Here is a 144,179-nt window from a genome sequence, read left to right as displayed (position 1 = left end):
TGGAGTAGGGAAAGACGAGAGAATCCGCATGAAGTTGTTCATGAGGAGTTTGAAAGGATATGCTTTGTCTTGGTACATCAACCAAGATCCAAAGAAATTGTCAAATTGGGTAGGTATGGTGTCTGAATTTATGGACAGGTTCAGGTTCAATACACAGAATGCACCGGATGTGTTCTACATTCAGAATCTAAAAAAGAAGCCTACAGAAACATTTCACGAGTATACCACTCGCTGGAGGTCCAAAGCTATTAAGGTCAGACCTCCCTTAGAAGAGGAACAGATGAACAAATTCTATGTCCAGGCTCAGGACCCTCAGTATTATGAAAAGCTGATGATGATTGAGAGCCACATATTTTTTGACATTATCAAGTTGGGTGAAAGAATCGAAGAAGGCATCAAAAGTGGTATGGTTACAAATTTCGAGGCCTTGCAAGATACAAATAAGGCCTTGTAGTCCGGTGGTGTGTCCAAGAAAAGGGACGTAGGAGCCATAATGGTTGCACAGAAAACCAAATCTCCCATCAAATACCAAACATACCCAACTCCTCCACTCATATATCAGCCTACTCCGAACTACCAAGCACCCTCACCCTCCTACCAAACCCCACCACCCACTTATCAATCACCTCCACCCTCTACATATCAGCCTACTTCACCCAGATATTCCCAACCCGCTCATGTCTACCAAACCTATAATGCTTAACCATCCCACTATCAGTCCCCTCCCACACGCCAAAACTTTCCTAAACCTCGACCAAATTTCGATCGTAGACCTCCTAAACAATACACAGCCATTGCTAAACCTATTGACTAGTTGTACGAAAAACTCAAAGTTGTTGGTTATGTCACCCCTATCCCTGCTACAACTCTTGATAGCCCTTCTCAGTGGGTTAACCCAAACAAATCCTGTGCATACCACTCCAGCATGAAGGGACACACCATCGACTAATGTCGTTCACTAAAGGACAAGATCCAGGCTTTGATTGACAACAAGGTTATTATGGCAAAGGAACCCGCTCCGAATGTCCGCAATAATCCCCTGCCAGACCATAAGGGTGGAGGCATTCACATGATTGAAATAGAGGATAATTGGGATCCCGAGGGATCAATTGGTTTGATTGCAGAAGGTGATGACCCAAAGAAGCCAATAGTTACCCTTAATCCAATCATAGTCCAGATTCAGCCATCTGGGACGCTGAGGTAAATATGTCTATGCCACTTGAGTTTGAAGCAACGTCATCTGCAAAGACACCATCGCCAATTGAGGTCAAATTTGTGTCTCCAGCAAATGTGCTTGCACCATTCGAAGTTGCGGTTTTATCACCCAAGGTACATGCTCCGTTCGGAGTGAAGATAGCCACGCCGATCCCAGTGGAGTTGTCGATCATGACTCCATTCCATACAAAGGCAATACCCTAGGACTATACAGCCGAGGAAAGGAGGAAAGTCAAACTTAGGTTCAAAGAGACTATTGCAGCACAAGGTATGACGAGAACTGGTAGAGTTTATACCCCTGAACATTTAGCTGAGTCAAGCAAGCAGGCCTCTAATCAGTCACCCATTATTTAGACAGGGCCGGATGATCTTTGGAGAAAGATATAGGCCAAGGAATAATCGGTCATCGACCAGTTGAACAAAACGCCGGCGCAAATTTCCATCCTTGCTTTGCTACAAAATTTTGAGGCACACAAGAATGCCCTATTGAGGGTGCTCAGTGAAGCATACGTGCCAAGAAATATCACTGGCAGAGAAATGGCTAACATGGTTGGACATGTATTGGAAAGTCATAAAATTACTTTTTATGAAGATGAGCTGCCACCTGAAGGGTTGGGACACAATAAAGCACTGCACATCACCGTGCAATGGAAGACTATTTCATCACTAGGATTCTAATCAACGGGGGTTCCAATCTTAACATTTGTCCACTAGTAACACTCAAGAAGTTGGGAAAAGGATTGCACGAGATAAAGGACGGAGCCATCAATGTGAAAGCCTTCGACGGTTCCCAAAGGTCCACTATTGGGGAGATTAGTCTGTGTTTGCAAATGGGGCCAACTTGGTTCGATGTTGATTTCCAAGTGATAGACGTGCCAATATCTTACAATCTGTTGTTGGGACGGCTATGGATTTATGCTGCCATAGTCGTAGCATCAACACTGCATCAGGCAGTAAAGTTTGAGTGGAACCACCAGGAAGTGATCATTCACAGCAACGGTAGCAACCCTATATACAGTCGCCAGACCATTCCATCAATCGAGGGGAGAAAGAAGCTAGGAGGAAAGACTTACCATCACATCAAATGGGAAAATGTTGTTGACAAAAATAAATGGTGGGATAACAAGATCAAGAGCATACTGAATTGGAGTGGGTACGAACCTGGCAAAGGGCTCGGCAAGAACCTTCAAGGAATCACTAAGACCATAAAACTCATGAAACATTGCACCACTTACGGTCTGGGATATGAGTACACCTGGGAAGAATTCAACAACTGGTTGCCACCATGGTGCGGTCTTACTATCTGCTGGAGCATCCAATACCACACTTGGACAAGACTTTCCAACCGGCCGATGTTATCTATGGGTCAGAAGAAGAGGAAGCACTGGAAGCGGTGAAGAATTTGTTCCTAGAAGACAATAATATGGATTGTTGTATTGTTCTTGAGGAGGAGGGGGAGGAAGGCCCTTCCATACAGGCCGTAAGAAGAGGGGACCGCCTCAATAACTGGACCATCAGGACAACCAGAGCCCGACGAGCCTCGGGGTAGCAAGGCTAAAACAAGCATTGTTTTATTTACTAAAAGATTTTTATTTCTCGCATGTTTTCAATTCCTGCAATAAGATTTCCAATGTTCAATACGATTATGCAATTTATCAAAGTACTTGATTTTTTTTACAAATCAACACTCATTATTATTTTTTTCTCATTACTTTACTCACACAACATTACTATTACTTATCTTGATGAACAAATGACTATGACATGCAATGAGACAACGCAGCAAACGGACATAGATTCAGAGAAAGATGACTTACCAGAAGAGATTGTTAAGGAGGTTGAGAATTTTGAGAACAGACCTAAGTCCAACCTGGACGAGACTGAGATTGTCAACCTGGGAGATGCAGAAAACGTTAAAGAAACATGAATCAGCGTCCACTTATCGCCATCAGAAAAAAAGGAATACACAGAATTTCTAAGAGAGTATGAGGACATATTCGCCTGGTCATATGATGACATGACTGGCCTGAGTACGTCTATTGTGGCTCACAAACTGCCAATCGATCCAACATGTCCGCCGGTAAAGAAAAAGCTCAAAAAGTTCAAACCTGATATGAGTTTGAAAATTAAGGAAGAAGTCACCAAGCAGGTCAAAGCTAAGGTTCTCAGAGTAGTAGAATACCCGACATGGTTAGCCAACATCGTGCCAGTACCAAAAAAAGACGGAAAGGTCAGAGTCTGTGTCAACTACCGGGATCTCAACCGGCCCAGTCCGAAAGACGACTTCCCTTTGCCAAATATACACATCCTGATCGACAATTGTGCCAAGCACGAATTACAGTCATTCGTAGATTTCTTCGCTGGTTATCATCAAATCTGGATAGATGAAGAAGATGCTGAGAAAACGGCTTTCATTATGCCATGGGGAATGTACTGTTACAAGATGATGTCGTTTGGCCTGAAGAATGCAGGGGCCACCTACATGAGGGCCATCACCACCATTTTCCATGATATGATACACAAGGAAATTGAGGTATATGTAGATGATGTCATCATCAAGTCCAAGAGAGCGACCGATCACATGGAAGATTTGAGGAAGTTTTTCAATAGATTGCGAAGGTACAACCTGAAACCGAATCCCGCAAAATGTGCATTTGGGGTTCCTGCTGGAAAACTACTTGGGTTTATTATGAGTCGCCGATGAATAGAGCTAGATCCATCAAAAGTCAAAGAACAAGAAGGACGTAATAAGTTTCTTAGGGAGACTTAATTACATCAGCCGGTTCATAGCACAATCCATAGTTATTTGTGAGCCAATCTTTAAGATATTGAAGAAGGACGCTGCTACCAAATGGACTGATGATTGCCAAAAAGCTTTCGACAGAATCAAGGAATACATGTCGACACTACCAGTCTTGGTCCTGCCCGAGCCAGGTAGACCTCTATTACTCTACCCCACAGTATTAGATGAAGCGTTCGGTTGCGCTCTGGGCAGCATGATGAAACAGGGAGGAAGGAGCAGTCCATTTATTACCTCAATAAGAAGTTCACCCCGTACGAGACCCGATATTCTCTGTTGGAGCGCACCTGTTGTGCTTTGACCTGGGTAGCTCAGAAGTTGAGGCATTACTTCTGTGCCTATACAACATATCGCATATCAAGGATGGATCCTTTGAAGTACATCTTTTAGAAACCCATGCCCACTGGCAAGCTAGCCAAGTGGAAAATCCTGTTGACTGAATTTAACATTGTCTACGTGGCTCAGAAGGCAATCAAGGGATAGGCACTAGCAGACCACCTTGCCAAGAATCCCGTGGATGGAGAATATGAACCCTTCAAAACATATTTTCCTAATGAAGAGGTATTGTTCATGAGAGGACATTGCAGAATCCTGTGGTGGTTGGAGATTGTTTTTTGATGGAGCAGCAAATTTCAAAGGAGTTGGCATAGGAGCAGTCCTGGTAATAGAAACCGGTCAGCATTATTTGGTGTCTGCCAAACTCAGGTTCTCGTGCACCAACAACATGGTCGAGTATGAAGCTTGCATCCTAGGGCTCTAAATGTCCATTGACATGAACATTCAAGAATTGCTAGTGATTAGAGAGTCGGACCTACTCATACATCAGGTGCGTGAAGAATGGGTAACCAAGAACTCCAAGATACTCTCGTATCTGCATCATGTGCAGGAATTAAGAAAGAGGTTCATGAAGACGGAATTCCAACATGTTCCTAGAGTCCAGAATGAGTTCGTCGATGCATTGGCCACCCTGTCATCTATGATACAACATCCAAACAAAAATTTCATTGATCCTATTCCAGTAAAGATCTATGATCAGCCAGCTTATTGTGCCCATGTTGAAGAAGAAGCAGACGGAAAGCCTTGGTTTCATGATATCAGGGAATATTTGGCAAAAGGAGAGTACCCAGATCTTGCAAATCCTACTCAGAAATGCACGCTTCGGAGATTGTCCAACAACTTTTTTCACAGCGGAGGAATCCTGTATAGGAGGACTCCTGATTTGGGATTACTAAGGTGTGTCGACGCAAAGGAAGCATCCAAACTACTAGAGGAAATTCATGCTGGGACTTGCGGTCCACATATGAACAGTTTTGTCTTACAAAGAAGATACTCCGGGCTGGTTACTTTTGGATGACTATGGAAACAGACTGCATCCAGTATATCCGAAAATGCCACCGCTGCTAGATACATGCAGACATGATAAAGGTGCCTCCAAATAAGCTTAATACAACAAGCTCACCATGATCGTTCACCGCCTGGGGAATGGATATTATTGGACCAATCGAGCCTGCCGCCTCCAACGGGCATAGGTTTATCATAGTAGCAATCGACTATTTCACCAAATGGGTCGAAGCAGCATCTTACAGAGCAGTGACTAAGAAAGTTGTGGCAGACTTTGTCCACGACCGCATTGTTTGTCGATTCGAGATTCCAGAATCAATCATTATTGATAATGGCTCCAACCTCAACAGTGACTTGATGAAAGCCATGTGCGAAACTTTCAAGATCAGACACAAGAATTCCACAGCCTATCGGCCTCAAATGAATGGAGCTGTAGAGGCTGCCAACAAGAATATTAAGAAGATATTGAGGAAAATGATAGAGAAGCATAAATAGTGGCACGAGAAGTTATCATTTGCTTTATTGGGGTATCGTACCAAAGTCCGCACATCAACCGGGGCAACCCCCTATATGTTGGTTTACGGTACAGAGGCTATCATTCCTACTAAGGTAGAAATTCTTTCCCTAAGGATCATACAGGAAGCTGAGCTCGATGACGCAGAATGGGTGAAAAGTCGTTATGAGCAACTAGCCCTTATATATGGAAAGAGAATGAATGCAGTTTGCCATGGTCAGCTTTATCAGAACAGAATGTCCAGAGCCTTAAACAAAAGAGTCAAGTCGAGATAATTCACACCGGGACAATTGGTGTTAAAGAAAATTTTCCCGCATCAAGATGAAGCCAAAGGGAAGTTCTCTCCCAAATGGCAGGGTCCATACATGGTTCACCGGGTTCTAACAGGAGGAACCCTCATACTTGCAGAAATGGACGGAGAAGTCTGGCCAAAACCAATTAATTCATATACAGTCAAGCGTTACTACGTGTAATTTCATGCTTTCCTTATATGATGTATTTGAACTACGCCTGACCTGATTCCCGTTTAAGAGGGGATACGTAGGCAGCCCTATGGATTTAGTCACAATTCAATAAAATTTTCATTCCCCTCACAATTGGAAACTGGGGCAGAATTTTGAGGAGGACCCTCAAAATTCCGAAGCAATTTTAGCCGGTCGTCGCAAACAATAGTCAGAAACCTCAACCCGTTAAATTGGGGCAAAATTTTGAGGAGGACCCTCAAAATTCTATAGCAAGAGAGGTTGCAATGTCCTGAACCATGTCACAGTCGTCGGTTCATCTAAAAGTTATTCGTAATTACATACTTATGTCATATTTTACGAAATCATGCATGTTTATTACTGAAATCGCTTTGTTTAGCAACGCTACCCCAATAATACATACAGTATCACCAGATCAAAGCCGAACAAGTCAAGCAGAGCCAGCAGGGATACGAACTAACCTCCCCCCTACAAAACTCACGATTTTTCTTTGGATGCAGGCACTTGGATTACGAAAGTATCAGACATACTATACATTCACGAGACAAACATTGTTCAGGAATACAACTCTCAGAACTGTCGCACTTACCAACATTTTCTATCCACACACACCAGTGACATTCCGTGTGTCATAATGTCCCCAGCAGTCACAATACTGCAATCTGCTATCAGTTAAGAAATTTCTATTACCATTTACCTTTTTTTCTTGCATAAGGCTACCATTCTGCCTTCCGAGACTAAACACTATCTCTATATGCATTTTATGCATTGCATAAGGCTACCATTCTGCCTTCCGAGACTAAATGTTGCCTCTATCTACATTTTTTGCATCGCATAAGGCTACCATTCTGCCTTCCAAGACTAAACGTTGTCTCCATCTGCATTTCTGCATTGCATAAGGCTACCATTCTGCCTTTCGAGGTTAAGTTTTACCTCCCCCTACATTTGCATGGCTGAAAGATTGCCTCCCCCTATATTTGTATGGCTGAAAGATTATCACCTTATCTACACTTGCATGGCTGAAAGATCGCCACCTTATCTACATTTGCATGGCTGAAAGATCACCACCCTTATATTTGCATGGCTGAAAGATCGTCACTTCTACATTTGCATGGCTGGAAGAACGCCACCTTATCTACATTTGCATGGCTAAAAGGTCGCCATCTTATCTACATTTGCATGGCTGGAAGATCGCCACCTACTGCATTGCATGGCTGATAGATCACCAAATACTGCATTTCATGGTCCGATGGGAAACTGCATCATGTTTAAATTTACGCACAATATAGACTTGTATTGCTTATTTGCAAGTAAATCGGCGAGCAACGACCGTCTCGGCAGGAGCTATACCGATCTAGTTCCCAGAGCCATGTCAAACCTTAACCATCCCCGTCCTGAATATTGCGTCCGTTCTTGAAAAGTCTCTATCGGCATACTCCGCCGACGGATCCTAAACTACATATGGCCTGATTCCTGTAAAATCAGGGATATGTATGCAGCTCAGAATCCAAGGCACGTACTAATCCTCCTCGAACCATTTCATTCGGTCAAAATTGGCCATCATATTTTTACCCGACAACTCTTTCATCCTTCCCGGGTAAAGAGGGGCAGCTGTTGATACCCAATTTTTTCCTGAATATATTTTTAATAGGCCAAATACTTTCAAAATAGTATATGTAAACATATATAAGTATGCTCAAACGTTTTATTATTTTTTTTCCCTTAACTTTTAGGCGTAATACATACGGAGACACCTAAAGTTGGCACGATCTTTCACTTAGACACTTAAACTAGACCTCTTTCCAATTACACACGTTTCTTAGGTAATTCTCATACCAATTAGACACGTTTTTTGCTGGCTTATTAATTAAGCAAGCGCGTGTTCTGCAATCTCCACCTACGTGGCAAACGTAACCATTATAAATCGTGCCACATCATTTAATTTGTCCACCTCACTGTCCACCTCAGCTATATAGTGTTATTTCCACTAAAATACAGATAATGAAGTTTGAATTGGCCAAGTGTGGTACCGTGTCATCAACAGGAAGAGAATGAGCAAAGGTATCGACAACAACAATAGGAGTAAGAAGATGGCGGAAGACGACGAGGTTGAAGAGCTGCTGCGGGCGGCATAAGATGACGTATTCCTCAAGCTCAGCCTCCCATATGGCTCGTGGTTCTTCCACCCAATTCATCGATCCAGATCTCGATCAACGTTTCCGTGCCCTCAAATCCAAGCAAACCCCCAAAACCAAAAACCCTATTCCCCAACAACCATGTTCAACCTCTACAGCTTCTGATGTTAACTTGTTTCCCAGATTTGCAGCTCTCAAAAGCTCCCTTCCCGCTTATTCTTCTTTGGCTAACCAACAGGCTGTGGAGGAGAATGAAGAGGATAACGATGAAGTTGAGAAGTTGATTAAGTGGGCCATTGATACTGCTAGGCTTGACCCTTCACCTCCCTCTGACACTGATGAAGATGAAAATAGTGAGGATGATGTCAGCTAAGCGGAAATGATTTATGTTTCTTCCAATCACAAATACTCGCCTTTTCGTTTTCGGCTGAATTTGAATCTGGTATGGGATTCGAAAGAAGAATAGTAATTTGAGTCGGAGAAGATGACGGAAAGTGGAGGAGGCAATGGTGGAAATGGTGGTGGACATAAATATGAAGAAGGAAATAAAAAAACAAAAAAAATCTATTTTTTGGGCTTTTCACGCGCCCATATTGGGTGAAACTCACTTTATGTGCCAACTCAGCAAGAAGTGTTTAATTGGAACAAAGTTCATGTAACGTACGTTCTCAATAGGAACTTTCTTAAGTTCAGGTGTCTAAATGAAAGATCGTGCCAACTTTAAGTGTCTCCGTTTGTATTACGCCTAATTTTTAAAAAAGATTTTAAATTAATTTATTGCCCATTATATCCAGAAAAATCCAATAATTTTTTCCAAAATTATCATTTTGGTGATTCACTTATTGGATTCTCATATTTATGCTAAAATATAGCTAATATAAGTTTTTGCATATTTTTACAAATCTATTTAGTATTTTTAAAGCTAAATTGCATATAATTGCAATATTAGCCTCTTTTAGATTTAATTACATTTATATCTAAAAAAATTAAGTCCAGTATTTTTAATTTGATAATTATACACTATTAATCATTTTAGTACCTTTAATTTATTTTCATAAATTATTTTACTACTTTTTATAAATCAAATAGGGAAAAGTGGCTATTTAAATGTTAGCCCCATTTTATTTCAATTTTAGCCTTATTTTGCACTCCAATTAAACCTAATCTGAGGCCCAATTACCCTGACCCAATCCCCGTTTAATCCGGCCCAAACCCGTCTTCATAACCCACCCACTCGCCCGTTTTAATCCAGGCCGTTGATCATTCAGATCAACGGCCAACAACAATTCTTACCTTTTTAATTCAAGTGACCCCTAAACCTAACCATATTTCACACACTCCGCCGCCTCTGAATCCCCTTCTCTCTCAATCCTCTCTCAAACCCTAGCCGCCGCCCTTAACTACAACCCTAAAACCTCTCAAATCCATGGCTTCCAAGGTCATCGGAGACCTGTATCCACCTCTCATGGCTTCTACGTGTTCGATTTGTTATTGTTTCAACGCTAGATCTTGAAAGAGCTTGGTCTAGACCTTGGTCTATTTTAGTTTATGGCCGTTCTCCGGTCGTCTCTGACCTTTCTCTGGCCAGCCATGGCCATTCGAGTCTGACTCTTGACTCTCCTGGTTAGATTGATGGTTTTCAAAGCCTTTCTCACCTCTTGGGGTTCTTCTGAAACCCTAACCTTTAAGGTTCTCTCGGTTTCTCTTAGATCTATTTCAGATCTATGTCTGCTCTGAACTTTTAAGCATTTTTCTCGAAGTTTCTTTTAAAACTCCGCTTTCAAAACTCCTTATCCTTCTGATTAAGGTTCTGTTAAGTTATTTCGAAACCTTTCTTTGATTTCTGTTATGTTTTGCTGTGTTTGCTCGTATTATCCTTCTACCTGAGTTTGCATGTTAAAACCCCTAATCTCTCTTAACTGTTTATTAAATGAATGTTTGTTTGCCTGAGTTTTGTCTGATATGTCTATTTATCCTCTTTTTAAAACCCTTCTATTGTTGAAAATCTTATGGTTTTGGGGTCCAAAACTATTCGTTTATGTGCAGATGTTCTTTTCAAAATCTCTTGTTCCCTTTGTGTGATTCTTCTGATTCTGGGTTTCTATCTTCTCTTTAACTCGTCTATGTTGAAAGCCCTAATTTTTAGGGGGTTCTTTGTTTAGTTTTGTGTATCAACATGACTAGCCAGTTCTCGTTTTTGAGTTTCTGTGATTCTTCGTGACTATCTTTCCTTGATTTGTTTATACTCAGTTTCTTAGCCTAAAAACCTACATTGACTCTACGTGCTTGTGTTCATCTTGACTGTTCGAAACTTGCCTCTTTCTCATCAAATCAGCATTATTTGACTCTCATGTTTGCTAGGTTTGTATGTCAACTCTTGACCATCTGTGTCTTACTTTATTTATATGCAAAATATTGACACATGACTTTCTCTTTGATTGATTCTGATTCCCCGTTTCTTGGTCTAATATGAACACTTTCCTTTAGACCTCTGATCCCTACTTTCTACTCAATCTGATTGATTCCCTTACCTTGGCTATTTGATTCTTACTGTCTATCTCCCTGATTAGAGTTTTTCTGAACCTAGCTCTAATAGTTTACTTTGTGCCTAATATGTTTGAATTATTTCCTTGTCTACACATTGATTTCTTTCCTTATTTGTTTCTTGTTTTTTCCGTTTGAACTGATTCCCTTAAATTAAGGGAGTACTTGTACTAATTTTGGTTCTGATTGGTTTTGAGTTCCATAATTACTATATAATTGTAATTCTTGCCTTAAGGGAGTACCTGTTTAGCTGGCTAAAAGCCAAAGCTATATTTTGATGTCCTGCTACCTTCCTTTACTGCATTTTTTGCTTCTTTGACTGGTATGTTCTAGTTAAGTTTTCAGCATTAACAACAACATGGTTACTTAATATTCTTGCCTTCTTGTCTGCTTATTGCTTGTATCTAATTCAGTACCTTATTTAGCATGTTGTAATTTCTTTTCTCCTGTTCTGAATCAATGTATTATGACTCCTAAATCCCTACCCCAATGTGTTTGATACTTATGGTTTGTTTGGGGCATGACAGCATTGAATATTGTTGAACATGACTCAAACTCAGTCCTCCTAAGATCATAACATCCATGTTACCCTTATATGTTGTGTGTTCTGGTTGATTTTACAAGCATGACAGTACTCCTTATTGTTGCGCATGCCCAAAATTAACTTATGCCTAAGTATATAGGCTCCTTGCAATGGATTCCCAAACACCTGCCCCCTTTGATGTGAAATTATCAACTTGTTTGAAGTGTTAATGGTTGTTTCCCAGCACCTTTTTCCCTCTTCTTTACTTCCTTAGTTCTTAAAGCTCTGTTTCTGCACTTGCACTCTCCTCTTAGACTTAAGTTTTGACCCCCTCATGTGAGCATTGCCTTGGGACCCATGAGCTCCCTCTGAACTTGGACACATGAGGGCTGGCGTTTCCATACTACACTTGTCCCTATTCTGGTTATGAAACTTGGGTGTGAGCACTGCCCGGGGTCTTATTGAGGCCCTTAGGGAACTCTGACACACTCAAGTCCGAGAAAGGATTTGGATTAGGGTCTTTGAGTTGGTTTATCTCATAACTCAAATAGGAAGTCAAGAATCAGGCTTCCTCTGGTTGTAATTCTTGTCTTTGTATTTTCCTGATGTATTTAGTATTTAGTATTCCTGATTTGTAATAAGTTGTAATAAACATTTGGGGCTGGCTAGTAAAAAGGGTTGGGTATTTTATGCATGTCAAGGGTAGAAACCATGCCTATAGGACTATTTTAAATTGCTGCATATTCAAACTGCATTTAGAAACCATGTCTATAGGACTTCTTGTTCAACTTCACATCTAGATAACCTGCCTATAGGGATCATCTAAAATCCTGCGCATTTGTCATCGTTTAGATACCATGTTTTAGGGCCCAAGTAGTTATAATTCAGTAACGTGTTAAAATTAGTAACATATAGAAATCATGCCTATAGGGGTTCATAAGTAAAATCCTGTTCGTTTCTACTCACATGCAATGTTAGGTATCATGTCTATAAGGATCTAAAATCAGTAATGCATAGAAATCATACCTATAAGGATTCTTAAATAATTCTAATTCGCTTCATTCACATTCGATGTTTGATATCATGTTCATAGGGATTAAAATCCGTAATAGTAGATACTATCACCTGCAGAATCTGTAATCTGTCTAATTTAATTATATATATTCTACATCTCTTTTAATAATCTAATTCCCTTACTTAACAAGGTTTAGCAAGCATGCCTATAAGATCTCAAACACTTCATTTTGAGTTATTACTGTCTCATCACCTTCTGAACTCAGTAGATATAAATGTCTATAGGACCCCATCTAAACACTTAGGCAAGCCTTGGAGTAATAATTGTAAACTGTATATGTTTCTATTAATCGCTACAACCAGCAAGCAAGCCTGATTCGGACTTCTTATCTGAGTTATGTAATAAACTAATCTGCCTCAATAGATAACTTTCCTCGTCTTTATGTGCTTTAATCAGGCCCAAAAAGTATGTGTTAGTCATGCTAGTTATGTGCTTTTGTTTGAGGAGGTATACTTGAGCCTTATGTGTTATGTGCTTCCCATTTAACATGCAGTCTTCTATATATTTTGTATGTCGCCTTAGATTTTTACCTTTGAAACCTCAAGTCAGCCTAATATCCCTCATTTTTAGGATTAGTAGTCTTAAGTGCCTCTGGGACTGATAGGAATGGGACAGGTAATAGCATGCAATAAGTAATCGAGACCAATCTACACTTTAATACCTTAACGGGTTGGAAAGGGTAGATATGGATATGATGACCACGCGATAATGTCACGTGTAGCCCCTCATTGAGGAGTTATTACCGAACATTGTGTGGGGTGATCCATATTAAATATAAACCTAGGACCCCTTTCCTTTATTTGCAAACTCTTTCCTTTTAAAACGCTTCTTTCAAATGTTCTTTCTTTTATGTGTTTAAATCCCCTAATATTTGAACACATACCTGTTTATTAGCTAAATTCACAATAACTGTCTGGCCGGGAACCACATTAGTGGATCTTGATGGGTGCCTAACACCTTCCCCTTGGGATAATTTCAAGCCCTTACCCAATCTCTGGTTATTCAAACAAACTCAGAGTTGAATCTCTATTGGTGTCCTAATGCACTTTAATCATTAGGTGGCGACTCTTCAAATGCAAACCCAGTTCCCAAAAGGAACGAGTTGTCCCTCCAAATGTCATAAACTCGATTTTGCGAGAAAAAGGGGGTGCGACACCATCAAACGCATCAAAGATACCAAGTGGCCTCAGCCATTACAGTCTGATCTTGCCCAAAGGGACCTTAACCTGATGTGCAAGTACCATGGCACTCACGGCCACAGCACTGAAGACTACCGACAACTAAGAGAAGAAGTAGCCGGGTTATTTAAAAATGGGCACCTCCGGGAATTTCTGAGTGATCGAGCCAAAAATAACTTCAGAAATAGGGACCCTAACAAGCAGACCGAGCAAGAGGAACCTTAGCATGTCATCAACATGATCATTAGTGGAGTCGACGTCCCCCAGGAGCCAATGCTAAAGCACACTAAGGTGTCCATTACAAGGGAAAAATGAACCCGAGATTACATGCCGGAGGGGACCATCTCTTTCAACGACGAGGACGTTGAAGGCATCGTGCAACCGCATAACGATGCACTAGTAATATCTGTACTTATAAATAAATCTCGAGTTAAGCGTGTGTTAATTGATCCAGGCAGCTCGGACAATATCATCATATCGAGGGTTGTAGAGCAGTTAGGCCTATAAGACCAAGTACTACCTGCAATTCGGGTTTTAAACGGATTCAACATGGCATGTAAAACTACTAAAGGGGAGATAACCCTGCCAGTGAACACCGTCGTAACCATTCAGAAAAAGAAGTTCTACGTGATTGAAAGGGATATGAGATATAATGCTTTGTTTGGAAGGCCATGGATTCACAACATGAGGGAAATACACTCAACACTACACCAGGCATTGATGTTCCCCACACCGGGAGGGATCAAGACAGTTTACGGAGAGCAGCTGGCCACGAAAGTAATATTCACGGTTAATGAGGTGATCCCGATGTCCGCACTCTCGATATCAAAGAACCCGAATTTGATTAGGGAGGAAGAAAATAAATAGAAATCACCGACAACGGCCCCCGACCAAATCGGAGAGGCAAGAGGCATGTGAGGATGATGATTACGAAGTTCCTAGGTCGTTCATCACCCTTGATGATTCCGATGCCACCAAATCTACGGCCGAGGAGCTGGACTAAGTCATATTGATCGAACACTTGCCCAGTCGGAAGGTATACCTGGGCACGGGATTAACTCCCGAGCTCAGAAAAAAACTCATTGAGTTCCTTATAGATAACGTGGATTGTTTTGCTTGGTCCCATTTAGACATGACAGGGATCCCGCCAGAAATAACCACTTATAACCTAAGCCTGGATCTGAAGTTCCACCTAGTCAAACGAAAAAGGAGGTCTCAGTCCAAAGTCAAGCATGCATTCATCAAAAACGGTGTATCTAAACTCCTTAGAATAGGTTTTATTCGGGAAGTTAAGTACCCGAATTGGTTAGCTGACGTAGTAGTTGTCGCACCCTTTTTTTCTTGCGAAATTGGGTTTCAACATGTTACAACTCTTTTAGGAAGGTATTAAAAGAGAAGTGTCGCCACCTAATGATTTTTAAGGTGTGTTAGGGCACATGTTTGCAAATGACTCTGGTTCAAGTAGTTTACATCACCAACGATCGGGTAAGGGCTCAAGTTATCTCAAGGAGAAGGTATTAGGTACTTCTCGAGGTCCACAACTGTGGGTCCCGCCCGAACTTAAATTATGTGGATTAGTCAAATAAACGAAGAGAACACAAAATTTGAGAATTTTATTATAAAAAGATTTTTGAACAGATGGGTACAACTATTTTGATCTAATAGAAAAAAAAGAAAAAGGGGGGTCCTAAGTTTTTTAGCTTAAAGGATCACCCCATGCAACATAAATAATATTTCATAACTCTCTCGAAATGGGGTGTTACTCATATTATTTAGCAAGCATAGACTATCATCTCCTACTATCCGATTACTATGTTAAAGTTGTTTACCTAAAAGTGCTCTAATTTAATTCTAAGTCGTTCCCTATGCGTGCATTACCCGTCCCATATCTATGATCAAGGAGGTTTTGGACCTCTATTTGGATGGTTCTAGACCTTATCTAGGCTGCTCAAAAATGTAAAAGCTAGGCGACAATCAAAACATCCAAAGACTTCACATAGATGCAATTAAAGGCTCACATTAACCTCCACACTTAAGCAGCAAATGCACGCAAACACATATATCAATTAGGAATTGGCAGAATCCAAAATCTTAAACCTATGGACATGTTTTCTAGGCGATCAAAGTATGCAGGTAAATTTCAGATGCAGGATACTGCTTATAGGTATGATGCAGGATTACAAGCTAATTATTAACAGTTTTAAGTTACCAATCCCATATGTGATGCCTAGTTGATCTATGCAATTAGGTATAACAGAATCTGTCGGGAAGAGTCCTAGAATTATCCAGATTTTCCTAATAGTGACACTCGAAAATAGTGCTTGACTAGCCTAATGTTAACCAATAACAAGAAATTGTTTCCTATAGGCAAGATCTCTAACAGTTGATGATTAGAACTTGCTTTATTTATACTTATCCCTATAAACAAGATTTCTAGTGATCAATGCGATATAATAGCGAATGAATTGATCAAATCCTATAGGCATGATATCTAGTGAATAACTAAAGTGAATTGAAAGAAAGTTCGTTGTCGTTTGTTCCTATAGGCAGGTTTCTAATGCATTTGAAAGTAGTCATGTAGAATGCCCACTTTCTATAGGCATGTTGTCTATAAACTCATAGCAGTAGACATAGAATTTGAACTCATGATTAATGGTAAACAAGTAGTGTGTGCTTCTCTTAATGTTATGATCTCTACATTGCTCATGTAATCGAACAACACATATAGCAAACATATTGTCAAGTCCTATAGACATGTTATCTACCCATTGTGTATGTAGATATCAAATTCTACCCATTCCCTTTTTAATAACACTCCAATTGTTTATACAAAAGGTTATTACAGGCTCAATAATGAGTAAAAAGTACAAATGTTACATAATAGTGATAATAGGCCTACAACAGGCCTTAATAAAAATAACCAACATTGTTTGGTCCTTCAACAACTCTTACACAACATACTCAGGCCTTCAACAAAGATCCACATTCAATACACGACTTAGGGATCCATAGAGGAGTCCAGAACCAATTAACTCAACCGTAGCACCAAGTGTTGCACCATTTAAATCAGCCAATTTAGGTACACATCACATAACATGGGGAAGTGGAATGAATAGGAATAGTTTTGAGATTGAGGGAGTGACTAAAGATCAAGCCCCAGTGTGTCAGAGTTCACAAAGGTCTCAATTGGACCCTGAGCAGTGCTCACACTAGGGAGGCCAACAATAGAACCTAAGTAGCCTTGACTTTCAACCGGCTAAGAATGTGGAGTTAAGAATAGCATAAGTTGCTGGTAAGTAGAGTGGACAGAAGATGGGGGATATACTCATATCCTAAAGTAGACATAGCCAGTTTGATCATACAGAATAGACAGTCAAGCAGGTCATAGGACTTGTTCAGTAGAACTTCAATATTTAGCAAGTAGCACATAACAAACACATATTGAGAGAGTTAGGGGAGGGACGAGTTTGCAAGGTTTGACAGAAATTAACACTAACAGGTTGAGACCTAAGAAGTCCAATTTAGGCTTAGTGTACATCTTAGCATCACAAGACAAACATGTTAATTCTCATCAGAAGGCAAGGCAGCATTGAAACATAATAGGAACACATATTATGACAGGCCAAGTAATCATTGAAAGAACAGGAACTAAGACATACTGGGAGGAATATTAGAGGATAAGCAAGATCATAGTTGAGGAAAATGTCTTATAACAGATGAAAACACATTGATTATGCAAGACAAATATCACAGAGATTCAGAACAGAGTGGAAAAGTAAAATCATGTTAAATAGCACATGTAGGTATTCTAGAATTGGCACAGTAGACTAATTACCTAAAGAAGGTCTAGATTATACTAAGTATAGGTCCTGATGTTATGAGATGGTCATGCTAATTTGGCAAAAGGGTAGTATTTAGGCATGAGAAAAACATATTATAACTACTGGTGAATTAGGGAGGGGGTTAAACATGCTAGATAGGCAAGCTATCACCACAAAATTCAGAATACGATGGGAAATAGGTTTGGCCATATAGTGAGTGCACATATTTATGATTTTGAACTCAATCAACTAGTCGATTAAAGGAAACAAATTATGCAAGTGAGGCATATTCAAGCAACAGGATTGATAGCAAAAGATTAAATTAAACACCAGAATATGATAACAAGTATAAGAGTCCCAAACAGTAATAATTTCTAACACATTGACTAGTCAGAATTTAATAGAACTAGTTTTAGGCATGCTTGAAACAAAAAGTTGAAGAGACCTAAAGGGTTAAAAAAAGCAAATAAGATTACACACGAAAGCAATCCAGAAATCATACTGAGCTGACCAATTACAGGAGTAAAAATGTATGCAAACCATAGATATCCGGAATGAAATTGTAAAGTATAGTGATTCACCAGTTAAGCGAAGAACAATAAAGAATAAATTTTCACAGAAAAAACCCAGAATCCTTAATGCGCCAAAGTTCCCAAGAGCATCGATGAACTCAGGGCAATGCTCGCACCAAGAACAGGTAACAAGAAGTTAATGGCATTGGCTTTCAGCCGGCCAGTACAGAATATCAAGTAAGAGAGTGGCCAAACCCCCAAATTTTAGTGAAAAATCGATTTCCAAAGTCTGTCCTAGAAGGGAAAATGATGGGGTCTATATAGTAGTCAAAAATCGAGCAAACATCACGAAACAAATTAATTTAAACAACAAACAAGGAAAAGAAACATGCAAATCAATTTGAAATCAACTTAAGAGAGAAAATTTGTAAACCCTAATTTTTAGGGAAAGTGTAAATCAGCAAAATTTAAACAAAATCAGACTCACACAGTGTAGAATAGAACGTGTGTAGACAAAATATGATCCAGATTCAAGAGATAAGAGTCAATCGGATAGAATTAGAGTTGTAGTACTTTCCATGTTTAGGCAAGTACTAAGCAATACCATAGAGAATCAACCAGTAGCAGAAACGCACAAATATGATAAGTAAATAAGAGAAAAATCCTATTAGAAGAGGGATTAGGAGAGGGGTTTAGAGAGGCAGCGATTAGGGTTCTTCAAAGAGGGGGAGAGTTTTAGGGCGGCGGGTTTAGATGGAACGATATTAGGGTTTGGGGTTGGGTGATTTAAAAGGAGGGGATTAAATATGGGCCGTTGATATTAGAGATCAACCGCCAGGATTTTAAAGGGGTGTTGGGTCGGGTTAGTTAAATGGGTGGCAATCGGGTCGTCATCTTTGGGCTGGGGTTATTGGGTTAGTGTATTGGGCTGGTTTGGTCCGAAAAGTGATCAAAAATTCGGACAGCTTTTAAAAATAGAAATTAAAAGGAAAATAATCTCCCGGTGAACTGACCGTACCCCAAACTGACACAGGTGAACAAGTAGAGTATACTAGGGCGCTTGAGAGAACCATGTCGAAGGAACTCGGCAAAATGACCCCGTAACTTTTAACAAAGTAGCTAAATAAATATATAAAAATAATACTTATGCAAATTAATACATTATTATTTTGACCCTAAATGAAATATCAATTGCAATAAGAATGCAAAATATAGGCTACTATTGCAAATTTAAATAAATAGCTTAAAATGTAAACATAATTATATGAAATAAAATGAAAAACATTATGAAACATGCATGAGGATGCAAAAAATAATAATTTGGGTGATTACGGCATCACAAATAATTTAAAGGGATAATTACTGAATTTTTTGTAATTTAATCCAAGAAAATTAATTTAAAAGCTCTAAAATTATGGAAAATTATAAAAATTGCTCATGTAAATCTTGTAAATTAAATAATATGCAAAATGATATTTTGAAAGTATATATATTATTTAAAAAATATATGAGGGCAAAATTGGTTATCAACAGCTGCCACTCTTTACCCGGAAATAATGAAAGAGTTGTCGGGTAAAGAAAATGATGACCGATTTTGACTGAATGAGGTGATTAAAAAAAATGAAGGCTTAACCCTAGTTCCTGAGTTGCCTACATATCCCTGGTGTTACGGGAATCAGGCCATGTGTAGTTCTAGATCCAACGGTGAACTGAGCTGATGGAGTTGTTATAGGAATGATCGTATGTTTTGGAAGGGTTCTTTTGGTAGGACAATATCAGAAGATTTTATACAAAATCGTGAATGTGAGTCTAAAACGTTACAGATGTATCTCACGAGTATCTGAACGGTTATCAACTAGAAGTGGGTAATTGATAGTGATTGGGTTATGCTTGAAATAATTGCAGGATGTGAACGCCATGAACGGAAACCGGAGTGAAGATTACTCCCGTTAGGAGAACGGTTACTTCCTGAATTACCTATAAAACTTAAAACACGATGCATGTAAGTATATATGGATTATTGCGAAAATTTAAACATGATGCAAATTTCCTTCGAACTATGAAGATTGTCTTTGGACGGTGAGGATGATGTCCTTAGACCATGATGTCCTGGGTCATGAATCATGTGATAAGGGATTCGCAGGCCATGAAATGATGTCCTCGGGCTATGAGATTGGTGCCTCTGAACTATGACGCCTTTGAATAATGATGTGCACTTTTGAGAGATCCTCGAGTCATGGAATGGCGTCTTCCGGCTATGAGGATGATACCTTTAGACTATGACGCCTTTGGACAAAATGGTAATGTTTCAGTCCATGAAATGCAAAGACACGATGTTTGGTCATATCTGAAGATACGACAAGACAAAGCTTAGTCTTGGGTAAGATTAGGGCAGTGCTTAGCCCTAGGTGAGTAGATGATATTGCTAGGTCTTGGATGGCATAATGAAGATAGTCTTTGGTCTTAAGGAAAGGGCAGTGCTTAGACTTATGCAAGAAGGGGAGACATGGGTTAGCCTCATGCAAAATAGGAGACAATGCTTAGTCTCATGCGAAGAAGGTAGTGTTTAGCCTTATGCAGTTAAGGAGGTAGGGCTTAGCCTCATGCAAATAGGAGACAATGCTTAGTCTCATGCAAAGAAAGGAAGTGCTTAGCCTTATGCAGTTAAGGAGGCAATGCTTTGCCTCATGCAAATAGGAGACGATGTTTAGTCTCATGCAAAGAAAGACAGTGCTTAGCCTTATGCAGTTAAGAAGGCAAGACTTAGCCTCATGCAAAATAGGAAACAATGCTTAGTCTCATGCAAAGAAAGACAATGCTTAGCCTTATGCATTTAAGGAGGCAGGGCTTAACCTCATACAAATAGGACACACTGCTTTGTCCTCCTCTGTTTCAAGAAAAAAGTTGCTCTAAGATTGGAACTTACATCTACTATTTGTATCGTTCTTAATTATTATCAAATGTTGGAACTTACTTCTATTTCTTATTTTTTTAATGAGAATGGAAAATTTAGTAGAATTGAAAATAAAAAAAATTAACTCACCGGAAAAAAAATTACTACAAGAAAACAAAAAACTTAGATAATGTGTAGCTAATTAGCTATAATTGTGAGATTACAAAAGATATTATTTGGGAATGAATAAAAGAAGGAATTAAATACTTTAACTATAGTTAGGGCTTTATTTTATTTAATTAAATCTCATCCATTGATTTTAACCATGACAAGCGTCTCCCATCCAAGTAGGAACTTGGAGAAATGGAGAGATTAGGCCCCCGTTTGGCCATAGATTTTGCCAAGTTTTTTTCAAAAAAAAATTGGCAAAACATGTTTGTTAGATTTTGAAAACAAAATCTCCAAATCCCAAAACTAACTCTGGACCTGTTTTTGGCCCAAAATATTACTATTTGATTTTTAATAATTTCAAAAATTACCTCAAACTTTTGTATTATATAAAAAAAAAATCCATTATCTATTATGATCCAACTAACCACCACCTAATTATTATCATTTTCTTTTAAACTGATGGATCTTGTAATACTATTGTAATTTGACGAACTATAGTGGCTAGTAATTGTGTTATTAGCAATTGATATTAAAATATCATGTTATGGTTTTAAGATAGTGTATTATGTAGTTCATTATAAAAAGGATAATTTTATATCAAACTTATCTATGTACAAGACTAGGAGTGGCAAACGAGCGGGTCGGATCGGATATGATTCGGGTCGAAAACGGATAATGAAAAAATAGATAAATTATCCGACCCGGCCCATATTTAATACGGATAAAAAATGGGTTAAAAGACGGATAATATTAGTAACCATATTATCCATAACTTCTTGCATATGATCATTTTTGGGAGAATTCTTAGTCTCCCTAACTTGAGGAACCCCCAATTTGAGGCTTTACAAATGTAAAAGTTAGACTCATTGGTTACCTATTGGTTATCCATTTTCTAAATGGATAATATGATTTTTATCCATATTTGACCCGTTTTTAAAAAGTTCATTATCCAACCAATTTTTTAGTGAATAATATGAGTGGTTAACTGTTTTCTTTGAACCACTTTGCCACCACTATTCAAGACTATGGTTTGTGATAATGATAATGAATGGCATCGATGAAGATTCTGCATATACAGGATTAGCAAGTTTGTTTGTTTGATATTGGATACTTTTTATAGTGTTTAGAACTTATTGGTATTAGTCACATTTCATGTTTTTTCAAAAAAAAAATATTTATATATATATTTTTTGAAAAGTTATGTCCAAACAAATTTTCATCTTCAAACTAAGTTCACCCAAATCAAAATTTTTAAAATTAAATTGAGAATCTATGGCCAAACGCTAGCTAGGAAATGGAGGGGAGTTGGATCCCAAAATAGTGAAGCAGAAGTAAAGGACTTTTCAAGTTTAAATTTTCACATAATTGTTTTAGCGATGCTCATTATACAAGAAGCCCTCTTTATTTCCTAAATGAACTACATCGAATCATCCAAGGGCACGTTTCAAGTTTTAACTACTCAAAATAAATGCTTTCTTTAATTTTATGGACGTTAACTACCAACATTATCAATTTATTGACATAGATTAATTTCTTAGGTTTCGAATTTCAACCTAGCTCTATTTCAATATAGGTTCATTAAGATTGGAAGGTGGCTTAGGTCCTCAGTTTGTTCTTACAAGAAGCTTACATGATTAATTTTACTAATACTTAGTAAATTTGTTTTTTTGTGGGCAAATGTGTAATTGAAGTGTATAATGGTAAGATAAAAATAATTGAGAAGAGATGTACAATTTTGCACATTGCACTGAACCAAAAAAAAAAAAAAAAAAAAAAAAAAAAGAGAGAACTCTCATCTCCAAAAGGATAACACACTAAGAAGTACGAATTGTTTATAGGGATGGGTTAGTTTGTATTTCTGAACATCAACAGTCAATTTTATGAAAGTGAATGTTAGATGGGTCAGATAGCCATCACGGGTCCTATAATGGGTATATTTAATACTACATTAAACACTTCCAATTTTTCATTTCTTTTTATTTCTCTCAAAGAAAATAAGGTCTGCGGGTCCCGCTGCAGCTACTGATGCCTAGTGTGAGCATATCTTCGTGTTTGACCAAGTTTGACTGTTATATTTCCTCTCCTCCTCCCCAACCCTTGTTTTCTTTTTAGGAAAATTCCTTTCTGCCATACTTTTTTTTGGCTACAATGGCCCAAATGGAATTATTAACGTAAAATCACACTCAAATTAGGGTTTTTGCGCTAATCCTATGCCAAAATCACCCTTCCCGTTAGGGCTCGAAATTCGCTCTTTGCTTCTCTCATCCATTGAATGCTTGTCTTCCTAATACATGGAAAATATCAAACATGCAAACCTTCTTTCCTATAAACGTATTTTTCATCCTTTTTTTATACTATACGCGTATATATTTCGAATTTTCTCATATATATATATATATATTAAAAATACGTTTATAGGAAAGAAGGTTTGCATGCTTGATATATATATATATATATATATATACACACACACACATATACTTGATTGTGTATTTCGTATATCTTTCGTATAATAAGGTCTTCAAAGTCCTAATATTTAAACAATCCTAGACATCGAACACAATACCCTGAGATATTTTATCACTTTTCAAAGCCCTGATACTTAAACAAACCATACTTGATTGTTTCTTCATCTCTTACTCTCCTATGTTCTTCTAAGTGTGAGTAAATAGATTAAGTAATCTACATAAGATGTAGTCGAAGAAGAATAGTGCTTCAAGAATGTATGTTATATTTTCTGGTAAAAGGTCAGGAGTATACTACTCATGGAGTGAATGTTCTCTTATGGTTATCAGAGTTAAGCGTAGCATCTTCCAATCATTCAAATCTCATGATGCGGCCATATTTATGTTCAACGAATTTGAAAAATCAAATTGAAGGTAAAAAAATTCTCAAATCGATGGTGTTTGTTGTATTTTGTGGTAAGAAATCGGGATTATACATATGTTAGTCCGAGTGTGTTAATTGATTGTTAGAATCAAGGGTAGCTGCTTCCAAGCTTTTCAATGTTATGATGAAACCTTAGAAGCCTTCAACAAATTTCAAACAACAAGTTGTTCACAGGAAGAGCCATCTTCAAGCTCGGTTGTTGAAGAAAGTATAGAAATGGTAACAAATAAAAATGCAGCAAGTGTTATTTCATCTACTAGATTAGTGGAAATATTTATTTTAATGAAGTTATCAGAAAATGTTGCAAACTGATTATGTCAATGTTGTTTCTTATTTTCTCCTATATTAGAAAAGTGTTTGATATAAGTTTTAGTGTGCAAGAGATGTAGACTTTGTTTTGCATTTTTTAATATCAAGTTTTGTATGAAGTTGGCCATGATTATTTCATGTTTGCTTTATTCATTATTTATGAAGTTCGAATTTTATAACTTCTTTAGCATTTCGATCCTGTTTAAGGCAAATCATTCCAAAGAAAAAATCTGTATTTTGTACATTTTGTATTAATCTGTATTTCACTAGTGTTGTACATGCATTGTATTTCAAATGGGGTACAATACAGTATTTGAGAAAGAGAGAGAGGGAGAAAAAGTAAAAGAACTTCACTATATTTATACATAAAAAACGTGTATTACTTTGGGCTCGATAATATCTGGAACCAGTGGATAAAGGAAGCAAAAATATTTTGAACATGAGGCAAAAAATAAAAACCAAAAGTAAAGGAAGCAGTGGGTAAAGAAATACGAAATATGCATAATTTTCATTGATTAATTGATATTTTTTAACATATTCCAAATAATATTTGGAAGTTAATCACCTAACATAAGATAATTTTAGCATATCATGTTACAAGCATGGCATGCACAATAAAAGGACTTAAAATACCAATCTTCTTAAAATAACTCTACTTGATCTTTTGGTTGACAGATTTTGATGCCTTAGAGGCGGCTTCGGCGTCACTGCTTATAATGATAACAGGATTATCGTTATTTTCATTTTGGTCAGTGAGCAGTTCCTCAAACATGTCGTAATAACAGATTAGAGGGTAGGAATCAAGTAAAAGCCTTTTTACGTAGTCGACGCCAATTTCACACATCATCCTAAGCAGCAGCAAGTTCACCTCAGTCTTCAACTTTTTCAATCGGTTTCTTACATCTTGGTACAGGGATGTTGTGGTTAACTGGAGAACCATGAAGAAGTTCATCAATGGTTTTTTTGTTGGAGTTCTCCCATTGTTATTTTTGCAGAATATGAAATAGAGTAAATGATTTGGATGATGAGATTAATAATATAGTTGTATTTATAGAGTTATATTTAGGGTTTAAATTTCTTTAGGGTTAGGGTTGTGGTTTTTGTTTTATTAATTGTGTTCACATGTATTTAATTGAAATCTCAATTTACAATGAATCTTTTACACTCCTCAAAGAATTTTTTATAGTTTTCAATGCATCCATTTCGTTTACCGAAAATTCTATTCATGAACTCTTGATCCAACTAGTTTGAATATTTGATTTGAGAGATGGTTTACAATACAACCATTTCGTATGAATTTTCTTGGGACATAATAAGACAAATGTTCCATCCAAAGAGGCTTAATCTCTATCAATATTAGCCGTATTTTTTCGAGTATTTGAAAGAAAAAAAAAAGAATCTTAGTTAGCTTAATAATTTAACCTCTAAAATTATTTACATTCTAGTTAGCCTAAAAAATCCTCTATTTTAGTTAGCCTAAAAAATTTAGTCAATGAATGAACAACCTATTACTGGTGTGACTATCTGGTTTAGTTTGAATAGAGTTATTGTCGAAATTAATGGTGTTAGTTGAATTGTATTAATTGTTTCGGTTACCAAAATTGTATTGATAACTACAATTTATGAATCCCCATGTAGCTATTGAATCCTATTTACTAACATAACTATTCACATACCAACCATTTAACTTCTCAATGAGTATTTACACCTCTTATTTATTCTTCCTATTTCGAATTCAATATTATTTTAGTAGTGTATAGAAATAGGACGAAGTCTTCTGGTGAGAATACATAAGTCTGCCTCTTTTTCATATATAATTCATACGAAAGATTGACTTTAAAAAAATAGTCTTTTGGAATGATATAAAAGATGGGGGAAAAAAGAGATACGGTTATAACAAAAAAAACACGAGATGTGATGAAGATAGAAATTTGATATCTTTCATAATTCAATAGAAAATAAAAGTACACATACCTTAACTGGATGAACTTAAAAATAAAAGCTAAAAAAGGATAAAACAACACAAACATAACCTAAAAACTAATCAATTTAAACCGAATCTTAAGAAATTCCTTGTTCTTTCACTTGCACTTTGAAGACAACAAATAATAGTGCAATATCAACCAACTCAAATTTAACGACCCAACCTCACTGGACATCATTCTCCATCACAAAATTTTTCAAGCCTTTTTTGAGCCTTCTTCGTTCACCAATGGTCAATGTAACAAACCACTATTTGCCATCATATTGAAGAAGCGTGGTATTAGTTGTTTTAGGAAAAAGCGCGTATATTCATTTTGGAATATACTGCAAATAGAAAAAAATCATTAGTATTAAGTTTTAAGGCCAAATTATGAAACACAAAGCCACACTGCTGGAGGCATCAAAAATACACCGATGCATATATTTTTCTGGAGTTAAGGCATAAAAAATAATAATAAAAAACTCATTTATCCCAAACCCCCCAAAACAAAAGCCACACTGTCGGAGGTTGATGGTTTAATTATTAAAAAAAAATTATTTACCAGATCGTCGTGGTTGATATATGAATCTTTCATAAGCACTTCAAATGTTTGATTATGCTCTTCCTCGTTATCATCAGAAGAGTAGTAAGATAGGGAAAGTTTGGCAGGGCTGGGAGAGGCGTATATTATTAATTTTCTAGGGTTTGTGTCATGAACCTAAACCAACCCGTCATGATGGAGCCTATCATAGTACTAGGCAAGCCGACTACTCAGACAATTTGTAACAATCCGGTTGATTATTTTGAGAATTTACGTCCCGTTCAGCGGCATGAGGTCTCGAGAAGCTTCATATTATGTGTTATGACTTGTGCACGCGGCCGAGTTCAGTTTTCGAATGATTCAGGGTCAATTTGGAAGAAAGATTCTTATTTTAGAAGCTTAAGCGGTAAGAGTTGATCGAAATTTGACTTTTGTGTAAATGACTCCGAAATGATATTTTGGTAATTCCAATATCTTTGTATGGTAATTTTAAACTTTGGCATGCATCCGGATTTATATTTGGAGGTCCGTAGGGTAATTTGAAGCATTTCGGTGAAAATTGAAAAGGTTGAAGTTTTGGAAGGTTGAGAGGTTTGACCGAAGTTGACTTTGATGTATCGGGGTCGAAATACAATTCCAAGAGTTGGATTATCTCTATTATGTCATTTGAGAATTGCATGCAAAACTTAACGTCATTCTAGATTGATTTGATATGTTTCGATACGAGTTTTGCAAGTTGGAAGATTTGAAAATTCATAAGTTTGATTTGTGGTGCGATTCGTAGTTTCGATATTGTTTGATGTTATTTGAGACCTCGAGTGAGTCCATGGTATGTTATGAAACTTGTTGGCATGTTTCGATGGGGTCTCGGGGACCTCGGGTGTGTTTTAGATGGACTACAAGCCATTTCTCCATATTGTTGGACTGTTATTTTGGTGGTATCTAGTTTTCTTTAACCGCGTTCGTGTCAACTCCTCCGCGTTCGCGTAGTGTAATTTTGGAGGCACGATGTCACGACCGGAAATTTCCACCATCGGGACTATGATGGCGCCTAATATTTCACTTGTTAGGCAAGCTAGCGTTAGAACATATTATCCATTTTTAACAGTTGAATTAAATAACGAGGGATAACTGGAATAACTGAAATATTAATGCGGAAGATAAAACTGCCAAACATCTATTACAACCCTGAATCTGGTGTGACCAGTGCACGAGCTGCTAGAATACTACATACAAAGGTCTTAAATAACATAAAGCTATCCGAAAAGAAGATACACAGCTAATTAAGAACGAGAAGGAGACTTCAGGAGCTGCGAGCTGAGCAGCTGTACCTCAAGTCTCCGTAAATTGTTCAATCCGAGCTCTCTAGTAGCTGTCGCCAGGACCGACTCCAAAATTTGCACAATGTGTAGAGTGCAGTATCAGTACAACTGACCCCATGTATTGTTAAGTGCCGAGCCTAACCTCGACGAAGTAGTGACGAGGCTAAGGTGGGTCACCTACACTATAACATGTACACAGTATATAATAATGATAGAATAATTGAAATACTAAACAGAATTTAAACAAGCAACAGAAATTGATAACCACAACCTCAAAAATACACCAATGTCGCCCAGAATTACCAATCTTTACCAGTTCAAATAATAATACTGATAAACAACACAACTCAGGAAATGGAAACATATAGATTGTTGCGGCACGCAACCCAATCCCACCAGATAACACATAATCCTCCCTTATTCCACCGTAACAATATCAATAACAGTAAATATTATATATATTTATTACGGCGCGCAACCCGATCCTACCATATATCAATATCAATATCAATAATTCACCCTTATTTCACCATGTCAATCCACCCTTATTCCACCTGTTGCGGCGTGTAACCCGATCCCACCATATAAATATATTCACCTTTATTCCACCATATCAATCCTCCCTTATTACGCATGATGCGGCATGCAGCCCAATCCCACCATATCGTACCAAACATTCAATGTACACAGTCAAATCAACAATCTAAATCACAAGGCCTTTACGATGAATAAATACCAAACTGAAACAAGAAAAGGAAATCTTTTTCAATATAGAATCTACAAAAATAATACTACACAGCAAGACTAACCCAGCAATTTACAATTAGAAGTGCAAGCAAGTCAAATTAAGCAAATAACAGGGATTAGGGGAACTATAACATGGTTAATAGAAGAAGATATTGATTAACATGTAGCAGTTAAGAATGGAAAGCATTTAGAGTATATAACAATTAAGACAGGGAAGGAAACAGTTAAGGAAAAACAGTAACTCAGGGAAACAGATAATTTGGCGGCGTATAAGCACTTGTCACCTCGCATATACGCTGCTCACATGAGAATCACATAACATATAGTCCGAGGGTTCCTAATTCCCTTAAGTCAAGGTTAAACACAACACTTACCTCGCTCCAAGGACCATTCAAAGTTCAACCACGGCTTTGCCTTTCAAACTAGCCTCCGAACCAACAATATCTAGCAAATTACCAACCAAACGATTCAAAATAAGCCTTAGGAATCACCCACGATAACAAAAATTTGATTTAGGTCATTATTGAAAAAGTCAACTAAAGTTAACACCCGGGCCCGCTTGGTCCAAACCCGAAATTCGGACCAAAATCCTATTATTCATTCAACCCCAAACCCGGATATACAATTGGTTCTGGAATCCGACCTCAATTTGAGGTCTAAATCCCCAAATTTCAAAATCCCTAGTTTCTACCCAAAAATTCCCAATTTCACCATGAAAACCTTAGATTTTAGGTTAAAGATTTGTGAAATTTAATGAAAGATTGAAACAAAATGAGTTAGAATCACTTACCAATGATTTGGCGAAGAAAAGGTCTTTGAAAAATCGCCTAGAAGGTTTCTTGTTTTGAATGTTTTGAGAAATGAGCAAAAATCCCATTAAGTTAAGTTTTACACAGTTGCAGATGTCGCAAATGCTATCAGGGATTCGCAATTGCAAACCCCGAAATTGCGAGAAACACTTCGCAAATGCGAAGCTTCCCCAGCTCTATTGTCTTCGCAAATGCGAACAGTTGTTCGCAAATGCGGCCTGAGTTTATTGCAAATGTGATCCTGAACTTTGCAATTGCGAAGGCCCCCTCCCAGCCCCACTACTCGCAAATGCGAGGCTTGCAAATGCGAAGTCTACCGACCTGAAGCACACCAACTATGATTTCTAAGTCCAAAACACTCTGTAGCTATCCAAAACTCACATGAGCCCTCCAGGCTCCAAACTAAACATGCACATAAGTCTTAAAATATCATACGAACTTGCTCGTGCAATCAAATTGCCAAAATAACGTCTAAAACTACGAAATTAGCACAAATCAAATGAAATTTTCAAGAAAACTTTCAAACTCCTATTTTCACAACCGAACGTCCGAATCACGTTAAACCAACTCCGTTTCTTACCAAATTTCATATATAAGTCATAAATAATGTATTGGACCTATACAGGGTTTCGGAACCAAAATATGGACCTGATATCCAAAAACTCAAACCTTGATCAAACATCTCCATTTCTTTAAGTCTTTAACTTTCAAATTTCGACAAAGTCCAATATCTCGGACTAGGGACTTCCAATTTCGATTATGGGCATACGCCCAAGTCTCAAATCATGACGCGGACCCACCGGGACCGTCAAAATACAAATTCAGGTCCGTTCACCAAAAATATTGACCGAAGTCAACTCAAATGAAGTTTTTAGGCAAAATTTCTTATTTTTAACAACTTTTAACATAAAAGTTTTTCAGAAATATGCCTGGACTGCGCACGCAAATCAAGGAGGGTAAAAATATTATCTTTTCCATAATTGCTTATCGTTAGTTGAAGTTATTATTATCTTTTCCATAATCTACTTATCCTTAATTGAATTTGTTGAATCTCTTCCATAATTGCTCTACCCTAATTGAAGTTTTGTTATCCCTTATCATTGTTGACGTAGCCTTAATTAGGGTCATTCATTCATGTTATCCCTCTTATCGTTGAATTATATTTATGTGGAATTATTGCTACACAGTATCTCTTCCTTGTTGAGTTATTGCTATGTTGTACTATTATTTGTGTTGTGTTTTTCCTTGTGAGGTCGTTCTTCCGTCTCTTTGTGTTCCGAAGTTCCTGAGTTGATCTACTTGCCGTATTATTTTGTTATTATCATTATTGTTGTTGCAATCAGTGTTATGTTTGGACGAAATTTCTGCTGTGCGGTTGTTACTGTGACACGAGGTTTCTGTCGTGCGGTTGTTATTGTGGCACGAGGTTTCTTGTCACGGCCCAAAATCTCACATGTTGTGACGGAGCCTATCATGGTACTAGGCAAGTCTCAACTCAACATCTCAATACACTAGAACTTTTAAATGAGGGCGGAAGCAGTTAATATTAAAGAAATCCTTTTTAAAAATAGAATATAACTCCAAAAATTCTATACAATCCATCCCCAAAACCCTGTGTCACTTAGTACATGAGCATCTAAATTACAACAACATCTGACTGATAAAATAGTGTCTGGAAATATATAGAACAGTACAAAATGAAAGGAAAAGGAGAGTCAAGGTCAACGGGCACCATGCAGCTACCTCGATAGTCTCCTAGGCCTGACTCTTCAATCAACAACTGCCGTGACCAGAAGTGTATGGATCTGTACACGAGGTACAGGGGTAACATGAGTACACCAACTCAGTAAGTAACAGAAATAAATAAGGAACTGAGAAGTAGTGACGAGCTATACAAATACAGTCATCTCAGTAACTTCCAAATAAGAATAGTCATGCTCTCAAATTTAACAATTTAAGACACATCAGTGCGTACTCAATAAACCAGATATCAGATCCTTCAGAAATCTGTACAACAAGGACAAATAGCAACTAAGTCAATAATTAATTGAAATCAAATATGGCCTCCCAAGGCAACATTCACTCAGCTCATCATCTCAACAGCTCAGTCACTCGGCTCTCAGCCTTCAATAATCATACTCATTAGGTACCTGTGCTTGCAAACTCTGGAGGGGCTCCTTCAGCCCAAGCGCTATAAATTGCATGGACAACTCACGTGCTATAATATAATATCTGGATCCATATGGACAACTCACGTGCTGCATGGACAACTCACGTACTATAATTCACGTGCTATAATAAAATATCTGGATCCGCACGGACAACTCACGTGTTGCACGGACAACTCACATGCTATAATAAAATATCTGGATTCGCACGGACAACTCACGTGCTATAAAATCAATATCTGGATCTGCATGGACAACTCACGTGTTGCACAGACAACTCACGTGCTATAGTATTATCAATATCTGAATCCGCACGGACAACTCACATGTTGCACGGACATCTCACGTGCTATAGTATCAATATCTGGATCTGCACGGGCAACTCACATGCTGCACGGACAACTCACGTGTTATAGTATCAATATCTCACAACTAGGCCCTCAGCCTTACTCAGTCATCAATCTCTCCAGTCTCTCGGACTCTCAGAAATCATATAAACAGCCCAAACAGAAGTAATATCATGTATCAACAATAAACAATAAGAGACAAAGGCATAATAAGCAAGAAAAGCTATGATTGAGTACAAACAGTAATTTAGCAGCTAATTCAGCAAGTACACGACCTCTCAGGTCTCAACAGTGATCACATAAGGCCTAAACATGATTTCTAACATGAAGTACAGTCAATTTCTATGTAAACAGAGGGAACATGTATTAAACAGTAGGCCAATTGATTCCACAGTCTCGCGGGATGGACCAAGTCACAATCCCTATGGTGCACGCCCACACCCCCGTCACCTAGCATGTGCGTCACCTCTAAAATAGTCATACGACACAATGTCTGGGGTTTCATACCATCAAGACCAAATTTATAACCGTTACTTACCTCAATCTGAGCAAAATCCTACTCCACAATGCCTTTGCCTCTCAAATAAATCTCCAAATATCTCGAATCTAGCCACAATAATTCAATTCAGTCAATACAAAATATAGGAATCAATTCTACATGAAATTCTACATTTTCCATTAAAAATCCGAAATTGCACTCAAAATTCACCCATGGGCCCACATCTCGAAACTTGACAAAAATCATGGAATATAAACTCCCATCCAACAACGAGTCCAACCATACAAATTTTACCAAAATCCGACAACAATTCGGCCTCCAAATCATCAAATCTTATTTTTAAATCCCTAGGCCCAAATTCCCGATTTACACCTCAAAAACATGTAATCGAGCCAGGATATTCAATGATAATTCAATAATATTGACTAACAATGATCACAAGGGACTTACCTCAAGATTTCCCGTGATTTCTCGCTCAAAATTGCCCAAAATCCGAGCTTGAAACTCAAAAAAATGAAAAACAAAATGGACTGCTCGCCCTTTAACTGGCCAGAATTTTCGGGGCTACTGTTCACTCGTACTGTTCAAGTGGTACTGTTCACGGTACTGTTCATGCTGCTGTAAAAAAAATGCAGCAGCTGTCCAAAAGAATTTTAGCAACTTTTCTTCAGTCTGAATCAATCCGTTAACCTTCCGAAATCCACCCGAGGCCCTCGGTACCTCAACAAAATACATCAACTAGTCCTAAAACATAATACGAACTTAGTCGACACCTCAAATCATATCAAATAGCGCTAAAACCGTGAATCACACCCCAATTCAAGCCTAGTGAAACTAGGAATGTCCAACTTCTATATTCGATGCAAAAACCTATCAAATCAAGTCCGATTGACTTCAAATTTTGCAAACAAGTCATAAATGACATAACGAAGCTATGAGAATTTTTAGAACTGGATTCTGACTCTGATATCAAAAAGTCAACCCCCCGTCAAACTTCCAAACTTAAATTTCTTATTTTTGCCATTTCGAGCCTATTTTAGCTACGGACCTCGTAATAAATATCCGGACACACTCCTAAGCCCGAAATTACCATACGGAGCTATTAGAATCATCAAAAATCCATTTCGGGATCATTTACACATATTTCACTTTCTGGTCCATTTATTCAACTTAAGCTTCCAAAACATGGATTGTTCTTTCAATTAATTTTGAATCATCTGAAAACAAAACTTGACCACTCTCATAAGTCATAATACACAAAAAGACACTACTCAAGACTTCAAATATCTGAACGGGATGGAAATGCTTAAAACGACAGGTCGGGTCGTTACATTTCTGACATGCGGTTGTTAATATGGCACGGGGTTTCTATCGTGCAGTTATTATTGTGGCACGGGGTTTTTGTCATGCGGTTGTTATTGTGGTACGAGGTTTCTATCGTGCGGTGGTTATTGTTGCATTAGGTCTCTGCCGTGCAGTGGTTATTGTTTGCGCGAGGTTTCTACCGTGCCGTTGTGATTCATTTTACTATTTGTGACTACGAGGCGGTACCTCAGGAGGGCTCTATTGTCATTTCCCCATTTCTGTGCACTTGTCTTTGGTTGTTGTTTTTTGTAGCATATTATTAATTGTTTTCCTACGTGTTGCTCTATTTGCTCAGTTCTATGTAGCTAATCTTGTTGTGCTTGTCGTAACGCCCACTTCATTATTGTCTTGATTACAATGTATATTTCGGGGCGATCATTTCTTATGTTCCATTCATTGTCTTTACTCTTGTTTGTTGATTTGGATTGTGGTAGAACACTTGCACAATCATACACATAGATTAATCACCCATATCAGTTAGGAAGATGAATCCTGACATTATGGACCATTATATGTATTATTGTCTACATGCCTTCTGTGTGAGAGTTGTTCTCTCGGCACGTGAGTCGTCCGTACGGTTATGAATTGATGGTCACAAGATGCCAAGTGATTAGGGTTCAAGAATTGGGACCCGTGAGCTGTGATTATGAGGTTCGGTACCTCGTGAAAATGCTTGAACAGATCTGGTGTGAAATCGGTTGTTCTTATTAAGTTGTTATTGGTTTTTCCTTTATTTGATTTCACGAATTTAAATTGTATTCAGCTTACTCTACAGTGTTATTACTTATTGTGTCTCACTGCTAGTTGTTGCTTCTATTTCCTATTGCAATCACCGTATTATTATTGTCATTATGCCTAGCTTTGTAGAGATATCGTACTCTGCTAGTTCTACACCTATACATGTCCAGGTTAATTAGTCCAGTAGGTATCTTGACTGTCCCTCGTCACTACTCCACTGAGGTTAATATTGATACTTATTGGGTACCGTTGTGGTGTACTCATACTACGCTTCTGCATATTTTTGTGTAGATCCAGGTATTTGCAGTTGGTCGATCGCTAGCTAGCTGTATGGATCTTGATTTGGAGACTCAAGGTAAACCTGTTGCCGCGTTCGCAGGCCTCGGAGTCATCTTCTGATACTGTACTTGCACTATTTTATCTATATTTCGAAACAGTTGTATTTGTAGGTTCTCTAGCAAACTCAGTAAATCTTATGACTTGTACTACCGGTTTTGGGAAATTGTATGTTGTTGTTAAAGGTTTCTATTTCATATTTAATAGTTAATAGTTAAATTCTTCTAATAATTCAATAAGTATTAGGCTTACCTAGTCTTAGAGACTAGATTCCATCACGATATCCTACGGGGAGAAATTGGGTCGTGACACAATTCCAACACTTTAAATCTTTGAAAGATACTAAAACAGTTTAATTAAAGGAAAATCTTTTAAAAACAGAATAGGAAATCATAACTCAAAACATAAATCCTTCCCAAAACCGGGGTATCACTGAGTACATGAGCATCTACGTAAAGGTATAGTCTAGTACACTATCTAGAAAGTAAAACTGAGTAACAAACTGAAAGATAAGGGAGGAGAGTCAAGGTCTGCGGACACCAAACAGCTACCTCGATGATCTGCGAAGGTCTGGACTCTGCAAATCAACAACCGCCGTGACCAGAAGCACCTGGATCTGAACACGAGGTGTAGGGTGTAGCATGAGTACAACCAACTCAATAAGTAACAAATCTAATCTCTGGACTGAAAGTATTGACAAGTCCAATTATTACAGTCCACTTTCAACATTTTACCGTACGAAAAGTTATAGAAAATATGACAGTGATATCTCAGAAATTCATAGTCTACAAGTGAAGGTACAAAAATTTAGATATGCTTTCAACAAGAATTAGACATGCTTTCAACAAGAATTTAGACATGCTTTCATATTTTACAACAAAACTTAACACATAACAGGGCAGATCCAACCCGAATGCAAATAAACTAGGGCAGATCCAGCCCAAATGCATATAAACGAGGGAAGATCCAGACCAAATATAAATAACTGCTAGCATTGCACCCACTGTGGATGTGTAGACTCCGGAGGGGCCGATCCAGCCCAAGCGCTATAATAAGCCAAGTCCTGGCATGAATCAATAAAAAATGTTGCGGTGTGCAACCCGATCCCATAAATACCCCTCACAATAGACCCTCAGCCTTACTCAGTCAATAATCTCTCCAGTCTCTCGAGCCCACCAAAATCATGATAATTAGCCCAAATAATGATGATATAATGTATCAGATAAGGACAATAGAGACTAAGACATATTATGCAAATAACAACTGTGACTGAGTACAAATTAACATATTAAGCAATTAATTCAACAGCAAGGAACGACTACTATGGGTCTTAATAGTACCAACACATAGCCTAAGTAGGATTTCTAATATGACTGACACCTTAATAGCTCTAACAAATGGTGAAAATATGGGTAACGGCAAGCTTTAACAACTATTCAGTTCCTTGGGATCGACCAAGCCAAAATTCTTACGGTGCACACCCACATGCATGTCACCTAGCACATGCGTCACCTCAACACCAATCACATAACACAAAATTCGGGGTTTTTTACCTTTAGAACCAAGTTTAGACGTGTTACTTACCTCAAGCTGTGCAAATCCCTACTCCGACAAGCACTTGCCTTGCAAAACGGCCTCCAAATGCCTTGAATCTAGCCACAAAAAGTTTGATACAATCAACACGAGCTAAAGAAATTAATTTCATAAGAAAATATTAAGCTCTTAATCAAAAATAAAAAGTCAACTCAAAAGTAGGCCCCCGAGCCTACATCTCGAATCCGATAAAAGTCACAAAATTCGAACACCCATTCAACCATGAGACCACCCATACCAAAATCACTCAAATTCGATACCAAAACCTCGATCAAATCCCCAAAATTTGGCTTAAGAAATTTCTTCCATTTTCCCCCAATTTTCCAACCCAAATCACTAATTAAATGATGAAATCAAAGACATAAACATGGAATTTTATCAAAACTAAGTAAAAATCACTCACTCTAATTATTCCCTTGAAAATATCTCCATTAATCGCCTCCAACCGAGCTCCTAAAATCAAATTTGTGTTATGAACTCAAACCCTCATTTTTTTGAAATATTTAAGCCTGCCCAGATGATCCTTCTTTGCTAACGCGGCCCTCTTCTCGCTTTTGCATAGCACAAACCAATCTACCACCAAAAGTCTTTTACAAGAACGCGAGGTACCACTCACGAACGTGATGCCTAACTGACCCCAAGCTTCGCAAGCGTGATTCCCCTTCTGCGAACGCATAGACCAAATGTGTGGGGTCCCAGTCTGCTCCCCCTCTTCTTCGCGAACGCTACCCCCTTCTCACGTTCGCGATGCACCATCTTTCCAGACCTTCGCGAATGTGGCTCCCCATTCGCAAACGCGAAGAACAAATCATCACCTGCCTCTAGAAACTCTTCGCAAATGCGCGACTCCCATCGTGAACGCAAACAAAGAAACTACACACCAGAAATCTGTAGCTTCAACCATCTTCCAAGTCCAAATTCCAATCCGTTAACCATCTGAAATCTACCCGAGGCCCCCGGAATCTCAACCAAACATACCAACAAGTCCTAAAATAAAATACAAACTTAGTCGAGCCTTCAAATCACATCAAACAATGCTAAAACCACGAATCGTGCATCAATTTAAGCATAATGAACTTTTGAACTTCTAACTTCTACATTCGATGCCGAAACCTATCAAATAACGTCCGATTGACCTTAAATTTTTCACACAAGTCACAAATTCAACCACGGACCTATTCCAACTCCCGGAATCCCAATCCGAGCCTGGTAACCACAAAGTCAACTTCTGGTCAAACTTCTAAATTTTCAACTTTCGCCATTTCAAGCCTAATTCAACTATGGACCTCCAAATCACTATTCGGACACGTTCCTAAGTCCAAAATCACCCAACAGAGCTAATTGAATCATTAAAATTCCATTCCGAAGTCGTTTACACAAAAGTCAACAGTCGGTCAACCTTTTCAACTTAAGCTTCCAACCTTGATACTAAGTGTCTCAACTCATTCTGAAACCTCCCTGGAACTGAACCAACTACCCCGACAAGTCACATAACAATTATAAAGCATAAAATGAGCAGTAAATGGGGGAACTGGTCTACCACTCTCAAAATAATCGGCCGGGTCGTCACAGTTTGTGTAAGAGTGTATGTTAATGTCCTTAGGGTTGTGTGGGTGAGTGTGTATATATACACGGCCAACTGTTCAAAAATCTGACCATAAAGTTTTAGTAAAATACATATTTGGAACCTAATCAAATTGTGTATTTTGTATATTTAGCCCCCTTGTATTGTTAGTTTTGACATCAATTGTTAGATTTTGGACCTAATTAGCAATTTAATTATGAAATATTAATGAATTAAGTTTTATAGTTTGCATATTTAGTCCCTATGTAATGTTCATTTTGACCTCAATTGTTAAATTATTTAATTCAAAACATAACAACTATACTTAATTCAATTGATGGTTTATATAATAGCCAGTATATAATTTTATTCATTAAGGTCATACCTATCGGCCGCTAGTTATTCATAGTAACCATATAAGTCCATTGACTAAGGTTGTAGTCATATAACCTATGTTAATTACATCATTGTGATTCATAATTATATTGACCGTTTATATAATGGTCAATATATAATTTCATTCATTAAGGTCATACGTATATCCACTAGTTATTCATAGCAACCATATAAGTCCATTGACTAAGGTTGTAGTCATATAACCTATATTAATTACATCGTTGCGATTCATAATTATATTGACCGTTTATATAATAGCCAATATATAATTTCATTTATTAAGATCATATGTATCGGTTCACTATTATTCTTGGCCAATATTTTGCAATATTATTGTAGAATCTCAGTATACTATATTTTATAGGTTAATCTTAGTTATAATAAAAAGAAAAACATGATTAAATTTTAGGACTAAAATGAATTCTAGCTTCTTTTATTAATAGGGAAAACAAGATTACATTTTTGGACTAAAATGTCAAATAAAGATTTTGGAGGGAAACAAAGGAAAAACTAAAAATACGATTGGAGGGATATTAAAAGTTTTTGACTCTTTTTATATATCTCCTAAACATAAGTTAACCTACATTTTTTACTCTACAAACGAAATAGATACTCTAAACATGAATGCTAACGGATGGATTGAAGATGATTTCTATCCATGGTTTAGGATGAACGGGCACAGATCGTATATTAAGCACGATGATCTGGTAAATTCACTTTTTTGTTTTTTTTACTTTACATAATATGATTTTTTACCCTATCTTTCCATTATGATTGTGCAATTTCTTCCAAAGAGTATTTGTGACTATCTTCATCCTAGTTCAGTTAAAATAATATTTTGATGTAATGGGAAGGACTAGATTGTGACTCTAACAAGTGGTGTCTGAAGAAGACTCATTAAGGGGTGGAAATAATTTGTTGTCGACAACAATATGAAGAAAGAGAGTGTTCTTCTTTTTGAAACTGTTGAGGCTACATCAAGGGCAGTGATATTAGTTGTTGAAGTATAAGGACATCTAATGCTTAGATCTTTGGATGCGCTTTTATTGGCATCTAGTGACTGTGTTCTACCCTTTTCACTCATTGAAAAAAAGTAGTATTGTAAGAACATATTTCTGGATTAATATGATTTTCTTATAATATTGTATGTGAGTTTTCCTTGGATTATTGTTATACTTATTTATTTTAAGAAGACTACATTTAAAAAGGACTATTTAAACTTTAAATTATTTTATACATTTAGTATAAAAAATGACTAAACTAAAACTACTGAGAAGAAGACTGGAAATTATTTTGTACAAGTCCCCCTCTTCTTTTGTATCCTTTTGGATATAAAGAACCCAAAATATGACTGGGAAGCTTCAAAAAATAACTCTTGAAAATCGAAATTAATTTGGTTATAGAGAATTGAAAAGGTCAACTTGAATAATAAAAATTATATTAATTAGTGATTCAAAGTTTTGGAGACCAAAATATTAGATACAATTCAATCACTTATACTCTTCGGATGAAAACAAACTAATAAGGGAAAGAATAATTTAGACAAAAAAATGTTGCAGCCAGGTTTCGGACCTTGGCAGCATGTAAGGAAAAGAACTTAGAGAGTTGATCAACCAGAGGATCTATCGGCATTTCTGGTTGGAATCAATATTACAAATACTTTAATACCTTTATTAGCGAGTTGATCAAAAAAGAGAATGCCACTACTGGTTTCGAACACAAGCAGCAAAGTTTAAGGGAAACACTTAGACAATGCTTTCTTCATCCCAAAGGTTAAGTATTATGAACTTCAAGATCGTTTCTTCATCGCTGGTTAATTCTTAATCTTCATTGCTACATTAAGATTGTGCATCATATTAGAGTTCAATGCGACAAAATATTTGGCATGGGGTAAATGCTTTCTGCACTCTCTTTGTTAGAACAATTTTATTTCAAGTATTGAAGTTACAATACAACGTAACTAATCCAAAGTCATGGGGAGAGATAGCAACAATTAAGTAGAAGCTAATATGACATCCATAAGGCACAAACATTGATGAATTCAGTTTGATTGAAATGTTAAAACAAACTAAGCAATACATAAGTTTCATAAATTATTAAACAACAAAGTTTATGCAAAACAAGCAAAATTTCTTAAAAAACAAAAAATCCTGGACCAAATAAAATAATAATGCAATTAGGCCTATTGAGAAATTCAAGTTTTAGCAATATTCTTCATCAAATATTATAGTTCCAAGGCTGGTTCGGCATTGAGATCAAATAAGCTTGATTGTGATTGTTGATAAGTAAGGATTTTGACTACTTATTAGCACCTTTTTGCTTTTTTTAGTTCGAAAGTATTGATTTATGTTCCCGAAACTTATGAAAGTGTGCAAATTGCAGGAATGTTGGAATCTGGTCTCCCATGATGAAATCCATTTCAAAAAGGAGTGATCTGAATCACAAGGCAATAAAGGGGACAGAATCAAAAAAGTGCGGTCCGCAGAAGGAAGTGCGGACCGCAGATTTCCTTGTGCGGGCGCAGATCAGCACATTCTCTGTCATCAAAGTGTTAACATTTTTACGACTCAGCGGTGCGACCGCAAGTAAAATTGTGCGAACCACGAGTCCCCATCTGCGACCGCATGTAAAATTATACGGGTCGGAGATCCCTTTCTCTGTAGGCATGACTAAAGTATATAACCCCCATTGTGTCTTATGGTTTCTTCTTTACTTATATGTCTCTTGTATGTGTTTGAACATAGAATTACAACTAACCATCTCCTTTACTTAATACAGACAATGGTTTGATCAAGAGGACGAGGCGATACTTCAAAAGGGAGAGGTGAATCTTCTCGGGATCGAGGAAAAAATGCCTTGCCCCTTGGCCAGACAAATATGATAAGAAAGAAAGCAAAAGCAGGTAGAGGGAGAGGTGCATACCTCTCCGAGTCTAAATATGTCCTGTCTAGGGAAGTGTCATAGGGCAATTCAGCCTCTGTTCAAGAGGAGCGGCCTCGGCCGTAGGGGAGATACCAGCTCAGGGATGAGCCATTTTTATCTCATAGCACCTCCGAGGGGTCGGGGAGTGCTAGCCAGACTTTTGAGTCATCAGCTGCACCAGCCCTTGATGCTTCTATTATACATGACATACCCGATGATGGCATAGGGGGTGATGCTACAGCTTTATGCCTTGAAAGATCAAAGAATAAAGAGGTTTCGGAGGATCGCTTTGTTATCCTGGCTGCCTTCAGCAGTTTCTGTATATGGTGGTAGGTGAGTTCGCTAACTCTTTAGTGATAGTTTCTGTTGAAGGACTTGGTGAAATATAACCCAGATATACTGAGACAGTTCGGGGTACGAAACGGGTGGATTTGGCTCACCGAGATGGTAGAGGAAGCCAAAGAATACCTCGTCCGTGAATTTTATGCCAATCTTGCTCATATCAAGAAAGGGACGAAGGTGACCAAAGTGCACAACTTCAATGTGAGGTTTGATCAGCATATGGTAAATGCGTATTTGGGATTTGGGGATGCTGAGCTGAAGGAATATTTGGATAAGTGCGCACTGAAGGAGGAAGTCCGACCTTGGTTGGCTAAGATTCTAGCACCACCACTACTATGGATTACCGCTGGGGTCCCTATTCAGCGGAGTACTTTGATCTTTGAGGCAAAAGGGTGGCAGACCTTTGTATATAGCAGGTTAGATCCACGCCAGAATGAGACTTACTTTCCTATCCCTCGGGCAGTGCTTGTAACTTACATAATGGCCGATTACCCAATCAATGTGGGTGCCATTATGTAGACCAATATTTTAGTGATTGCATGGCAGGACAACTCGGCTTACCCTTATCCCAACACTATCACAGAGTACCTTACTGAGGCAAAGGTAGAGCCGAGAGATTTTGATACCAAGGTAAAGCCGAAAAAGCCATTCAACTGGTATTCTCTGATGGATGCAAGCAACCCAAAGAAGAAATACCAGCCTTCTACCACCACATGCTAGTCTAATGAGCCAATAGTGGTAGCTTCTGAGGCAGCTGATCTTCTATCCACCTCTGTCGAGCCCTTTACCAGTGCTACTACTATGCATCGACCATCATCATCAGCTCCTACCACAGCCCCTAGAGTTTCTTTAAAGACAGTGTCCATTCCCACAGTTCCCCTATCTGCTATACGAGTCTCCCAAACATTGGCGAGTCTCAACAATTGGATGCAGACAACTACTTCTAAGTTGTCTGACATGTCTAGTACTGTTGCAGCGCAGTCCACTTCTCAAGCACCATAGGCTCCTTCTGACATAGATGAGACACTAAAGAAGATTTTGGATAACCAGAAAATGATCATGGATGCAGTGGTAGACACGGGTCAGTGATTGAGGAGCTAGGAAAGGAAGTAAAAAAGATGAGGAAGTCTTAGGTGAGCAAGAAATCAGAGGACAAGCTCTGGAGGGAGGTGACTCGACTTGCTACAGCTGGCGACCTTCCTTTTGACATGCTGCTTGATCAGCAATAGTCTATCCCAGATCCTTTAGCACCATCTGCACTGGTAGCACCAGCTGGCCAGTCTGATGAGTCAGACCTTGCTGCCGACACTGCTGAGGTAGTGCGTGAGATGTTCGCCCGCCCATCCACACCTAGATTTGATGATGATGAGATTTAGTTGGCTGATCCTGAGGCAGATGTCATTGCTGGGGACACTTATATGTCCAAGGTTCCATATGGAGTTTTCTTCACCCTCTCCTCTTTTACTCTTATTTTGCTAAGTATTGGGGACAATGCTTACTTTTATTCGGGAAGGGGGGGTTAGAGTTTTATTTGACACATTAGTACACTATGATACATTTGGTCTGTAATAATTTAATGATACTATATCTCATCTTATTTGTATTTATCTAGCTTCTCTCTTTTCTCTTATGTATATTTATCTCTCTTTAGTAGTTTTTGCTTATTAGCTTCTTTATTTTTCTCTATATTAGCTCTTGTTTTGTTAAGTAGATTTTTTATGCTTTAGTAGATAATAAGCCTTTGGTTTTCTTGATGACACGGCTATTTTCAAAGGTAGTTATTGTGTGAACCGGATAACTCGTCCCAACAATGGATGGCATGACAACCTTCTTAAGGGAATGAGTTTGTTTTTTTGTTTAGGTAATAATAGTAGTAGTAATGAATAAAAAGACCTAATCAAGTCATGCTCGAAGAGTCAACCATGTTTTAATTGGTACCAACACACTTAACTACACGTTTATGGTTAGAGACAAGGTTTTTGAAAGAAATATCTCTAGTTAGTGACTTTGTGACTCTTGAGTTGACTTTGGTAATCATCGAGTGGTTTAATTGGACCATAGTGATCTTTAAACTTGAATGTGGTCATTGTATGCCTTTTACTCTATCCTCTTTTACAATCTAGTTACGCGACGGGTGATATGTATTGTTGCTAGTCCAAGTATCCATGTGAAGTGTCTAGAACTTGCCTCGAATGTGTTTCAAGGTGATATCCTAAGTTTTGCTTGGTTTGAGAAGTGATTGTAGGCTTTCCTTGGCCAGTTTGAACTTTCTATTGCCAACCAATGTCGTTATCCCTAGTCAACCCCTTTAAGCCTCTAGCCTTTCTCATTTGATAACCATCTTATAAACCTTTACCCATTTTATCGTGATCCTCTTTTGACACCCATACTTTCCTTAACACTCTTGTGAAACAAGTGGATTAAAACATAAGTTTGGAGGAGAGATGAGGAATTTGAAAAAGATATCAAGGCACAAAAAGAGAAAAGAAATGATCTCTATAAAAGAAAAGGCAAGAAATGAAAAGAACAAAAAGAAAAATACAAAACGTGAATAAGTGGGGGGTTGATAGATTCAAAAAGAGGTAATAATCCCTAGCATGAGCAATCAAAAAGGGAGACAAAGAATGAAATGAACAATAAAGAGTGATGTTAAGTCTCTCTAGTCCCCAATGAAAAGAAAATGCCTCTAAGAATTGGCAATTGTGAACCGAGAAATGAAAATGTAGAGTTCTTAAGGAAAGGTGTAACCACTTACCCATATGATATCCTACCCTAATCCAAAAGCCTTCATTGCAAGCCAAAAGAAGTCCTACTTGATTTCAAACCGAGTGAGCTTACATTAGTGACAATCTACATAAGGGGCAAGCTTATGGTACTTGAAGCCGTACTTGCGACATTCTCGTGTGAGAGACGAGTAAAACTTTCGTGAATCTTAAGATTTAGTGCTAATTTCTTAAGTGAGCTTGGAAAATGGAAAGTAAAGGAGGAAGAGTTTGGAGTCCACCATGACCGAAATAATAGAACAAGAGTCCTTGATGAGTAAAGTCAATTCTTGAAACTCAAATGTTGCAGTAGAACTACATGTGCATGAATATTTGACTTGTCACCTTGTTGATAATACATGAGTAGTGTAGGTAATTGTTGGTCACAACTGATGTGTGACTGGCTCATCTTTGACTCGCGGAAACGACCCTTAACTCTAAGAAGTAGGAACTAATTTATTTGCTTGAAAACAAGCAAAGACTTAAGTTTGGAGTAGTTAATAAGTGGGAATTTTGACTATTTATTAGAACCTTTTTGCTTTTGTTTTAGTCCGAAAGTATTGATTTATGTTCCCAAAACTAATGAAAATGTGCAAGCTGCAGGAATGTTGGAAGTGTGGCCTCCTATGATGAATTCGACTAAAAAATGAGTGATCTGAATCACAAGTCAATAAAGGGGACATAATCAAAGAAGTGAGGCCCGTAGAAGGATTTCTGCGATCGCAGAAGAAAGTGTGGTATGCAGAATTCCATTTGCGGCCGCAGACCAAGTGAAAGAACCTAGCAGGACTTTGGCGAATATGCGGACCGCACATGAATTTAGCGACCGCAGAACAAGGTTTGCACTGACAAATGATTCAAAGTTCAGAGAGTATGAAAAAGACCAAGACGTGAAGACTTGTTGAAGTGCAAACCGCACAAGAATTGTGCGAACCCAGAAGATGTTTCGCAGCCATAATCAAGAAATGTGCAGCTGCAGAATCCAAGCTCCTACCAACTGAAGAAATTTGCGAACTGCACATGGAATTGTGCGGTCGCAGAACTCCCGAGGGGCATTTTTGTCAGCAAATTTTGGGCCACTATAAATAGATGAGTTTCACAATTTAGGTTAAATTTTGAAGTTTGAACCGCTGTAGCCGTTACATTTTGTCATTTTAGGAAGTTTGTGACTATTTTAGTGTTTAAACATTATACTTTATCATTTTATCTTAGATTATGAGTTTAATTAGCATTTCTTCTTTATTTTCTTCAATTTCCACTATGAGTAGCTAGATTTTTACTAGGATTGTGACTCAACCCTCGTGTATAAACCTAATGGGTACTTAATTTAATGCTTGTTTATGATTGGATGTTGATTATTTAGCTTAGTTCGTGCTTCAATTTTAGAATTAATGGTTACAAATATTGATTCATGCCTTTTTTACTTAGTCTCTACTTGAGAAGAGGGACCTAGTCTAGGATAACTTGGCTAACAAGGAATTGGGCTAATTGAGAGTTTGATTAGCTTAATTAAAGGGTTCAAATTAGAGATAGTAAGAACACGACTTGAGCTCATATCAACTATTTTGTTTGATACCCATTTGGACTTGAGAAAGCCAAATTGGGAAAAATCACTCTTTGACCGAGAGGTATTGAGTGGGTAACGTAGAGTTAAGAGTTATAACGCACCCTAATCAACAAAATAAGTATTAACGTATTTAATCCATTAGGCGAACACCTAGGTTATAATCACATCCCTAGGCTTTTAAATTACTTAGAAAATACCAAAAACAATCATTCGCTTCTAGTTTCTTTTCTTAGCTTATAATTGCTAGAGTAAAATTTGAATTAGAACTCAAAACCTTTTGTGGAAGTGCAATCTAGCTATTACTTTTGCTCTTGCCAAGTATATACTCCTAACACCCCTAGTAACTCCATGTGGAAATCGACCCCGACACTTGTTGGGTACTATTCTTCCAATGACCGTTTTCACTCACTATTGAGTGTGGATTGGACGTGGATCAATTGTGTAGCATCAGTCTGCGGCAGTTAAAATCAAACAAACGCTATAAGAAAAAATGATATGTTTAAGTAATAAATCAAATGTAGTTGCAAAATTATACCTCATTCTCACCTAGAGAACCATCTGTAGATAATTAAAATTTTGTCAAATTTAAATCCATAAGAAATTTGGATTTTACCACAAATTAAATATATATTGGTCCAATTAAGTAACATGGACTGATATAATTGGGTTTGTTATTTAAATCCAATTAAATTAATTTAAATAAAGGTCCAATATATTATTGGGCTAGCCCATCAATTGGTCTTCTATCAAATAGGTCGGCCCATAAGCCTCAAGCCCAATAATCTACTAGGGTTTTCTTGGAGAATACTCCACCCCACACCTATATAAAAGGGTCAAAGGAGAAGGCTAAGAGACAAGCAAGTAAGCAGAAGGAAAGGCTAAAGAAACTTTGAAGAATAGCATCAAGGTCTTCATCCATATCTGCAATCGTCGTCTGTGGTCAAATTTCAAAGGCGAACTCAAGTCATAGGCGGGCGGCTTCAAATCTTCCGTTCGTGATAACCTAACATCAAATCCTGGTTCGTGACGAGCTTCAAATTGTTCGTGACGTACTACAAATCTGAAATCCGTCAAGTTCAAAATCAAGCTTTCAAGCTCTTGAACCATCATCCGTGAGAAGAAGAATTAAAGGACTACATCTCTTTAGATTTAGAGATATTTTAGAGATTGTAACCCCATCACTTGAAATTGAATATAATATTTGTCGCTATATTTCTTGTCTTGATTATTATTTTTCAGGAGCGAAATTTAGTCGTTACACCATCATGCTCAATGTTTGTACCTCTGCCTTGCCCATTACCCCTGCCCTTGCGTCCACCATTTCTACCACCACCTCTACCACCACGGTTGCTACTACCACTGCCACCAATCCTGCCACCCCCTCTAAGTAAAAATTCATACATTATACGTATATAAAACTGAATTACCTGTTCCTCCCACTTGAAAAATGGCTCACACACAATTTGAACGCCATTCGACATGTATTATGCTTTCACTTTTTCTCATGTTTATCTCTTATAGCTAACTCATACTAGTGAAAAAACATCCTAAGAGTGCTTTAACGGGTAATATATCCATCAAATAATGCATGCATCCCCTCACTTCTTTGCGTAGATAGCATACCAGCCCAAAAATACACATCAAGGTACACATGAACCTATTTTTCCTTCTCAGAGTAAAGCTTGTTTAACCAATTCCTTGTATGCAAATTATACTTTGCAATATATTCTGTCCATTTTCTCTCAAAAACTTCAACAGTAATGCTATCAAGGACCATGGATTTGAATTCTCCACGTACAATTTTAGAAGGACGAACACCACTTAAGTAAAGAGACAATTTTGAAAATATATGGCAAATACAATACATATGTATTGTATGTGGCATCACCTCAGCAATGACTGGCTTAATGCTCGGACACTGGTCAGTTATGATAGCATCTGGATAAATATTTCCCATGGCCTCAAGCCAAGTTCTAAAAATCAATTTGTAACTATTGATATCTTCATGAGACATGAGAGCACATCCCAGTAAGATGGGATGTCTATGGTGATTGATGCCAACAAATGTAGCACATGTCATATTATATCGATTAACAAGGTACGTTGTATCAAAGCATATCGCATCATGAAATTGCTTATATGCCGCCTTACAGTGTGAATGCAACCATACCACATTTCGCAGCCTACCAATATTATCAACGTCTATTGAATTGAAAAACTCCATATCCTTTACCTGCTTTTCACGAAAAAAGTTGAGCAATGACTATGCGTCCCCTTCTTGCATTTCAAAATTCCTACTCTTTAAAATAAAATTTCTACAATCTTTTGGAGTGCAACCCAAATTTTGCGGTCCACTACGTTGAACCTCAGCAAGTCTAATATTCTTGGAGTGTCTAATACCAGATCGATCGTGAGCTACAAGATCCCTCTTCAAAGAATCACAAACGGACCTATGTCCAACCATCATGCCTGATATGGAAGGGAGAAAATCATGATTGTGCTTGTGAACGACCTTAGATACGCGCTAACAACCAAAATCATCCAAAACAAAAATGATCCTAGCTTTATAATTGTTACTCTTGGTGGTAAACTTAGTTTTGTGAATCTTAGCACTATCACAACAATAAGTTATGTACTTGGCAGTGTCACTACCCTTCTTGTTGGAATTTCTTTTGACGACGGGGAATACTTTTAATCATGCATGTTCTTTGTAGAATGCAAACAAAGAATCTTTATCTCTATATCGCATTCCGGAGATTGGACCTACAACCACATATTCTTTAGTGAAATCATTCTCCACTTCCTGATCAACATCATATAACTCTAACTCATTTCCTAAAAACTGCTCCTCATCATCGTTATCTTCTCCATAATATTCTCCAACAGGTTCTTCGTCATCATCATCTAAGTGCACAACATTGTTGAAACTGCCTTGAGAATTAACATCGACTCATTCGTATTCATTCAACAAACTATCATCTGATGTCATCCCTAAAGATCTGTACAGCTCATCCCTAACTCGATCAAACCTTTATCTTGGTTCATATTCATGGTTGTATTTGTGTTATGTTCATTTGGATTCATATTTTCTTGCACCATCAAATTTTCTTGGTTTGAATTCATTTTTAGATTAAGGAAGAAAAAAGGGAAGGATTCTAGCCGTTAATGTGATCGTATACCGTTTTTTTTTAAATACAATAATTTCCTATACGCATAAAATACAATGAATGTAAAGACTTTTCAGCTTCCTCCCTATGGGAACATGGATGATTTCACGCTACTCAATATTTGGGAATAGGAAGAAGCTCTCCATATTTATATTCATTTTTGGAGGGAAAATTATACGGCCAAATATGAAAATTTTTAGTGTGGTCGTTTAGCAGCTTTGGTCGGTTTTCTTGCATTATAATGCTAAATATTTTAGCATTTAATAAAGTAATTAAATATTGTCAATTTTTCAGAAGCATAGTTGAAACTTTTGATTTACTAAGGGGTCATTTGGTATGGGTATAAGAAGGTATAAGGGTAGTATAAAAATTTAATACCACCTTAATACTTTGTTTGGTTAGTAAACTAGGAATAAGTTATCCCGGTGTTAATTTTAACACTGGGATAACTTATACCTTATAGAAGGTGGGGTAATTAGCACCGGTATAACTTATACCTTCTTCTTAGAAATTATGCAATTGTCATTCTTAATACAATATACCAAACAATGAATAAACAATAATTCCAGCATAACTAATCCCAGCATAACTTATCCCAGCATAACTTATTCCAATAAAACTTATATCGGCATAACTTATACCGGTATAAATATAGTAAAGAAAACACTGATTGACGTATGTTCAATTCATCCAATAATAATATTTCGGAAGCGTACTAGAGAATACTGAAGTAAAAATTGCACAGACCAAAGCTTATATTTGTTCGACGGAAGTAAATAAAAGTCGATTGACTTAAAGTCAAACGACAACAATTAATTGCAAACAAATAAAAATTCAAAAATTGTTTTATTTTCAGGAACAATTAATCGTACTGAAATTAATTAATTTTTTTCCGGTAAATATTATTTTGTATAATTATTAGCAAAAGGACTTATCTGTTCTGAAGATCTTTTCAGTTACTACGTATAGATAGAAAGATCTTTTCATTTCCAAACAATCGCTTTCATATGACAAATAATATGCTTGTTATAAGAGTATTACCTATATGTTATCTCCAAAAGTAAGGCAACTCTAAGGAAAATTTTATATTATAGAATTGGGAAAATTTTATATTATAGAATTGAGCGATCACTTAGTCTAACAGCTTATTTTATTATAAAATTATGCTGTATTTTTATTTATTTTTTTACCATTGCATCTGATATTATATTTTATCTTCTCATGCGGGGATCTTGTATAGGTCCAAATTTGGTAACAAAGTAACAGATAAGCAAGACAAAGGACGGGGTCGACCACGACATAATGAATGAAGGTCGTCCTCATAAAGGTCGACGCCAGAAGCGGGCAGCTGAGACAGGACAGTAACGGTAACTTAAGTTCAGAAATGGACATAAAGAATATTCCTTTGGATATTCTCTATGTTGTACTTTTTAGAGTTTTTGGGGAATGTTCCTTATAAATAGGAAGAGATAAAGAACAAAAAAGGATCTGCCTTTATGAGAATTGAGACATATTGTAAAGATTGAAAGAAGAATATAGGAAAGTGTTGTCTTGTTTACTTATTCAAGCACATGTTATTCAAACCTTTATCCTTAAATCTCAAGATCCCATACATATTTTGACTTCTTGCTTTTCTACGTTGTCGTTAGAGGGAACATCCCAATCATACAATCATTGGGTGATAGTTTCCTTTCCATTATGTTTCTTATCATTTCTTGCATTTATTATACATTTATGATATTACATGTTTTACCAATCATAATATATTAAGCCCACCATTTAATGCTCCTGGACTCTACTCGTCATACAAGAGTCTCGTTTTATTCGGTCTAGAAGTTATTAAGTTCAACTGAGATTCACCATGTTAACTTATCATAAATTGGTTCAACATTTATTTGCTCAAACAATTTGGCGCCATCTGTGGGGAGGTTTTAGTTGAAATTATAGTTTCTTCTAGATAATAAAAAAGACAGTCGTCTTTTCTTCGTTTGTACAAACTAACGATGGCAGGAAAAGGAGATACAAGGTTGAAAGCAATAGCAGGTGTCACTACCAACATCTTGAACACCATCAACAAAGATGGCAGGGAAGACAACGAGAATGTGACACCAAATACTATGCCCAGGCGGAGTGCTTCACCTCCCCCTCGCGAAAGCGTAATAGCTTCACGCGAAAGGGGAGCCTCTACATCAACAACTAAGGAAGCACCATCGGCAGTGAAAAACTACTGGAAGAGTGGCTGACAAGCACACTAAACAACACACTCGACAAACCTGTCCAAAGGGAGAACAGAAACACCGCACAAATAGATATCAGAACAAACACTGGCGAGCGGCCTGTCCCCCAAACATGTAACACTTACACCACTGTTGATGCAGGTAATGATGCACTCGCAGTCATTCTAAAGAAAATGGAAGATATGGAAAACGAAAACAAGGCACTCCGTAACTAGATGAAGGAGCATCAAGAAAGGGTCGATAAGATACCGGGCGCCCCAAAGTTGCTACCGAAATGAAATGTTGATTGGTTATTGGAACAACCGTACAGCGAGGAAGGAGCTACCCATTCCATTCCTAAAACCTTCAAAATGTCACCGTACCTGAAGATATACGATAGGACTACAGACCCAGAAGATCACATTATCCACTACGTCATAGCGGTGAAGGGCAACGATCTTTTGAAGGAGCAAGTACCATCAATGTTATTGAAAAAGTTCGGCATAACCCTAACAGGGGGAGCCGTAACCTGGTATTCACAACTGTCAGCTCGGTCGATAGCAACATTCGAGGAAATGGCCGACAAGTTTGTCACCACCCATGAAGGGGCTAAAAAGCGAAAGCTAGGGTGAATGACATATTCGCTATTAGGAAATCACTTGGCGAAGGACTCAAGGACTTCCTCGCCCGATTTAATAGGGTGAGAATGAGCCTACCAAATGTATCAGAAGGGATGGCGGTAGCGACCTTCCAGAACGGGTTGAGCAGGAATGGGTCGAGAGCAACTGGGAAACTATTAAGCAGGCTCATGCAATACTTTCCCACCACTTGGGAAGAAATCCACAATGCCTATTACGCCGAGGTGAGAGCCGACGAGGACGACCTTAATGGTCCGACCCAACGGCTGACGTCAGTTCAAGCAGAATCAAGAAAATATTGTCGTAACGAAGGTCAAAGGGATCAGTCGGGCCCCCGTCTCAGTCAATAAAGACATCAGCCCTACATCAGAACAGTCATCCCACCGCCTGCTCGACATACGGAAGGGCCACCATGCCGCACATAGGGACTCGCCAAAATGAAAGAGGTATACCTCCACTCTTATTTGCTCACAATTTTTGTGTTTCCCCTTCAGAAATAGTGTACTCACTAGAGAAGCTCGACACGAAGGTGAGATGGCCACAAAAGATGAAGTCCGGCCCAAATACTCGAAATTCGAACGTCCTCTGTGAATTTCACCAGGAGCAGGGTCACAAAACCAAGAACTGCATAGGTCTACGACAAGAGGTGGTGAGAATGTTAAACCAAGGGCACCTGAGGGAACTAATGAGCGACCGTGGATGAGCCAACTTTGCCCACGGACGCGAATAATAGCAAAGACCTCCAAAGCCACCCTCTCTCGCTCGCACCATCCAAATGATCATCGATGGAGGCGATGAAGCAATGATCAACCATGTGAAGTTCACCACTACCCATAAACTGAAACGGCCGATCACCCACAAACGGTACGACGACCTCGGAGACAGTATCATCTTCGCTAAGTCAGATATCGACGGTTTGACTTTACCTCATTTCGATACTCTTCTTATTACTTTACGTATTTTAGATACCGATGTAAGAAGAATAATGGTAGATGACGGAAGCGGCGCGTGTATTATCCACCCTCGAGTCCTCGCACAAATGATACTCGAGGACAAGATAGTATCACGTTGCATAACACTAACAAGTTTTAATAATGCAGTTAAGCAAACTTCTGGGGAGATAACGCTTCCCGTTCTGGCTGGGGGTGTCACCCTAGAAACAACAGTCCATGTCATGAACCAAGACACAACTTACAATACCATCATAAGGCGGCAATGGATACACGCCACGAGGGCCATCCCGTCGAACCTCTATCAAGTAATCAAGTTCCCTACTCTATGGGGAATATTCAGTACCCAGGGAGAATAACGCACCACCCAAGAATGCTATAGTATCGCCCAGGATTGCACGTACACCCAACAACTAAAGGGAATAGACGCAAAGGCATAGCAATTACCAAAGTCGGGGACCGGACTCGACATACAAATAGACGTCATCAGGGACCCCGACATCGTGGAAGCCGCTGAGTCAATGGTAGAAGATCTCAATCCCGTCCAACTGAACAACAACGACAGCAGTAAAAAGGCTTACATCGGACATAAGCTCTCAGAACAAGATAAATTTTACAAGTTTTTAATTGACAATGCCGATCTATTTGCTTTCTCCCATGCATATATGTTGGGTATCCCGAAAGACGTGGCCACGCATAAGCTGAACGTTGAACCACTCTATCTTCCAATGCGGTAAATAAGAAGGAAATTCAATTCTGCAATCAACGATGCCATAAGTGATGAAGTAGATAAACTCCTCGCCAACGGTTCTATTCGGGAATCAAAATACCCCTAGTGGGTCACCAATGTGGTCATGTTAAAAAAGAAAAATGGAAAATGGCGGATGTGCGTAGATTTCACGGACCTGAACAAGGCATACCCAAAAGACTCCTTCCCATTGCCTCACATCGACCAGCTCATCGACGCAATAGTAGGACGCGAATTGCTAAGCTTCTTGGACGCCTACTCTGGTTACAACCAAATCCTCATGGAGGAGGAGGACCAACAGAAAACTACTTTTATCACCCATCAGGCAATGTACTACTACAGGGTCATGCCATTCGGGTTGAAAAATGCGGGGGCAACGTACCAAAGGTTGGTCACCAAAATGTCCAAATACCAACTCGGCAAAACAATGAAAGTTTACATCGACGACATGTTGGTCAAATCAAAAAGGAAATAAGACCACAACGGTCACCTAAAAGAAGCCTTCGGTATACTGAGGCAGTATGGCATGAAACTAAACCCGAAAAAATGTGCCTTCGGCGTAAACTTGAGCAAATTTCTCAGTTTCATGGTATCACAAAGAGGCATCGAAGTCAATCCCGATCAAATCAAAGCCATTGAAAGGATACCCGAGGTGTTAACCAGCAAGAAACAGTTGCAAAAATTGACCGGCCGTATAGCCATCCTGTCAAGATTCATCTCGCGATCATTCGATAGATGCCACAAATTCTTCAATGTGCTGAAAAAAGACAACGGGCTCCAGTGGAACTCAGAATGCATCGATGCCTTAAGGGAACTAAAGGCGTACTTATCCTCGCCCCCACTACTTTCCAAAGCAAAGCCCGACGAACGCCTCCTAGTGTATTTGGCCGTCTCAAAAGTCACAGTAAGTGTAGTGCTGGTCCGCGGGAACAAAGGTACGCAATCTCCAATTTACTATATTAGCAAAACCCTGGTCGACGCCGAAACGAGGTACCCCCACCTCGAGAAATTGGCCTTAGTGTTGGTTATAGCTTCACGAAAGCTTAGACCCTATTTTTAGTGCCACCCCATATAGGTGGTGACGACCTTCCCTCTATGGAGCATCCTACATAAATCCGAATTGTCGGGAAGACTGACCAAATGCGCCATAGAACTAAGCGAGCATGATATAACATATCAGAACAGCGATAAAATCACTAGTACTCGCCGACTTCATCGTTGATTTCAGTGCCAAAATAATGCCCGAGGTCGAGTAGGAAGCTTCTCATGCCTCCCTTAGGCAACCCGACCTCTGGGTCCTTTACACCGACGGCGCATCCAACGCATCGGGATCTGGAATAGGACTCGTACTTGAGGTCCCAATAGGGGAAGTTATCCGCCAGCCCATACGGTGCCCCGATATGACTAACAATGAGGTCGAGTATGAGGCCGTGATTGCAAAGTTAAAGCTAGCTCTCAGATATGGAGCACTAGGAGTCGTCCTCATATGCGACTCACAACTCGTCATCAACCAAGTTACAGGGACTTTCCAAATCAAATAGCAAAGGCTGCAAAAGTACCAGGTAGAAATTTACAAACTACTGCCAGAATTTGATGAATACCGACTCGACCAGATACCTCGAGCTCAAAACATCTAGGCGGATGGTCTTGCCAAACTAGCAGCAGCTACCAAAAATATCACTAAAGAAAATGTGGTCACCCTCCTCCACTCATCAATAGACCAACTCAAGGTACATTCCATAAATTTGACTTGGGACTGGCGCAACCCTATCGTGACATACTTGTAGGAGGGAATACTCCCACAAGACAAAAAAGGAAGCGAAAAAGCTTCAAATGCAGGCGACCAGATACAACATCATAAATCACGACCTGTACAAGAGAATATTCGGGGGGCCCTTGGCGAAATGCCTAGGGCTGAGCCAAACAAGACGTGTGCTCAAAGAAGTAGACGAATGTCATTGTGGTGCCCATAAAGGCAACTGAGCCCCTCGCCCTATGTCTCATTCGGGCAAAATATTACTGGCCCACTATGAAAAAGAAAACCGTAGATTATGTTAAGAGATGCGAGCAATGCCAAAGTATGTGCCAATGTTACACCAAGCGGGTGAACACCTCCACTCTGTCACTTCGCCATGGTCGTTCATCAAATGGGGAATAGACATCGTCAGACCCCTCCTAGCGGGGCGAGGTAAGATACGTTTTCTGTTGGTTTTAACTGACTACTTTTCCAAATGGGTGAAAGCAAGTGCGTTTACCCAAATACGCGAACAGGAAGTCATCACATTCATATGGAGGAACATCATATGCCGCTTCGGCATCCCCAAAGAAATTACCTGCGATAATGGGCCCCAATTCACAGGGAAAAAGACAACCGAGTTCTTCAAAAAATGGCACAACAAGCAAATACTCTCCACGCCATATCATCCCTTCGGCAACGGTCAAGTCGAATCCTCCAACAAAACAATATTGAATATCTTAAAGAAAAAACTCAAGGACGCCAAAGGGCTATGGCCGGAGTTGCTACCAAAGGTACTATGGGCCTACCGCACCATGCCAAAAATGAGTACAGGCAAAATGCCATATTCACTAGTCTACGGGACTGACACCATGATACCCGTCGAGGTCGGAGAGCCTAGCCTGAGATACTCCAATGAAAGCGGACAAAACAATGACGAGAACAGAAAACAAGACCTCAACGAGGTAGAAGAACGAAGAGATATGGCTTATGTAAGGATGGTAGCCCAAAAACAACAAGCAGAAAGGTACTACGACAAAAAAGGCCAAAATACGGCCACTCAAATTCGGAGACTATGTTCTCAAGGACAAAACACAAGCGAGCAAATACCCGAAAGAAGGCAAACTAGGAATCAATTGGGACGGGCCATACAAAATCACAGTGGCAGCAAGCAAAGGAGCATTCCAACTAGAGACAATGGAAGGAAAACTACTACAAAACAATTGGAACGTCACCTACCTCAAATATTTCAACTTCTAAAAAAGGATGCCCCTCATGTCGTACTCTTTTTCCCTCACCCGGGTTTTGTCCCAATTGGGTTTTCTTGGGGAGGTTTTTAACGAGGCGACGGAGGGGACTTCTCGAAGTTCAAAGTATAATTTATCGCCCCGCATGCCGATTACCTTCCAGGCCGAACGATGAAGGGACTAGATACATGGAAACTTCTCCAATATATGTATGAAATAGACATTTATAGTACTCCAGTGAATAAATAAAGCAACATTTTGTACTCTCCACCAAGATATTCTCCAATGAGTAAAATAAAGTAACATTTTACTCTCCAATCATTTTTTACATCTAATGTTCGACCTCACTCGAATTACAACGGGTTAGCATTTCGACCCTAGCTCGAAATAACACCCCTATGGCCAAAGGCCATCGCCAAAAGAAAATTTTTGACCTCGCTCGAATCACTTAACATTCGACCTTGCTCGAATTACAAGGGGTTAACATTTCAACCCCAGTTCGAAATAACACCCCTACGGCAAAAGGCCATCGCTAAAAGAAAAAATTCCACCTCGCTTGAATCACTTAACATTCGACCCCGCTCGAATAACAATGGGTTAGCATTTCAACCTTAGCTCGAAATAACACCCCTACGGCCAAAGGCCATTGCCAAAAGAAAAAATTCGACCTCGCTCGAATCACTTAACTTTCGAACCCGCTCGAATTACTTAACATTTGACCTCGCTAGAATTACTCGACATTCGACCTTGCTCGAATCACTCAACATTCAACCTCGCTCGAATCACTCAGCATTTGACCTCGCTCGAATCACTTAACATTCGACCTCGCTCGAATTACTTAACATTCTACCTCGCTCGAATCACTTAACATTCGGCCTCGCTCGAATTACTTAACATTCAACCTCGCTCGAATCACTCAACATTCGACCTCGCTCGAATCACTTAACATTTGACCTCGCTCGAATCACTCAACATTCAACCTTGCTCGAATCACTTAACACTCGATCTTGCTGGTGTTACTAAGATCTACGATCGACTACGCCAAAAACATTACATACAGGTGATCGAAAATCCAGGAACCCCCTCACAGCAAACAAAAATAACAATTCGTAGGTACACAACAAAAGGTAATCAATCCATTACAACTGTTATATTACAAAAAAATTTACAAAGGGCCCGAATACGCCCTCACAAAAATAGCAAGGCAAAAAAAAAATACAACGACCCTACGCCGTGTCATCTCCCGCAACATACTCCTCGTTATACCAAGAATCTTAGGCGAGCCTGTCTTCATCATCATCGACATCGTCCCCGTCAAGCGTACCGAGATCATAACTACAGGCTTCGCGGGCTGCACGCGCTTTGACACGAACACCCTCGAGTTCTGCCTCAGAAACCTTCCCGTTAGCCTTCAGAGACTTGTACACATCAAGTTGAGACTCGGCATGAACCCACATCTCATACAACTGCCACAGCACGATGGGATCAACATAAGTATGAGACGTGGATAGCTATGGCTGTCGTCGCTCTTCCTCTGCCTTCAAAGCAACAACCTATTCGTTCAATCCGGACAACTCCGTTTCTAGATCTTGGATCCTATCCTCTAACCTTGCTACCTGAAGCGCCAACGTCTCCACCTCATTATACCTCTCAGACCTACAAACACGGAGGGCATCATCCAGGGTTGCTACATCAGATACAGTGGTCATCTTGCCCTTTTCAGCACTAGCCAGTTCATCAACCTTAACGATCAACTCACCCCTCAGATCGACAACCTCTGCTTCCCTTCACCCAAGCTCAACAGTTAAGGTAGCCATCTGTGCCTGAAGATCGGCGTTCTCGGCCATCACCCCCTTGTCACCTTGAGCTCATCATCCTTGTCCTTAAAAGCCGCCTCAAGTTCACTGCATCGACCTATGGCCTTCATCAGCTCATCATCCCGCTCTTTCAGCTCTTCGACTTTCTACACCAACTCTTCCTCCTTCTACTTAAGCCCGTCATGAAATAGCTGAAAATTGATATCTTGAGTGAAGACATCGGTCAATGCACGATGCTTGATGCAATACTTCTTGTACTTGGAGGCTACTTTCTTAAAAGCAATCGTCTTTCGTTTCGTTCATCCCTCCGATCGCGCTCGATCTCCATTATGAGAGTCTGACATGCAAAGGAAAGAAAGTCAGCATAAGTAGATTACGCATGCAAAACAAATCCTAAACAGGAAAAGAAATGCTCACTCGCAAAGCCATACTGGAAATACTCCACGATAGTTCTGTGTCACTCATCTCCTGAAGCACCGCATTCTTAGTAGCGACGCACAAGGGGACGAAGGCCGGCGTTGCCTGCTCAGAGTTTGCCAAAAGATAGTAACCCACAGGAATGACTACGTGTCAGTTAGGACCTTCCATCCTCACCTCCACGCGGGTGTTTCTCTCCAAAAAGGCCCGCACCTCTTCGGGATCGACGTCCGAACCTGAACCATCACCCTTTGAGAGCACAGATCCATCCCCTCCGGCGGCCGAAGACGCTCCACCTTTAGCAGTACGCATAGGTTCCCCACCTTGGTATATCCCCTCGACCCTGGGGGATCTCCCCGCTATGATAGCATCCTCCATAAAAACGGCCCCTGCGTCTAACATAAGCGAGGACGCCCTTCTCGAAGCAACGACCGTCTTCTTTTCAACACTGGTGGCAACGACTTTCCCAAGCTCCACCCTCATCCTCTTCCTCGACGACGACTCCTCCCCGTTAGAGGACTCATCTACGAGGTGGTAGACAGGCCGGGAAAAAATCTCGTCCCGTACAGCGACATCCTGATGAGGAGGGTCTCTTTTTGATAAAGCTTGAGTACGACCCACGCGGGCGGACTCAACCAAAGTAAATTGCATCCCTACTGATGCAATGACCTGGCGAAACGCCAGCGCTGGAGCTTTTTTCTTAGAAGCCTGTCGACCTATCACCACAAAGAGGTCGTATAAATAAATGACGGCAGACAGTTGAAGATCAAAACAAAAGTAACACTTACTAGATAGAACTTTCGGTCCAAAGCGTTTGTAGAAAACCACCCAATCTCGGATCCCCACCATATGAGGTAATACGCAAGCAACCAGTCCTCAATACTGACAACGGGAAAGGGTGCACGCCTCTCAGCTACACAGAAAAATCACAGATAAATAAAAATCATAAAGGATGAAAGAACATAACAAGCGTATGTCATCGGCACCTACGATTATGATTCCACTACTCAGGAAGTCTAACAGGGTCCGACGCTAAGCTCTCTGTTGTCCATTCCAACTATCAGCCTTTTGGTCCCGTAATGTCGCAGCTATATCATGGTGCCTCTATGAATGCTTGGTGAAAACAAATGTAATAAGTGGCGGATGTTGACATCACAAACAACCAACTTCGCATACTTTGTCAACATCAGAAAAGCTTTATACAAGTACAGAAACAACTATGCCGGGCAGACATTGTAAAACCGATAGAATTCCTCCGCTAATGGAAGAAGAGGAAGAAGGGATAAACATAAAAAGCACAGTATCCAGGTCTATGGACCTCCACGCTGTCGGCCCCAACTGGAACCATCTCAACATGGGATGGGATATGGTATGTGGATCGGAGTTCATTTATATAAGATGGCCCGGGTTTAGAGATCACCTGAACGGGAGAAGAAGCGGGTTCTTTGTGGAAATTGTTTCTCGATAGGGAGTTCCTGGGAAGTATCTCCTCTACGGTAGGAAAACTCTCACCCTCCTCAGCCACGAAATCCTCACCACCGTAAGGAGGGGCCACCGACAACGGAGTGGCGTTCGTGAACTTCGTCATGTAAGGGAAGGGTTCGGGACATCTCGGCAACAAAAGGTGTGCTACTAAACCTAAAGAAAGAGGTGACGACTAAACTGGAAGGCGAGAAACGAAATCGCAGAAACAAAACAGAAAATAAGAACTGATGAAGAAGATCGGAGGAAGATGATACACATGCAAGTAGAGAAATGGCAGGATGGCGTGAGAATCGAAGCGAAAGATCGTCAATGGCACTAAAACCAAAGCGACAAGCACACAGACGCCGTCTCGGGAAGATGCGTAATGATGACGCGCGTGCAGTGACATCACATCATGGTAACCAAGTCAATCGTGACTTCTTGCTTTTGCTACGTCGACGTTAGAGGGAAAAGAACATCCCAATCATATAATCATTGGGTGATAATTCCCTTTCCATTACGTTTCTTGTCATTTCTTGCATTTATTATACATTTATGATATTACATGTTTTACCAATTATAGCATATTAAGCTCATCATTTAATGTTCCTAAACTCTACTCGTCATACAAGAGTCTTGTTTTATTCGGTCTAGAAGTTATTAAGTTCAATTGAGATTTACCCCGTTAACTTATCATAAATTGGTTCAGCATTTATTTGCTCAAACAGATCTGATATTATCTTTTTGAGTTAAGCACTCAATATTTTTGTAAATGAGTGGTGGGAAAGACTCGAAAAGGGTAATTTTACTGTTCCGACCCCAAGTAAAAATTTGTGAATCCATGTACACGCATCATATTGTCATATATTTGTTTATTTCTGGCAGGTCTGTCCGCATTCGATCGACGATCAGTCTAAGGTTTAAGGTTTACGCACGTATAGCAAAATTATGTATCATGGTGATGAGTTACGAATAATTGATTAAACAATATTTTTCCGTATCACGTGACAATGTACATGGCTAAAGAAGAGGACAAGTTCGAAATCTCATACGGATTACGGTCAAGAGCAATCCCAAGAGGATTACAAATGTACTACTCCTTTTACTTATGCATCCAATGCAATCTGCTTTTAGACCATAATTGGAAACCGTGATTAACTTAAAATAGGTTATAATTAGTGGAACATGGTACGGTCTTTTCCAAGCTAGCTGAAGAAAGCAAAAGCTTTAGCTTTGAAAGCGATATTACATTGTCACTATCTTTTTCAAGCACACAAAATCATCTCGTAACTCGTATTAATCACCAGAAAACAAGTGATAAGTATTTTTTAATCCTTAATCAAAAATTTTAAATTCGAATTCTTGGTAATAGTTTTTGTTAATAAGCATTTTTCTCTTAATGTAAATTTTTTCGGCACGAACGCAAATTTAATTAGAGAATTGAATATCGAATACCATATAAAACTCATATTTAATTGGTTGTCTCCCCATCCCCTCTTTGAACCGGGGTCCCGCCTATACCTCTATCGGGTACGGGCCACTTTAATTGAGTCCGAAACTTTTTTAATGCTTTTTTGGACAAAAAATACGTTTCTAATGCTAAAAAAAATTACATAACTAGGTAAAACGCATTACTATATTGCGTTTTACTTTAACGGAAAGTTAGCTGATAAAGTAAAACGCAGTATAGTACTGCGTATTATTTAAAAATTATTTTTTTAACTAATTCGCAGTACTATACTGTGTTTTACTTAAACGCGGTACAATACTGCGTTTCACTTATTAATTTGGGCCCAGCTATATTTTATGAAAGCAATTCGCAGTACTATACTGCGTTTAACTAAAACGCAGTATAGTACTGCGAATTGCTTTAATAAAATAAAGCCCCTTCTTTCTTGGACAACGACAGAATCGAGACTCCCCCATTAAAAAATTTTCGAGAACTGCTGGCCCCCCCCCCTCCCCGCGTCAAAGTTAAAAAAAGAAAATTTTGGGCCCCACCCGTCACCTAAAGAGCAAGGAGTGTAGGTCTCACACACAAGACAAACTTTGGATTCCTTCTTTCGGGTGCAAAAATTCGATTTCAATCAAATTCAAAAAACTTAAATCGAGGTATTTCGATGTTGTTTATGTCGAAACTCGTATAGTACATGCATATTTGTATTGTTTAATATGTTTCCATGTTAATTTGTGTTTAAATTTGTATCTTATTTATACCCGGATTGATTTATTAGCTTTAGTGCAAACAATTGTTAAAATTTGATAAATTATTTGTTGTATTGTTAATGTTATGTTTTTATTTGGTTAAATAAAAAATTAATATTATTTATTTTGTTTGTTGTTCATATTTGTATTTTATGTTAGTTGTTTTTATATGTAATAGTGACCTTTTAGCGTAGTAAAATATAGAGCCTTTTAGCATAGTAAAATATAGAGCCTTTTAGCGTAGTAAAATATAGAGTTTTTTAGCGTAGTAAAATGTAGAACCTTTTAGCGTAGAGTCTATGTAGTTTAAGTATGTAGTAGCTGCAAACTCTATCCAATTACACTTTACAAAATTAATTATTTAATTTATAACAATAAACTTACAAAAGTAACAAATTAATATATGTTGTAAAATTAACTCCAATATCGAGCCTGGAACTCATACATTATTATTCAGTCCAATTCAATAATTTTTAATTTAATTCCTTAAACTAACAAAATTCTAAAAATGTTAAAATTGAAACACATAATAATTAAGGATAACTCGGTGCTACTGGGCCTCAAAAATCAAGCCTGGAACCCATACATAATTATTTAGTCCAATTTTAAACATAATTAATTATTTAATTTATTAAGCTAACAAAATTCTAAAAATGTTGAAATTGACAAGCATAATAATTAAGGATAACTTGGTGCCACCGGGCCTCAAATATCGAGTCTGGCACCCATACATAATTATTCAGTCCAATATTAAACATAATTAATTATTTAATCTATTAAGCTAACAAAATTCTAAAAATGTTGAAATTGACACACATAATAATTAAGGATAACTTGGTGCTACCGAGCCTCAAATATCGAGTATGGAACCCATACATAATTATTCAGTCCAATTCAATAATTTTTAATTTAATTCCTTAAACTAACAAAACTCTAAAAATGTTGCAATTGACATGCATAATAATTAAAGATAATTCGGTCCTACCGGGCCTCAAAATCAAGCCTGGAACCCATACATAATTATTCAGTCCAATTTTAAACATAATTAATTATTTAATTTATTAAGCTAACAAAATTCTAAAAATGTTGAAATTGACACGCAAAATAATTAAGGATAACTTGATACCACCGGGCCTCAAATATCGAGCCTGAAACCCATACATAATTATTCGGTTCAATATTAAACATAATTAATTATTTAATTCCTTAAACTAACACACACAATTAATTTTGTTTAAATTATAGTAGACGGCATGGACTTTCCTCCGCCTGCGCATCCTGGACCTGCTGAGGATCAGTTACTAGTGTTGCAGGGCGACCATAGGTCCTCCTTTGTATGGGAGGGACATCTATCGATGTAGGCTCTCCGCCCTAGGAGACCTGACGATTTTTGGTAGTTCATCGTGGAGCATCTTTTCCATGCCCGCGTAGTCGCGCGCCTACAGGCTACGGGCTTCTATACGATTTTTGAGCTTGGATGGATGCAACTTGATTGGTCTCTCATCACGGCCTTGGTAGAGCGGTGGCGACCGGAGACGCACACTTTTCACTTGCCCACTGGAGAGGCCACCATCATGCTAGAGGATGTTCAGGTTTTGTACGGGTTGCGCGTAGATAGACAGGCCGTGGCACTGCCCTAGTACATTAGATCCATGACGCGTGCACAGTTTTTGTATATGATGGGAAAGTTTACTGGTTATAGACCTCAGGGTGACGCCGGGGGCAGTCGCGTTGCTTTGTCAGCCATCAGCGATCATATGGCTGTTTTGCACCCAGACATTACCGGTGAGACGGAAGATCTCCATATTGAGAGGTACACGCGGTTGGCGCTGATCCTATTTTTCAGGTGTGTCTTGTTCCCGAACACTTCGGGGAGTCTCGTGAGTATGCGCTTTCTCCATCATCTTCAGCAACTGGATGATTTACCCCAGTACAGTTGGGGTGCTGCTGTTCTCGCATACCTGTATAGGAGCATGTGCCGGTCGAGCATGGGCCCATCGGTGGACATATGTGATTTTCTGCCCCTCCTACAGGTGACAACATTTTCGAATACTCTGTTCATTACTCCGAATTCTCTATGGTCGAAATGACTCATAAATTTTACATCAACCTTTTATCTTAGGTTTGGGCCTGGCAGCGGATCATGCCGTTGCAGCCACCTCTACCACCACTTGCACCGGTGAGGCTTATCCGTTTCTCCCTCTAGCTTCTAGGTGGATTCTCCGGCGTGGGAACTACCGAGGGACCGATGCTCATCATAATCTCCCCCTTGTCAGGGATGTGCTAGATATGCTGGTGGACGGACAGGTAAATATGTACCTACACTTACTTGTTTTAAAATGAGTTGTATTGCGCATACTCACTTTTATGTTATACAGCGACGCTAGCTCAGCTGCCCGCTTATTACTCAGTCGATCGACTGCTTTGGAGCTCCTCCATCCCGATGATCTTCTTCGATATGGTTGAGTATCATGCCACAGAGCGTGTGCTTCGCTAGTTTCACCATCCCCAGCCTATACCGGGGGAGCCTGGATGGGTGGCTACACACTATCAGTGGGATGACCATGCTAGGCTGGACGATATATATATGGGATGGCTAGAGCAGCAAGTCCATATTTGGGAGGAGCGATCTGACCGTATTTCGCCAGCACCTACATTTACCCAGGAGGCCACTATTCATCTGTATGCATCATGGTACCGCCATCACACCCAACTTATTATCGGGAACCCCATTCATGTACTTGGCAAGCGCTACAGACCATACGCCGGGAGGCACGAGGCACTGGTATGTTTTTTGGCTTATTAATATCGTATAATTGTGATATAGCATTATTTAATTAATATTTTAAATGTTTCACAGGCTATTGGGCATCATCACCTCTGACAGTGGGACAGGAGATGCAGCAGCATACCGACATCCCTGCAGTCGTTGACTATGGCCGGCGGGTGGCACAATTGGCTCGTTGGACCCTGTTTCAGGCGAAAGATGCTGCGAGGTTGGACCACGAGGCTCAGTATAGGGGTAGGGGTATCCCATGAGGCAGGGGTGCCCCACGGGGACGCGGGGGACGGCGAGGAGAGGGTCCCCAGCAAGGGGGCGTTGAGGCACCTGTCGACCCGCCTGTCGAGGGACATGATGAGGACTTTGGAGTTGAGGCGCTTGGAGTTGATCAGCCGGGTTATATACCTCGGGTAGATGAGCCTTCCAGCAGCATGCCTTTGTATAACCTTCAGCTATCTCTGTCAGCATCGCAGGTCACCCCGTCAGGAGCATTGTCGATCCCAGGTACATTCAACGGGTATGTAGACCAGTACTTTGCATGCCCATCTACCGCAGCTGAGGATCGGCCCACCCGGGACGTGGATGGCGGGCGCAGGTTGAGTTATGCCTCATCCCCGGTGGTTGATGCGGATCTACCACTGACGCAGGTATGTTTGTATTACTTTAAAATTTCAATTTGTTTTCTTTTCCTTAATGAGCTGACATTAATTAATTTTTAACTTTCTTATGTAGGTTTTGTCCCAGCCCATCTTTGAGGCCACTACATGTTTTGATGAAGACACCACATATGCATATACTCAAGCGGCCGACGAGACCACGGTGAGAAAATATTTTTTGACTCAACACGTACAATACAAATATACTTTTTCACATGCTAAGATTACTACTTGTTTTGTAGGTTGCTGACGGCCCGACGACATATTCTTCCGATCCTGCCAGCTGTGGTGTCGATGCTGCTGCACATCCTCACATAAAGAGGCGGCTTGATGACAATGATCCAGATAGTGTACCCGGGCGGCAGAGGATGCGACTTAGGCCAGCAGCAGCACTGAAGCACACAGGCTGCGGGACTCACTCATTTACTTATGTTTTTACTTTTTGTAAATAGTGCATTATATAAATAATGGTAACAATTATCTTTTAACAACATTTTTATTTTAATTGCGTTTGAACAGTAATTTTACTTAAACAGTACACAAGAAACACAAACATTGCAAACCTAACACAAAAACAAACAGTAGAACTAAAACCATCTAAGAGTTTCATCATCCTCGATGTTAAACTCAGAATAATAAGCAAACCCCTGCGGAGTCACTGAATACGGAAATCTACCGGTTACTTTAAGGTTAACCGAACGCCTCCTATCACTCATTTTTTTACGTAACAACGACACCAATTTATCGTACTCCATAGTAAGCGACAATTTATCATGACATTGTGGAGGTGAGCTATACCGCAAGAGTTATTCGCCAGCACAACCTCACCCTCCCTCCCATATAGTGAAACCCTTATTTTTGGCATTTCAGACATTGTAAAAAAATGATTGATAAGAAGAAGAGAGAAGTATGAACGTATGTTTGAAGTAAAGTATTGAATGAATTTTCATAAAATTGAAACGCCTTTAAATAAGGCAAGTCCGAGCTTGGGGTGTAGAATTTTTCTATGTAAAACGCAGTACAATATTACGTTTTATGTATTTAAATTATTGTTATGTCAGTTAATTATTGGTGGGGCCAAAAATCATAGTAAAACGCAGTATAATAGTACGTTTCAGTGTAAAACGCAGTATTATACTGCATTTTACAAAAAAAAAAACAAATGTTCTCTGCATTCCTTCAGAACTGGGCATTAATAAGTGAAACGCAGTACTGTACTACGTTTAAGTAAAACGCAGTATAGTACTGTGAATTAGTTAAAAAAAATAATTTTTAAATAATACTCCCTCTGTTCCAGTTTATGTGAACCTATTTCCTTTTTTGTCTGTTTTAAAAATAATGAACCCTTTCTAAATTTGATAACAATTTAGCTTAAAGTTACAACTCTACCCTTGATGAGAAGCTTTTATAACCACACAAATACTCTGGGCCCCATTTGGACTTGTTTAGGACCATAAATTCCAAAAGTCTTCATTTTTTTCTTAAACTCCGTGCCCAATCAAACAGGTTCACATAAATTGAAATGGAGGGAGTATGCAGTACTATAATGCATTTTACTTTAACGACTAATGGAGGGAGTATGCAGTACTATACTGCGTTTTACCTAATTATATAACCTTTTTTTTGTATCATTAAAATCGTGCTTTTTGCCAAAAGCATCAAAAAAGTTTCGACACCACTTTAATTTCTATCACGCCTACAAAGGCTGACGACGGCGGAGGGTTAGCGGCGGATATGCCGCTGCGACGGTCCTTATTGGCTGCTTAAAAGCTGCCAATGGTACTGCCTAAGCAGGTCAGCTGTACATTGGTCTTAGTTTAGGGGTTGGGTTCTTTTTCCTGTTGAAGGGTACGGTTTTTTTGGGATAACGATACGTGTGCGGAGACTTATTTATGAATCTGTCCTGATTATTTTCATGCAAATGGCTGGGGCAAATCTCTGTAAAAGTGGATTCTTCCTTTCATATTTGGGTTGTTTCAAAAGTACTTCCAAAAGTTTGATTTAAAGATTTTGTTGATTTCCAAAGAGTAGGAAGGTAAAAATTTGAAGAGGGTGGAATTTAAATGCTTCTGTTTTTTTAGCTTTTGACCTACGTGAATTCAGCCTTACTGCTCACTGCTTTAATTACGACTATACAAATATTTATGTAAAAGGTAAAGAACTTTGCAGTTAACATAAAGTTTTGCATACATAAATGATGCAAGTGATTAGAGGAAAAAAGATTAAAACATCATCATTTCGTTGAAAAAAAATTTTTAGAAACACATTGGCGAATTTTAATTTGCAATGACTTGTTTGGTCATGAAATACTGTAAATAGTAAAAGTCTTACTAATATTTAAACTTCAAATGAAATATTGATTTGAATATGTATATCAAATGAAATACTCCATTAGTTTTCGACTTGTAACGCTTCAATTTCCTTTTTTGAAATGAAATTTAATTTTAAACACAAGTTTGAGTATTTGTTTTTCAACTTCAACTTAGACATTGTGTAAAATTCTTACCTAGTCATCCTACAACCGTCTGATCCCGCGATTCAAACATGCGCCTATGTTTATTTAAAGGTCATGCTATACCATGGTCCATAACTTTTGTTGAGCGTCAGAATTTGTTACTGTTGGGAGAGCATATTTGTACAGGAAACAAGTTTGGGAGGTTGAAATTTACTATTCGTCCTCCCCAAATCAAGGTCGTAGCCTGCTTACATTTTGGTCCCGGCTCAGGGGATGTTCCCCTTCTAAGTGGGTCGGTCCCCGATATGTCAAACGGCAAGCTATATAGTTAGCCGATTGGTCTAAAATAGTTACATTCGCTAGACAAATATACATAAAATAATAGTATATATTATATATAAAATACAAAAATAGATATTTTTTTTTATCATTTTGGGGAGCGCCTATACTATGTAGTTTTTTCTGTATTTATTTGGTTTAAATTTCTTTTAGGTAGAAAGAAGCAGGATGGACCATTAGTCCTTGCCCCTTAGGTAGAAATAAATTAAAAAATTCAATCATATATTTTATAAATTAACGTCCAATTTAGACTTGTTTGATGACAAGTAGTTAACCTTAGAAACACCGTCAATTTTAGCCGTTAGAGAGAGAGGGAAAGGGACTTTTTGGTAATAAACTAATCAGTGATACATGGATGTTAATGTAGTTGATACCATTATATCTCAATTTAATGTCTTTCACTTATCAAGTTTCAATAACAGAAAAGGAACGGACAGCAGCTTTATACAAGGACTTCTGTTATTAAGTTAATTACTACTGCAAAAGTCTCGATCCATTATTGTAGCCAGCAGGTTGCTGTCTCAATTAGTAAAAAACACCCGTTTATTTTTACTTGGTAGATACATTAAAAATAGATTTTTATTTAATTTTTTTTATATTAGAATAATTGGGCTCTCTACTTTTTAATTTTATAGCCCATATTTTAATTTACAACCAACTAGCCAAAAATAATAAGCTAAGATTCAACATCCAACTCCAATAGGTTCTCAAAATTACTATTTAATTTTTAAAAAAGATTCCGTAAACTTTTAAATTAATTTTCGAATCCGTAACTGTGACTCAAATATTACTTCAACAAACCAAATTTATTTGCGTGGTGAAAATTAGATTTTTAACAAACTTAAATATGTGGGTTTAAATTTCGAATTTGATTATGTGAGAAATTTGGAGTGAGTGTTATTTAAACTTGTTAGAAATAGTTATAAGAGGTTGTATATAAAATTTGAAGTCATTAAATGGAGATTTGGATTGGTTTTGAACAAGAATTGTAACTGAAAATCGTGGAAGAAGTTTGTCTACAAACGCTTGTATAAAGGTGTATAAAAGTGTATAAGGTGCGTTTCTACACTCATATACACTATTATACATAATTATACAAAAAATTGACTTCGTCTTCTTCCTTACGTCTTTTTTGAAATTTAACTCAAATGTTGATCAAGTTTATTCCAAATCACTTCAAACTTAGATTTTGTACTACTTTTGATATTTTCAATCAATTGGAACAACACCCAATCCAAACAACTAACAAATTCAAAAAAAAATCCATTTTCAAAAGCAAAGTTTTGAATGGTCTTCAATGGTGGACTTCTACTCTTCAATTTTCTTACATTGCAAGCAGATGATACAAGAGGAGAAACAGAAAATACACGGCCCCTTAAAACATATGTAGAAGATGTGAGAAGAAGAGAAAGTGAAATCAATGGTTGTGAGAACAAAGATTTAACTCCATAGCTTTTACAAACAATGGTTGTAAGAATACAAAATTTGAATTTGCTAGTGCTTTCAAAATATGTATGGGCTATGTTGGGTAAAACTTAAAAATATGGGTCATTTTTTGTTATGGTGTGAAGTTATGTGTATTTTCTTATAATTCTTTCTTTTTATTTTTACTTGTCATTTTACGCATATCAAGAGAAGATACATTTTTTTTTCCTATTATACCCACATTATTTATTAGTCATTTCAAATCATTTTCTCAAATTCAATAAAATATGAATTAATTAATATGAGTATCATAGTAAATTATACACTTTATTTATTATTTTTTAAGGGACGTGAAAAGTCAAAACGTACCAAGTAAAAGTGAACGGAGGGAGTAATTTTTTTCTAATATTCTACAATCTTTTAACTACTTATTATCAATGTTAGCACTAATATTTTTCTTTTTTCTTTTTCTTTTGACGGAATAAGAAAATATAGCATTTGGTGAAATTTGAATTAGTGCATAGGTACAAATTCAAGTTTGGTAAATTACAAGCTCGTTCCAATTTTGTGGAATATCCCCGAATGGACTGCACAAAATTCAAGTTGCAATAGATAGATTTCTTACAAAGGAATCATTGAACAACACACCAGAGAAGTTGAATGGAAGCTTGCTAGATTGATTCTCATTCCAAGTTGCAATCACTAGATTGTGTAACACCGGTAACTCATCAAAGATAATTATGCAACAAGTCTTTATTATTGTTTCATTATTGTTTACTAGTTATTATTCAATTATTGCAGCAAAAGTAGTCATAGAAGAGGTCAAACATTACATTATTACACACATATCTTCACATGCTCGATACGCATGATCTTTTCAGTCTGAAGGCAAAGTAAAAAAGAGGGAAAACTGTGTAGTCAAAATGACAGGGCGAAAAAAATGCTAATTTACCAATTCCATGTAAAAACACAACACTCAAAATGTAAATTCAGTGCGTTTCTATACAAACTGGTGTAAATTTGGATTAGTATCAGTAAGAATTTGATTCCATTCATTTATATTTCCTTGCTAAGAAAGCAAGCAATTGCCAATTTTCTCTTTCCTTGAGAAAACAAAAACATGATGATCTCTTTCTTGAAAATAGTTTCTCTAATGTTATTCATTGGAATGTCTCTCATATCCACTTCTCTTGTTTTATTCCAATGCGATCCTACTTCTTTTGGAAATTATAATTTTTTGAGTAACTTTTACTCCCTATTTCCCAAACCAATCACTTTCTGTCCCCTGCCTTATCAACTTCAGATTTTAAGCACTCCCTTTTTAATACCCATTTTCCCTACTCAAACACGCGCTGTAATGGAACAGAGAAACATTCTTACGCGCTACTAAAGAGCGTGGATAGGAGATGAAAAATCCCGAACTTTAGCTGTCAAAATAATAAGTAACCACTTTGGGAAATGGTAGTACGGGTGACGGCCGCTGCGACTGCTTTTTTATTTTCTACAGTAATTAACTAACGTCGTTTCACTGCCGTTTACTATACTCGTAGTACTATAGCTTTTCTTTCTCTCTCTTTATACGAGACTGGTTTCTGATACTGCAACCACCATTAGCAACTTTCTCTGTCTTCATGAAAACACACACACACACACACTCTACTGGGTGTGGGTTTGGGTGAGTGACTGGTGACATTAAAAACACAGACACACACTTCGCATTTCAATATTCACTCTCTCACTTCACGCCAAATGCCTGCTTCTGCTACTCTTCTGCATTTGCTCTTCTCTCTCACATAACACACATTCTTATTACTCTAGCAAGCTAGCTAGCTCATCTTCTTCTCCGGTCATATTTGTTTTGAATTTCGCTGTGCTGAAGATGAAATTCCGGTCGCGCGCAGTACTCTGGTCTATATTGCTTCTTTTACCGATCGTTTCATCTCTGAACGAAGAAGGTAACTCTCACTACTTTTTCACACATTGAGAATACTGCAGTGTTGCCTCGGGGTCATTTTGTAATACTGTTTCTATCGCGTTGGATTCTCAAACTTACTAGTGTTTCCTTTTGTATTTTCTTCGTTTTTTCCCTTTTCAACATCTGGAGTTTTTTTTTCTAGCTCCTCTGCTTCGCTCTGTTGTAGTGTTGGGAAATACCAAGGTTATCATCGAAATTTTATTTCTATTTTACGTTTCTTATGTAACATTCCTTGTTGTTTAGCTCTGATAAAAAAAAGTTCCGAGTTATTTAACTTTACAGACGCCAGCTTTTAGTATCTACCTACTAATTTGATAAATGCTAAATATACTTTCTCTAACTATTTGGGTAGGCAAAGCTCTGATGTCGATCAAGGAATCGTTTAGCAACGTAGCAAACGTGTTGCTAGATTGGGATGATGTTCATAATGAGGATTTTTGCTCGTGGCGAGGCGTGTTGTGTGGCAATTTCTCCATGTCAGTTGTTGCGCTGTATGCTCTCCATCCTTGTCTCCTAACCGGAGCAACAGTAGCTGGAATCTGATGAGCTCCTAGCTGTAGTATTACAACTTTATTATTATAGTAGTTTGAAAATATATGATTCTTAGCTGAATTTGCGTTCTTTGTTGGCTGAAGGAATCTGTCAAATCTGAACTTAGGCGGGGAAATTTCACCAGCCATTGGAGATTTGAAAAATCTGCAATCTATGTATGGTTCATTTTCTCTTTTTAGTATTTAATTGTTCTATGTCAATTGCTGGATATTCATCGTCCATGCTGATGTGTAATATTTCAATGATATTGACAGAGACCTCCAGGGAAATAAATTAACTGGTCAAATCCCTGATGAGATTGGCAGCTGCATTTCTCTCATCTTTCTGTAAACAATTTTCACCCTGTTGCTTTTGATTTTTTTTTTATCAGTATGTTTTGTAATGCTCACACTGGGTTTTCATGAAATGGTTGCTATGTTCTGCAGTGATTTGTCTGATAACTTGCTCTTTGGAGATATACCTTTCTCAATTTCTAAGCTAAAACAGCTAGAGTTATTGTGAGTTGTACAACCTCATTATCTTGATGTTTTCTGATAACTAGTTAAAATTTTGTCATGATGAATAAATTAAATTCACACCTGATGAACTCTCCGTGGTGTGCAGGACCTTGAAAAACAACCAGTTGACTGGTCCAATCCCATCCACGCTAACCCAAATCCCTAACCTAAAGACACTGTGAGATCACTTGATATAGTTGTCTCTTTTGAAATATTTTGACAATAGCAATGATTAAAAGATGGTTTTTTTAATTGATAAAGTGATCTAGCTCGAAACCAGCTCATTGGTGAGATACCAAGGTTGATCTATTGGAATGAAGTTCTGCAATATCTGTGAGTACATTCTTTTGGTGTTTGAAGATCCTTTTTAAGTTGTGAAATTTACAATGTTTCTGTTCCTTCTGTTTTGCAGTGGATTAAGAGGCAACTTGTTGACAGGAACACTGTCCCCTGATATGTGCCAGTTGACCGGCTTGTGGTATTTGTATGTGCTCTGCTATATTTTCTACATAATGTTTTGTCGTCCGCCTGGTGTTATATCTCTATTATAATTCTGACTTCACAAGTTTCATATTATTTCAGTGATGTGCGGGGCAATAACCTCAGCGGAACAATTCCAGATAATATTGGAAATTGTACAAGCTTTGAGATACTGTCAGTCTCCTTCCCTTGCCCTTATTATGTGATACTATAAATTTTCTGCTACTGCTGCTCAATGCTAACAAAATTGTTTTTTTCTCAATTTCAGGGATATCTCTTACAATCAAATTACTGGAGAGATTCCCTACAATATTGGGTTTTTACAAGTGGCCACCTTGTTAGTGAACTTTGCTTTAAGTGATTTTTAGCTGTTGTTTCTACCTTGTCTATTCTGTTTTCGGGTTCATTTCTGTGAATAAATAAGATTGTGGTCTTTTCAACAGGTCTTTGCAAGGAAATAGGCTGACTGGTAAGATTCCGGAAGTGATTGGTCTAATGCAAGCCCTTGCTGTTTTGTGAGTATTCATTCTACTACATAAATTCTTTTTTATCAACTCCAATCTCAGTAGTTACCGCTTATAAGTCAAAATCTTGCATGACATCACTCTTTTGTAGGGACTTGAGTGAAAATGAGTTAGTAGGAGCGATTCCTCCAATCTTTGGCAATTTATCCTACACTGGGAAGCTGTAAGTTCACCTCCATTTGAATGCATATATTTTTGCGTTTGACTAGATTTGTTTGATTCACTTTTACATTCAACAGCTACCTGCATGGGAACAAACTTACAGGGCCGATACCAGCAGAGCTGGGAAATATGTCTAAACTTAGTTACTTGTAAGTGGTTTTGTTAGCATACACCGTGCAGACGCTATATGTTGCTTTATGCATTAATCTATCTTATTTACAGGCAATTAAATGACAATCAGCTAGTTGGTCAAATTCCTCCCGAACTTGGCAAACTGGATCAGTTATTTGAATTGTGAGCCTTTTATACTAGTTGCAGTATAATTCATATTCTGCTTTTCTTTGAATATCAGCTTCTTAGCTTTCTTTTACCAGGAATCTTGCAAATAACAAGTTGGAGGGACCAATTCCTGAAAATATCAGCTCTTGCACAGCATTGAATCAATTGTAAGGCTTTGCTTATATTTTTGAATGTTTTCTCCTTCGCCATTCTCTTCATAGTGATTCTAATAATAATTCTTTTTCAGTAATGTTCATGGTAACAATTTAAACGGGTCCATTCCTTCCGGGTTCAAGAATCTAGAGAGCCTGACATACCTGTATGTTGTAGTTATGTTTCAACCTTTTGGTTGGTATTGGTTTGAATTCTGTTCATATGATAACACACATGTTGATGTACCTTGCAGAAATCTCTCATTAAATAAATTTAAAGGTCGCATACCTTCTGCGCTTGGGCGAATCATCAACCTTGATACATTGTGAGTTCTTGACCGTCTGTCTTAATTTCGTAATTCAAGTGACTCCTCATACTAACACTGGTATGTCTTTAGGGATCTGTCTAACAATGAGTTCTCTGGGTCTGTCCCGGGTTCTATTGGAGATTTGGAGCATCTTCTAACATTGTGAGATATTAGCCATTTAGATGTTCCAGAAGTTTATATTATCTTGTGACTTGAATATAATCAATGTCATTGCACCTTGTAGGAATCTTAGCAGCAATCATCTTAACGGACAGATTCCTGTAGAATTTGGCAATCTGAAAAGTATACAGACCCTGTGAGTTTCTGCAGAGAGCTTTGGTTACAGTGCCTACAATACATAGATCTTTTAGTATACTGATCTTCTTGTGCTGAGACTGGTTTTTATACTTGCAGTGATTTGTCATGCAACAAGATATCTGGTGGCATCCCAAAAGAACTAGGGCAGTTGCAGACCTTGATCACTCTGTAAGCACATTCAGTTTTTCTCAAGTGCATTGATGTAGAGTTTAATTAGCTTGTCTTCAATATCAGGACCAGTTCTAACACACTTATTGTTTCGGTTGCATTTTCTAGTACATTGACTGCTAACGATCTTAGTGGAGTAATCCCGGACCAATTGACCAATTGTTTCAGCCTAACTAGTCTGTGAGTTCATCTCTTTTTTCCTTTCCTTCATACACATTCTGAATCTTGTTGGAGTTACTTATCCATGCCTTTCTCCATCAGGAATATTTCCTACAACAATTTCAGTGGTGTTGTTCCTCTGTCACGAAATTTCTCGCGGTTCACGCCTGACAGGTATTCTTTTGTACATAAATTAGTTTGTTTCATTACTCACTCATTTGCACTAGTGAACGACCCCCTTATTGCAACCATCAGCTTTGTGGGGAACCCATTACTTTGTGGCGACTGGAGAGGTTCAATATGTGACCCCTATGCACCAAAGTCCAAAGGTATGCTTCATTTTTGAGCATTAGAGTCCAAATCTTTTGGTATTGTACTATCATGTGCTTCGAAATGACTTGTGATCTTTTCATTGCAGCTTTGTTCTCCAGAACAGCTGTTGTTTGTACAGCATTGGGTTTAATAGCTCTTTTATCAATGGTTATAGTTGCTGTGTACAAGTCCAATCAACCACATCAGTTTCTGAAGGGATCTAAAAGTAATCAAGGTTGAAATTATTTGATGGCTTTTCTATTCTTTTGTACTTCAAAAATTTCAAGTTTTAATGTTACCCTTTTCCCTTTTCCTTCTAATAACGTAGGTTCTCCCAAACTTGTGGTTCTCCACATGGATATGGCAATCCATACATATGATGACATTATGCGGATTACAGAGAACTTGAGTGAGAAATTCATAATAGGATATGGTGCTTCCAGCACTGTATATAAATGTGTGTTGAAAAATTCCCGACCAATTGCTGTCAAGCGACTGTACACTCATCCGCACAGCTTGCGTGAGTTTGAGACTGAACTGGAGACAATTGGAAGCATCAGGCACAGAAACCTTGTTAGCTTGCATGGTTACTCACTTTCTCCTCATGGTAATCTCCTTTTTTATGACTACATGGAGAATGGTTCACTCTGGGATCTTCTGCATGGTTAGTAGCCTCTTTATTCTTATCTTTTATGAAACATATTCATGTTATACTGATGATTAATTAGTTAATGTTTATTACTGTTGTTTCTTCCCTGTCAGAGAATGACGCTCTAGATCTGTATAGATTTGGAAATGGCTAATCATTAACTGAATCTATGTCATAGGGCCATCCAAAAAGGTGAAGCTTGATTGGGAAACACGTTTGAAAATTGCTGTTGGAGCTGCTCAAGGTCTTGCTTATCTTCACCATGATTGCAACCAAAGAATCATCCACAGAGATGTGAAATCTTCAAACATTCTACTGGATGAAAATTTCGAGGCTCATCTCTCTGATTTTGGGATTGCAAAATGCATCCCTACTGCAAAAACTCATGCATCAACTTTTGTCTTGGGCACCATAGGCTACATTGACCCTGAGTATGCCAGAACATCCAGGTTAACTGAAAAGTCAGATGTCTACAGCTTTGGCATTGTTCTCCTAGAGCTTTTGACAGGAAAAAAACCTGTTCATAATGACTTAAACTTACATCAGCTGGTATTATTCTCCACTAATTGCTCTACCATTTTACTTGTATATGATTTCACTCCTATTACATTAGATTTGGCTAATTTAATTTGTGTTGCAGATATTGTCAAAGGCGGATAATAACACCGTGATGGAGGCTGTAGATCCTGAAGTATCTGTTACATGCATGGATTTAACGCATGTGAGGAAGACTTTTCAGCTTGCGTTGCTGTGCACAAAGAGATTCCCGTGTGAGAGGCCAACGATGCATGAGGTTGCTAGGGTACTTGTTTCCTTGCTTCCTCCCCCACCAACCAAACCTTGTTTAGACCCTCCCAAATCCATTGATTATACAAAGTTTGTGCTTGGGAAAGGGCTACCGCAAGCCCAGCAGAATGACAATTCCTCCGATGCACAGTGGCTCGTTAGATTTCGAGAAGCTATATCCAAAAACACCTTTTGACATGGGTTGACTGATATAACTTAATATCCACCAAAGATCATGAATCTTGAAAAGATGCTGCCAAAGTTCTTTTGCTGCTAGAGATTTCACATATTAGATGTTTAGGCACACGGTATGGTTAAGGTTATTTCACATTTATAGATTTAATGTTTTATGGTGGGCGAGATACAGAATAGGTCAGATCTATACCCAGTAAAGTTGTTAATTCTGTACAATCTATGTTGAGATCTATTTCCATCTAGGACTTGTGTTTTTGTCCATGTAAAGGAGTGCAAAGAGTGCTATTTAATCACATTAAATTTAGCAGTCTACTTTTGCATCTGACGTCATATTTTAGTTTCACTGCCTCTTTACATCTTTGCTTTCATGAATGGTAAACCGAAAAAAGTTGGTAGTAAAGTAGGTTCTATTAAGTGGTATTATTCGTTAGATCTGCCTATTTCAAATGAAGACAAATAGAACTTTTTTCCTTCCGAGTGGAAGTATTTTTAAGGAGAAGTCAAACAGTAGATAAGAAGCGTAAGTGCACCAAGTGATCACTAATGCGGAGGAAGGTAACAGGCAAAACAGACCACTGCCTTGCCATACCTAGCCACTTTCTGCTGTCATTCCAACACTATCTCATTCCTTTACAACTTGAACCTTCAGCTGCAGAAAGCCAAGAGTTTGTGAAGCCAACTCATGGTGCACAATCTCATGTATGCTGCCTGTTAAGTATAGCCTTCAAAGACACGACGAAGTCCAAGTGGACTTTGCATATCTTGAAGGGCTTTGTGGAATGAAACTTGGATGCACTCCCTGTAATTAACAAATAGACGGAGAAAAGGATGTTGACACCACAAAATTGTTCCTGGGTAATGGAAGCTGCAGAGTAAAGGAGGATTTGGGCAACAGACAGAAGCAGTCTTTCCCTCTGTGTAACTTCATTTGAACTGTTAGAGTTGTATACATTTATATATTGGGTAGTTAAAAGACTGCAATCCCCATCCTAGCACATGTACCTTGTAGATGTACATAACATACCAAAAGGAATACACTACATTTGACTTGCTGTACAGTGCTTGCCACAAAATTTTGGTGTTGCAAGTGTGGAGGACAGTCTTATTTCCTATAACTAAAGACAAATATTTCCAAATAACTCCAGGAATTAGGAGGATCTACCATCCATGAAACAGAGGTCTCTGCAAGTGGGGGACCCATCCTAGATCCAAGCAACAACTTGCAGTAATTCAACAACCGCAAATGTTAACCGCTAGATTGTCATCGAATTCCCAAGCTCCTGAGAGATCAATGTGCAAGTTAGACGCAAAGATTAACACAAAAAATAAGACAAACACTAAGGTAGCAAGTTAGTGTTGCGGAAGCCAAATGTATATAGTGTGAATAAGTCACAACTACTATACCAAAAATTATGACAGCCACCAAATAATAAATAAGACAATAAAACAACAATAAAGGGAACACCAGAATTTACGAGGTTCGGCTAATTTTGCCTACTCCTCGGACACAACCAATATTTTATTTCACTCCAAAAATACAAGTGAAATAATACTAAAGAGAGAAGATACAAATGCCTTAAACAGATGAGAAGGCAAATGAGAGGTGTATTTCAATCCTAAACATTAGGCCTTCTTTTATAGGGGAAAAATCCCCCCAAACTTAACTCCCAACCAATGTGGGACTTTGGCATTTTGCCAAACTTCAACAAATCTCCACCTTGGCAAAATTCCACATTTTCAATTCTCTCTCAATAACAAATTTTGGTTGTGTCTTCATCTTCAATCTTCAGTGTTCAACAATGTTGATCAAATCCAAACAATGTTGAAACTTGACCGCAGTCACCACCTTTGTCAGCATATCAGCAGGATTCTCTGTAGTATGAATTTTCTTCACCGTGACTCCACCTTCTTCTATGATTTCTCGTACGAAATGATACCGAACATCAATGTGCTTCGTCCTTGCATGATAAACTTGGTTCTTCGCTAATTGAATAGCACTTTGACTATCACAAAAAATTGTGATACCTTTTTGTTCAACACCAAGCTCCTTTAGCAATCCTTGAAGCCAAATTGCCTCTTTCACAGCATCTGTAATAGCCATGTACTCTGCCTCTGTTGTAGACAAAGCAACTGTTGACTGCAAAGTAGACTTCCAACTAACTGGTGCCTTTGCAAAAGTAAACACATAACCAGTAGTTGATCTTCGTTTGTCCATATCACCCGCAAAATCTGAGTCACAATATCCAACTACAAACTGATTGTCTTCCTGCTCAAAAACTAACCCGACATCTACAGTATTATGAATATACCGTAGAATCCACTTCACAGCTTGCCAATGCTCCTGCCCTGGATTGTGCATATATCTGCTAATAACTCCAACAGCTTGTGAAATGTCAGGCCTTGTGCAAACCATTGCATACATCAAGCTACCAACAGCATTTGCGTATGGTACCTTTGACATATACTCTCGTTCAGCTTCATCCATTGGCGACATAGTAGTACTTAGCTTAAAATGGGAAGCAAGTGGAGTACTAACTGGCTTAGTCTTGTCATCTATGCCAAAACGTTGAAGTACTCTCTTCAAATATTCCTTTTGAGATAAACAGAGTTTTTTTGAACGTCTATCTCTAATTATCTCCATGCCAAGAATTTTCTTTGCCTCACCCAAATCCTTCATCTCGAACTCCTTCTTCAGTTGAATCTTCAACTTATCAATTTCTTCCGAATTCTTGGAAGCTATCAACATATCATCAACATATAGGAGAAGATATACAAAGGAACCATCTTTAAGCTTGTGCAAATACACACAATGATCGTATTTGCTTCTCTTGTACCCTTGCCGCAACATAAACTCGTCAAATCGCTTGTACCATTGTCTAGAAGATTGTTTCAATCCGTACAACGATTTTTCAAGTTTGCACACCATATTTTCTTTTCCAGCAACTTTGAATCCTTCTGGCTGAGTCATGTAGATTTCCTCCTCCAAGTTTCCATGTAAAAACGCAGTTTTTACATCCATCTGAACTAGTTCCAAATCCAATTGTGCTACCAAAGCCAACATAATTCTAATGGAGGAATGTTTTACAACTGGAGAAAACACTTCATTGTAATCAATTCCCTCCTTTTGAGCATATCCTTTGGCCACCAATCTTGCTTTGTAGCGAACATCTACTTGGTTAGGAAATCCTTCCTTCTTTGCAAATACCCATTTGCACCCAATTGCTTTCTTTCCCTTCGGGAGATTGGCCAATCTCCATGTATGATTCTGATGAAGGGACTGTATTTCATCATTCATGGCAATCCTCCACTTATCTTCTTCTGAACTTTGGACAGCGTCTTTATAAGTAGTAGGAACATCATCAGCTACAATTGAGGTTGCACAAGCAACCGTCTCTATGAGACGAACAAGTTTCGTTATTGTTCTTTTTGGCCTGCTGGTTGCTATTGATTCAAGTTGTTGTTGAGATTCCTGAGTTGGAATCTCCTCTACTGGCTCTCCTTCCAGAGGGTAATCTTCATTTGTTTCCTCCTCTGCTTCTTGTGTAGGAAAAATAAATTTTCCCTCAAACTCCACCTGCTTAGAAGCACCTTCATTTTGTTTGGTATCTTCTGTTACCTTATTTACCATAGCAAATTCATCAAAGGTAACATCTCTGCTGAATATTACTTTCTTTGTCATAGGGCACCATAAGCGATATCCTTTGACTCCAGAAGTAATTCCCATAAAAATAGCCTTCTTTGCCCTTGGATCCAATTTTGACTCCGTCACATGATAATATGCAGTTGAGCCAAACACGTGCAAAGAGTTATAATCTACAGCAGGTTTTCCGTACCATTTTTCAAATGGTGTTTTGCCATCAATAGCAGCAGATGGTAGACGATTAATGAGGTGACATGCATATGTAATTGCCTCAGCCCAAAATTCTTTGCCCAAGCCAGCATTGGACAACATACACCGTACCTTCTCCAGCAAGGTCCGGTTCATACGTTCTGCCACTCCATTCTGTTGTGGTGTATGTCTAACAGTGAAGTGTCGGACGATGCCATCATTTTCACAGACCTTATTGAAATGATCATTTTTGTATTCACCTCCATTGTCTGTGCGAATACACTTGATCCTCCTGCCTGTTTGATTCTCCACCATCGTCTTCCATTTGAGAAAAATTCCCAGCACTTCATCCTTGTTTTTCATTGTATACACCCACACTCTTCGAGAAAAATCATCAACAAAGGTTACAAAATAGTGCTTCCCACCCAATGAAGGTGTTTTGGAAGGACCCCAAACATCAGAGTGTACATAATCCAAAATGCCTTTAGTATTATGGATCGCTGTACCAAATTTAACCCTTGTCTGTTTCCCTTTGACACAATGCTCACAAAACTCCAAGTTGCAAGCCTTTACTCCTTTTAACAATCCTTGATCTGATAGAGTTTTCAAGGATTTTCCTCCAGCATGTCCCAAGCGCATGTGCCATAGCTTGGTTGCTTCTGCCTCTTTGTCGTCACTGGATGTTACTGTCGCTGTCCCAATAACTGTACTGCCACGATAGCGGTACATATTATTATTCTTCCGATTAGCCTTCATTACCACTAGTGCACCGGAGCATACTCTCATCACTCCATTTTCTGCAATGATTTTGAACCCTTTTGATTCTAGGGCTCCCACAGAGATGAGATTCTTCTTCAAATCCGGTACATATCGAACATCTATCAATGTTCTGATCATTCCATCATGGTTCCTTAATCGTATTGAACCAATGCCATATGAGGTAAGAGGGCTGTTATCCGCTGTGTGGATGACTCCATATTCTCCTTCTTGAAATTCCATGAACCAGTCCCTGTTGGGACACATATGATAGCTACAAGCCGAGTCCATCAACCATATGTCTGATGATGTTGATGACTCTGTTGTAACTAATGAGAAGTCTGAATCATCACAATCAGCTACATTTGAATCCATAATAGCCTTTCCATTGTTATGTTTGGCCTTATTCTTCAACTTCGGACAGTCTTTCTTCCAGTGCCCTTTTTCTCGACAAAAGGCACATTCATCTTTACTGGGTCTGGATCTTGACTTGGATCTTCCCTTCTTTGTCCTCGTTTGATTTTGAGGACGACCCCTCACAAACAGTGCTTCTCCTTCTCCGCCCTTCTGTTTTTCTCGCTTTCTTTGTTCATAGCTGTACAAAGCTGAACAAACTTCTCTGAGAGAAATTTCGTCATTTCCATGGAGTAGAGTAGTTTCAAGGTGCTCGTACTCATCAGGAAGTGACGCCAACAACATTAAGGCCAAGTCACCATCATCATAAGTTGTATCCATATTTTGCAAATCTGTGACCAACTTATTGAAACTGGTGATATGTTCATTCATCGTGGTACCAGGAACATAGGTGAAGTGAAACAGTCTCTTCTTCATGTACAATTTATTTTGACTGTTTTTCTTCAAAAATTTATCCTCCAGTGCTTTCCATAATTTACTTGCAGAAGTTTCCTTTGTGTATGGATATTTCTGCTCTCTAGCAAGGTAGGATCGAATGGTACCGCAAGCAACACGGTTGATAATTCTCCAATCTTCTTCTCCAATAACATCTGGTTTCTTTTCTTCAATGGCCAGATCTAGCCCTTGTTGAAAAAGGACATCTAGAACCTCGCCTTGCCACATCCCAAAATGTCCGGACCCGTCAAAAATTTCTACCGCAAATTTCGCATTTGACACAATTCTTGTCATAAGCGAAGATGCCAATGATGACGTATTGTTGACACTTGATGTAGATTCTTCTTGTTTATTGTCCCCCATATTTGACACAAATATTATTTAATAGCTGACGACACAAATCAAGATTATTTCCTTTCTGATGTAGAAGATCAGACTAAGCTGCAACTACAGAGCATACTCAGACAGAACCTTGACTCAGTTACCAAGATAAATCTTTTCTGATGTGGAAGATCAGACTATGCTGCAACCACAGAGCATACTTAGACAGTACCTTGGCTCTGATACCAATTGTTGCGGAAGCCAAATGTATATAGTGTGAATAAGTCACAACTACTATACCAAAAATTATGACAGCCACCAAATAATAAATAAGACAATAAAACAACAATAAAGGGAACACCAGAATTTACGAGGTTCGGCTAATTTTGCCTACTCCTCGGACACAACCAATATTTTATTTCACTCCAAAAATACAAGTGAAATAATACTAAAGAGAGAAGATACAAATGCCTTAAACAGATGAGAAGGCAAATGAGAGGTGTATTTCAATCCTAAACATTAGGCCTTCTTTTATAGGGGAAAAATCCCCCCAAACTTAACTCCCAACCAATGTGGGACTTTGGCATTTTGCCAAACTTCAACAGTTAGCAATAATAATCTCTAGGTTGTCTTTTTCTATTTTTCTTTTGTGATATGTAGAGAACAGGAAGGCAACTTGGGCTCAGGCTAGTTTGGGCCACCAAGTGAAGTCAGTATGGGCCATCAGTAGTAAAGAAGTCAGCCCAATAGTTAGATCCTGCATTAGATACGCTAGCTAATAGTATAATAGTAGTCTCTAGAAGATTGTCACGTGTCACCCATTGAATGTGTTAGTTAGATTATTCCTTTTCTGAGCAGATTAAATAGGGAGTCAGTACATGTAATAGTTGTCGATGATTATGCAATTTTAATTCTCTCCTTGTTATTTTCTTTTCCTTTCTTCATTGTTCTATTGAGCTCAACAGCTCTACCATTACATGATATGACTTATGAGACCTTTTTATTTCTGGTTCAGGCCTCGAATCCCTTATCAGCAAACAAAGGCTAAAAACTGAAACGACAAAGTATGTCGCCATGGAAGTGACAAGGCATGTGTAGATGCAATTGCCAGATTAACGTCAACCTTGTTTTCAAACAAATGGCAAGCTGGGATGCGTTTCAATTTTAAAGGACGGCAAGTCATTATTATAGAATATCATTTGATAAAACAAGAGATAAAAATAGTACTGACTAACACTTCAAGGGTTTCATGAATTTTAACCAAAGGGAATTAAATGGTGTAAAGCAATAGTTTCTAATTCCAAGTCCATAACTTTAAGACTATGGTGGCACAAGGCCTCAAAGGATCCAGCGATATGTTTAAGCATCCTTTTATTAACTCTAAAAGTAAACAAAAGAAGCTCTAGTTCTATCTTGATAAGAAGTGCTTCTGTGGACTTTCTGTTTTCCTATTTATGAAACTCAAGCAATAGGATACCTGTTCATGCTGGACTGGCACCCAATCCTGGTAGTGCCCCTCTCTGCTGCACACTGATTTGGCTTTCCAACACATCTCTGTATAATTGAAATGTCAATTAGAAGAAGTTGCAGCCAACAGTTAAAAGAATCTAGCATCTTTCTATTCTTCATACCCGAGTTTTGAGCTGCAAACAATTTGGAGCGTTCTCTTTTAACTCCTATATAAGAAAAGTGGGTATTAGAAGTAATTCATCTGCATAATAAAAAAAAGTCCTCCCTAAGAAACTTTAGCCTCACCTTTGCTGAGGGATTCTTTTTCGGGTGGGACACTTCACTTGTTTTCTTCTCAGATCTAAGGGATAACTAGGATTAAAAATGAAACAAGATTAGAGTCTTTTGGCTGAGACATGAGTAAGTTGCGAAAATATATAAAAGTCCGATACATTCAGTCTACTGTGTTATTGGTAGTACACACCCTCAGAGGAATTCAATATGGCCTGCATAATCATTTGAAACTAGTACCTTATTAAACAGTTCAATTGATGGATGCACTGAAAGTTTCTCATCAAATATGGATCTAGAGTCCTGTCATATAAGGATACATTAACCTTTAATAAGAGGAAACAAGGAAAAGAACCAAAAGAGGACAAGACACATTTAATGGGAAGTCTATCAAAAGCATATGACATGTGTTACCATTGAGTAGGTACTTTCTTGTCCAATGTCTTCACCTATGACATTATCTTCCTTGCTTGGAAAGATCTGTATAAAGACATGATCTTTAAGCATATACCATGTAGTCAAAAGTCGAAAAGACTAGAAGAGGATAACATAAGTCAGGTAATATGCCACCTTGTTACATTTATGAGATCTTGATTTGAGTGATGTTACAGATTTCCCCTGCTTAACAGCAGTTTGAGTGTTTGGTCTGAGAATCAAGTCAAACAGTATAAGCACAAGCTGGACTTGCTATACACGGAATGATACTTTGTGATGCTTTTAGATTGAATTCTATATGGTGAATCATAAAGTTAACTAGATTCATGAAAAGATTCTACATGCTTCCAAGAGGAAAATATGCATTTTGTCTCATGAGATCTCTGAAAATAGTTAAGAGCAGTTTAAAAAACTAAGAACGTCACAGTTTTAATTTTGTTCTTACGCGTATAGTTACTGGACTGGTGAAGTCAAGAAGCCCATCTCACCTTTTAAAGTCCACTAAAGCATTCTGTGTGGCAGAATCAGCATTTAGAGTGCTTGATAACTGCAGTACCCATAAAACAAAAGAAAGAGTTAGCTGACTTAGTTCCCATCGATTGAAAGCATAGAAACTAAAGTTGCAGAATACATGCAAATGTTGCAATGTTGATTTAATCATAAGCTGCATCAGTTAAGTGCAAGAAAACTTAGAGCATACACAAATTAGTCAGGACACTTAAAAAGAGAAAAGGACTCAATTTACTTTCTTCTAAAGAGCTTAGTTTACTCCCCAAAGCCAAAAGATCACTATGGCCAACAGACAATCTAAAGACACCTATAAATAATGTGTATTGTGCCAATTCATTCCCCCTCACCAATTAGAGCGTTTAGACACAAACACCAATAGTATGGAACACCAATAACTTTTCTAAATACTCCGTGACAGGATAAAATATGAAAAAAATATACACTAGCAGTATCCTACATAAGATGAAGGTTGAGCAGCACTATCCATATCTTCAACTGAAAAAACTGATGAGCAGACTACGAACTAAGGAGACCCAGATTGGGAAGTAATCGTGTTTTCTTTTCCGAGGTAAGCTTAATTGATTAAACATCAATGTGAGAAATAGGAGCAGTGGAAAAAGCAATGATTAATTACATGAAACTCAGGCAACGGTGCTCTAGTCTTTCTGAGAGGAGGTAATGCAGGGGCCTTGAGAATCTGCAAAAAGCACAAACAGACAAGTCTCAGATGAAAGATTAAGTGGAGAAGTCATGTTATTGAAATGTTTTCAAAAGGGAGCACTACTTGGAGTACCAACATTTCTGTTCACGGGCCGTGCTTTAAACATTTGGGTTTTGGCTTTTGTGATTTCACTTGACTCTGAGTCCTTGTTGCACCTGAAACTTTTAATCAGAAAGACCCGAGAGCTGATTACCAACTAGTACCAGAAGCAGTTTTATACTAAGATACAAGACTAAGAGGATGTTTGGATTGGCTTTTAAAAAATAGCTTATAAGCTAAAAGCCAAAAGCCATAAATTGGTAATACCAACTTTTAGCCTAAGAGTATGTGCTTTAAGCACTTTTTATCATTGCCAAACACCACAAAAACTAGAAAAGTGATTAAAAGCCAATAAACACTTAAAATAAACCAATCCAAACATCCTCTAAGAAAGCAAACAATTAAATTAAAAGCATACGTTCGCCTTTGTGCCCTCTGCAGAGTTTCCAGTTCAGGTTCTCTAGGAACAGTAACTTTAGATTTGGGATGTGCCGAGTTAGAGATGGTTGAAGTATCCTGCAAAACAAAGTAATAGCTCACAAGCTGCAAAAAATGATGCTTAAATAGCTTCCAAACATCATCTGTAATGCGAAACCACAATTAAGAAGCCTTCAAACTGTACCTTTTTCAATATCTTGTGAGATAACAGACGTTGATGCTTCAAATGAGCAATCTGGTTTGCAAGATAAAAATGAGGAATTAAAAATATTTCTAGCAGTTCACAACTTTTAGTAATGGGAATATTTTCTTCCTTGACATATCCTAGAGATAGCTAACTAACTCGAGCAGGTTAATTCTGTCATCTGACCATACATGTGAAGGTATATTGTACAGAACAGCATCGTTTAGACAAATAAATCTAATGCCACTAGACCAATATCACTTGGAAGAGTAAATGCTACTCCAAATGTCTTACTACCTATTTGCCACTGTTTTCTCAGCATTAACCTTCTCTCAAGCAACCACTGAAGTAATTTCATCAGGCTAGTACCTATTGCCAAAAAAGATACTGTTTTGCACCTAATTTTTTTTGTTAGGTCTATTTCATGAAACTGAATGACCATATTTGTTACATGGAGATACATCTGTTATTGAATACCTTAATGTTGTCAGTGAAGTAAAAATGATAAAATAATTTTACCTCCATGTTTTTCTAGCTTCTATCTTTGCCTGTAGCTTTCCATAACCACAACTAATCTAAATTAACTACTTTTCCTGAATCGACCAAGTTCCAAAATATCAAATAGCAAATTCCTAGTATTAATTTATGAGAAGACACTGTCCCAAGATCTAGGAAAAAAGTATAACGAGTAAAAATAAGCTGGCATATTTAAACTTGACATACACGAGGGAAACAATCCTATGGAAGGAGTTGGATGGATGAAACATTATACTGAAAGAGGACAGAGAAATGAGGCTCCCTTCTGTTTAAGGAATAAATGTGTGAAGTTTACATTTAAAAGCCAACCAGAGTATAACAAAATAATACTATAATCAAAAAGTAATTGAATAACTGCATGCACCTTAAGTAGATAACCGATCTCTAGCTTTTGCCTTTTGGTAGCAAAATTTTCAGATGCCAAAGAATTCTGTGAGCTTGTCACATCAGTCTTGTTAGATGTTTTCTGAAACCTAGCAATTGAAGAATGAGAAAATGCAAGCAAAAAGTTAGTAATACTTGAACTTGTCCAAGAAGTCAAGAGTGCCAATAAACTGAATGACTTGAACTGCAGAAACATACACAAGCCTGAACTGCAGGTTTTAAGTAATGTTGTGATTGACGTAATTATACAGAAAGCAGTTTCTATAGATTTTTGGCATGAAGGAATGTAAGAAAACTAATTTCACTTGGACTTCATCTTATAGTAATTGAAAGTATAGCCTTAAAAAAAAGTTAGAATGTATATCTTTTACATACTTCTGTTTAGCCAAATGACTAGCCGTGGGCTTCATTAATGTTGAACCTCTTGCTTTTGAAGATCTTGGCTCCGGATTTGTCTTACAAATTTCATGAGCCCTTTGACCTTTGGATATTGTTCCTGAGGGGGTTCAAGGAAAACTAGTTAAACACTGTTGAAGTCTTGCAAGACATAAGTTGCAATTATTTTTTCAGAACTCTTGCTAGTTAACCATGAACAAATAGGAGCTAATAAAATTACTGTTTAACCTACTGTTAACAGATTTCTGACACTAAACCTAATAAGTACACTCAGATAGTTAATTTAACGGCAAGAATATAAAGAGAAAAATAAAATAATTTGGGAAAACAAAAAGGAAAAAGAGCAGGCAGCAAAGAAAACAAAGGTCAAAACTATAACCGAACAAGAACAGCTAAGAAATAGCGAAATGTCAACACTCAAGTATGCAAGCATTCCGATACAAAAAAGAAAAGAAGAAGAGAAAGAAGAAAGTCAATGGTGAAGCCATAATTATAATCAGATAATAATTCCGCGAACCATGCAACTACTAACACTTGCAGTGCCCCAAAGAGTGATCTTGAATATGCATGTTTTTAGAACAGCTAAGAAATAGCGAAATGTCAACACTCAAGTATGCAAGCATTCCGATACAAAAAAGAAAAGAAGAAGAGAAAGAAGAAAGTCAATGGTGAAGCCATAATTATAATCAGATAATAATTCCGCGAACCATGCAACTACTAACACTTGCAGTGCCCCAAAGAGTGATCTTGAATATGCATGTTTTTTAGTAACTATTTCTTCTGCAAGTTAGGCCAAATAAGTCCAGCAGATTCCGGAACTCGACAAACTAGTATAATTTGATTAGGTGCCTCTGCAGAGTTTAGAGGATAACCCAAATCAGAATATCAGGTTTTAGCTCAAATCTTGCATTGTGATAGCACACAAGTTTAACTGAAAAACAAGCCTATTGAAGACAAACAAATTGCAATTTAAGAGAACCGGATATCAAAAAACCAAACTTGAGTTAAACTCAACACATGATTCGATTAAGATGTGCTAGTATAACAGAACTTCTCTTCTAATACTTGCAAATAGATCCATCAGCTGAATGTTCTGATGTGAGTTAAAAATGAGATCAGATTTTGTTGAACTGTTATTAAGCAGCTTTGAAGTTCTTGTTGGGAATAAACCCCGTAAAAATAGTATTCACGGTATTAGTGATAAACGCAGAACACTAAGTTATGGTTAAATCAGCAAGAATAGAAATGCAGCAATAATGACACCAAGATTTTACGTGGAAACCCTTCTGAATAAGGGAAAAAACCACGGCCAAGAAGAGCAACTGATATCACTATAGCGAGGAATTTTACACTGTGTAGTAACGAGTAAAAAATACTCCTAAGACCACTACACCCTCAAAAGAAATAAACACTCTTTTGCTTTTTCCACCTCACTACAATATCTCTCACACTCTATTTTTCTTCACAAACTATTTTCTTATAGTTTATGGAATACCTTGCTCTCTCTTTTCTCTCTTTGTTGGTGTGTAGAAATGAGAGTTAAAGCTCTCCTTTTATAGCCAAAACCTCACTCTCTAAAGCCTACAATATTTGACAATTTACACACCCTTTTCACAATTTCAACAAGGTTGGCTACCAAACCAAACCAAGTCAATAAAATTGGCTACCAAATTATACAAATTCAACAAGGTTGGCTACCAAACCAAACCAAGTCAACAAAATTGGCTACCAACTCATTTGAATGAGATGGACACCATATCAATCTCCCCCTCCAGCCTCATTCATCTAGAGGAGGTAGCACTGTCTTCTAGTTTGAGTGCATGCCGACAAATTCTTTGCATAGCTCGAACTTGTCTCTTGGTACCACCTTGGTCAACATATCTGCAGGATTTTCACTCGTGTGAATCTTTTTGACTTGAAGTGATTCGTTCTCCACTTGCTCACGAATCCAATGATATCTGACGTCAATGTGTTTTGTTCTCGCATGGTACATGGAGTATTTGCTCAGGTCTATTGCACTCTAACTATCGCAATAGATAACATACTCCATCTGTCGCAATCCAAGTTCTTGAAGAAATCTCTTGAGCCATATCATCTCTTTGCCAGCTTCAGTAACCGCAATATACTCCGCTTCAGTTGTAGATAGTGCGACACACTTCTGCAACTTCGACTGCCATGATATAGCTCCCCCTGAAAAAGTAAACAAATATCCAGTAGTGGATTTTCTGTTATCAAGGTCACCTGCCATATCAGAATCTGTATAGCCCTTCAAAATTGGATTTGATCCTCCAAAACATAAGCATTCACGTGAGCTTCCTCTTAGATACCTGAGTATCCACTTTACAGCTTCCCAATGCTCTTTTCCTGGATTTTCGAGAAATCTGCTAACACCGACTGCATGAGCAATATCTGGTCGAGTGCATACCATTGCATACATCAAACTTCCAACGGCAGAGGAATAAGGAATCTTGGCCATTCTCTCTTTTTCCTCCATTGTTGTTGGACACATCTTCTTGCTCAACTTCAGATGACCAGGAAGAGTTGTGCGAACCAACTTAGCACTTTTCATATTGAAGCGCTCCAGTACACGTTCTATGTACTTCTCCTGTGACAAGTAAAACTTCCTTTCGTTTCTCGAACGAGTAATTCTCATGCCCAAAATCTGCTTAGCATGACCCAAGTCTTTCATTGCAAAAGACTTATTCAACTGTTTCTTCAACTCGTCAATCTTAGAAGAATTCCTGCCCACAATCAACATATCATCCACATATAGCAAGAGGATGATAAAATCGTCATCAGAAAATCTTTGTACAAACACACAGTGATCTGAAGAAGTCTTCTTGTAGCCTTGCTCCCCCATAACAGACTCAAACTTCTTGTACCACTGTCTGGGAGCTTGCTTCAATCCATATAGACTCTTCTTAAGTTTACATACAAGATTTTCTTTACCTTTTGCCTTGAAGCCTTCATGTTGTTCCATATAAAATCTCCTCTTCTAAGTCACCGTGAAGAAAAGCAGTCTTCACATCCATCTGCTCAATCTCCAAATCAAGACTGACAGTCAAACCAAGAACTGTCCGAATGGAGGACATTTTTACGACAGGAGAAAATATTTTGTCAAAGTCAATATGTTTCCTTTGACCAAATCCCTTGACAACCAATCTAGCTTTGTATCTGGGCTTCAAACTATGTTCTTCAGCTTTAACTTTGAACACCCACTTGTTCTTCAAAGCTCTCATGCCCTTAGGCAATTTCACCAACTCATAAGTATGGTTCTCATGCAGAGATTTCATCTCATCTTGCATGACTTCAATCCATTGATCCTTGTGCTCATCTTCTATGGCCTCCGCATAACATTCAGGCTCTCCCCCATCAGTGAGTAATACATATTCATTGGGTGAATAACGGGAGGAAGGAGTACGAGGTCTAGAAGACCTCCTGAGTGGAATATCTAACTCGTTCACAGCTTCGTGAGTAGGAGCATCTACCTCATCAACATTAGCATTGTTATCCCCATCACCATCAATATGTTGATCTGGAATATGGTTCTGGGCATCACCATCATCATTGAGCCCACCAGTGTCATCCCCATTTGTATGAGGAACTTGATCAAGATTAACTAAACCTTCAGAACTTGAAGATTTTAACTTCTCCGCTTTGTTAATATCTTCAATGGTTTGATCCTCCACGAAGATAACATCACGGCTTCTCACAACCTTCTTCTCAATTGGATCATATAGCCTGTAACCAAACTCATCAAGGCCATAACCAATGAAGATGCACTGCCTTGTCTTGGCAGTTAATTTTGACCTCTCATCTTTAGGCACATGTACAAAAGCTTTGCAACCAAACACTTTCAAGTGGTCATAGGAAACATCCTTGCCATACCAAACTTTGTTTGGAACATCACTTTGCAAAGCAACCGCCGGGGATAGATTAATAACATGTGCGGCGGTCAACAAAGCTTCACCCCAAAAGGAATTCGGCAACTTTGCTTCAGAAAGCAAACATCTGACTCTTTCCATCAATGTCCTGTTCATCCTTTCTGCTAAACCATTAAGCTGAGGAGTCTTAGGAGGAGTCTTCTGGTGTCTGATACCCTGTTGTTTGCAGTATTCGTCAAACGGTCCACAATATTCACCACCGTTATCAGTACGGAATACACTTCAGCTTCTTTCCAGTTTCTCTTTCAACTGAAGCCTGAAACTGCTTAAAGACACCCAACACTTGGTCTTTAGTCTTCAAGATGTAGACCCAAAGTTTCCTTGAACAATCATCAATAAAGGTAGCAAAATAAAGTGCACCACCCAAAGTTTTTGTCTTCATTGGACCACATAAATCTGAATGCACCAACTCAAGCAACTCTGTCTTTCTTGAAGGAGGATGAGACTGGAAAGAAACTCTTTTTTGTTTTCCAGCCAAGCAGTGCTCACATTTTTCTAATTTTGCACTTTCAAAATTTGACAACAATTTCTTCTTGGCCAGAACATTTAGTCCTTTCTCGCTAATGTGGCTAAGCCTCTTATGCCATAACGTTGAAGAGTTATGGCTCTCAACGGCATTCACCATATCAACACAGGTAGAGGCCGTAGTCCAGTATAGACCACAACGCTTTTCCCCACGAGCCACAATCATGGAGCCCTTAGTGAGCTTCCACTTTCCAGCACCATTGGTACTAACATATCCCTCATCATCCAAAACACCAACAGAGATCAAGTGCAAACGAACATCAGGTGCATGCTTTACATTGTTTAAAACTAGTTTAGTTCCAATACTAGTTTCCAAACAAATCGTTCCAACACCAGCCACCCTAGATACAGTCTCATTACCCATACTCAGAGTTCCAAAGTCACCCTGAGTATATTATGAGAAAAATTCCTTCCTTGATGTCACATGAGATGCGGCACCACTGTCCACAACCCAGCTTGACTCATCACAAGCAATATTTATCAGATCCGCATCAAGGACTGTAACAAGATCTTTCTGTAGTGACAGTGGCCACACGATTGCCATCTTCTTTCTGTTCTTCCTTGTCTCTATTCTCCTTTTTCAAAATCCGGCAGAACTTCTTTGTGTGCCCTTTCTTCCCGCAATGATAACACTCAATATCTTTAAGTCTGCTTCTGGATTTGCTTCTATTATGTTCTCTATTTTGAGAACCCCGATTCTTGCTTCTCCCCTAGAGTCAGTCACCAAGACATCTGATGAGGAGGAACCCTGAGATTTTCTTCTCATCCCTTCATTTAGAAGACTGCTCTTGGCAAGATCCATAGAGATCACACTATCCGGAGAAGAATTTGATAATGAAGTTCTAAGAATTTCCCAAGAATCTGGTAGGGAACCAAGTAGAAACAAGCCTTGAATTTCTTCGTCAAATTTAATGCCCATAGCAGATAACTGGTTCATGATCCCCTGAAAATTATTCAGATGATCTGTCATCGCGGAACCATCGTGGTATTTTAAACCCAACATCTGCTTTATCAGAAACATCTTGTTGTTTCCAGTTTTCCGAGCATACAAACTTTCAAGGTGCTCCCATAGGGTCCGAGCATGTGTCTCCCCAGAAATATGGTTCAAAACATTATCGTCAACCCACTGTCTAATAAAGCCGCAAACCTGTCTGTGTAACAGATTCCACTCTTCATCTGATTTATTATCAGGCTTTACAGCGGCGAAGACAGGTTGATGAAAATTCTTGACATAGAGTAAATCTTCCATTTTGCCCTTCCAAATGGCATAATTTGTGCCATTCAAGGTAACCATTCTACTATTGTTGGATTCCATCGTTTATCACAAATACAAATACTATTTATTAGGAGACCAAAGTAATTCTTTTCTAATGTGGAAGTTCAGACTGTGCTGCAACCACAGAGCATACTCAGATAGAACCTTGGCTCTGATACCACTTGTTGGGAATAAACCCCGTAAAAATAGTATTCACGGTATTAGTGATAAACGCAGAACACTAAGTTATGGTTAAATCAGCAAGAATAGAAATGCAGCAATAATGACACCAAGATTTTACGTGGAAACCCTTCTGAATAAGGGAAAAAACCACGGCCAAGAAGAGCAACTGATATCACTATAGCGAGGAATTTTACACTGTGTAGTAACGAGTAAAAAATACTCCTAAGACCACTACACCCTCAAAAGAAATAAACACTCTTTTGCTTTTTCCACCTCACTACAATATCTCTCACACTCTATTTTTCTTCACAAACTATTTTCTTATAGTTTATGGAATACCTTGCTCTCTCTTTTCTCTCTTTGTTGGTGTGTAGAAATGAGAGTTAAAGCTCTCCTTTTATAGCCAAAACCTCACTCTCTAAAGCCTACAATATTTGACAATTTACACACCCTTTTCACAATTTCAACAAGGTTGGCTACCAAACCAAACCAAGTCAATAAAATTGGCTACCAAATTATACAAATTCAACAAGGTTGGCTACCAAACCAAACCAAGTCAACAAAATTGGCTACCGACTCATTTGAATGAGATGGACACCATATCAGTTCTTCGTCCCGGAAATGTAAAAAGTGAACGAGATAATGCCTACACATATAGTACCTTTAATTTTCGATTTGGAGGGCGAACCAACAGGAGAAATGTATGAGCTGTTGCAATTTGATTTTGCCGTTTTCCCTTCTTGTAACCTTGAGCAACCACTTGAGTTTCCTGCTGTAATCTCTTTCCCCAGGTTTAACTTTATAATGAGAGCTAACAAGTTTCCAAATAAACAGTCAAAATAAAAAAAGAAAAAGTGAGTAAAAAACTACGATAGGAAAATCTCCATTACGCGGATTAAAAATAACGCTATCAAAAAGATCAACTTATGACTTGTGCTTCTAACACGCATAGTCTATTAGAAACGATCCATATAATTTCTGTAATTCACAATCAATATTACATGGAACTAAGGTACATTCCATCAGCATTCTCAGATAATTAGTCTAATAAGATAATTTCGAAACTAACAAGCATCAAATCCAGCAGAAGTGCAGAACAACATATTTAATCTAAACAGATAACATTTCTACTGGCTAAACGACCAGACATTAACACAATATTGAATCCAATGATTTGTGTTTCTCAATATGAAACAAAAGCTGCAACGCGAATATCACGACTTTATCATTAAACTAGCCGGAGGACATATAAATTCATTTATATATGACTTACGAGAAGGTGGATAATTGCCGGCAGTTTGAAACCAGCGTTCGGCTTCTTCAGCCTCGGAAGTCGACTCCGGCCGGCAGAAATCGAAGAACTGAGCGGCGTCAAACTCATATTCCGAGTCAATTTCGGATACGTCCGAACATTCTACAATGAATTCCTCCATTTCTTCGTCCATTGATTCTAGATATAAAGAAATAAATGAACACAAAAAACTGTTGATCAAAAAGTAAGTTATCGAACGAAAAAATCAGAGGAAATCATTGATCTCCTGATTTTTGGTATGTATTTTTACATGGTGTTTTGGTCCCTTGAATGAAATGTAGGAATGCGGACGTCGCGAGGGTTTCGAACGTGAAGGCTTTTATTAAGTTAGAAATGGTTGGAGGCCGAAATTTTCTCGTTATGGTTTGTCTGCAGAGAAGAGAGAAGGCGCATTCTAAGCCAGGACGTAGTGATCCTCGTTTTTCTTTTTACATATATATATATAATTATATATTTTATATATATAATATAATATAATATAATATATGTATTGCGCCGAGGAGGCTTTGGAGTTTGGACTGTCACCGAAATTTCAAATTTTGCTTGTCCCAGTTTGGAAATATCTGATTACAAAAATGGCCAAATTATTATCGCAAAACTTTTGGTATTGATCACTACTTTATGTCATTCATTTTTCATTTGCGTTCTCCTTTTTTTCTTTTTTTGGACGTAACTTCTTGCTTTGGCCAATAAGGGATAATTACAATGGCTTTTGTTTTCAAATATCTATTTGTTTATATATTTTAGTCATTTTTGGCACAAAATCTTCACATCTCAAAAACAACTCTAGAGTAGTTTTTGAAGTTTTTCTACTCACAAAACTTTAAATTCTTTTGGCAAAATACATAAGTAGTCACCCAATCTATACCCCAAATCCCTGCTACACACTTTTTGAGGACGAATATCATATTACACACGTAACCTTTCAAAATTATGTCTAGTACACACTACTTTTTTCTTGACCAATTTTTCAGAATGTGTAATATCACGCACCAATAACATTGTGACACGTGTTAATAATTTTTTTAAAAAAAATAAAATACTTAAATTTCTCTTGACCAGTTTCTCTTTCCTGTTGTCTTTCTCTTTCACAAGAAAACAAGAGGCACCACCATACTTCCGTTCTTCTCTTTCTTTGAAGACCCACTTTCTTCATCATTTTTATTCTTCTTTACCACTATTTCTCCCTACTCTAAAACTTTATCACCATTTTTTGGTTTCTAGGTTTTGTTTGTTATGGAAACACCATTTTTACCGAAGGGTGTTGCCACTGTAATAGTGGCCGGAGAATGGAGGTCGCCATCGTTTGCATTTTTTAACCAAACGAGACCAGACCTGAACGAAGAACCACTAACTTGCCGGAAAGATCTGAGAGCTCTACCTAGCCGGAGAAGATTGACCTTGTCGGTCATGATCTAACAGTGAATGTAACGACCTGGAGGTCTCTGTGTTGCTTGAGGTCATCACCGACATTACAAGTTAAGGACGAGATCTACTTAAAGGAGATAAAAGGGGGAGGAGATGGCCGATGAGAGGCGTGGGAGAGAAAAGGGAGTTGTGGTTGTCGCCGGATTCCCAGGACGGTAAGGGCTCCAAATGGGGAGGAAGGGCCTCAACACTTTTTTCTTATCTTTTAACTAATAATTTAAGAAAATTAAGGAGAAAAAAAAAAAAAGATTTAGACACGTGTGCTTATATAAGTATTTGGACATATAATCAATATGTTTCACGCGCTCAGATTTTTTTGTTAAACACACGCGTGCCATCTGACATAAGTAGTGTGTACTAGACATAATTTTGAAAGGTTACATGTGTAATATGATATTCGTCATCAAAAAGTGTGTAACAGGGATTTGGGGTATAGGTTGGGTGGCTACTTATATATTTTGCCAATTCTTTAGTAAAATGTATGTCCAAACACAATTTCAACTTTCAAAAATTATTTTTTATCTCATATTCAAAAATTTATTTTTATAAATTTCAATCAAATCTATGTTCAAACACTAGCTTAATTTTCCTTCTTTTTGGGGGGTTAAAAATGGTAAATATTTACCCACATCGGGTGTTTACACCAAACTATATTAATTAATCAAAGAGGCCTGCTACCAAAGAATTAGGAGTTATAACATTCATAAAAGAAAGAAAAAACCAATATAGGAACTTCAACTAAGAAAGAATAAGAATAAGAAGAATTGCATAACTCACTATGGTTAACTAATTTAATTAGATGAGAATGCATATAATTTATCATTATGCTTAAATGCTTGAAGTCCATATGCAAGACACATATCATGTATCTATAGGTTTGGTGTAAACACCCGATGTTTTTACGTTAAAAATACTTGCAAATTGAGGAAAAGTATTACGCTTAAGAGAAATAATTTGGTCGATACAAAATTTGGGACTCCTACAATTTATATACAAAATGAACATGCAAAAGTGACAATTATTCTAGAAAGTACCAAGTTTGAGAATAAGGTTGGATTGCTGATGAGTTTCATGGTTTGTGAATTCTTGAAAAAAGAGCATATTAATGACCAATGAATCATTGAGCAAAGGACGATTTTGGGGCTCGTAAGGGAAAAGAGGCATGCTTCTATGATTATTTTTTGCGCTAATCCAACAGATCATCTTCTCTATTCTCCTGTTAGTTCTAGGTTCTAGTTTTTCTTTAAATAAATTAAAAGATAAAAAAGCAGTTGATGTTCTGTCATGATTTGGAGACAGTAATGATTTTACTTAATTAAAATTAGAGGCGACAATGTACGTACTGTACTTATCTATGATTTTACCCATCCATAAGGAAATAGCGTGACTCTAATAGCACGAGCCTTATTTCACTAGTTTTATGTAAATGAATTAATGGACTCGTAATATAAAAGGGGAGTAAATTTTATCCATGGTCATTGAATTTTTGTGTTTGTTATCCAAAAATCACTTTTCTTTTTTTTTTGTTACGTAAAAATCATTCAACTTTGTGTTCATTACACAAAAGTCACTTTTCTTTCTTTTGTTACACATAAATCATTTTACTTTGCTCTAGTTATCACAAAAATCACATTTTTACTTGAAAAGTCTATTATACCCTTGATATTATATAAACCTTCATATTTATGTAATACCTTCTATATTATATACTATATAATATATTTTAAACTATGTATTTTATTTATAAATAAAATAACTTAATATTATTTTATTTATTATTTTTATAATATATTCGTATATTTAATTTTTTCTTAACGTTAATTTTTAAAATATATTAGTAGCATTATTAAATTTGTCAGTAACTTTAATATATATTAGTAGAGGAATAAAGCGACAAGTACATTTCCGTGAGAAAATTCGCAGGTAAACAAACAAAGAAAATGAGGAAAAAATTATATGTTAACCTGAAGGAAAATCCCTAGGTACTACATGCGAATCTAACCGGGGATATTTTCTTGGGATTTAACTGGGCAATTGGTTATTTGAGAAATTATAGTACTAGAAATTCGGAAAAAATTGTCTAAAATAATCGACTAAATTTGGTTGGTAATGGCGAATAACCGTCCAAAATGCGATCATTAACGTGTAGTCGGTATTTTGAAGGTCGGAAATTACCGACTAGCTTTGGTCGATCAACTAAATTAAAAAAAAAAAAGAATTGCTGAAAAAAAGTTATTTTATAACGCTACTAATATATCTTGAAAATTAAAGTTAAGAAAAATTAAGTATACGAATATATTATAAAAATAACAAATAAATAATATTAGGTTATTTTATTTATAAATAAAATACATAGTTAAAAATATATTATATAGTATAGTATAGAAGGTATTACATAAATATGAAGGTTTATATAACATCAAGGGCATAATAGACTTTTCAAGTAAAAATGCGATTTTTATGATAATTAGAGCAAAGTAAAATGATTTTTGTGTAACAAAAGATAGAAAAGTGACTTTTGTGTAATAAACACAAAGTTGAATAATTTTTACTTTAACAATAAAAAAAAAAGTGACTTTTGGGTAACAAACACAAAAGTTCAATGACCATGGATATAAAAGGGCTTATTCAACAATTAGTATAAACTTAGTACATATGCCATGAAAAATGGCATTCGGATGCTTTTCAAAATTAGTTTGATCCCATTACCTAGAGAGTTGAGATATAGACAAAGGAAGTGCCATTTGACATGATCAATGCAAACATAAATACAAAGGATGGAAATATAAGACAAAATTTGAGGAGTGAACCCAACTGTCAGAAGACGGTTTCCAATAGTTGTCTTTGGGATAGAGTCAAAACTTGACAATTTTGATTACTGGCAACAACCTTGTAAGTTGTAACATTATTCAAATTTTGGTGTCACTTCAGAGAGATAAGTATGATCATTTTAAGCAAATTTGTGAGCTTCCCAAATCACAATAGAATTCGAACACTTTGTTTGGTTGTTTAAAAGATTACTTCATAACAGGATTAGACGACCAATACTTTTTTACAAATAAATTCATAACCAGAATAGTACGGTGTTAGAACCATCTTGTTTTCATTTCGTAAAATATATATGTGTTTGCAATAAAATTTTGATATACGTAAAATTAGGTTGGTAGGCTAGGGGTAGTCGAGAGTTCTTCCCTCTTTCTACCGGATAGTCTGTTAGAGTTTCGTTAGGTTTGTTAACACTCTTTGTGGTATTCACATTGGTGTTTTGCATAGTTTTGTGTTATTGTACTTTCACTTATTTGTGGTGGTTATTTTCTTTCTGGTATCTTTTATTGTTACATGTCTTTTCTCTTATTTCTTTTCTGATATTATTGCCTTTTCTGTTGAGCCGAGAGTCTCCTGGAAACAGCCTCTTTGCCCTTTTCGGGGTAGGGGTAAGGTCTACGTACACTCTAGTCTTCCCAGACCCCACTAGTGGGATTTTACTGGGTATGTTATTGTTGTTGTAAAAAATAAAATGCAATCACAAAATAAGAGAAAAATATTTTTACTAATTAACGATGAATACAATTCTGTTTTTTCCTCCTGATTATCTTCGTGATTTGAGGGCTGAAGCAACGTATTTCTCGAATGTAGGATGATGCAGACCTCTCCTGGGATGTATTTGATCTCCAGCTTCTTGAACTATTTGATTGTCAAGAAGTATCCGGCAATATGATCTCTTTGTGAATATCCCAAGAGTTTATGGGATTTTCGAGACGCCTCTTCAAGGGAATGTATCCCTTTATATATGGGTGAGTTAGGGTTTAGAATAGAGTAACCTCCAAACAACCCTAATAGACTCCTAGGATTTCAAAAGTGTTGTAGTATATTGAATTTAAGATTTAGCTTGATCCGTCAAAATAATTATTTGATGTCTACAAAAACCCCTACTTGTAATGTGTAGGCTTGTCGTATCATGAAAACGAGTCTTGAAATACCAACGAGAGTTACCACTTTTTTTTTCCGGATTGAAGAGTAACTTATAGCAATTGGAATCCTTGATCGTTATCAAGAACATGGAATTCCCATGCCATTCCTTTGCTGGAGATTCTCTTATTGTTTATGCATCAGTATTCAAGGACCACAGTAATAGAATATATTAATGTGCTATTTGGGTGATAACCAGAGAACCATCCACGCAAGGCCTTAGTTCCTTTCTTCTTTCAATTATGGTGATTCTTCGTGCTAAGTAAAACCATTGACCTTGCCATTTCCATAATTTGCTAACACCTTTTATTTTCTTCAGCCTTTTCTTTATTATGAAGTGTATTATGTCTCAGCTAAGGCTTCTTTGCAGCCTTATCTTTATTTATATGACAAAGTAGCCATCGCGTTGAAAGAACCCAATCCTTCATAACTCTCAAGAAGTCCAAAGGTAGAGCATCACTTTTTGCTTTCATTCTCGCGGCTCTGCAGCTTTCAAGAGGAATCACTTGGTGCATTTTTTTTGGTAATTTTGTGGCTTGTTGAGGAACCACTTTGACAGAGGAAAAAAATGTTGCCACCAAAGATTGCAATCATCGCAATATATTGTGGTTGCGATGATGTCCTTGCTTGGAGCATCATTGTTCTTTTTTGAAGGCCATCACAACAGTTAATTTTAAAACTTAGTTTCTCATTTTCAGGAGGAAAAGATGAAGGGCATAATTAGTTTCACTAGACGTGCCAATTTGTTTGTAATAAAATTTCGACATATGTGAAAAATAAACTGCAATCACAAAATAAGAGAAATATATTTTTACTAATCAACAATGAGTACAATTCTGTTTCTCCGTTAATTCTTCTCTTATGATTATCTCTGTGATTCGAGGGCTGAAGCATCGTATTTCTCGAATGTAGGATGATGCAGACCTCCTGGGATGTATTTGATCTCCAGCTTCTTGAACTATTTGATTGTCGAGAAGTATCCGGCCATATTTGATCTCTTTGTGAATATCCCAAGAGTTTACGGGATTTTCGAGACGCCTCTTCAAGGGAATATGTATCCCTTTATATAGGCGTGAGTTAGGATTTAACGTAAAGTAACTTCCAAAAAACCCTAATAAACTTCTAAAATTTCAGAAGTCTTGTGGTATTTTGAATTTAAGATTTAGCTTGATCCGTCAAAATTTCGATGTCTATAGTATGATACGTAATTTATTTGCAATGAAATAAACAATATAAAATTGTGTTGATACAGCTAACTCTAATTGGAAATTTCAAATGTTTTACTTAGCCTTTCGAAGTTTGAACATATATATAGCTTGGTCGCAAAGTTTGAACATATATATAGCTTGGCCGCTATACATTACACAAGTACTCCCTCCTTCCGATGTGTGTAAAGGTCTGAGCACGAAGTTTAAGAAACAAATAAAAACTTTTTAGACTTGTTGTCACGTCTTTAGTCGTTAACTAAATATACGTGCGGCACTTGACAACTTGCTCACATTTTTGCTATGTCAAGTCAGCCTTACTACACTCAAGATCGCTAAGAGAATGGAAGAAAGAACACAAGAGAATTGTTAAAGGAAGCTTTGTATTAGAGATAACTTGAATTGTTTGCTTGGCGAATTACAAATGAGTGGCCTCCCCCTTTATATACTAGTCTCTTAGGGGCTAGTGTGTAAATATTAATTATTACACAAGTCCTTAATATTTACAAGATAAGGGCTTTCTTTAGAATTCTCTACAAGCCTAGAAGATTCCAAGGATATTCATAACAAATCCATAAGGATCTAGGTTCTTCCTAAGGAAATGTCCATACTTCTCTAGAATCTTCTCACAAATGCTAGCCTTCTTCTTATGTAAGCTTCCACATGACATTAATATATGCCAAATGGTGCCTATGTGGCATGATGACATGGCAGGTCATCACATTGTGGTCTAAAATAAATCATAAAAATTCGGTTGGCAAGAAATTATCTTATTAAGGGTAAAAAGAAAATTTAAAGTTGAATTGTTACCAAATATAAAAAGATGACATTCTTTGTGGAATGGACTATAAAGGAAAGAGTGTAACATTAGGGGTATTTAAACTGAACCGAAAAATCGCATCAAATCGACTAGTCAAACCAAACCGATTAGGTTTGGCTTTATTTGATTTGGTATTGAGTAAAAAAAACCCGAACCCAACCGACATATAAATATATAATTTATATATATATTATTAAGACTTTATATAGAATTTTCTTGAAAAAATACTTTAAAATATTTGGGATCCTCTCTTTATGTAATATTTTATAGAACTATGAAGTTCATTCATTTTTATTAACCTTAAATAATAGGTTTTATCACTTTCTTATCAAATGTTAATGAAATGCGCCAATCATCTCTTTGTTTTTTCATATTCATATATCAAGATTTCTTATATCTTTTTCGAATTTGAAATGATATTTCTATAATTTAAAATTAAGTATAAATAACATTATTTAGGTATCATTTTGATTTTTATATTTAATTATTAAATTCGATTAACCTGGAAAACATACATCAATGAAAAATAATTGTTAGACGGCTAAGAAAATAACTATCATGTTGTACTAAAAAATCTCCTATAAGAATATTTTAATAGATCTTATGTTTATCTTCTTTTTTTTTAAATTTTTACTAAATATATATTCACTTATCATAACTTTATCTATAAATTTAACAACGTAAGATTAAAATAATACTCCCTCTGTTCCAGTTTATGTGAACCTATTTTTTTTGGTCCGTTCCAAAAAGAATGACCCCTTTCTAAATTTGGTAACAATTTAGCTTAAACTTACAATGCTATCCTTAATGAGAAGCTTTTATAATCACACAAATACTCTGCGCCCCCTTTTAACTTGTTTAGGACCACAAATTTCAAAAGTCTTCATTTTTTCTTAACCTCTGTGCCCAGTCAAACAGGTTCACATAAATTGGAACGAAGAGAGTATTTATGTAACAAAAAATTCAAAAAATCCAAAAATTCGATAAAACCGAACCAATCCACACCGATATAATTGGTTTGATTTGATTTTGATGAAAATCGAACAAAACCGGTCAATGCACACCCCTACCTTTAGATTTCCAGTTTCTACAGGTAAAGAGCCGCTCATGTTGTTACACGACAAGTCGAGCTCTAGAAGATCTTTGAGGTTACCTATGCTTGATGGTATAGTGGAAATCAGTCTGTTCGAATTGAGCTTTATCTCCTTAAGGGAAGTAACATTCCCTAAACATTTGGAAACAAGCCCTGAGAGTTGATTGTCACCCAAATATATGCTACCCAAGTTCTGCAATTTATATAGGCTATCTCCAATGGAACCAGTTAGCTTATTGCTGGCCAGACACAGTTGTTGTAGCCTGATTAAGTTGCCAAGTATTATGGCTATTGATCCTGTCAAGCTGTTCCCATATAGAAACAAAAATATTAAGCTGCTTAATTTTCCAATTTCATTTGGAATTCTACCTTTTATTTGGCAATCGAAAATTAAAATCTTCTCAAGAGAAGTTGTGTCACGACTCGGATTTCCCACCTTCGGGAGTCGTGATGGTGCCTACTCGTGAAAGCTAGGCAAGCCACGTATTGTAGAATTACTAACTCATTTATTAGCCCCTTTTAACAATTTAAACTAACATGTGGTCAACAGTGAAGCAACAACAACAACAACCCAGTGTAATCCCACAAGTGGGGTCTGGGGAGGGTATTATGTACGCAGACCTTACCTCTACCCCGAGGGGCAGGAGACCCTCGACTAAAGAAGGAAACAAGAGACTATATATTAGTACCATCAATAGAATCATAATAAAATAACAGCAATATAAGAAATATGAAATAAATTCAAAGTACAATAATAACTATCAGATAAAGCCCTACATCAGTAGATAACCACTAGAATCCTAGAACTAAATCCTAACTGACTAGTCTCACTCTGGTGTACCGTAGAAATATTCACAAGTTCCCCCTAACCTACAACCTTATATGCTCGACCTCCACAATTCCCTGTCAAGGGCCATGTCCTCCGTAATCCTAAGTCGCACCATGTCCTATCTGATCACCTTTCCCCAATACTTTTTAGGTCGCCCTCTACCTCTCCTCGTGCCCACCACAGCCAGTCGCTCACACCTCCTCACCGGTGCATCAGTGCTCCTCCTCTGAATGTGTCCGAACCATCTGAGTCTTGCTTCCCTCATCTTGTCCTCTATGGGGGCCACACCTACCTTCTCTCGAATATTTTCATTTCTAGTCCTATCCATCCTAGTATGCCCGCACATCCACCTCAACATCCTCATCTCTGCTACTTTCATCTTCTGGATGTATGAGTTCTTAACCGGCCAACACTCCATCCCGTACGACATGGTAGGCCTAACCACTGCTCTATAAAACTTACCTTTTAGTAACGGTGGCACTTTCTTGTCACACAGAACTCCCGATGCTAACCTCCACTTCATCCACCCCACCCCTATACGGTGTGTGATATCTTCGTCGATCTCCCCGATCCCCTGAATAACCGACCCAAGGTACTTGAAACTACCCCTCTTAGGAATGACTTGATAGTCAAGCCTTACGTCCACTCCCGCTTCCATCGGCTCGACCCTAAATTTGCACTTGAGGTATTCCGTTTTCGTCCTGCTCAACTTGAAACCCTTAGACTCAATGGCATGTCTCCAAACCTCCAGCCTCTCATTGACGCCGCCTTGGGTCTCATCAATCAAAACTATGTCGTCAGCAAATAGCATACACCATGGCACCTCCCCTTGAATATGATGAGTCAGTGCGTCCATCACTAGGGAAAACAAGAATGGGCTGAGCGTAAACCCTTGGTGCAACCCCGTAACAATCAAAAAATGCTCGGAGTCGCCTCTTACTGTCCTAACCCGAGTCTTAGCTCCAACATACATGTCTTTAATCACCCTAATGTAGGCAGTCAGAACGCCTTTAGCCTCCAAGCAGCTCCACAGGACTTCCCTAGGAACCCTGTCGTACGCTTTCTCCAGATCAATAAACACCATGTAGAGATCCTTCTTCCTATACCTGTACTGTTCCACCATCCTCCTAATAAGGTGGATAGATTCTGTGGTAGAACGCCCCGTCATGAAGCCGAACTGGTTGTCTGAAATAGACACCGTTCCATGCACTCTCATTTCTACCACTCTCTCCCAAACTTTCATGGTATGATTCAGTAATTTGATACCCCTATAGTTGTTATAGTTTTGGATATCGCCTTTGTTCTTATACAATAGAACCATTGAACTCCACCTCCACTCTTCAGGCATCCTATTCGTCTTGACTATAACATTAAACAACCGAGTAAGCCATTCCAAGCCTGTTCTACCCACACACCTCCAAAGTTCAACTGGAATTTTGTCTGGCCCGATAGCTCTACCCCTTCTCATCTTACGCATCACCTCCATGACCTCCTCGACCTCAATGTCCCTACAGTAACTAAAGTCATGAGGACTGTCGGCATTCCTCAATTTACCTAGTACAATATCCTGATCTCCTTCTTCATTTAGAAGTTTATGAAAGTAGGTCTGCCACCTCCTCTTAATCTGGTCATCTTCCATCAAAACTTTGTCGTCATCATCTTTTATGCACCTCACTTGATTCAGATCCCGAGCCCTCCTCTCTCTCACCTTAGCCAGCAGGAATAACTTCTTCTCCCTGCCTTTGTTCCCTAGTTCCTCATACAGACGAGCAAAAGCCGCAGTCTTAGCCTTAGTGACTGCCATCTTCGCCTCCTTCTTAGCTACCTTATACTTCCTACTATTCGCTCTCCTTTCGTCCTCGCTAGTGCTCCCTACTAACCGCTAGTAAGCCGCCTTCTTCTCTTCCACTTTACCTTGGACAACTGCATTCCACCACCAGTCTCCTTTGTGGTCACTGGTATGACCCGAAGATATTCCTAACACCTCTCTCGCCGCCTTCCTCATACAGTCCGCAATCGTCGACCACATACTGTTTGCGTTCCCACTACTTCTCCAAGCTCCCATTGCCAATAACCTTCCTTCCAACTCCTGAGCTTTATCCTTAGTCAAGGCGCCCCACCTAATCCTTGGACGGCCTCGTACTGACCTCTTCTTCCTCCTTATCATAATATCAATGTCCATAACCAAAAGCCTATGATGCATTGCGAGGGTCTCACCTAGGATAACCTTGCAATCCTCGCACAACCTCCTGTCACATCTCCTGAGGAGGAGATAGTCAATCTGAGTCTTCGCCACCGAACTTTGGTAAGTAACCAAATGCTCCTCCCACTTTGGGAAACTAGAGTTCACAATCACTAGCTCGAATGCCTTGGCGAAGTCTAATAACGATGTGCCCCCCCATTCCTCTCCCGAAAATCGAAGCCACCATGCATATCAGTATAACCACCTGCAGACGACTCAATATGACCATTGAAATCCCCTCCTATAAATAATCTCTCAGCAGGCAGAATACTATGCACGATCTCATCCAACCCCTCCCAAAAACGCCTTTTAATCTCCTCATCCAAGCCTGCATGCGGCGTGTAGGCGCTAACGACATTTAAAATACACTCACCCACCACCAACTTAATAGTCATTAATCTATCATTCACCCGCCTAATCTCTACCACTGCCTCTCTTAGATGATTATCTACCAGGATACCCACTCCATTCTTACCCCTTAGGACTCCAGAGTACCACAACTTATACCCATCCGCGTTTTTCGCTCTCGATCCGACCCACCTAGTCTCTTAGACACACACTATATTAATCTTCCTCTTCTGAAGGATCTTCGCCAACTCTATGGACTTACTCGTTAGTGAACCTATGTTCCATGACCTGATTCTCAACTTATAGGCTCCCTTGCCCCCTCTACCTCCCCTGCTTCCCGTCCCACCCCCAAGCCCCCGTCCCCTACTCTGCCCCACCCGAGGACATGTCCTTACTCTATCATCCCAGACTACAGCCACTACACCTACAACAAGCTAAAGGATACTCGCTGGTGCACAACTGGCAATGAAACAAACTAGAAGGAAACAAGTGACTACTAGCGCACTAGTTGAATGATTGAACTATTGAACTATTGCGAACTAAAGTAACATCAATTTAGCTAACACCAAAAGGGAAATAGTAAAACGGGAGGTACCAACTCCCGAGAACAAAACCTGTGGTTGATTTGCTGTACTTGATGCTGTTGTACGCTCCCGCCCAGCTTCCCACCGCCCTTTGCTAACAGTCACCCAGTCTGCTCTCCTTTGCTAGTGCTCGTGGGTCCAAATTATCTCTAGCAACTCCGAAAATTTCCTTGAAAACCTAGAAAATACCACGAGCCAAAAACCAAAAGGGTTGTCACCACTACCACCGATGTAGCCCCAAGGGAAAAAATAGAGAAAGGGACGAGAAAAGGAGGGACTAACGAAGAGAAACGAGAAAGGAGATATAGGGATAAATAATCGGTAGGGGAAGAGACTAACAGTACCTTTGAAGAAGACTGAAGCTTTAGCAAACAATCAGACTTTGAAAGTAGACTTTATGTTAATTGAATTCACAGATTTCAAGGCAAACACAATTGATTGGATCAATGGATATAAATCAGCAAGAAATGTGATAAACTAAAACCTGTATAATCAAAACACCAATTTTACTTTCTCGGCGACGATTGAACATGGTATTTACAATGAACTATAGTAAATCCAAAATATACAAAAAATAATAATTAATAATAAAAATACCCAGATGCCAAATTAGCTAAGATAATGCAAATTCATCTATATATTCAAAACAAAGAGAATTAGATTCTTACAAGTATATTATTATACTATTAAAATACTTGAAGAAATGTGTTTACCTTAGAAGTGAAGTAGCTGAAGAAACAGAGAAAGGAGAAAGAGACAGGAGGTGGGGGCAGATCTAAAGAGTTTAGAAGAGAGAGAGGAGAGGATGAAGGAAGAGAGAGAAGAGAAGAAAGAGAAGGAGAAAAGATACAGAGAAAGAGAGGGGGACTTACCTGTATCCGGTGAGAGGTTGCCGGATTTACGCCGACGTGATAGTAGTCTTACGACGGAAGGAGACGATAAAGTGATGGAAGGGGTAACGAGATGTTAGAGAGAAAGAGACATCCCCGATATCATCTAACATTTAATCAAAATCATGGTCAACAGTGAAGCATTAGCGATAAATAAAACAAGCAGAAGACTTAATCTGATAAAATAACCAAAGCCTACATGACAATGCCAACATATGTCTCTACCCGGAATCCGGTGTCACAATATCACGGACTGTTTATGAATACTACAACAAATATCTGAAAGGAAAATACAATCTGTCTAAAAAAAATGAAAACATAATACATAATAGGATAGAAGAGAACGTCGGGCCTGCGAACGCCTACAGAACTACCTCGGGATCTCTAGCTGGACTGAAGGCAGCCGCCCCAAATGCTACTATCCAAAAACTGCTCCGGGATCTGCATATAGTGCAGAGTGTAGCATCAGCACAACCGACCCCATGTGCTAATAAGTGCCTGGCTTAACCTCGGCGAAGTAGTGACGAGGCTAGGACCAGACTACCAAATAAACCTATGCAGTTATATAATATGCAGCGGACAAATAAAACAGGAATAACAAGTAAAGATGGGAGGGGGTACATGCAGTGGGGAAAATATCAGTACCAACAGTAAGTTAAGAGAAAAGCATAAGAACAATTTAGAATTTACAGCAAAACAAAAAGGAACTCGTAACCAACTATAAACACTTCATATTATCAATTGTTGCGGCGCGCAACCCGATCCCAAAACATAATAACTCTGTTGTGGCGTGCAACCCGATTCATATCAACCCGATCCAAATATAGTGTTGTTGCGGCATGCAACCCGATCCAAATATAATATTGTCGCGGCTTGCAACCCGATCCAAATATGATATTATTACGGCGTGCAACCCGATCCAAATATAATATTGTTGCGGCGCGCAACCCGATCCAGATATACGGTTCAACACCAATCACAACAAGAGTCCCGACAAGGGATCAATAAAGAAACAACACTATCTTGGTAAGGGAATCAACAGTATAAGTAACTACGTCCCGGCAAGGGAAATCAGCTATAACCAAACTTGTTCCAACATCTAACTACCTCAATTAGCACCAATACTCAATCATAAGTAATTCCCACGAGAATAATCATAATCCTTGCTCAACACAGAGAATCAACAACTTAGGCATTCGTAGGATTTGTCAAGAACACAACAATTTCAATCTAAGACTCACGGTCATGCTTGACACTAACATATAGATACTCGTCACCATGCCTATACGTCGTACTCGACAAATAACATGTAGCAAATAGGACAAAACTCCTAATCCCTCAAGCTAAGGTTAGACCAAACACTTACCTCGAACTTCCATGGCCAACTCAAGCTTCAAACACCGCTTTTCCTTTAGAATTCACCTCCAAACAACTCGTATCTAGTCCAAATTGATTTAACAACATCAATAAATGCTAAACAATCCAATTCCAATTCTCAATTATAGAATTCCCATCATTCTTCCCAAAAAGTCAAAAATTGACCCCAGGTCCACTTGGTCAAAACACGAGGTTCAGACCAAAACCCTATCATCCATTCACCCACGAGCCCGAATATGTATTTAGTTCCCAAATCCAACCCCAAAACAAGGTCTAAATCCCAATTATGCAAAAAGCCCTAACTCTACCCAAATCCCTAATTTTCTACCCTTAAGAACATGATTTAGGCCTAGAAATCTAATGGGTGTTAATGAAAATTGAAGAAAATGAGTCTAAGATTACATACCTATGAATTGGTGGTGAAATTCCCTTTCAAAAATCGCCCAATTTGGAGTTTGGAAGAAGAAGTTATGAAATTTTGGTTAAGTCCCGTTTTGGCTTCTGTTTTAAAATCATTGGACAGGCCTTCATCGCGTTCGCGATAGGCCTGTCGCGTTCGCGATGAGTTAGACCTAGGTGACCTTCGCATTTACGACCTTAGGCTCGCGTTCGCGGAGTTTTGACTCCTCGAGCCTTCACGTTTGCGGGTCAGTGGCTGCGTTCGCATACAATAATTGAGAACCCCTCCCCCAGGCCCATTGCCTTATGCGTTCGCGAGTGCCTCGACGCGTTCGCGAAGGGTACTCCCCTCTCTGCCTCGCGTTCGCGCCTCAGGCTTCGCGTTCGCAAAGAAGAAAACTGGCACCTGGGAGTTTTGCCTTACGCGTTCGCGAGTGGGACCACGCGAACGCGACGAACAAAATCCCTGTGCATTGAACAACAAAAACCTACAACTTTCATAAGTTCAAAATTTTTCCGAAACCCATCCGAAAATCACCCGAGCCCTCGGGGCTCCAAACCAAACATATGTACTAACTCAAAAACATCGTATGAACTTATCCGTGTGATCAAATCGACAAAATAACCTCTTAAACAACGAATTTAGCATAGAAATCTAAGAAAAATCTAAACACTTTCAAAATATGAATTTTCACAACTACGGGTCCGAATCACCTCAAACAACTTCCGTTTCTTACCAAATTTCATAGACTCATCTTATTTCACATATAAGACATGTACTAGGCTCCAGAACTAGAATACGGGCCCGATACCATCAAATTCTAAATGCATTTCATTTCCAAAACTCATAAAAATTTCCAGAAAACAATTTTCTTTAAAAATTGATTTCTCGGGCTTGGGACCTCGGAATTCGATTCTGGGCATACGCCCAAGTCCCATATTTTTCCACGGATCCTCCGAGACTGTCAAATTATGGGTGAGGGTCCGTTTACCCAAAATATTGACCGAAGTCAACTCAAATGCATTTTAAGTCAAAATTTCAACATTTTCACATATTTTCACATAATAGCTTTCCGGCTACGGGCTCGGACTACGCATACAAACCGAGGTGATGTTGAAAGAGGTTTTTAAAGCCTCGGAATGCAGAATTCATTTTAAAAACAAGTGATGACCTTTTGGGTCATCACATTCTCCACCTCTAAAACAACCATTCGTCCTCGAACAGACATAAGAACAAAGTACCTGCGTCGGGGAAAAGATGGGGATAACGGCTCCGCATATCGGACTCGGACTCCTAGATTGATGCCTCAGCAGGCCGACCTCTCCACTGAACACGAATGGAAGGAAAACTTTTCGATCTCAACTGACGAACCTGCCGGTCTAGAATAGCTACCGGCTCCTCCTCATAAGACAAGTCCTTGTCCAACTGGACAGTGCTAAAATCTAACACGTGGGATGGATCGCCGTGATATTTCCGAAGCATGGACACATGAAACACTGGATGCACGGCTAATAAGCTCGGCGGCAATGCAAGTCTATAAGCCACCTCTCTCACTCGATCAAGAATGTCAAATAGGCCAATGAACCTAGGGCTAAGCTTGCCCTTCTTCCCAAATCTCATCACGCCCTTCATAGGTGACACTCGAAGCAATACCCGCTCACCGACCATGAAAGCCAAATCTCGAACCTTGCGGTCGGCATAACTCTTTTGCTCGGACTGAGCTATACGAAGCCTATCCTAAATAATCCTAACCTTGTCCAAGGCATCCTGAACCAGATCCGTACCGAGCAACCGAGCTCTCCCGGCTCAAACCGTCCAATAGGAGACCGACACCTCCTACCATATAAAGCCTCATAAGGAGCCATTTGGATACTCGATTGGTAGCTTTTATTGTATGCAAACTCCGCTAAAGGCAAAAACTGATCCCACGAGCCTCCAAAGTCAATGACACAAGCTCGGAGCATATCCTCCGAAATCTGAATGGTCTGCTCGGACTGCCCGTCCGTCTGAGGATGAAACGCCGTGCTCAACTCAACCCGTGTGCCCAACTCTCGCTGAACTGCTCTCTAGAAATGGGAGGTAAACTGCGTACCTCAGGCCGAAATGATAGACTCGGGCACATTATGAAGGCGAACTATCTCCCGGATATAGATCTCAGCTAACCTCTCGGAAGAGTAGGAGACTGCCACAGGAATGAAATGTGCTGACTTGGTCAACCCATCAACAATAACCCACACTGCATCGAACTTTGTCTGAGTCCGTAGAAGTCCAACAACAAAGTCCATAGTGATACGCTCCCACTTCCACTCAGGAATCTCAATCTTCTGAAACAAACCACCAGGCCTCTGATGCTCGTACTTAACCTGCTGACAATTCGAACACCGAGCCACATATGCAATGATATCTTTCTTCATTCTCTGCCACCAATAATACTGCCGCAAATCCTGATACATCTTCGCGGGACACGGATGAATAGAGTACTGGGAGCTATGGGCCTTCTCTAAAATCAACTCTCGGAGTCCATCCACATTAGGCACACAAATGCGACCCTACAATCTCAAAACTCCATCCTCACCTAAGGTAACCTGCTTGGAACCTCTGTACTGCACCGTGTCTCTAAGGACACACAAATGGGGATCATCATACTGCCAATCACGGATACGCTCCAATAAAGAAGAACGAGCGACCGTGCAAGCTAACACATGACTAGGCTCAGAAACATCCAACCTCATGAACTGATTGGCTAAAGCCTGAACATCCAAAGCAAGCGGTCTCTCACCGACTGGAATATAAGCAAGACTGCCCATATTGGCTGACTTCCTACGCAAAGCATCGGCCACCACATTGGCCTTTCCCGGATGATATAAGATGGTGACATCATAGTTTTTCAATAGCTCCAACCACCTTTTCTGCCTCAAATTCAACTCCTTCTGCTTGAACAAGTACTGCAGACTCTTGTGATCCGTGAACACCTCACAAGTCACACCATACAGATAATGCCTCCAAATCTTCAACGCGTGAATAATGGCTGCCAACTCCAAATCATGAACTGGATAGTTCTTCTCATAAATCTTCAACTGCCGCGAAGCATAGGCAATGACCTTGCCATCTTGCATCAACACCGCACCAAGCCCAATACGATATGCATCACAATAAACTGTATACGGCCCTAAACTTGTGGGCAAAACCAACACCGGTGCCGTAGTCAAAGCTATCTTGAGCTTCTGAAAGTTCGCCTTAAACTCGTTTGACCACCTGAACTGTGCACCCTTATGGGTCAACCGGGTCATCGGGGCTGCAATAGACGAAAATCCCTCCACAAACCGACGATAGTAGCCTGCCAAACCCAAGAAACTCCGGATCTCTGTATCTGATGCTGGTCTAGGACAGTTCTTGACTGCCTCAATCTTCTTCAGATCAACCTGAATACCCTCTGCGGATACAACAATACCCAGGAATGCAACTGAACTCAACCAGAACTCACACTTCAAAAACTTGGCATACAATTGACTATCCCTCAGAGTCTGAAGAACCACTCTAAGATGCTGCTCGTGCTCCTCCCGACTGCGGGAATATATAAAAATATCATCAATGAAAACTATCACGAACGAATCCAACTAAGGCCTGAATACTCGATTCATCAAATCCATAAAAGCTGCTGGGGCATTTGTCAACCCGAATGACATCACCAAGAACTCATAATGTCGTACCGAGTGCGGAAAGCTATCTTAGGGACATCGGATGCCCTAATCTTCCACTGATGGTAACCAAATCTCAAGTCAATCTTCAAAAATATCTTGGCACCCTAAAGCTGATCAAACAAATCATCAATCCTCGGCAATGGATACTTATTCTTGATTGTAACCTTGTTCAACTGTCGGTAATCAATACACATTCTCAACGATCCATCCTTCTTCTTAACGAACAATGCTGGCGCATCCCAAGGCAAAACACTGGGTCTAATGAAACCCTTCTCAAGCAAGTCTTGCAACTGCTCCTTCAACTCTTTCAACTCAGATGGGGCCATACAATACGGCGGAATAAAAATGGGTTGCGTGCCCGGAGCCAAATCAATGCAGAAGTCAATATCCTTGTTGGGTGGCATACCCGGCAGGTGTGAAGGAAATACCTCAGGGAACTCACGAAAAACCGGCACAGAATCAATAGGAGGAACCTCGACACTAGAATCACGAACATAGGCCAAATAGGCCAAACACCCCTTCTTGACCATACGCTAAGCCTTCACATAAGAGATAACACTAAGGGTAGAATGACTAGAAGTTCCCCTCCACTCTAAACGAGGTAAGCCCGGTAAGGCTAAGGTCACAGTCTTGGCATGACAGTCCAAGATAGCGTGGTAAGGTGATAACCAGGCCATCCCTAATATAACATCAAAATCAACCATGTCCACGAGTAATAGATCCACACGAGTCTCAAGACCCCCGATCACAACTATACACGAGCGATGGACTCGATCTACCACAATAGAATCACCTACCGGTGTAGACACATATACAGGGACACTCAAGGAATCACTAGGCATGACCAGATATGGTGCAAAATAAGATGACACATAAGAGTATGTAGACCCCGGATCAAATAAAACTGAAGCAACTCTGCCACAAACCCGAACAGTACCTGTGATAACTGCATCGAAAGCCTCAGCCTCGAGCCTAGCTGGTAGAGCATAACATCAGGGCTGAGCCCCACCACCCTGAACGACATCTCTGGGATAGCCTGCAGCCGGCTGGCCTCCACCTCTAGCGGTCTGATCTCCACCTCTAACACCTCTACCTCCACCTCTAGCACCTCTACCCCCACCCCTAGCTGGCGGAGCGGGCGGTGGAACACCTGGTGCTTGAACCATAGCACGAGAACCCTGCTGTTGCGACTGAGTACCCACCAATCTCGGACAAGCCCTACGGATATGACCATACTCACCACACTCATAGCATCCACCTGAATGTTGTGGCTGAGGAAACTGAGACTGACCCTAGCGACCTGAATGACCACCCCAAAAACTCTAGAGCGGCGATGCACTGATAGGAGCTGGTGGTGCACTGTAGGGCTGCTAATCAGAATACTGCATGTGAGAACCACAACCACCTGAAACACCATGAGAAACCTGAAAGGCTGACTGAAAAGGCCTAAGAAGATGGCCTCTACCATATGAATCTCTGCCTCCAGACGAGGTACCACTGAATCGGCCGGAATGGCGAGGCCTCTTGTCAGACCCCTGACCATCCCCCTACGATAGCACCATCTCAACACTCCTGGCCGCATTGGCCGCCTCCTAGAAAGAAATCTCACTCCTAGTCTCCTTGGCCATCGGAAGTCGAATAGACTGGATAAGGCCCTCAATGAACCTCCCCACCCTCTCTCTCTCGTTGGGAAGTATGATAAGAGCATGACGGGCCAAGTCGATGAATCTGGTGTCATACTGAGTAACAGTCATAGAACCCTACTGGAGATGCTCAAACTGCCTCCGATAGATCTCTCTCTGAGTAATAGGGAGAAACTTCTCCAGAAATAGTTGGGTAAACTGCTTCTAAGTCAAGGCTAGTGATCCAGCTGGTCTAGCCAAGCAATAATCTCTCCACCAAGTCTTGGCAGATCCAGATAAGAGAAAAGTAGCAAAATCGACCCCATTGGTCTCTACTATCCCCAAGTTCCTGAGAACGTCATGACAGCTGTCTAGAAAATCCTAGGGATCCTCAGAAGATGCACCGCTGAAAGTAGTAGGGAAGAGCTTGGTGAACCTGTCCAATCTCCACAAAGCATCGACAAATATAGCTGCTCCATCACCGGTCTGCGCTACCACACTCGGCTGAACTGCTCCAACTGGCTGAGCTGCTGGAGTCTAAAACTGGGGATCCATCTGCTCCGGAGTGCGAGTAGCTGGAGTTTGGGCTCCTCCTCTAGCCTGAGAGACGTCTGGTTTTACAGGAAGCAAGCCTGCCCAGGTGACACTCTCCATAAGGCCCACTAGACGGACGAGAGCATCCTGGAGTGCTGGGGTAACAATAAACTCCTCTAGACCTAAGTTGGGCCCACCGGAACTGTCTGGGTCGGAACCTCATCATCAAAGTCAACCGGAGGCTCCGCCATTGGTGCTGCTGCTCTTGGCTGAGCTCTGCCCCTACCTCAGCCTCTAGCATGGTTTCGGCCTCACCCTCAGCCCCTCGTGGGATCTGCTGCTGGGGGCTCGGGCTACTAATCGCTGGATGAGGAAGTGCGTGTTCTCTCCATCTGCGAAAGAACATAGTAGAAATTTAATTAGCATTGAGAAACCAAACCGCACGACGGGAAAGAATAAATGTGAAGTTTTTCCTAACTTTGTAGCCTCTGGGGGATAAATACAGATGTCTTTGTATCGATCCCTCAGACTCTACTAAGTTTGTCTATGAATTGTGATACCTATGTAACCTAGAGCTCTGATACCAACTTGTCACGACCCAGATTTTCCACCCTCGGGAGTCGTGATGGCACCTACTCATGAAAGCTAGGCAAGCCGCGTATTGTAGAATTACAACCTCATTTATTAGCCCCTTTTAACAATTTAAACTAACATGTGGTCAACAGTGAAGCATTAACGATAAATAAAACAAGCTGAAGACTTAATCTGATAAAATAACCAAAGCCTACATGACAATGCCAACATATGTCTCTACCCGAAATCCGGTGTCATAATATCAAGGACTGTCTATGAAATACTACAACAAATATCTGAAAGGAAAGTACAATCTGTCTCGGAAACAAATGAAAACAGAATACATAATAGGATAGAAGAGAATGCCGGGCCTGCGGACACCTGCAGGACTACCTCGGAATCTCTAACTAGACTGAAGGTAGCCACCCCAAATGCTACTGTCCAAAAGCTGCTCCGAGATCTGCACATAGTGCAGAGTATAGCATCAGCACAACCGACCTCATGTGCTGGTAATTGCCTGGCCTAACCTAGGCGAAGTAGTGATGAGGCTAGGACCAGACTACCAAATAAACTTGTGCAGGTATATAATATGCAGCAGACAAATAAAACAGGAACAACAAGTAAAGATGGGAGGGGGTACATGCTGTGGGGGAAATATCAGTACCAACAGTAAGTTAAGATAAAAGCATAAGAACAATTTAGAATTTACACCAAAACAAAAAGGAACTCGTAACCAATCTATAAACACTTCGTATTATCAATTGTTGCGGCGCGCAACCCGATCCCAAAACATAATAACTTTGTTGCGGCATGCAACCCGATCCAAATATAGTATTGTTACGGCGTGCAACTCAATCCAAATATAATATTGTTGCGGTGTGCAACCTGATCCAAATATAATATTGTTGCAGCGTGCAACCCGATCCAAATATAATATTATTACGGCGTGCAACCCGATCCACTTATACGGTTCAACACCAATCACAACAAGAGTCCCGACAAGGGTCAATAAAGAAACTACACTATCCTGGCAAGGGAATCGACAGTATAAGTCACTACGTCCCTGCAAGGGAAATTAGCTATAACCAAACTTGTTCCAACATCTAACTACCTCAATTAGCACCAATACTCAATCATAAGTAATTCCCACGAGAATAATCATAATCCTTGCTCAACACAGAGAATCAACAACTTAGGCATTCGTAGGATTTATCAAGAACACAACAATTTCAATTTAAGACTCACGGTCATGCTTGAAATTAACGTATTGATACTCATCACCATGCCTATACATCATACTCAACAAATAACATGTAGCAAATAGGACATAACTCCTAATCTCTCAAGCTAAGGTTAGACCAAACACTTACCTCGAACTTTCACGACCAACTCAAGCCTCAAACACCGCTTTTCCTTTAGAATTAGCCTCCAAACAACTCGTATCTAGTCCAAATTGATTTAACAACATCAATAAACGCTAAAAAATCCAATTCCAATTCTCAATTATAGAATTCCCATCATTCTTCCCAAAAAGTCAAAAATCGACCCCGGGCCCGCTTGGTCAAAATATGAGGTTCAGACCAAAACCTGATCACCCATTCACCCACGAGCCGAAATATGTATTTAGTTCCAAAAACCGACCCCAAAACGAGGTCTAAATCCCAATTATGCAAAAAGCCCTAACTCTACCCAAATCCCTAATTTCTACCCTTAAAAACATGATTTAGGCCTAGAAATTTAATGGGTGTTAATGGAAATTGAAGAAAATGATCTAAGATTACATACCTATTAATTGGTGGCGAAATTCCCTTTCCAAAATCACCCAATTTGGAGTTTGGAAGAAGAAGTTATGAAATTTTGGTTAAGTCCCGTTTTGGCTTCTGTTTTAAAATCACTGGACAGGCCTTCATCGCGTTTGCGATAGGCCTGTCGTGTTCATGATGAGTTAGGCCTAGGTGACCTTCGCGTTCACAACCTTAGGCTCGCGTTCGCGGAGCTTTGACTCCTTGATCCTTCGCGTTCGCGGGCCAATGGCCGTGTTCGCGTAGAACAAGTGAGAACCCCCTCCCCTAGGCCCATTGCCTTGCGCGTTCGCGAGTGCTTTGATGCGTTTGTGAAGGGTACTCCTCCCTTAGCCTTGCGTTCACGAAGAATAAAACTGTCACCTAGGAGATTTGCCTTACGCGTTCGCAAGTGGGACCACGCGAACGCGAAAAACAAAATCCCTGTGCATTGAACATCAAAAACATGCAACTTTCATAAGTTCAAAAACTTTCTGAAACCCATCCGAAACTCACCCGAGCCCTCGGGGCTCCAAACCAAACATATGTACTAACTCAAAAACATCATATGAACTTATCCGTATGATCAAATCGCCAAAATAACCTCTTAAATAACGAATTTAGCATAGAAATATAAGAAAAATCTCAACATTTTCAAAATATGAATTTTCACAACTACGGGTTCGAATCACCGCAAACGACTTCCGTTTCTTACCAAATTTCACAGACTCATCTTATTATAAGACCTGTACCGGGCTCCGAAACCAGAATACGGGCCTGATACCATCAAATTCTAAATGCATTTCATTTCCAAAACTCATAAAAATTTCCAAAAAATGTTTTTCTTTAAAAATTTATTTTTCGGGCTTGGGACCTCAAAATTTGATTCCGGGCATACACCCAAGTCCAATATTTTTCTACGGACCCTCCGGGACCGTCAAATTACGGGTCCGGGTCCGTTTACCCAAAATATTGACTGAAGTCAACTCAAATGCATTTTAAATTAAAATTTTAACATTTTTCATAGATTTTCACATAATAGCTTTTCGGCTACGCTCCTGGACTGCGCATGCAAATCGAGGTGATGCTGAAAGAGGGTTTTAAAGCCTCAGAATGCAGAATTAATTTTAAAAATAAGTGATGACCTTTTGGGTCATCCCAAGTTGAAAAGTTCCTAGCTGAGGCTGGAATCATACCATTTAGAGAGTTAAAGGAAAGACTAAGTTCTTTCAGATTTCTGAAATTCGTCAATGAAGTTAAGAAGCTGAGTTCCTGAGACGACTGGTCACTGCTTAAATTGTTCTCCATAGTTTACAGTCTCTAGGAGTGTCAAATCTCCAAGAGAGTTGGGAATCGAGCTGTAAAATTTGTTCAGAGAAAGATCTAGAACAAAAGTTTTGAACAATTTGAGAGGGAATGTGGTATAGTCCTAGCAAGGTTAGTTAGGCCACCTAGATAAATAAGTTCAATGTTGGGAAGCGTAGAACCTATATTAAATGGGATGGTTCCCAATAGATTACTATCTGTAAGATCAATTAATCTCAATCCCCAGATGTTGAAAATCGCCTCTGGAAATGAACCACTGGATCTGTTGCTCTCCAAATCGAGTCCTCCAACTCAAACTGCTTACTTCTTTTGGTATTTCACCTGTCAAATTTATATAAATTAATGATCTTCAGAAAGGTAGTTCAGTATAGCAAATTTTTAACTTCTTTGGCTGCACACATGTTAGCATGTTTCTACCAAAATACAAATGTCGAAGCATAGTTAAATTTCCAATCTCCCTTGGTAATGATCCAGTTAGATTGTTGTCCTACAATGACATAAGTTGTAGTCAGGAAATATTGAATATGGACATGGTTATCTATAGCTGGTTTTCTCTATAGCTATCATTATCTAATTAACAAGATCCCCAATTTTTGTGGTATTTCCCCTGCAATCATGTGACAACACCCTGTGTAAGTAGCTAAAAAAGGAAAAAGAAAAAGAAAGACCTCATAACTTATTATAATTAAAAAAGTAAGAACTTGTATCATACATGTGAAACAGTTAAATCCAAGATATAAAGTCCGCAAGTTACTTAACGTCCTAATTTCACTATGTATTGGTTCATCAAATTTATTATTCGATAGAGACAATAGCTGAAGTTCATAACATATTGACAAGCTTAGTGGCATATTACCTGGTAGCTTATTAAAAGAATAGATAAAGATCTTTGAGTATCGGAAGATGATCACATAAATCAGTAGGGAGACTACCAAATAAACCATTTTCGAAAAATCCAATAGTCTGAAGTGTGAAAATATTAAAAATTAGGAATGTTATAGAACCTGTAAGCTAATTAGTTTCTATGGTCAACTAGTAGAGGTTGTGAAGATCACCGATCCCATTTAGGATGTTTCCATGAAGGAAATTCTTAGAAAGAATCAAAGTTTCTAGCTTTGAGGCATTTGAAAAGGATGGAGGAATATAACATGTAAGATTGTTACTTTCAAAGCTTAAACCCCTCAAATATTTAAGGTTTCCAATGTCTTTTGGGATCTGTCACTCTAAAGAATTGAAAGCTAAATCCAAAGTTGCAAGATTGAAAATGTTAGAAATAGAATAAGGGACTAAACCAGTAAAACTGTTATTCCTTAGAGTAAGAACTTGAAGTTAGCTAAGAAACTAAACCAAGAAGGAATTTCACCACTAAAATTTCTATAATTCAATCTAACAAACTTTTGTCGATGCAAATGAGGCATTTCTTGAGGCAAAGTGCCATAGAAACTGTTGTTTCTCAAGTCAAGAGAAATAAGAAATATGAGGTTTCTAAAATATAAGGAATGATTCCTGTTAGATCCATGTTGAAGATGTTCAAGGAAGTCACTCTATGGTGTAGAGAGCCACAAGTGACTCCAATCCAATTGCAAACAGGAGTATCCTGAGACCAGCTTTTGGCCAAGAGCTCAAAAGGATCAGAAATGATCTGAGATTTCAAGGAAAGAAGAGCTAATTGATCAGTTTTAATGGAAGGAAAAAACTATCATACAATTAGAATATCAGCCACCTCAAATACTTCAACTTCTATAAAATAAGAAGTGCCCCCAAATCGTACTCTTTTGTCTCAAGAGAAGTTGAAAGGTTCCCAACTGAGGCTGTACGCATACCATGTAGAGGGTTAAAGGAAAGACTAAGTTCTTTTAGATTTCTACAATTCATCAAGAAAGTTAAGAAGCTGAGTTCATGAGAAGACTGGTCACTGCTCAAATTGTTCTCTATCAAGTTTAGAGTCTCTAGGAGTGTCAAATCTCCAAGAGAGTTGGGAATCAAGCCATACAGTTTGTTCGGAGAAAGATCTAGAACAATAAGTTTTGAACAATTTGAGAGGGAATGAGGTATAGTCCCAACAAGGTTAGTTAGGCCACCTAGATAAAGAAGTTCAATATTGGGAAGTGTAGAACCTATATTCAATGGTATGATTCCCGATAGATTACTATCTATAAGATTAATCAATCTCAGTCCTGATATATTGAAAATACCCATAGAAAATGAACCACTAAATCAGTTACTCCCCAAATCAAAATCCTCCAACTCAATGAGTCTGCTTACTTCTTTTGGTATTTCACCTGCCAAATTTATATAGAACTAATGATCTTCAGAAAGGTAGTTCAGCATAGCAAATTTTTTTAACTTCTTTGGTTGCATACATGTTAGCATGTTTCTACCAAGATATAGACGTCGAAGCATAGTTAAATTTCCAATCTCCCTTGGTAATGATCCAGTTAGATTGTTGTCCTACAGTGACATAAGTTGTAGTGAGGAAATACTGAAAATGGACATGGCCTGTAAGATGGCTTTTCTCCTAGCTATCATTATCAAATTGGCAAGATCCCCAATTTTTGTGGTATTTCCCTTGCAATCATGTGACAACATCCTATATAAGTAGCTTAAAAAAGGAAAAGGAAAAAGAAAGACTTCATAACTTATTAGAATTAAAAAAGTAAGAACTTGTATCATACATGTGAAACAGTTAAATCCAAGATATAATGTCCGCAAGTTCCTTAACGTCCCAATTTCACTAAGTATTGGTTCATCAAAATTCATTATTCGATAGAGACAATAGCTGAAGTTTGTAACATCTTGATAAGCTTGGTGGCATATGACCTCGTAGCTTATTAAAAGAAAGATAAAGACCTTTGAGTATCGGAAGATGATCACATAAATCAATAGGGTGACTACCAGATAAACCATTTTCAGAAAATTCAATAGTCTCAGGTGTGGAAATGTTGAAAATTGAGAATAGTATAGAACCTATAAGCTGATTAATTTCTATAGTCAACCAATTGAGGTTGTGAAGATCACTGATCTCATTTGGGATGTTTCCATGAAGAAAATTATTAGAAAGAATCAAAGTTTCAAGCTTTGAGGCATTTGAGAAGAATGGAGGAATAGAACATGTATGATTGTTACTTTCAAAGCTTAAACCCCTCAAATTTTTAAGGTTTTCAATGTCTTTTGGGATCTATCCCTCTAAAGCTGTGATGACCCAAAAGGTCATCACTTCTTTTAAAAGTAAATTCTACGTTCCGAGGCCTCAAAAACCTCTTTCTATCTCACCTCGATTTGTATGCGCAGTTCGGGCGCGTAACTGGAAGCCAATATGAGAAAATATGTGAAAAATGATGAATTTTACCTTTAAAATGAGTTTAAGTTGACTTCAGTCAATATTTTGGGTAAATGGACCCAAACCCATGATTTAACGGTCCCGGAGGGTCCGTAGGAAAATATGAGACTTGGGCGTATGCCCGGAATCAAATTCTGAAGTCCCAAGCCCGAGAAATGAATCTTTGAAAGAAATTATTTTGCTGAACTAATTATGAAGTAAAGAAAAGAATTTATATTTGAAACCATTGGTATCGGGCCTGTATTTTGGTTTCGGAGCCCGGTACAGGTCTTATATATGATTTGAGTCAAACCTGTGAAATTTGGTAAGAAACGGACTTGAAATGATACGAATCAGACCTTATTTGAGAAAATTGGGAAATTTGATGTTCTTAAGAAATTTCATGATTTTGATGCTAAATTCATAGTTGTTGATGTTATTTTAGTGATTTGAATACACGAGAGAATCTGCATGATGTTTTAGATTGGTGTGCATGATTGGTTTGGAGCCCCGATGGCTCGGATGAGTTTTGAATAGGCCACGGGGTGGATTTTGGACTTGGAAGGTTGCAGATTTCAGCTGTTGCATTGCAAGCCTGCAAGCTTCGTATTTGCAGGCCTAGTTCGCAAAAACGACTTTGCAAATGCGAGCTTAGCAGAGTCTGGGTTCGCAATTGCGATACCTGCAATCTGTAAATTCATAACTTAGACACATTTCAACCATTTTTCACACTCTTTCAAAACCAAACCACTCTAGGGTGAATTTTCAAAGACAACTTCTTCTCCAAATCGATTGTAAGTGATTTCTAACTAGTTTTTTTCAATCTTTAACATCTTTTCACATGATTTCAACTCAAAATCAATGACTTTCATGGGGGAAATTAGGTGTTTTGGGTAGAACCTAGGTTTTTCAAAAATTGGGGATTTGGACCTTGGTTTAAGGTCCGATTTCAAAACAAATTATATATTTGAGTTTGTGAGGGAATGGGTAATCGAGTTTTGGTTCGAACCTCGGGTTTTGACCATGTGGGCCCGGGGGGTGATTTTTGACTTTTTGGGTAAAGCTTTAGAAAAACTCATTTTCATGCATTAGAATTGATTCATTTAGCATTTATTGATGTAATTAAGTAACTTGTGACTAGATACGAGCGAATTGGTAGTAGAATCAAGAGGTAAAATGATAGTAGAGACTTGAATTGTATTCGTGGCATCGAGGTAAGTGTTTGGTCTAACCTTAGCTTGAGGGATTAGGAGCCGAGTCTTATTTGCTATGTGGTATTTGTTGAGTACGACGTATAGGAATGGTGACGAGTATCTATACATTGGTGTCAAGCATGCCCGTGAGTCTTATATTGTGGTTATTATGACTTCGTTGTATAATTCATGCTTTGGTGATGATTCTATTGTTGGGCAATATTTGTGGAAGTAATTGTGATATTTGAAAATTAAGGAGCGTTGGCTCAAGTTGTATAATGAAATGTAAAAGTATAAGTGGTAATTGAACCTTTTAGAGCATTGGCTCAAGTTGTGAAGTGAGTTGAGAAGTAAAAGTGAAAAAGAGAAGAGAATCATTATATTACCTCCCTTGCGGGGAATTTGTTGCCTTTAATGTTACCTGCCTAGCCGGGACGTTGGTGCTTCTTATGATATTGTTCCCTTGCCAGGACTTGATTGTTGAACTATTATTCTCTTATCAGGATTCTTATTGTAATTTCGTTTATTCCCTTGCCCTATTGTTTGTGATTGTTGTTTGGGTGAGGAAGAGTGTTAAAGCACGAAGAGTGATGTCGTGTATTGTTTTGGTGAAAGAGTATTAAAGCACGAAGGGTGATGCCATGTATGATTTGTGAGGAAAGAGTGTAAAGCACGAAGGGTGATGCCATGCCGCACGATGTACCATTCCGTGCCGATTATATTGATTATATGGTGAGGACGAGAGTAAAAGCACGAAGGGTGATGCCATGTACATTTTTATTACTTGATTGCTTTGGTGAGGACGAGAGTAAAAACACGAAGGATGGTGCCGTGCACTTATTAATTTCTGATTCTTTGTTGATATCTGATATATGTTGTTTCTTTCAATTACCTATTGTCTTTCTATTCTAAATTGATAGTTCCCCCGCAACATGTTAACCCTCCCATACTTGACTGTATATTACTGTTCTTTTCCGTTGTATATAGTTGAATTGCACAGATTTATTTGGTAGTCTGGTCCTAGCCTCGTCACTACTTCGCTGAGGTTAGGCTAGGCACTTACCATCACATGGGGTCGATTGTGCTGATACTGCACTCTGCACTATGTGCAGATCCCGGAGCAGCATCTTTTGGACTGTAGATTGGGTGGCTGCCTTCAGTTCACGCGGAGATCCAAGGTAGTCCTACAGCCGTCCGCAAGCCCTGGTGTCTCCCTCTATCCCTTTACTCCTGTTTCATTTACTCAGTTCAGAAATAGTGTATATTTTATCTTTCAAACTTTGTATGTAGTATTTTTAGATCGTTTGTGAAACTGTGACACAAGTTCTGGGTGGCCGAGGCTCAAACAATTGTATTAGATATATATTTCAGATAGTTTACTGCATTTCTTCCGCTTATTGTAATTTCGCTATCTACACGTTAATGCTTTATAATTGTTAAAGAATATAAATTGGTAAAATGGTAATTTGTTCAAACAGTCGGCTTGCCTAGCTCACATTGGTAGGCGCCATCACGACTCCCGAGGGTGGGAAATTCGGGTCGTGACAAGTTGGTATGAGAGCTCTAGGTTACATGGGTCTCACAATTCACAAACAAGCTTAGTAGAGTTTGAGGGATCGATACGAAGACGTCTGTACTTATCCCCTAGAGGCTACAGAGTTAGGAAAAACTTCATAATTATTCTTTCCTGTCGTGCGGTTTGGTTTCTCAATGCTAATTGAATTTTTACTCTGTTCTTTGGTAGATGGTGAGAACTCGCGCTTTCTCATCCACTGACCAGCAGACCAAGCCCCCAGTAGCAGCTCCTACGAGGGGCAGAGGGCGAGGCCGAGGTAGGGGCAAAGCTCAGCCAAGAGCAGTAGCACCAGCGGCGGAGCCTTAGGTTGACTTTGATGATGAGGTTCCGGCCCCGGCAGTTTCAGTGGGCCCAACTCAGGTCCTATAGGGGTTTTGCTACCCCCATACTCTAGGATGCTCTAGTCTATCTAGTGGGCCTTATAGAGAGTGTCACCCGGGCAGGCTTTCTTCCTGTAGCACCAGCCGTCTCTCAGGCTGGAGGAGGAGCTCCCTAGTTCCAGACTCCAGTAGTTCAGCTAGTTGGATCAGTTTGGCCGGGCATGGTAGCTCAGACCAGTGATGGAGCAGCTATGTCTGCCGATGCTTTATGGAGGTTGGACAGGGTCACTAAGCTCTTCACTACTACTTTCAGCGGTGCATCTTCTGAGGATCCACAGGATTATCTAGACAGTGGTCATGAGGTTCTTAGGAACATGGGGATAGTAGAGACCAATGGGGTCGATTTTGATACTTTTTGCTCGTCTAGATCCGCCAAGACTTGGTGGAGAGATTATTGCTTGGATAGACCAGCCGGATCACCAGCTTTGACTTGGGAGCAGTTTACTCAGCTATTTTTGGAGAAGTTTCTCCCCATCACTCAGAGAGAGATCTATCGGAGGCAGTTTGAGTGTCTCCAGCAGGGTTCTATGACCGTTACCCAGTATGAGACCAGATTCATCGACTTGGCTCATCATGATCTTATCATACTTCCCACCAAGAGAGAGAGAGAGAGGGTGAGGAGGTTCATTGAGGGACTTATCCAGCCTATTTGGCTTCAGATGGCCAAGGAGACAAGGAGTGAGATTTCTTCCAAGAGGCGGCTAATGTGGACATGAGAGTTGAGATGGTTCTATCGCAGGGAGGTGGTCAGGGTTCTGACAAATGGCCTCGTCATTCAGGCCGATTCAGTGGTACCTCGTCTAGAGGCAGAGATTCGTGTGGTAGAGGCCATCCTCCTAGGACTTTTCAGTCAGCACTTCAGGTTTCTCACGGTGCTTCAAGTGGTCGTGGTTCCCATATGCAGTATTCTAATCAGTAGTTCTACAGTGCACCACCAGCTCCTATTAGTGCACCACCGCTTCAGAGTTTTTGGGGTGGTCATTCCAATCATCAGGGCCAGCAGTCTCAACAGCCGAAGGCTTGTTACACTTGTGGTGCTATGGGTCACATTGCTAGGTTTTGCCCTCGAGCATCGAGCAGCTCTCAACATCAGGGTTCCCGTGCCATGGTTCAGGCACCGAGTGTTCCACAGCCCGCCCAGCCAGCTAGAGGTGGGGGTAGAGGTGCTAGAGGTGGAAGTAGAGGTGTTAGAGGTGGAGCTCAGGCCGCTAGAGGTGGAGGCCAGCCAGCAGCAGGCCGATCTAGAGATGTAGTTTAGGGTGGTGGGGCCCAACCCCGATGTTATGCTCTTCCAGCTAGGCCCGAGGTTGAGGCTTCCGATGTAGTTATCACAGGTACTATTCTGGTTTGTAGCAGAGATACTTCAGTTTTATTTGATCTGGGATCTACATACTCCTATGTGTTATCTTATCTTGCACCGTATCTGGTCATGCCTAGTGATTCTTTGAGTTCTCTTGTGTATATGTCTACATCGGTGGGTGATTCTATTGTGGTAAATCGAGTCCATCATTCATGTTAGTTGTGATTGGAGGTCTTGAGACTCGTGTAGATTTTCTTCTTCTGGACATGGTTGATTTCGATGTCATATTGGGGATAGACTGGTTATCACCTTATCACGCTATTTTGGACTGTCATGCCAAGATTGTGACCTTAGCCTTGCTGGGTTTACCTCGTTTAGAGTGGATAGGGACTCCTAGTCATTCTACCCATAGTTTTATCTCATATATGAAGGCTCGACGTATGGTCGAGAAGGGGTGTTTGGCTTATTTGTCCTATGTTCGTGATTCTAGTGCTAAGGTTCCTTCTATTGATTCAGTGCCCGTTGTTCGTGAGTTTCCTGAGGTATTCCCTTCAGACCTATCGGGTATGCTGCCCGACAGGGATATTGACTTTTGTATTGATTTGGCTCCGGGCACTCAGCCCATTTATATCCCGCCGTATCGTATGGCCCCGCCTAAGTTGAAAGAGTTGAAGGAGCAGTTGCAAGACTTGCTTGAGAAAGGTTTCGTTAGATCGAGTCTTTCGCCTTGGGGTGCGCCGGTGTTGTTTGTTAAGAAGAAGGATGGATCAGTGAGGATGTGTTTTGATTACCGGCAGTTGAACAAGGTTACAATCAAGAATAAGTATCCATTACCGAGGATTGATGATTTGTTTGATCAGCTCCAGGGTGCCAAGGTATTTTCGAAGATTGACTTGAGATCTGGCTACCATCAGTTGAGGATTAGGGCATTCGATGTCCCTAAGACAGCTTTCTGCAATCGATACGGGCATTATGAGTTCTTGGTGATGTCATTCGGGTTGACAAATGCCCCAGAACTTTTATGGATTTGATGAACCGAGTGTTCAGGCTTACTTGGATTCGTTCGTGATAGTCTTCACTGATGATATTTTGATCTATTCCTGCAGTTGGGAGGAGCATGAGCAACATCTTAGAGCGGTTCTTCAGACTTTGAGGGATAGTCAGTTGTATGCCAAGTTTTCGAAGTGCGAGTTCTGGTTGAGTTCAGTGGCATTCCTAGGTCATGTTGTATCACTGGAGGGTATTCAGGTTGATCCAAAAAGATTAAGGCAGTCAAGAACTGGCCTAGACCAACATCAGCTATAGAGATCTGGAGTTTCTTAGGATTGGCAGGCTACTATCGTCAGTTTGTGGAGGGGTTTTCATCTATCGCAGCACCGATGACCAGGTTGACCTAGAAGGGTGCCCAGTTCAGATGGTCGGACGAGTGTGAGGCCAGCTTTCAGAAGCTCAAGACAGCTCTGACTACGGCACCAGTGTTGGTTTTGCCCACAGGTTCAAGGCCTTATACAGTTTATTGTGATGCATCTCGTATTGGACTTGGTGCGGTGTTAATGTAGGATGGCAAGGTCATTGCCTATGCTTCACGGTAGTTGAAGATTCATGAGAAGAACTATCCGGTTCATGATTTGGAGTTAGCAACCATCGTTCACGTGTTAAATATTTGGAGGCATTATCTGTATGGCGTGACATGTGAGGTGTTCACGGATCACAAGAGTCTGCACTATTTGTTTAAGCAGAAGAAGCTAAATTTGAGGCAGAGAAGGTGGTTGGAGCTATTAAAGGACTACGATATCACCATCTTATATCATCCGAGAAAGTCCAATGTGGTGGCCGATGCTTTGAGTAGGAAGTCAGCCAGTATGGACAATCTTGCTTATATTCCGGTTGGTGAGAGACCGCTTTCTTTAGATGTTCAAGATTTGGTGAATCAGTTTGTGAGGTTGGATGTTTCCGAGCCCAGCCGTGTGTTAGCTTGCACAATTGCCCGTTCTTCTTTATTAGAGCGTATCTGAGATCGGCAGTATAATGATCCTTATTTATGTGTCCTCCGAGACATGGTGCAGCACGGAGGTGCCAAGCAGGTTACCTTAGGTGATGATGGAGTTTTGAGATTGCAGGGTCGAGTTTGTGTGCCTAATGTGGATGGGCTTCGAGAGTTGATTTTAGAGGAGGCCCATAGCTCCCGGTACTCTATTCATCCGGGCGCCGCTAAGATGTACCAGGATTTGTGGCAACATTAATGGTGGAGAAGAATAAAGAAGGATATCGTTGTATATGTGGTTTGGTGTTTGAATTGTCAGTAGGTTAAGTACGAGCATCAGAGACCTGGTGGTTTGTTCCAGAAGATTGAGATTCCTGAGTGGAAGTGGGAGCGTATCACTATGGACTTCGTTGTTGGACTCCCACGGACTTAGAGGAAGTTCGATACAGTGTGGGTTATTGTTGACAGGCTGACCAAGTTAGCACATTTCATTCCCGTAGCAGTCTCCTATTCTTCCGAGAGGTTAGCTAAGATCTATATCCGGGAGATAGTTCGTCTTCATGGTGTGCCCGTGTCTATCATTTCGGACGGAGGTATGTAGTTTACCCCCCATTTCTAGAGAGCAGTTCAGTGAGAGTTGGGCACACGGGTTGAGTTGAGCACAACATTTCATCCTCAAACGGACGGGCAGTCTGAGCGGATCATTCAGATTTTGGAGGATATGCTCCGAGCTTGTGTCAATGACTTTGGAGGCTCGTGGGATCTGTTTTTGCCTTTAGCAGAGTTTGCCTACAACAACAACTACCAGTCGAGTATCTAGATGGCTCCTTATGAGGCTTTGTATGGTAGGCGATGTTGGTTGCCGGTTGGATGGTTTGAGCTGGGAGAGGCTCGGTTGTTGGGTACGGATCTAGTACAGGATGCCTTGGATAAGGTCATGATTATTCAGGATAGGCTTCATACAGCTCAGTCCAGGCAAAAGAGTTATGCCGACCGCAAGGTTCGTGATTTGGCATTCATGGTCGGTGAGCGAGTATTGCTTCGAGTGTTGCCTATGAAGGGCTTGATGAGATTTGGGAAGAAGGTCAAGCTTAGCCCTAGGTTCATTGACCCATTTGAGATTCTTGATCGAGTGGTAGAGGTGGCTTTTAGACTTGTGTTGCCGCCGAGCTTATCAATCATGCATCCAGTGTTTCATGTGTCCATGCTTTGGACTTGTCTTATGAGGAGGAGCCGGTAGCTATTCTAGACCGGCAGGTTCATCAATTGAGATCAATGAGTTTTCCTTCCGTTCGTGTTCAGAGAGGTTAGCTTGCCGAGGCATCAACCTGGGAGTCCGAGTCCGATATGCGGAGCCGTTATCCCCCTCTTTTCCCCGACTCAGGTACTTCTTTTTTTTGTCCATTCGAGGACAAACGATTGTTTTAGAGGTGGAGGATGTGATGACCTTTTTAGGTCATCACTTGTTTTAAAAGTAAATTCTGCATTCCAAGGCCTTAAAAATCTCTTTCTGTCTCACCTCGATTTTCGTGCGTAGTTCGGGCGCGTAGCCGAAAAGCCAATATGAGAAAATCTGTGAAAATGATGAATTTTGCCTTTAAAATAAGTTTAAGTTGACTTCGGTCAATATTTTGGGTAAATGGACCAAGACCCGTGATTTAACGGTCCCGGAGGGTCCGTAGGAAAATATGGGACTTGGGCGTATGCCCGGAATCGAATTCTGAGGTCCCAAGCCCGAGAAATAAATTTTTGAGAGAAATTGTTTTGCTGAACGAATTATGAAGTAAAGAAAAGAATTTATGTTTGCAACCATTGGTATCGGGCCCGTATTTTGGTTCCGTAGCCCGGTACAAGTCTTATATATGATTTGAGTCAAACCTGTGAAATTTGGTAAGAAATGGACTTGAAATGATATGAATCGGACCTTATTTGAGAAAATTGGGAAATTTGATGTTCTTAAGAAATTTCATGATTTTGATGCTAAATTCATAGTTGTTGATGTTATTTTAGTGATTTGAATGAACGAGCGAGTCTGTATGATGTTTTTAGGTCGGTGTGCATGATTGGTTTGGAGCCCCGAGGGATTGGGTGAGCTTTGGATAGGACACAGGGTGGATTTTGGACTTGGAAGGTTGTAGACTTCAGTTGTTGCATTGCAGGCCAGTAGGCTTCGCATTTGCGAAGCCTGGCTTGCAAATGCGAGTTTGCAAATGCGAAGGCTATGTCGCAAATGCGAAAATAGCCCAGGCCATGCGATGTTTCCCCCTTTTAGTCAGTCGTCGCAAATACGACATATGGTTCGCAAAAGCGACTTCGCAAATGCAAAAGTTGCTTTGCAAATGCGAGCTTAGCAGAGTCTGGGTTCGCAATTGCGATACCTGCCTGTAAATTCATAACTTAGACGCATTTCAACCATTTTTCACACTCTTTCAAAACCAAAACACTCTAGGGCAAATTTTCAAAGACAATTTCTTCTCCAAATCGATTGTAAGTGATTTCTAACTAGTTTTCTTCAATCTTTAACATCTTTTCACATGATTTCAACTCAAAATCAATGATTTTCATGGGGGAAATTGGGTGTTTTGGGTAGAACCTAGATTTTTCAAAAATTGGGGATTTGGACCTCGATTTTTCAAAAATTGGGGAATGGATAATCGGGTTTTGGTTCGAACCTCGGGTTTTGACCATGTGGGCTCGAGGGCGATTTTTGACTTTTTGGGTAAAATTTTAGAAAAACTCATTTTCATGCATTAGAATTGATTCATTTAGCATTTATTGATGTAATTAAGTAATTTGTGACTAGATACGAGCGAATTGGTAGTAGAATCAAGAGGTAAAATGATAGTAGAGACTTGAATTGTATTCGTGGCATCGAGGTAAGTGTTTGGTCTAACCTTAGCTTGAGGGATTAGGAGCCGAGTCTTATTTGCTATGTGGTATTTATTGAGTACGACGTATAGGCATGGTGACGAGTATCTATACATTGGTGTCAAGCATGCCCGTGAGTCTTATATTGTGGTTATTATGACTTCGTTGTATAATTCATGCTTTGGTGATGATTCTATTGTTGGGCAATGTTTGTGGAAGTAATTGTGATATTTGAAAATTAAGGAGCGTTGGCTCAAGTTGTATAATGAAATGTAAAAGTATAAGTGGTAATTGAACCTTTTAGAGCATTGGCTCAAGTTGTGAAGTGAGTTGAGAAGTAAAAGTGAAAAAGAGAAGAGAATCATTATATTACCTCCCTTGCGGGGAATTTGTTGCCTTTAATGTTACCTCCCTAGCCGGGATGTTGGTGCTTCTTATGATATTGTTCCCTTGCCAGGACTTGATTGTTGAACTATTATTCTCTTGTCAGGATTCTTATTGTAATTTCGTTTATTCCCTTGCCCTATTGTTTGTGATTGTTGTTTGGGTGAGGAAGAGTGTTAAAGCACGAAGGGTGATGTCGTGTATTGTTTTGGTGAAAGAGTGTTAAAGCACGAAGGGTGATGCCATGTATGATTTGTGAGGAAAGAGTGTAAAGCACGAAGGGTGATGCCGTGCCGCACGATGTACCATTCCGTGCCAATTATATTGATTATATGGTGAGGACGAGAGTAAAAGCACGAAAGGTGATGCCATGTACATTTTTATTACTTTATTGCTTTGGTGAGGACGAGAGTAAAAGCACGAAGGATGGTGTGGTGCACTTATTGATTTCTGATTCTTTGTTGATATCTGAGATATGTTGTTTCTTTCAATTACCTATTGTCTTTCTATTCTAAACTGCCCGCAACATGTTAACCCTCCCATACTTGACTGTATATTACTGTTCTTTTCCGTTGTATATAGTTGAATTGCACAGATTTATTTGGTAGTCTGGTCCTAGCCTCGTCACTACTTCGCTGAGGTTAGGCTGGGCACTTACCAGCACATAGGGTCGGTTGTGCTGATACTACACTCTGCACTATGTGCAGATCCCGGGGCAGTAACATTTGAACCGTAGATTGGGTGGCTGCCTTAAGTCCACGCGGAGATCTAACGTCGTCCTGCAGGCGTCCGCAGGCCTTGGAGTCTCCCTCTATTCCTTTACTCCTGTTTCATTTACTCAGTTTAGAAACAATGTATCTTTTATCTTTCAGACTATGTATGTAGTATTCTTAGATTGTCTGTGAAACTGTGACACCAGTTCTGGGTGGTCGATGCTCAAACAGTTGTATTAGATACATATTTCAGATAGTTTACTACATTTCTTCCGCTTATTGTAATTTCCGCTGTCTACACGTTAATTCTTTATAATTGTTAAAGAATATAAACTGGTAAAAAGGTAATTTGTTCAAACAGTCGGCTTGCCTAGCTCACATTGGTAGGCGCCATCACGACTCCCGAGGGTAGGAAATCCGGGTCGTGACAAAAGCATTGAAGGCTAAATCCAAAATTGCAAGATTGGAAATGTTAGAAATAAAATAAGGGACTAAACCAGTAAAACTATTATTCCTTAGAGTAAGAACTTGAAGTTGAATGAAGAAACCAAACCAAGAAGGAATTTCACCGCTAAAATTGTTATAACTCAATCTAACAAACTTTAGTTGATGCAAACGAGCCATTTCTTGAGGCAGAGTGCCATAGAAACTGTTGTTTCTCAAGTCAAGAGAAACAAGAAATGTGAGGTTTCCAAAATATTGAGGAATGGCTCCTGTTAGATCCATGTTGGAGATGTTCAAGGAAGTCACTCTATGGTGCAGAGAGCCACAAGTGACTCTACTCCAATTGCGAACAAAAGTATCCTGAGACCAGCTTTTGGCTAAGAGCTCAAAAGAATCAGAAATGATCTGAGTCTTCAAGGAAAAATGAGCTAATTGATGAGTTGTAATGTTGGTTTTCGGTCTTGATGGCTGAACTAGTCACTACATATTGAAGCAACAAGGCTGCTAGTTGAGAATAGAACATTAATTTCTCCATGAGTGTCATTGCTTTGAAAATAGAACTAGGTTCCGAGATGAGAATTTGGGACATATACAATTTGGAACATACACTATAAGGGTTCGTTTGGTTGGAATACCATTTATACCGGTATAAGTTATGCCGATATAAGTTACATTGGGATAAGTTATGCTGGGATTAGTTATGATTGGATTGTTGTTTATTCATTGTTTGGTATATTGTATTAAGAATGACAATTGCATAATTTCTAAGAAGAAGGTATAAGTTATACCGATGCTAATTACCCCACCTTCTATAAGGTATAAGTTATCCCAGTGTAAAATTAACATCGGGATAACTTATACCTGGTTTGCTAACCAAACAGAGTATTAAGGTGGTATTAAATTTTTATAACACCCTTATATCTTCTTATACCTCATACCAAACGACCCCTAAATGTTTCAAAGTTCTTGTTACGGACTTTAGTTAGTTATCTTTGTATGTTATCTCATCTTCACAGAAGATTTTTTCTGATGATAAATGTTACTAATGTAATAATTGGTCAAAAATGGTTTCCATTTTCAAACATATATAGATGGAGGTTGATGTTAGACATAAATATTTTTCATTGATTTGTGGGGTATATATACATCTTTGTCACGACCCAAGTTCTCCCTCCGTGAACTATCGTGACGGCACCTAGTCTCTACGACTAGGTAAGCCTAACAATTTACAGAAAAAGGGAATGAAATACGAAACTAGCAAGTTGCGGTAAAAATATAATAAGAGTTTTAAAATGCCGCTCGACATATACAATACACACTCTCAGAACTTAATCAAAACTCCCAAAATCCGGAATCTCATGAAATCACAAGCTATAGAAAACTACATAGTGTTTTAACTCCAGAATGTCTAATCAAGAATAAATACAGGATGTCTAAAGCTAAAAAGGAGAATAGAGAGGGACTTCTAGGTCAGTAGATGTGGCAGATATACCTTGAACTCTCTGATATCGCCCGCCTCACTGATAGAACAGCTGAGCAGAAGAACCTGAATCTGCACACGAAAAATATGTGCAGGAAAGGACATGAGTACACCACAGCGGTACCCAGTAAGTGCCAAGCCTAACCTTGATCGAGTAGTGACGAGGAAGGTCAGGGCCCTACTGGTTATACATATATGAAACAAGGTAAACAGTATGAAACGTGACAGTATAGTTAAAATACTAACAGTCGAACAAGAATAAAATTACAGAAGAAATATAATTCAACACATAGAAATAGCAACATGGGATCTCTCAGGATGTCATCCCGTAGTCCCAAACGTAAATGTGCAGAGGATCTCCCAGGATATCGTCCCATAGTCTGAATCATAAATATGCAGGAGAATCTCCCGGAATACCAATCCGTTGTCCCAAAGTAAATATCCAGTACATGAGAATCTCCCGGGATGTCGTCCCGTAGTCCCAAATATAAATGTGCAGGGGGATCTCCCGGAATACCGATCCGTAGTCCCAAAGTAAACATGCAGGGGGATCTCCGGGGATATCGTCCCGTGGTCCCAAAGTAAACACACAACAACCTAAAAAAAAGAATCTACAGTTCTATCCAAGTTCGTACCAAGAAAACAAAGATTTCTATTCTAAACATGCTGCACAGAATTCAAGTAAACAGTTCAAGTAGATAGAACAGCTAAGTCACTTAAGCATGCTTTCCTAAGCTAAACAATAGGCTTTAAAATACAAGTAGTGTTCAATAAAAAGGAAACACATATATTTACTTAATGAAAACGGGGTTTTCCAACAATTAATACGTGTACGCACTCGTCATCTCACGTACGCGACATTCATATAATAACAATACCAAATCCTAAGGGGAGTTCCCCCACACAAGGTTAGGCAAGTCACTTACTTCGAACCAGCTCAAGTCAATCCGAAATCACTCTCTTGCCACGAGTATCCAACTCCGAGTGGCCCAAATCTAATCAAATCAATTTCATAATGTAAATATAACTACAAACAATGAATTTAGTTAAAGGAATCGAAGCTAAGGTAAGAAAATAGAAAACGTCCAAAAATCCTCCCCGGGCCCACGTCTCGGAATCGGGTAAAAATTACGGATTATGAATACCCATTGACTCACCAGTCTAACCATATCAAAATCACTCAAATCCGCTACCAAAACCTCGATCAAAATCCCAAAACTCGGTCTAAGAACTTTTCCTCAATTTCCCCAATTTTCACCCCAAATCCGAAATTAATTGATGAATTTAAGCTTAGATTAATGGGATACAATAAAAAAGGGATTAGGAATCATTACCTAATGGTCTGCTCTTCAAAATCCCCACAGAATCTCCTTTCCCCGAGCTCCAATTTGATTTTCCAAGTTATGAACTCAAACCCTCGATTTTTCATATATCTGCCCAGCGATTTCCGCTTCTGCGATCATGGGGCCGCTTCTGCGGTCCCGCTTCTACGGCTGGGGACCCACACCTGCGAGTTTTCATTAAACTCCCAGGAGCCGCACCTACACTCCACTCTTCGCAAATGCGGTTCGCTTCTGCGGTTCTTAAGTTGCATCTGCGACCTTTGGCCTTCAGTCCCAGACCGCACCCGTGACCACTTTCCTCGCTTCTACGGGAGCCCGCAGGTGCGAAAATACCAGAAGCAGCAAACTTCATAATTTGCCTAAGTCCAAATTTCACTTCCATTAAGCATCCGAAACTCACTCGAGGCCCCCGGGATCTCAACCAAACATACCAACCAATCCTAAAACATCATACGAACTTAATCCAACCCTCAAATCACATCAAACAATGCTAAAACCACGAATCACCCTCCAATCCAAGCCTAATGAACTTGAAATCTCAAGGATTCTACAACCGATACCGAAACCAACCAAATCATGTCCGATTGACCCCAAATTTTGCACACAAGTCAGATTCAGCACTAAGGAGCTATTCCAACTTTCGGAATCGGATTCCGATCCCGATATCAAAATTTCACTATTGATCTGGAAACTTAAAAAATTCAACTTTCGACATTTCAAGCCTAAATAAGATACAGACATCCAAAACACAATCTGAACATGCCCCTAAGCCCGAAGTCACTCAACGGAGCTAACTGAATCGACGAAATTCCATTCCCAGACCGTCTTTATACTACTCCGACTACGGTCCAAATTCTAAAGTTTCAGCTCTCATTTAGGGACTAAGTGCCCCAAAACACGCCGAAACTTCAAACGAATCCTCCCGGCAATTCACAAAAGCAGAAAAGAACACGGGGAAAGCAGTTAATAGGGGATCGGGGCGTTAATTCTCAAAACGACCGTCCGAGTCGTTACAATCTTGGAGTTATTTTCCATAGCAGCAGTAATGAGATCAATTATTTGAGGGGGGAAAACAAACCTATATAAAGACTTCCATTCTTGAAGTCAATTAACGACTCAAGTTGTTTTAGCTATGATATTTAAATGCTGCAGAACAGTCAATTCGAATCATTAAATATGATGACGAAAACCAGCCGTGGTGCTTTCTATAGAAGATGGTAAAAGACTACTTAGACTGCAGTTCTGTTCTATGTAATTGTATCCAATATTTCCAGATTTAGCGAGATTTCGAACCTTCTCTGGTACTTCATATGAAAATGAGAATATCCATCTTCTGCAGTAGCATAATTAAGGAGCAGATAATTGATTTGATAAATAATTTCACGTATGCACAAAGAAGAAAAAAGAAACAAATATCTCTAACTCATCATTGCACTGATCCAAGATATAAAGAAGACAGCATAGTCAAGTACCCAATCTGTTAAGGCATCAATCCGCTGAACTTACTGAATGTCAATGAAAAAGGTTTGAAGCTTTGAGCATTTGAAACTTACTGACTTGGACAAATGCCCATTATCACTGAATGCTTTAATATATATATATATATATTTAATAATAATAAAGAATTCGAGCAGTCGTTCATTTTAGAGCCAATCAAAAAATATTGGGGGAAGGTGACAGACAATGATGACATATGTTAGTAATACTTATTTGTGCGCTCACAAATTTAAGGAAAGACTATCCTTGGAATGACAAAGAAATGGCATTTAACGGAGTAATAACAAATAAGAACCGGAAGAAGGAGAAGATTCATAACCGGGTAGATTTTTCCGAAAAGACAAAAAACTCCTCTAGGTAATCGGCGCCAAAACCTCAAGGCTTGACAATTTGGAAAAGAGAGCCATTGAAACCTTTATTTCTTAAGAGTCAAAACTTGAATCTTGTTCAAGAAACCAACCACGATGGTAGTTGTTCTAATCTAGTTTGATGCTTCCTTCTCGTCGCTAATTAACCAAATCTTCTGGCATGGAAATAGTTGCCACTCATATCATGAGAAATAAGAAAAGAGAATTCTTTAGGAAATAGTTGCCACCCATGCTTGAAACATCTATTTCACTTACTCTCTTGCGGCAAACTGGAATAGAAGTAGACCAATTGTTCTGTTCGGCACGCAAGACACCTTGCGAGTCTTAAGTGATTTGAGCCTTCAGGGGCGAATTGATCAGTGGCAAACCAGTTGCTCAAAGACCAACAGTTCAAGAAAAAAGAGGTGCATGCTTCTCACTCCCTGGTTTTTGAGTTATGATGGGATTAATGAAGATACCACTAACATACTGAACCACAAAGAGAGTGAAGGTGATTATAGGAGCTGTCATTGTCAGTGACAAGACAAATTTTTGCAGAAACGTAACTATTGAAAATTGAAATAAAGAAACTCTCATCTGTTGAGAGTCAATATTGGAGGATTAACAAATAACAAATGTATGAAACCTAAGCCAAATGAATTTTTTATGCTTGTTACTAACTGCTACTTGGTCCAGTCAATGTTGGATTTTTACTGGAAATTGCTTTCTTTTTGGATTTTAGTTGCCAAGTGTTAGTGATTGAGCGGGTGATCTAACTACTTGGTAAAGGAGTTTTCAGTATTTTAGTTTTTTTCACCCATTAGGACCCCACCTTAAATATTTCAACTGTGACTTGTGAGTGAGTGGAAAATCTGGACTGTATTTATGCTTTCAATTTGCAGTCAAGCTGTTAATTGGAACAACTCCATTCAAAGCTTGTAATTAAACATGTTGCACTGCTCTTCATCGACTCTTGAAGTGATTCTACGTAATAATGATCATCAATATTATACAAGGCATTCTTCCATGCCAACTTCAGTACACACTTATATAATAAAGGGCACACGCATAAGAGAAAAACACAATAAACAATAAAAGTCCAAATCTCGGACCAAATGTTGGTTGTCATCTCAATTGGAGGAAAAGACGGCACTAGCTGTTCAAAATTTTAAAGGGGATCAAACTTGAGTTGGCTCATTCATTATGAATAGGAACACAAAAATATACTAATAGTAACAGATATTTGAGTTATTTTCATATTTTTCCTTTGACAAATGAAACTTTTAATTTTTTGAACTTTAAATTTCTTTCTTAGTTTCATTGGACTTTATTTTCCTTTTGTTTTGCCATCTTAAATTAAGACTCTTAAAAAAGAAGTCTTTTAATTCAGTTTTCTTTTTGTTTTTTCTTTTACTACAAGGGGATATGTTTGTATGAAAAAAGAAAATATTCATTTCTACATTTACCTATGGTACAGACAAGAAAATAATCATTTTTATCCAGATGACATGAGAATATCGATGAAAAAGTTGGATACTTACCATCACATAAACCTTACTGCATCATTTGCGAAGAAATTCTAGTTTGATCTTCATGATATTTGACAAGACATCTTTCATGTTCAGCCTCTCATTAGGAGATTCAATTCAGCTATGCAATTCAAAGCCAACTCCAAAATAAAGGACACACAATGCAACTTTTTCTTGAAATCAATCTCTTCTAGTTCCAATAAGGTGGCATCAATAATACCCTCTGGTGTTGCAGGTATTGAATTACAGACCCAACTCCTCATGTTCAAATTTTCTTGAAACATTTCATCATATGGCTTTTTTCTTGTGAATGTTTCCATGAGCATTATGCTGTAGCTGTACACATCACATCTTCTAGAAACTAATCCTACTAATCCATACTTTGATCTAACGTTGCTAGAGTAAATTAGTTTCTTAATGGACTACATAAATAAACGAAAGTAATATCTTTATATTTGAAAGATATTAAAAAATTTAAATCTATCTTAAGTAGATAAATTTTAAAATAAAATAAAATTGAAGGCAAAACTGGAATGAACCAAGAGTAAGACGATCAAATGAAACGATAAGACTGCAAGTTTCTTTTTCTTTATTGTTGTAGATGCATGAATATAGAGTTTGACATTGTCATATTTTCATATTCTCAATTCCCTTTTTTTATGCAAAATCTGTGATATGTTACATTAAAACTAGCAAAATAACATATAAGTGTTTGGCAAGAAAAAAAAAAAGGTGTTACACGTCTAGTACTTTTAAGCCAAAATAAACCAAAAGCTATAAATTGGGCATATATTAATTACTATTATGTTACTTCAATAAATTACTTATATTCATTTAAAATAATTTATCTACCCAATTTAGAACTTAAAAATGAATTGAAAGATAATAATTTGTATCGGAAATGAAAAGTCTTGCAATAATCTATTTTTAATATTAACAACTTTAATGGCATTTTCAGTTATTTTAATAGAAAAAAAATCTTATAAGCACTTCTTTAACAAATACATCAATGTTTGTTTCAGTTTCAGTACTTCTATCTAACCGTAAAATTTCTTATTCATAAAATCAGTTTCAGCACTCAAAAGATATTTTTCGGTAATTGGTGCTTAAAAGCTACATTCCTGTTTTAGCTAAGCCAAATAGCCTCTATATTTCTATGTTTTCAATACTATTTTTTCATGAATCTGTGATATATTACACAAAACAAGAAAATAAAAGATTACCTACTACTATTTAACACAATAACACTTTAAAATAAAAGACCAAAAAGAAAGTTACCTGGTGCAATATAGCCCATCGTTGCAAGTGTGTTAGTACGAGCAATAGATTCCCCTTCTCCTAATAACTTGGTACGGCAAAAGTCACTCATGTGCCCAACCAGCCTTTGGTCTAGCAAGACATTACTAGGCTTCAAGTCGCTATGTACAACGACTGTTGCATAACCATGATGGAGATATTTCAAAGCTGATGCACCATCGATCATTATGTCTAATCTTTGGATCATATTCAAGTAGTAATCATCAGAATGTAACCATTGCTCTAGGTGTCACAACCCAAAATTCACTAAGGATCATGATGACACCGAACAACGCTATCAGGCAAGCCAACCATAAATACTTAATTATATTCTCGTTTAAATAATTGTGAAAACTATGATTTTCCTTCTTTTTGGCTAGTAAAAGATAATATTTACAAAATAAATAAAAGAATATTTAGAAGTTAATACAGAATACCCTATAATCATCCCAGAACCCGGTGGCACAAGTGCATAGGAAATAATGTAATACAACAACTGTCCGGAATACAAATTGGACAGAAAATAAAATACAGTACAATACTCTGAAGGAGACTCTGCTGGCTGCGGCTCGTCTCGAGAGGTGAAGCTCACCTAAGTCTCTGTATCAACCATGCCGCTGCGGCCAACTAGGCGAATAGCCATACATGTGCATGTGCAACAAAAATGCACAGCAAGTGTAGTATGAGTACAAAAACAACATGTACCCAGTAAGTATCCCGTCTAACCTCGAAGAAGTAGAGACGAGAGGTCGACTTCGACACTTACTAGTGGTCCAATAATAATATATTAATAATGCGAATAATCATGGATTTATTAAAAACGACATTAAACTTAAGTAAGTCAAGAAACAAGTAAACATTTATTTTTTATTTAGAAGTCTCCAAATTCATAATCCATTATTTATCAATTTATCTCAGACCAGGAAGGCAATATCAATTTGTAAATCTCAAGCAAGCATTACAAATATGCGCAAATCATGCCGAGGTCGTACGGTCCGATCCAAAAAATATTTACACTGTATACTGCCAAAGAGTCGAATGGTACGAACCATAGATACATTTATTTAATTTACCGAGACGTTCAACCCGTTTCTCAAAAGATAAACACATTCATACAGTCACATACTGAATATGGAGAAGACCAATTTTGGGTTAAGGGATGAGAAGAGCGTATAGTAACTCTGGCTTTTAAGGCAAGAAGAGCTAATTTATCTGTGCTTATGTTTGACGCCATGCATGCCACTAACAAGTAGAGTAATTGCAAGACAACACAAAGAATAAAAGAG

The 144,179-nt window shown here is 38.8% G+C and overlaps 4 protein-coding genes across 6 annotated transcripts; 2 read left to right on the top strand and 2 right to left on the bottom strand.

Moving 5' to 3' along the window:
- The first annotated feature begins 8,488 nt into the window (after positions 1–8,488).
- LOC104210346 (uncharacterized) lies at positions 8,489–8,860 on the top strand. Its single transcript, XM_009759234.1, has one exon. The coding sequence runs from the start codon at positions 8,489–8,491 to the stop codon at positions 8,858–8,860; it is 372 nt and encodes a 123-aa protein (XP_009757536.1).
- Positions 8,861–48,040: 39,180 nt separating this feature from the next.
- Positions 48,041–48,607, bottom strand: LOC138887960 (protein FAR1-RELATED SEQUENCE 2-like). The gene has a single exon (XM_070169753.1). The coding sequence runs from the start codon at positions 48,605–48,607 to the stop codon at positions 48,041–48,043; it is 567 nt and encodes a 188-aa protein (XP_070025854.1).
- A 23,607-nt stretch (positions 48,608–72,214) lies between these two features.
- On the top strand, positions 72,215–78,480 carry LOC104210344 (LRR receptor-like serine/threonine-protein kinase ERL1). Of its 2 annotated transcripts, none has more exons than XM_009759233.2 (27): positions 72,215–72,599; positions 72,972–73,110; positions 73,255–73,326; positions 73,426–73,497; positions 73,597–73,668; positions 73,775–73,846; positions 73,930–74,001; positions 74,081–74,152; positions 74,251–74,322; positions 74,417–74,485; positions 74,592–74,663; positions 74,764–74,835; positions 74,912–74,983; positions 75,057–75,128; positions 75,209–75,280; positions 75,361–75,432; positions 75,520–75,591; positions 75,664–75,735; positions 75,818–75,889; positions 75,988–76,059; positions 76,168–76,239; positions 76,321–76,392; positions 76,474–76,547; positions 76,637–76,756; positions 76,859–77,194; positions 77,358–77,728; positions 77,820–78,480. In XM_009759233.2, the coding sequence occupies exons 1-27, from the start codon at positions 72,524–72,526 to the stop codon at positions 78,159–78,161; spliced, it is 2,895 nt and encodes a 964-aa protein (XP_009757535.1). In that variant the 5' UTR covers positions 72,215–72,523; the 3' UTR covers positions 78,162–78,480. The 2 variants fall into 2 exon arrangements, with proteins under 2 accessions (XP_009757535.1, XP_009757534.1); XM_009759232.2 differs by having other exon boundaries at positions 72,216–72,599; positions 76,637–76,765.
- Positions 78,481–79,043: 563 nt separating this feature from the next.
- LOC104210343 (protein TPX2-like) lies at positions 79,044–96,911 on the bottom strand. Of its 2 annotated transcripts, none has more exons than XM_070170993.1 (16): positions 96,480–96,911; positions 95,868–96,017; positions 89,279–89,399; positions 88,884–88,992; positions 87,983–88,033; positions 87,779–87,876; positions 87,398–87,482; positions 87,235–87,297; positions 86,579–86,637; positions 86,226–86,301; positions 86,070–86,135; positions 85,896–85,958; positions 85,671–85,736; positions 85,547–85,591; positions 85,393–85,469; positions 79,044–79,440 (listed from the first exon to the last, which is right to left on the bottom strand). In XM_070170993.1, exons 1-16 carry the CDS (start codon positions 96,649–96,651, stop codon positions 79,422–79,424), a joined length of 1,320 nt encoding a protein of 439 aa, XP_070027094.1. In that variant the 5' UTR covers positions 96,652–96,911; the 3' UTR covers positions 79,044–79,421. The 2 variants fall into 2 exon arrangements, with proteins under 2 accessions (XP_070027094.1, XP_070027095.1); XM_070170994.1 differs by having other exon boundaries at positions 87,398–87,476.
- Positions 96,912–144,179: the final 47,268 nt, after the last annotated feature.

This window comes from Nicotiana sylvestris, chromosome 3 (genome assembly GCF_000393655.2).
Source record: "Nicotiana sylvestris chromosome 3, ASM39365v2, whole genome shotgun sequence".
NCBI lineage: Eukaryota > Viridiplantae > Streptophyta > Magnoliopsida > Solanales > Solanaceae > Nicotiana > Nicotiana sylvestris.
This window is presented reverse-complemented; position numbering and strand designations above follow the sequence as displayed.

Bases quoted from the DNA above. Each gene is read 5' to 3' on its own strand.
- LOC104210346 (XM_009759234.1), top strand. From the start codon at position 8,489: ATGACGTATTCCTCAAGCTCAGCCTCCCATATGGCTCGTGGTTCTTCC.
- LOC138887960 (XM_070169753.1), bottom strand. From the start codon at position 48,607: ATGGAGTTTTTCAATTCAATAGACGTTGATAATATTGGTAGGCTGCGA.
- LOC104210344 (XM_009759232.2), top strand. From the start codon at position 72,524: ATGAAATTCCGGTCGCGCGCAGTACTCTGGTCTATATTGCTTCTTTTA. The intron at 73,847-73,929 runs GTGAGATCACTT...TAATTGATAAAG, and splicing joins ATCCCTAACCTAAAGACACT to TGATCTAGCTCGAAACCAGC. The intron at 74,984-75,056 runs GTAAGTGGTTTT...TCTTATTTACAG, and splicing joins ATGTCTAAACTTAGTTACTT to GCAATTAAATGACAATCAGC.
- LOC104210343 (XM_070170993.1), bottom strand. From the start codon at position 96,651: ATGGACGAAGAAATGGAGGAATTCATTGTAGAATGTTCGGACGTATCC. The intron at 87,483-87,778 runs GTATGCTTTTAA...TCTGATTAAAAG, and splicing joins CAGAGGGCACAAAGGCGAAC to TTTCAGGTGCAACAAGGACT. The intron at 86,302-86,578 runs GTGAGATGGGCT...CTTGATTCTCAG, and splicing joins GCTTTAGTGGACTTTAAAAG to ACCAAACACTCAAACTGCTG.